Source organism: Tenrec ecaudatus, chromosome 3 (assembly GCF_050624435.1).
Source record: "Tenrec ecaudatus isolate mTenEca1 chromosome 3, mTenEca1.hap1, whole genome shotgun sequence".
In the NCBI taxonomy this organism is placed as follows: domain Eukaryota; kingdom Metazoa; phylum Chordata; class Mammalia; order Afrosoricida; family Tenrecidae; genus Tenrec; species Tenrec ecaudatus.
The window spans coordinates 180586832-180731010 of record NC_134532.1 but is presented as its reverse complement, the minus strand read 5'-3'; positions in this window follow the sequence as shown (position 1 = coordinate 180731010).

Here is a 144179-nt window from a genome sequence, read left to right as displayed (position 1 = left end):
CAATAGACGGTGGGTCAACAAAAGTGATGCATGCATACAGACATGTTATTCAGCTACGGAGAGAAATGAAGTATCGATTCATGCTACCACATCGCCGATCGTTGAAAGCATGATGGTCAATGAAATAAGCCAGATACTTGTTAAAAAAAAAAAAAGAAAGAAGCCAGATACAAGTGAACAAATCTTGTGTTTCTACTTACATGAAATATTTAAAATATCCAAATTGGGAGAGAAAATCGATGAGAGGTTTCCAGGGGCTATAAGGAGGAGAAATGGAGAATTCTCATCTAATAGGGACATACTTTCTGTTTGGGATGATGGAAACTTTTGGAAATAGATAGTGGTGGTGGCACACAGCACTGTGAATATAAGTAATGTCATTGAACTGACATTTGCAAATGGTTAAAATTGTGCTGGGACAAATTTGGTGAAAAATGAGAACACTCACTTGATACTTTTTCTTTTTAGAAGTGGAAAAATGTTTTAAAAATCAAGTTACAATATTGTTGTTAGGTGTGTCCAGCTGTTCCACTTCATAGGGCCCCTTTGCCACTGAAGGAGACCCCGCAGGCGGGCTGCTGCGTGCGTCCCTCACCATGGTTCTCACGGTTAAGTCCATTGTTGCAGCCACTGGGTCCAACCATCTCGTCAAGGACATTCCTCTTTGTTTGTTTTGTTTTTTTTTCTGCCCCTCTGCTTTACCAAGCCTGATGCCCTTCCCCAGGGACTCTCTCTCCTGACAACATGTCCAAAGTACATGAGACAGTCTTGCCAGCCTTGCTTGTAATTCGTATTCTGTCTGCTCTTTTGGTAGTCCACGGGACTTTTAATTTTTGGCTAGGACCCTAAGAAATAAATAAGAAATTAGCAGGTGAATAATAAATTTTGGGTTAAAGCAGTCAAGGTGCAGCAAGATTGGAAATTGCCTGCACGGCTTCAGCAGATACCAGGAGATTTTGAAATGAGTTCCTCTTGCCCTCATGGGCAGTGAGCTACCTCCTAAAGAGGTGACCCAGAAGGCTGCCATTCCTGGGGTGCTTGACAAGCAGCAGCAGAAGCCAGTGTGTGACCTGAAGACACAAGAAGAGTCAGCAAACCTGTGGATTGACTTGAAGTGGTAACTTCTTTCCAAGGGTCATTGCCTGTTGGCTCCAATTACAGAGTCATCAACAAATGGAAACAGTTGAATTTCATGAAGTCTGGGAAGACATCATAAAATGACACGATCATAGGTTGTTTTGGGTGGGCCACTTCCCAGTGTGACCAAGAAAATGAATTTGAATTTGGTCAACTGAATTCTGTGAATGCGTTGCATGAAGCACAAGTACGTTGTGTAGGGGTCAGAAACGAAGCCTGTGGAACTCTGTGGAGAAGACTGTGGTGGTGGCGGCTGGGTCTTGACTCAGAGTGACACTATACAACAGAAGGAGACCCCGCCGGGTCCTGCCCCGTCCTCACCATCTTGGCTATGTGGGAACCCACTGGTGCAGCCAGCTGTGAATCCATCACGTGGAGGGATTCACTCTTTTCACCGATCCTCTATGTGACCAAGTGTGGTAGTTATATAATCTGGTGTCCATTTGAGAGGATTACGAGTGAGGGGGTAGAGTCTGAAGAGGACTTTATAGATTGGTATCAGACAGATGGGCTATTACCGGATTTATGGGCTTGGACTGGACTGGGTTGGGATGCTTTCTTAGCGTACAATTACCCTTTATATAAAACCCTCTCTTATACACATATGAGTTTCTATGTTTTTCCCCCCCTAGTGCACCTGGACTAACACACCAAGTATGATGTCCTTCTCTGGGGACTGGTCCCTTCTGGTCCCGTGCTTAAGACGATGAGACAAAGTCTCCCAGTCTTGCGTCTGAGGAGAGTTCTGAACACAAGCATATCGATTTGAGAGTGGGGTCAAGGTGAGAAGCTATGCTGAGTCATGTTAAGAGAGACAGAGAGGCAGAGGGGTGGATAAACAGGCTCTTCCAGAGACCCTCCTGAGGGCACAGGCCAGGGGAGTTCGTCAGGTTGATGTACAGAGTGCAGAAATGAACTTGAAGTAATTGCCTCGTCAGCCTCAAACACTCCCTGGACACACATGAAGATAGGAGGTATCTGCTTGGTCACGTGCACTGGGAGATCCAGGTCACGTGCTTCCTGCCCTGGGTTTTTACCAGCCACATACAACGGAGAGCTTGTACTGAGCTCCTCTGAGGCGGCGCTCCACTGTGGATGCCCCGAATATCCTGGGATGTGACTCGGCTAGTTCCCCCTCAAGCCTCCGTCAGCCTCGTGAATGGCAGCGCTCTGTCACAGCTGCCTTACTCTGGGACTTCAAGTTGGAGCTGTGAAACTAGCCGTTACCTGTCACAGCAACTCACCTCTCTTCTATGTTAACTTAAATGCAGGCCAGTATCTTTCACAGACATCACATATGTGACTGCATGATTATGTTCACGAAACTCAAGCTCTGGGAGATTATTTGAACTTGGTTGAGAGGAGAATGAGCTGCTGTTGAAAGACTGACATCGTCGTGAAGAGTACAAGCCAGGAAAATGTCACACAAGCATCTAAATGAAAAAGACGCTTCCACATACCTGTTCTACTGAAGGAAGGGAATTCTTACATCCCGGAAAAGAAACAAGGGCGTCGTTGGTTCTCTTGAAGCTGTTGTGCTAGTTGGAAAGGGAAAGGAAAAAAGAGCTACTCAGTGACCTCGAATCAGTTTTTGTTTTCTCTCAACCTCAGTTTCTTCAGTTCTAAAATAAGATTAATAGAAGTATCAATGCCATTGGACTTTTGTGAAGAGTAAATGAAAGGTGGCATTGTGTACAGTAAATGTTAAGGGGAGAAGCGATTTTATTGTGTACCTGATATTTGGGGAGGTGAACCAACCCAACCCGACCAGACTCGACCCAAGCCAATATAAGTCAATCCAAACTCACTGACAATGAGCTGACTCTGACTCATAGCAACCCTATCAGACAGGAAAGAACAGCCCCTGGGGGCTTCTAAGGCTCACTTTCTGGTGGCTTTGAACTGATCACCTTGACCTTAGCAGCCTAAGCCATAACCACTGCCACCAGGGCTCCTCAGGGAGGTGCAGAATCACAGACTGCAAGCCATATCCTTGTAGCTACATACTTATGTCACGGTGACACTAGAATTCCCATGAGGATTCATGGTGGCTCAATGCTGGGTTTGGGGCTCTGCTGCTAACTGGAGGGCTGCCGACTGGAACCTCCCTAGCACCTCACTGGAGAACGACCCGGGATCTGCTCCCATAAAGATGGCTGCCCAGCGACCTATAGGGAGCGGTTCGATGCTGTCAAAATCCACTGGATGACATCTAGCAACACCAGCCACAGACTTCAAACAGAGTTCCTTTGGACTGAAGAGGTTCATCGTCTGCACCGAAATTTCTTTTTCTGATTTTGAACCTGCATGTAACTGAATGTAGCTTAGTCCATGCGCGAACTCCACTCGACGTAGTTAACAGGTCGCTCTGGTTTCGTCTCCACTGGGTCCTAGCAGAGTAGGCTTGAACATGCCATTTCACTTTCAGTGCCTCGGTTTGTCATCTGTGACAGGGGAGTCAGACTGCTGTGGCTGCCTGGTGGAGGGGGGATTTAAGGCCTCCACTTGAGAGATGCTCGCATACAAATACTGAGTCTAACCCTTTCTGACATAACACATTAGAGTGGTGAAGAGCACGTTTAGAAAGAGCAGGCCTGGAGGTTCACTCATCCAATAGAGAGCATATGCATGGCATGCCCTTGTTAAAATCTAGAAAATTCTTAAACAGTAAAAGCATACCTTGTTCCAGCCCCTCAGCCAAGGGTCTGTTGGTGTGGACCTATTAATTAGCCAGTAAGATGCTTTGGTTTTCGTGTTGCTGTTGGGTGCTGTCAAGTCGGTTCCTCTACTCCCAGTGTTTACTCCCTAACTAACCCACAGCAGCCTCAGCCAGGGCTTCTCCACACCCTTTGGGAGTGGGGGTAATCTCTCCTCAGTGGACACCCCCCCCCAACCCAAAGAAGTTTATCCTGTTGCTTTCAGAGGCCAGAGCTGTGACGCACACAGGGAGGCAGGTAGAGAACGCCAGGAGTGCCCATTGCAGGGTTCATCTGCAGTGACTCACAGCAGACGTCCAGGGGACAGTGCCTGGGTACGGGGTACTCCAAGGAGGCCCACCTTGTTTCTATCAGAGCCCTCCCAGGTCTGGGCTGGCAGTGGATGTCGTCCGCTAAGCTGCCTGTGCGTTGTCATTGGCTACCATAGTCAGCAGCTTGCAGCACGAACCAAAAAGGGGATCCCTGAGATATCTGTCCTGTCGTTTTCAAAGGTCTGAGCTAAAACACTTGGGAGATGTTGGCAAAGCATTGCTCCTGAGAAGGAACTGCATTATGTGAGTTTCTGCTCCCCATTCAGAACCAGGCTTGCAGCGGACGGTATTTGGACGAGGCAGGTGCTGGCACCGTCCAAACAGACCCTGAGGATGTCTGCCTTATTGACTTTAGGGCAGACTCCTTGAGTTCCGCATCTTTCTGGGGGCAGAGGCTGTGGTGTACAGGGGAACGGACGGACTCATTTCCTGGGGCTACTCCCCCACGCACAGCCTCTGATTGCCTGTGTGCATGGGCTATGGAATTGTTCCTACGATGTGCCGTTCATTGACTTGATTTTTTCCCATCTGCTTTTCTCCCCTGCTTTCCTCTGCTCCCCAATCCAGAGTTCCTGAAAGCCAAGCATCAGTTATTTTAAAAAATGTCTTCGTCATTGGGATTGAATACATACATCATGTCACTCCATAGTTTAGCCACGTCAAGTAGAATTGTTCAATCGTTACCATAATCCACTTCCAGACATTCTTTTTCTACATTGACTCCTTGATATTGTCTCCCTTTATTCCCCCACCTCCCACCCCACTGTACCCCCTTCTCCCGAAACCCTTACTCTACCTGCTGTCCCTGTAGGCTCATCAGTTCTGGGTTTCATAGATCGAAAAACGGAAAAACCATAACACAGCTTCTAGAGGGTGACCTACAGTGTCATAACACCTCTGAGATACACCCTAATCCGATCAAACAAAAACCAAAGCAAACAATACAAACCCAAAATACAGGAAAACTTTTGGGAGCCAGATCAGGTCCAGCCTGCATCATAGGGAGATCTACTGACAGAGTTTTCACTCTTCAAGTTAGACTCATGCCTTTGATCATCTATACGCCTCTCCTCCAAGGACTGTTTACTGACAGCTTTCCTTCCATCCCTCCATTGTAGAGAGGGGTTCTCTGGAGGCTTATTCCCTACGCAGATCCACTAATGGATCGTGGGCTCCACCGTCATCCATCCCCTTCTGCACACACTCTCACAATGTATGCTCTGATACTAACCCCTCCTTCGACTTTGGGTAGTTATTTGTATTTTTTGATGTATCTATGGGTGAGGGCTAGAATGACGCTTTGTTTGTGTTGTCATTCCCAGAATTCCCTTGATTTGGGGGATGGCTGATGAGAGACTATGGGCCTTAGTGACTTCGCAGCTGCCCCCTCGCTTGTGCTGTGGCCAGCTATTGCCTAGTTTCCTTTCTGAAACGTGGCTTCTTCTGGCTAAGACGGAGTGACTGTCTCTGTCATTTGTCTTCTGCTTCCTGCAGGAAATCTGCACTTTTTTAACCTCTACAGCCAAAGAGAAAGTCCAAAGGAAATTCATCTGCTTTCCTCTGGATGTCTGGGTTAGATCCCGATGAGCTGTCTTGCAGTTACACAAATATTCCTTTGGGCCACCAGCTTTCCATGTCACTGCCTGGCCCTTTCCTCCTTTATCAGTGCTCGAGGAATATGACAATATTCGTTGCTTCTCGCAGCCTATGTTTGGCAAGGTAGAAATAAAATTTTAAATTAAGAAGAGCATATCAGTTGTTCTTTTAAACATATAAAAAGTGTTTGAACAGGTAAGCTTAAAAAACAAAAATAAAAACAGGGCATAGGGGAAAAGCTTCTACATACATACGTCCCTTGGGAGCAACTAGGGCAGGGGCCAAACCCAGTCCAGGAATACATAAGGTAGCCAACTAATTAAGAGGCTGAAAGAAAGGCGGGGGGGGGGGGGGGGGGGGGGAGGAGCCATGGGTAGGGGGAAGCAGGGAACTAACCCACCTAAGGGGGAGGGTATTGTTTATATCTCCACAGGGGGGAGAGAGAGAGAGAGAGAGAGAGAGAGAGAGAGAGAGAGAGAGAGAGAGAGAGAGAGAGAGAGACCAGACTTCAACCCTATGCACCAAGACATAAATACAACATACCGTCACGTACCAGGGAACCAATAGAGGTCTACAGGGCTGGCCCCAATCCCAACTATGTGGACACCCCCTCTCCCCACCTCAGAAGAACCCACTCAGAGGACAGCACTGAGGCTATAGCTTGGAGAGAGGGGCGCGTCAGATTAGAGCACACAGGAGAAATGCAAAGGGATGGAGAGGGAGGAGAAGACATCTTGGACCACCAAGCCCGGAGGACGATGTTCCTGCTCAGAGCAGACAATGCACGGGGAGGACTGTAGGGCCGGCCCCACCATGGGACATAGTGTCCCTCACTGAATCATGATGCTGCAGGGGACAGCACTGCAGACAGTTCGGGAACAGTGCACAGTCTGGCCCCATCACACTGGGGCGAGGCACTGAGGGCATGAAACAGAGCAGCAGGGGGTGCAGAGTGATGAACCCCCTGGGGAATACCAAAATAGACTTGGGAGACAGAGTGTGGCACCCCATCAGACTCGACTGTAAAACACTTTTAAAGGCCAGCAAACAGACCTTCAACTACCATATATACTCGAATATAAGCCTACCTGAATATAAGCCGAGGTACCTAATTATTACCTGGGAAACCAGAAAACTGATTGACCCGAGTATAAGCCTAGGGTGGAAAATGCACAAGCTATTGGTGAGTTTCAATAATCAAAACAAATGAAAATAAAATTACTAAAAATTGAGACATCAGTGGGGTAATGTATTTAAATATTTATTTTAAATAAAAAACATAAATAAAAGTACAAGTCATTTAACATTAGTAAACCAGCATAGTAAGTAGAAAATAGGTTCAACAAAAACAATAAGGTATCAACAATGATACCCTGAGCTCAATTAACAACCAAGCTAAAATCTAAAGAGTTAAAATCCTTCAATACTGGATTCCTCATCATCATCCGTATCCCAATGCAGAGCTTTAGCTGGTGTGAGGTCATCATAGACGCTGTCCTCACTGAGATCGCCGTCATCACCATCACTGCTGTCATTTTCATACAAAGTACAGTCTTCACTGCCATCCATAGCATTACTAATACTACATTTCTGGAAGGCACGCCGCACCATGTCTTTTGGACTGTCTTCCCATGCATCTCGACCCACTTTGCTATTAACTCTATGTCAGGCTTCATGAGATTTCCTCCTTTTGTTAGTCGGGCTTGACCAGATGACATCCATTCATGCCACATCTTTTGCACACGGTCTTTAAAAGGCTTATTCAAAGATACATCCAGAGGCTGCAGTACAGATGTAAGCCCACCTGGAATAATGGCTAAAGTAACTTTATTAGATTTTGCCAAATTTTTTATGTCATCCAACAGGTGGGCTCTGAACATATCCCAAACAAGTAAAGGCTGCTCCTGGTCATCAGTTCCAAATTTCTTCCAGCCATCTTTTTGTTCCATCTTCATCCATCCAGCCTTTAACATGTGTACGCACAGTAATTCTTGGTAGGAAATTGATCTTTTTAGGCAAGGTCTTTTTTTAAAAAACAATGACAGGACGCAGCTTAGTTCCATTAGCCAAATATGATAGAACAACTGTAAAGTGTTTTTTTTTCATTTCCTGTGGTTTTGAGAAAAATGGTTTTTTCTCCTAAACTTGCCACAGTTCTGTTGCTTGGAAGATCAAAAGTCATGGCAGATTCATCCATGTTCCCAATATCTACGAGGTCACAATTATAAATCCTTCTTTGTTTTATAATAAATGACTGGAATGACATAATTTTTTCTTCAAGGTTTTGTGGCAAGTTCTGGGAAATCTTTGTTCTTTGTCTCAAACATACCGGTAGGCCAAACCTATTCATAAAACGAGTACACCATTCTGCTGACGCAGAAACATTTTTCAATGCCTGGTGCTTTATATTTGTCATCCTTAGCCATTTGTGCTGAAAAACTTGGCTTATACACGAGTATGTATGGTATTTATAGGCTTTTCCATTTTTGTTAATGGCTTTCTTTTTGTTGTTTTTGACTTCCTTTGTTGTTTGTTTGGCTTTGCCTGGTTTTTGCGCTTATTCTTGTCTCTGCATGCCTATCTAGATAAGAGAGGTGGGCTAAGCAATTCAGAGACAAAAAGAATGGCACTGATGGCTGGGGTGGGCGGGTGCAGGCATCCAGGAGAAGGACAGGTGGAAGGAAGGGGAGGGGGGACCAAGCCAGGGACAAGGGAACTACAAGTGCAATAAAATCAATGGAGAGAAGGGTGTAGGATGCCTAGTGGAGCTTACTCAAGGGCAATGTAGCAGCAAGGAATTAGTAAACCCCCAAATGAAGTTCGAACATGATGGTAGGACAAGAGGCGAGTAAAAGAAAATAGAAGAAAGAACCAGGAGGCAAAGGATATGTATAGAGGTCTAAATACAGGCATGTACAGATGTAAATATATTTATATATGAGAGGGGAATAGATCTATGTACTTATATCTATATGTTAAGAATTAAGGTTGCAGATGGACATTGGGCCTCGACTCAAGTACTCCTTCTACACAAGAACACTTTGTTCTAATAATCTGGCATTCTGTGATGCACACCTTCCTGACAAAATTGCTGAAGACAAATGGGTGCATAAGAAAATGTGGTGAAGAAAGCCGATGGTGTCCTTCTATCAAAAGATATACTGTCAGGGGTCTTAAAGGCTTGAAGGTAAACAAGCGGCCATCTGGCTCAGAAGCAACAAAGCCCACATGGAAGAAGCACACCAGCCTGTGTGATCATGAGGCGTCGATGGGATCAGTTATCAGGCATCTGAGCACCAGAATATAATCATACCCAAGGTGAATTGGGGGGGCATGGAGTGGAGACCCAGTGCCCATCTGTAGACAATTGGACATCACCTCACAGAGGGGTCACAGGGAAGAGATGAGCCAGTCAGGGTGCGGTATAGCACTGATGAAACACAACTTTTCTCTAGCTCTTTGGTGCTTCCTTCCCCCACTATAATGACCTCAATTCTGCCTTACGAATCAGATTATATCAGAGCATGCACACTGCTACAGATAAGAGCCCGCAACACAGGGAATCCAGGATAGAAGATCCCCCCAGCTTCAACAAAAGCGTAGAGATACCAGGAGGATTAGGGGAGGGTGGAGGGCAGGGAGAAAGGGGGCACCAATCACAAGGATCAATCTAGAACCCTCTCCCAGAGGGATGAATAACGGAAAATTGGGTGAGGGGTAATGAAGGATGATGTAAAATATGGAAAAATAATCTATAACTTATCAAGGGTTCATGATGGAGGGTGGGTTGGGGAGGGAGGGGGAAGAAATGGGGAGCTGATATCAGGGGCTCAAGCGAGAAGAGAATGCTTGGAAAATGATGATGGCGGCATATGTGCAAATGTGCTTGACACACTGGAGGAATGCATGGATTGTGATAAGAGATGTAAGAGCCCCCGATGGAAGTATTTTCTATAGAAAAAAACATACGAAAACCCAAACAAACAAATAAAAATCAACCCAACAACAATAACAAAAGACACCAGAGAAAATCCTCCATCAAAAAGAAAGCACAAAACAATAGCAACTAGAAAAGTTTAAAATGGGTCAAAAAGGAGAACGTGTGATTGGGTGTTACATTTTAACGTCACCCCATCTGCAAGAATCCACTTTTCAATGCGCTCTGACTTACAGGTATGTACTCGCATCCCTGGCCAATGGTCAGCGCGGCTTCTCTGGAGCAGGGGCCTCAAACTTTTTAAACAGGGGCCAGTTCACTGTCCCTCAGACCCGTTGGAGGGCCAGACTATACTTGAAAAAAAACCCAACCAAAACTATGAACAAATTCCTGCACACACTGCACATACCTTATTTTGAAGTAAAAAACCAAAAGGGGGACAAACACCCGGTGGGTCAGATAAATGTCTTCGGTGGACTGCAGGTGAAACCCTGCTATGGGGGCTTAATCCATGTGAAGATCCTGTAAATGGGTTTTGGCCTTTCGCTCTCATTTATAACCTTCTGAAAACTGGTTGCTGAGATTTTAAATGCTAGCATGGTTCCCTCCTATGGTCTTGGATTTTAGTATTTATACTTCTCGGATCACACCGGTTGGTGTACTTCCTCCGGGTGGACTTAGCTGACCCTTCACGTAGACAGCTGCTTGTTTGAAGACAAGGCTTGTAAGACTCCAGGTGCAATTCTTTCTGACAGCTGGCACCACCTGATTTCGCCACCATGCTTTGCTGCAGCTCCGCTGTTTTCAGGGCTCTCTCCATGAGGCACGTGAGATCATAGCTGGTCATCCTTCTGTGTCTGTGAAGGACTGTGCCCATCAACTGTCCATCGACTTCTCCCCTTTGTCCTCCCCCCTCACTTTCAGTGCTCTCGGAGCATCTTTCCCAGCACCTTAGCATTGATTCAAGGAGCCCTGGTGGCACTGTGGGTTAAGCATCGGGCTGCTAACTGCAAGGTCAGCAGTTCAAACCAAGTCGCCACTCCCCAGGGGAAAGTAACAATCTAATGGCTCCGAAATCCTAAGGAGTAGCCCTACTCTGTGGTAGTTAGATACTTGTATGTAGGCCATCTTTCCAAAGAATAGATCCCAATCTCTATCACAAGGAGCCCTGGTGGCTAACTTCAAGGTCAGCAGTTTGAAACCAAGGAAGCGAAATGAGGTTTTCTGCTCCAGTTAAAAGTTGTAGAATTGGAAACCCAGTCCAGCTGGAATGGACCCCCTGGCAGGGAGACAGAGGCACTCAGTTCTCACAGGGACCCTGTGGGGAAGGAGAACTGGACCTGTCAGTTTCCAAGACTGACTTTTTAGGAAGCAGAAATCCGAGGCTCTCTGCTTGAAGAGGCTGGTGGCTTCCAACTGCTGGCCTTGCAGTTGGCAGCCCAGCACATCACCCTGTCCGCCACCAGCGCACCTTTTAAAACGAACTCTATCACACGTGAGGAATAGCCTTCCTTAAATCGACGGTGCGAGACCAAAGGGTTAACTCTACAGACCAGAAGAGGCAGACGGGCGGGGTGGTGAGATGGGCAGAAACAGAACAAACGTGGCGGACGTCGGGAGTGCTGACATATCCGGAGCGTGTGAACCATGTCAGGGAGCACTTTGTAGAGAGTTCAACGGCAAGATCGTGCCCACCTCAAACCCCACAGACACTGAAAAAGAAAACCAAAATCAAGGTGCAGTGGCCTGCAGAGCAGGGGCCGCTCCCTTGGTCTTGGGGTCAAAGAGTCAGCTAGCTGGATGGTGCTCACGTGCCACAGATACGGAAATTCTGGTTTCACGGCTGGGCCCGTTTCGGCGTGCCCGAGAGCTGGTCCTCTAAGGTGCTGTGGGCCTTATGAACGGTGATGCTATGCGGACGGTGTGCGTCTGACACCTAGGCTGCTGTGAAACCCGAGGGACCGAGAGATAAGATTCCAGGTGATTTTTTTTTGCTCGCCCCCCCCCCCCTCCTGCCCCTCCTCAACCCTGGGCCACCCCTGCCCTGGTAGTACAAGAGAAGACTTGTTACATATTCTTTTTTTGTAATAGTGAAAGATTTACCGTGTCTAGATATTTCATAGGAGACTTTAGTTAAATCTATGAACCATAACTGTGTCCTGGCAATTTTACCTTAGAAACGGTTTGTGTTTGGAGGGATGCAGCAGGCCTCTGGTGGCTCTTTGGTCCGGGAGGCTCGGTTCCCAGGTTCGGAGAAGAGCGTTCTCTGGGCGTCCGTCCCTCATTGTTCTCACACAGCGGTGTCATTTCCTATCTGGGACTGTCCCCTGTAGATTCAGGGTTGGCACAGGAACCCGCTGGCTCACCAGAGCCACCCTGTCCCTCAGTGCCGTTTGAGACATCTCCGTCAACAAACCTCTTCAGCTTTTGCTACAGTGCGTGGGAAAATCCAGGACCTCACATTCCTGGTTGACAGCTTTGCGCCATGTTGATGGCTTCCCCCGCTTCTAGAACAACCAGTCCTAAGATAGGAGATGAAGAATACTCTTTCATTTACGCACGTTCAGAACCCAAACCTACTGGTCTCTTTATCCTCGTGCTTACACAGATATGTCTAAATAGAACATAAAGCATGCCATTGCGACTGTTACCGTTTACTGTGGAGTGTTCATAACAGATCATTTTTTGGCGTAGCTGTTTTTAAGTGTGCCACTTAATGGCGTTGATTATCTTCACAGTGTTGCACAACCAACGCTGTTATTTCCTTCTAAAACTGTTAAGTCAGGCCAAACACAAACTCTGTACCCATGAGGCAGGAACACCTCCACTCCTCTCCCCTCAAAACCCTGCTAACTACGCCGCTACTTCCCGTCTCGGCGCATTTGCCTGTTCTAGATGCTTCATTTCAGTGGGTTCATGTATATTTGTCCTTTTGAAGCTGACTTATTTAATACAATGTTTTCAAGGTTCATTCATGTTGTGGCATGTACTAAGGCTTCATTTCTCTTTATGAGTGAATAATATTGACAAACACACACACACACACTATTCTGTTGTTCCATTCATCTGTTGATGGAGTTTTGGGTTATTGTGAATCATTTACATAGTTTTTATAACTACCACATCTGCTTGATAGTTTCAGTCTAACCCCAGCTACCTCATCACTCACTGCTTTGATTTCTCCTCCCCTACTCCCCACTCCCCTGTCTGATGGTCTCTTCCCCCAGCACCTTGCTGAGAAAGAGCTGGGTGGGGTGAATCAATGAGCAATGATCATTCATACCTCTTGATGGAATCTGATGGTTAGAGCAAATGGCCAGATAGAAGTATTTGACACCTTGGCATTTCTTGGAAAGTTTAGTGGTGGAGCGTTTTGAAATTGATGGCTTGAATGATGTGAATTTTCCTGTGAATTCCATTGCTTTTCCTGTCCCTTCTCTGTTTTCTGCCTCTGACTGGGTAGGGCCTGCCTGCAGAAGCTATTGTGTGTTTAAAAATCTCACATAAATTGGTCCTCAAAGTGAAACTTCCTTGGCCAAGCACACAAATGATATATTTTGTTTTGGGTTTTTGTTTCTTCCTCCTGCCAGAGGGTCAAGAGAGTAGGCAGTTTTGTATTCTCCAGTCTAAGGAGTAATTTCCTCCCCCCCTGCCCCCCCACAGTCCTCCCCCCTTGTCTTGTGCAAGAAAACCAGGGGCTGGTACCTTGACCTCCACTAGGTCAGACACAATTCTGGAAGCCTTTGTGTGCTTATTTCCTGAAAGCAGTGGAAGGTAAAATATGTGAAAGGCGGGCAGCTGCTGGCTGTTCCAAACATCAGTGTCAATTGTTTGTTTGTCTGGCTTTTAACAAAGGAGCTCTTGCCAGAAGACCTTTGCACTCCCCACTCCTGCAAGCCCCCCAATTGCAAAAATAATAATAATAAAAAATAAGACAGAAGCCAGACTGAAGGTTATCTTACCAAAACAGGACTCCTTCCTTTTGTGGATTGTGCAAACAAACAAGTTCCCGTTAAGTTTCAATCAATCATTCAGTACAAGGGTTGTTTTATCTTTAAACTCCTACCTCCTGGTCTAGCCTTTAGAGCTATCTGTTTCCTCGCCGTGTTTACCCAGCAAATGGCAAGTCCATTTTGGGGAAAGAAGGCCCCAAAGAATGGATTGCTGGTTTCTTTTCCTCTTCGGGTGTTCAGCCGTTTAAAAGCAGTCATCTTCAAAAGGTGTGCTAAGGAAGAGTAAGCAGTTTTCCTGGAGTGGTTGAACCAGTCCAAAGACCAGATGGCTTTGGATGAAGATCTTCGAAGGCCGCCTCTTGAAAGGGTGGAGTGTGACTCTCTAACCTTGGAGGGAGAAGAGGATTCATCGGTGGAGAGAGGCAGCATAAAGTCCAAGGACTCTGAAGGCAGTTTTCTTGACTTTGAATCCTGGCTCTGTCTCTAACTAGCTGTACCCATGGGCAAGTCACTTTGCTGTGCCTCATCTGTAGAATGGGGACTGTAGTTGTACTGAACCTGTGTTATGTCATTAAATGCATTGCTAGATCAAATATCAATTAGAATAATGCTTGGCACTTGGTCAATCCAGACCAAAACTGTTAGACTCTTCAGGTGGGAAATTCCCCGGTCATTGACTTAGAATAAGAAAGAATTCTGGTTTGTGATCCAAGTGAGTTTTCATAAAGGAAAGAGGAAGTTTCAGGTTCAACATAGGCACCCTTGGGGTGGTGGGTTCCTGATTCTGGCTTTTGAGGGCCCTTCACTGGGAGGCATGATTGATGGTACTGGTTGGCCCTATTGGCAGAATTAAGCCCACGTGGCCTAGATTGGGGCCCACTCAGGTGTACTGGTTTCCTGGCTCAAGGGCCTGGATTAGCACATGCCCTCTAGCCTTTATCTCAGTGTTTCTCAACCTCCCTAATGCTGCGACCCTTTCATACAGTTCCTCATGCTGTGGTGACCCCCCCATCCATAAAATTATTTTTGTTGCAACTTTGTCACTGTAATTTTGCTACTGTGATGAATCGGACGACCCCTGTGAAGGGGTTATTGGACCCCCAAAGGGGTCTTGACCCACGGGTTGAGAACCGCTGCTTTATCGGCTTCCAACTTGTTTCGGGACAACTCCTGGTTTCTGCCTCTAGCTACCTAACAAATCCATTACCAGTGTGTCTATGCTACCTCATACCACCAACAGCAACAGAGTAGAACTCCCCTCTAGACTAAGGATTTCTTAGGCTCTAAATCTTTACGGGAGCAGATAGCCACCTTGTTTCTCCCTTGAAGTCACGGTGGGTCCGGATTGCCTGCCTTTCTGTTAGCTGCTGAGCGCTTCTCCTGGGAGCCAGCAGGGCTCTTGGCACAGAGTACATGCTGTAGAGGGACAAAAAGCCACGGAGCCAAGTGTGACTCATGACAGGTGATCCCATGAGTGACAGAGTACCAGTGTACTCCAAGGGTTTCACTGGCTGATATTTTTGTCTGAAGTAGTTTGCCAGGCTTTCCGAGGCCACCTCTGGGTAGACTTGACTGCCCAATCTTTTAATATTGAACTGTTTGTACTGCTTGGGGACGCCGAAGGAAGATACAACGGTTTGCCAATAAGCCAGACCCACTGCTGTTTCCTTCTGCCATGCGTAGGGTCGCTGTGGGTCGGCACCCACTCGATAACACCTTACGGCAACAACAGCAGCCACTGTCCCTTCAGACTCATGGCCTCCTCCAGGGACAGAGAAGAACTACCCACGATGCACTCTCTACATGTCTCCTCTTTCTCCGGGGTTCGAACTCTCAACTTTTCAGTTAGCACTTGGTTACTCCCTTAACCTTGGCACTACTGGGGCTCTTCTTGTGAAGAAATGAAGACAAAATGGAACTGGGAAAGTGGCCAGAGGGATTCGTTTCAATAGTCCCCAGGCAGGAGATCAAGTTCAAATGGGAGATCATACAAGTGACAGAGCAAACAAATTGATGAAGGCCATGTACATGGTCATTTAGAGATCGGAAGTGGTCTATAACTATTTGGAAGCATGACCTTGACCCGGTCCATTGACTTCCCCATTTGTTGTTGTTTGGTGCCGTGGAGTAAATTTCGACTCACAGTGAATAATGCCAGGGACAGAGAAATGCCCGCGAGAAATGCCCCTGAGGTTTCTCTCGGTGGTGAGCTTTCTGGGAGACTGCCAGCCCTTGCTCCCACGCAGTTGCTGGCAGGGGCTTCAAACCATGGACCCTCACAACTGCCAAACACTGAACCCTGATTCCACCAGACGCCTTTTCCCAGTCATCTGGTGTGATCTCTTTCTAGAGTTGCATGCCAACCCCAGACCCCCCCCTGTCTGACTTCCATTTTTAGTGCAACACACAGCGCAGAAACTGGACAATGGTTGTCGATCGTGTTGAGGAGCTACGACAGGGTCCGTGCATGGTGATTTCCCGAGTGTCCCTGGGAAAGCGGCGCTCACCGAGGGCAAGGCGGAGGCTGGGAGACGTGGCGATGAGTTGTTTCCTGAAGATAGTTTCTCACTGCTTCCTAAAGACTTAAAACATTTTTTTCCTTACTATTCCCTGCATTCTGTCTGTCTTCTCTCAAGTATTTGGTTCTGTACCCTACTTTTTTTTTTGGTCTTGCATTTCCCCTTTCTAAGATGCATGTGAAAGGACCACATTATTTGAACTCTACTGGGGAGCTGTAACTTTAATTTACTTGTGCTTAGCCAATGACTGTAAGGTACTGTGGTAGTTACATAATCTGGTGTCATATTGAGGGTATTAAGTGTGAAGGGGTGGAGTTTAGCTTGTCAATCAGGTATCAGCCTGGTTGGAAGGCAACTGAGATAAATGGCTTTCTGGAGGCTAGCCTCTCCATCTATGTACTTCACCTTCCTGTTGACAAGCCACGTGGTGGAGTCATACTAAGACCTTGGAGAGCTCTGGAGATGCTTCCACTGCCACTGGATCCACAAACCTTTGCACCCACTGGCCTGTGGTCTTCCTGCATTTTGCATCATTGCATGTGCTGCGTGAGTCTGATGAGCAGTACTGGACTAATGGGCTGATATGGGACTTATGGACTTGATCTAGACTGTGCTGGGATGTTTTCTCAATCTACAACTACTCTTTGTCATAAAGCTCTTTCTTCTACGTCTATGAATGTCTCTGGACTTGTCCCCAGTCATCCCGGCCTGACACGGGGACTCTTCCCTGAGGGATGCTCTTGCAAACAGACTGTTCGCTAGTTTGAGGTACGTTTGAAGGTGGTGCTGACAGCAGGGGCACTCAGCAGCAGGATGTTCTACCCAGACAATTCCATTTCCTTATAGTTAAGCTCATTTCAGGCTGTGATAGGCAAACTGTTCTTGAAGCTGGACCTATGAAGACTTATGAAAAAGCACCATGAGTCCAATGGAAAAGGGTCCTTTGACCAAGGTCAGGGTCAGAAGACTATGACCCGTGACCCACACGTAGCTTTTTTCAGTCCTTCTATGCGGCTCTGATGTGAGATTAAAAGGAAAACAAATGGTCAATCTTTCATTTGTAAAATTTCTGAAGGATATTACTCAGATCATGGTGATTCCAGTTGTTTGTACAAATGTAGTCATGGCTCTCGAGTGATTTTAAAATTGTTGTGAGGGACAGGATTGGGTCTTCTGCTTTAAAAGTTTGCTGACCCCTGGCCTAGATGGTTAAGTTTTCATTCAGTAAAGTTTCATTCAGAATTGGTGTCAGATTGTGCTAAGTTTTGCCATAGTAACAAACAACATCCAAACTCAGTTGCTTAAAACAGCAAAATCATGTTTTCCTTCTTTTTAACTTGCTTATCCTACATACAAGAAACCTGGTAATGCAATGGGTTCATTTGAGTTTTTATAGATGTCCAACTTATTGGTGGTGGCAATTACAGTAATCAACTGTGAACCCCTACCCTTAATCGATGCGCTTTTCCTAATACGACTACTCCCCTTTTATCCTCTCCCTTTCCCTGGAAGGGTCCCTGATGGTGTAGTGGGTTAAACATTGGGCTGCTAACCAGAAGGTCAGCAGTTTGAAACCACCAGTCGGTCCTCAGGAGAAAGAAGAGGCTTTCTTCTCCAATAAAGCTTTCCAGTCTTAGAATCCCCAGGGCAGTTCTACTCTGTGTGGAGGGTCACTGTGAGGCAGAATTGACCCCATAGCAGTGAGTTCGGGATTTAGTTTTATGTTGCATACATGATCCATGCCAGAGAAAGATGGGTTGGCAATTCTTTTCTATGTAGATTTCCTCCTTGGATGCAGATGGAAGGAATCTTTCCCATTTGGAATGGTGTCAGTCTCCATGGGGAAATGAAGGGATTCTGGTGAATCATGCATTTTGTCCACTGGGCTTCCACTGCCCGGTTGCAACTTCTGTTCTTTCTCCTGATGTTTCATTGGCCAAGGCAAGTCAGGTGGCCATTTCTAACTTCAGGTGGCCAGGGAACACCATGGTTTCCACTTTCCCATCATGCTGTTGGACAGAAGAAAACGGGACATACTTGGTGAACAATGCTGAACGCCTGCCACCGACTAAACGTCGCAGGAGCCTATCATGGGTGCCAGCAAAACGAGGACCAACAGAGTGCGTCTGAGTCACCGAGAAGTTACATTCTGTGGATATTGTTCTACCTAGACATTCCAAAACATCATAATGATGCTAAGAAGATTTAAAAACCAGCCCTGGTGGTGTAGTGGTTATGCATTGGGCTGCAATCGAAAGGCCAGCAATTCAAATCACCAGCCCACTCCCCAAGAGGACGATGGGGCTTTCTACTCTCATACACCCGTCCAGTCTCAGAAACTCACAGGGGCAGTCCTGCCCCGTGTTATAGGGTGGCTGTGAGTCAGTGTTGACTTGAAGGCAGTGAGTTTGGTTTGTTTTTTGTGTATGTTTGAAAAGGGATTGGGAAAGTCTCCTTTATCATCCTACTTCTCCAGTTTTTCATTCATTCTCCAAAGGTTACAGAGTCACCAAACCCCCTGCTAGTGAGTGGCCGCCTGACTCACAGAGATTCTCTAGCACAGAGCAAAACTGCCCCCTTAGGCTTTCCGGGACTATGGTTCTTGATGAGTGCACACAACCTCATCTTTCTCTCTCAGAACAGGCGATGGGTTCCATAACTCAGTATGCTACCAGGGCCTCCTGAACACTCTAGAACTTAAGTCTGCTTAAGAAAACCTGTCTTAATTTTCTGTTATCTTATGGGTACTCTTTTGAATCTGTGTGCATATGAAACTTACCCCTGTTGTACTCTGGCTATGCCTTAGCAGCCTGAGAATCCAATGCACCCGAAGAGAATAACGAGTGTCTTTATTACAGGCTGGCATCAAACCCAGACAGAATTCCACTAACAGCCAATTGGTTTTCTCTCCCCACCCTCTCTGTGTCCCTCAGTGCCAGAGCTGGACACAACCCAGCATTATGGCTTCGAAACGGAAAGTATAGCAATTCTACACAATGCACAAGCAAGTTTGCCATTTAAAATCTCAGACTCATGTCTGAAGTTGGTGCTGACCTTCCACACTGCCGCTGAATGTTCAGATTGTGCTGTCACCAGGGTCCCTCATCCATTTCCAGTGCTGGGGTCGCAGCCCCTGCTTTTTGTCTGCTTCCTGGTGGGTTGTGGGATGTTTCCTAGAGTCTAGACAGGAGATGAAAAATGATTGTGTAATCCATTTCCCGTTCTCTGCAAAACTCAGAGGAAGGTCTCAATGCTCAGAGACACACTGTCTCCCCGCACTGGAAAGAACAGAGCCCAACATGAGAACTGACTGCCCAGCTGCCATAGGACCGGGGGCAGGCTGCGTAATGTCTTTAAACCTTAGTTTCCTTCTCAGTCAGACAGAGCAATTGTTTCAATGGATTTTAGTGACAGTTGAAGTATATGGCTTATGTAACATGCCAACAACGCCTGACTTGAAAGAAGCACCCAATAAATATTCCCTATTGACACAGTGTTTCCTGGTTTCTATAGGACTTCATTGTATTTTAGCTCAGCGTAAAGCATGAAAGTGATTTATATATATGTATATATATATGATGACTATTTTTGTGTGTATATATATGATGACAATTATTGTGTGTGTATGTATATAAATACTATATACATTTAAAGTCATATCTTGGTATCACTGGATGATTGGTTCTGGGACCATCTCAGATATTGAAATGTGTGCATGGAAACATCTTGCATATAAAATACCTTAATATTTGCATTTAACTTATACCCTTAATATTTGCATCTAACCCACACACATCCTCCTGTCTCCCTTGTGAACAAGGCATGGGGGCCGTCTGACCTCTTTAGGCTGGAAGGGGGAAACTGGTTCTAACCCCACATCTACCCAGTGACCATTTCTATGAATTGGATACCCTCTTCTCTACCCTACTTGGACACCAGCGGTCACTCCCAAGACACGCTGCTTCTTTTCTGGCTTCAGTCATTGGTTGCAATAGGCAAGCAGAACTCAGAGGTGGTTCTCCTGAGTGTGGGAGTTTGTGAGGGAAGCCGGCAGGTTACACAATGATAAGGATACAGTTCTTTTGTCTGCAGGGCGTCTTCTCAGTCATGCCGCCAGACATGCCTCTCAGTATTAGCTCCCTCAGCCACGTGAGGTGCTGACCTCTGCTTCCTGGAGCTAGGAAGCCCACCAGCCATTCTGCCTCCGGTCTCAGCGCTGCTTCCCTGCTCTGTCTCCTGGTCCAGGTGCGTGGGCCTCTGGCGCCTCTGGCGCTTCTACCACTTGAGGCAGGGATGTCGCACATGCTTGGCTGGTGCCTTTTCTTTCTGGATGGTAGTGGGGTTCCTCTCCCTGCTTTGGGGATGGTTCACTCTTAGGATCAGCAGGATGATAAAACTGATCAGCCCTCAAGTTCACAGCCCTCTACAGCTCATCGATATCCGGTCAGGTCAGTAAGTCAATCATTTGGTGGAATTACAAAGACATGGATAGAAGAACTGCAATAAATGATTTCACGTCACTCTTTAACTCATCTGAATAGTTCTTGGGATGCTTAATGCAATGTTGAAGTGCTATCCCACCAGCATTCCACACTCCCTCTCAGCCTGTGAGGGACTGCGTTGACTGCCTACATTGTTTTGTCCCCACCCCCAACCCTGAGTGTTTTTAGTCGATGTGGTTGAATAGAGCCTGTGGACACCAAGGACCGACTTGTTGAGCTGACTTTACATTAACTTGCACACACACACACACACACACACACAATCTTGGTATAGCCATCACAGCTAACTTGACAAAGGTTTTATTGAATCCTGCCATTTGTCTGTTTCCTATTCATGTGACTCATCACTTGTTCTATTCCACAGGGACCATGTCCCATGGTTAGGACTGTGTCAAACCACTTTTCTTAACTTACAAATCCCTCCTTGTGCTCTTATGAATTTGGGGGTGATTGTTTTGGCAAGTGCTGATTAACGGCTGAAGAGAAGAAAACCAAGACTTTAATAATTTCAATAACAATGATCATTATGGCCGTGGACTCAGTTCCCGCGCATGCCAAGCCAACGGACAAAGCCAGGCGCCCCGGCTAGGGGCTGCCCCATAGTCAGGGTCCATGGTCTGCTCGAGTCCACCCTTTTTCATGTTCCACTTATTTATTTATAAGTCATGTTACTGGGGGCTCGTTCAACTCTTATCATAGTCCATCCATCCATCCATCCATTGTGTGAAGCACATTTGTACATATGTTGCCATCATCATTCTCAAAACATTTTCTTTCTACTTGAGTCCTTGGTATCAGCTCCTTTTTATTCCCCCTCCCTTCCTACCCTCCGCCCCTTGTGAACCCTTGATAATTTATAAGTTATTTTTATTTTCATAGTTTACACCATCCGCTGGCTCCCTTCACCCAGGTTTCTATTGTTTGTCACCCTGTGTGTGTGTGTGTGTGTGTTGGGATTATTTGTCGATCATTGTGATTGATTCCCTCTTCCTCCCCCTTCTCCACCTACCTTCCCCCTACCCTCCTGGTATCCCTACTCGTATCATTATTGGTCCTGAGGGGTTTATCTGTCCTGGATTCTGTGTGTTGAGAGCTCTTATGTGTACCAGTGTACATGCATGCTCTGGTTTAGCCAAATTTGTAAGATAGCTCTGGAGTCATGATAGGGGTGGGGGTGGGGAGGAAGAGGAAGCATTAAAGAATTAAAGGAATGTGTGTTTCGTGGGTGCTATACTGTACCCTGGCTGGCTTATTCCTTCCTTGTAACCCATTCTGTGGGGGGATGTCCAATTGTCTACAGATGGGCTTTTGGTCTCCATTCTGACCCCCCCTCATTCGTATCAAAATGTCCAGTCCACTCTTGTGACCAATGTTCAGTTTGTTTGCCTTCCAACCTAGGGGCCTCACCCCTGAGCACTCTCGCAGACTCTTCTGTAGGGTGTTCACTGGCTACTTTCTGAAAGTAGCCCTTCAGCCCTTTCTTCCCAGACTGTCTGCGTCTGGACGCTCTGAGACCTGCCCACCATGGGTAACCGTGCCGGTGTGGGAAGTACTGGTGTTAGCCCCTCCAGCATCAGAACAACACGTAAGCCAGCATAGCTGGACAAACTGACAGGCTGGAGACGGTTAAGTATAATGATTTGTGTCAGACTCTTAAATGGATTTCTCTTTTGTCTCATGAAATCATAGTCTGTCTGTCCTCAACCCTGTAAAGTAGCTCTGATCAGTATTTGCATGTTACAAATGAGGGAATTCAGGCGAAGAAGTTAAATCATCTCCTCGGGGCTACGTACTGAGTAGTTAAGTGATAAACTTGGAAGTTGAATCTAGGACTATTGGATTTCAAAAGAGCTTGCTTCCCCTGGCTGAACTCGATTGCAAAGACAAGGCTGAGTAAGTTTCCTCCAGCTGCCCAGGGGCAAATCCTGTTCTGTACACAATCTTGCAACGTCGGGGCCTTCGAGGAGATGCTTTGGATGGATGTGCAGACTGAAAAGGTGGCAGTGGGAGAGTGGGAGGGTCCTTTGCTGTCTCACTCCCACAGAGCATCTTTGTAGATGTGCCTTTCCTTCTGCTGCAAGTATATCCACCAGTGTGGTGGCGCACACAGGGGACAACGTGATGAAAACTTCTCAGACAGAAGCAAATACTTTGAGGGATTGAGCGGCGGGCTGTGGGGCTGCCCATCTTTTCAGGTGGCATGAAGTCGTGGGCATAATAAAGTCCTCAAGGATGACCAGCAGCCGAGGTTTTGAAAGCTCTTGCGAGGCAATCTACAGTGTAGCGACCAGTCTTCCTCCATCCAGAGGAAAGGAAAGTGATGATGATGGGGAGACACATGGAAACAATTCATCCAAATGGATGAAGGGGTCACACCAACCTCAGTTTCTTTAACCCCGAGGCTGGAAGAACTGCACGGTGCTCGGCTACCACTACCCACTGCTCAGGATCAGGAAGGAGAAACAGGCTTCTAGGTCAGACTGAGATAGGTAGGAACCCCCAACTCTGGACCTTATCTGTCACGTCTGGAACTGAACACATCTCCACATTAGAATGATCAGCCATTTACAGCGGTTCTCAACCTATGGGTTGTGACCGCTTTGGTATTACGAGTGATCCTCTCACAGGGGTCGCCTGATTCATCACAGTAGCAAAATGACAGTGATGAAGTAACAACGGAAATAATGTTATGGTGGGGGGTCACCACCACACGAGGAACTGTATGAAAGGGTCGTGGCATGAGGAAGGTTGAGTACCATTAGCTTTTACCCAAAGACAGAGTTCAGAGGGTATGTGTGGCCAGAGGAGGAGGAAACCTGAAACACAGGAAGGAAGAGGTGGTACATTGAGGGTGTTGCCATGGGTGGGTTGGATCAGGATGTGTATGAATGGTTGAGTGTAAAACTATGATGTACACATCTTGACCTAATGCACAATAAAAAGTTTTATATCTATATCTATCTATGTATCTCTCTATCATGTATGTATGTACGTATGTATCCATCCATCCATCCATCCATCCATCCATCCATCCATCCATCCATCCATCCATCCATCCATCCATATCGTTACTTCTCCAGTTGCCATGGAACCAACTCCAGTGCATGTAAGTCCATCTATGTCAGAGTAGAACAGTGCTCCTTGGGTTTCTAATGGCCGATGTCTCTGAAGCCTTTCCTCTGAGGCCCCGGGGTCAGCGCCACGCAGGGGCTCCTGAACTGGTAACGGGGAGATTATGTTCCTGTCCTGCCTGGCGACTGCTGCCTGAATGCTGTGCCTGTGTGAATTAATCGCAGTAGCTAAAAGTGACCGAGTGTATCGTTGGCTTTTTGCACTGTCTAATCGTGCTCGTCTGGGTGCCTGTAAAATGTAACTGTTGTTGCCCTTGGTTCCTGAAAGGGGTTTTCAGACACAGAGGAGCCTGTCCTTTGTGTAACGTTCCTTGTGTAACTTCAGATCCTGTGTTCCTGTGGCTCCTTGGCTGGGGATGGGAGTGAGGGAGGGTGGGTGGACTGGTGATGGAAAGAGGCAAGGGTAAAGATGGGCGTTAGAAACACAAATAATCCCTCTCTCCCAGTCTGGATGACCCCTGCTCCTGCTCCTTCCTGACAACATTCTAAACGAATTGGCCCAGTAAAGTAATCCAGAGGTCCTCCATCCCTGTCTGCAGGAGCATCATGGGAGCATGGCTTTGTTGTCTCAGTTTCCCACTGGAAAACATTTCCTACGGTCAGCTTTTCTCAAGTCACAGTAAGGCCCAAAGAGCCACACACAAGAGGTTGGAATTTTTACTTTGAATTGTGCATGTGAATTACTTACCTGGACACTCTTCATATATGTAGGCGATCTGTCATGCCTTAAAACTTGCTCACTTAAGTACTGCGTGCTTGGGAGATCTGGAAAGGATCAAGTTCCCACAACAGTGGAGCCTGAGGCATAATGTTCCAATCTAGTTTCATGGTCCTTGTGATCCTCCAGAAATAGAACAGAAGGAGCCAGCATCTCAAAGAGTTAATGCGGTGGAATTTCACACCCAGCCCAGGCATCACTGTCTGTCCTTCACATTCCTCAGGGATTTTCTCACTGATGTCAAAAGACTTTGGTTTGTTACGCAAGACAGTGGCCAGTGACTTTGCATCTCACTTTTCTTAATCCAGTGGGAAACCCCTGCATGCTAATTGGGGAAGAAAACAAAAAGTGGTTCTTTGGCCACAGATGAATTCAAGAGTGAGTGCATTTAGTTTAAAAACAAAACCAAAAAACATCGCCCAGCAAAATACAGTGGGCTATTTCTGTTGAAATAGCTCCTTAGCACACTTTGGCCATTTTGTATTTGCCCAACTATACAGTGTTTCTGTGATGGTGTTTTATTTGGGGAAACAATCTGCACATACAGGTTGTTTGTATAGAATTGTCCCCACTGGCTGCTTGCGATACCTGTTGTTCCGTTGGTCAAGGACAGCCAGGGACCAGGGGGCGCTGTGTGATTCTCTTCTCTAGAAGTCACAGTGGTCATGTGAGCACACTCCATCCATCCATTCACCCCCTTTCAGTGATGAGCCGGAGGAAGACAAGAACGTGGAAGCACCGAACATGCTGTTTGCACGGATTGAACATAAAGGAAAGGCATTTTTAATGTCTTCAATTGGACTACATTTTTCTCCAGATTGGTCTAAAATCAAGTCTCTCCCCTCCTGCCTTACAATCTTTTCTCTCCCACTTCTATACTGTTTCTATTTGATAAGGGCACCAAGAGGCTGTCAGTTAAGTTCAGTAACTTTGTTCTGGTTCAGGATGAAAAATTCACATCTTTCAGTGCCACCAGGAGCAAGATACAGCAGTGTGGCCCGTCACACTGTATCCATCAGAAACTTCTGCACAGAATGCAAGCTTTCAGGACCTAGAAAGTCCTCTCTTCAAAGTGCTACATTGTCCCAACTGACAGAACTTGACACAATTTATCATAAAAATAATGTGAAAACAATGGTCACTAACTGCTTTACTTAATTCACTCATTTTCAATAAATTGAACATATCAAATTTTTCCTTAGGAAGTTAGTCAATTTGATCCTTGTTATTGTTGTTAGGTGCTGTTGAGTTGGTTCCGGCCCATAGTGACCTTATGCATCACAGAACGAAAAAGCACTGTCTTGCGCCATCCTCACACTTGTTCCTGTGCTTGATGCCATTGTTGCAGCCTCTGTGTCGGTCCATCTGGTCCAGGACCTTCCTCTTTTTTGCTGCCCCTCCACTTTCCCAAGCATGCTCTCCTTCTCCAGGGACTGGTCTCCCCTGACAACATGTGCGTGTCACCTTTTGTTTGGCTCTTAATGGCAGAGACAAGTCTTCAATCTGGGCACAGCTTCTCATGGAGCTCCGTTTTAATTTTCCTTGGTGGGAACGTTTAATAGAACCACAGGAAAAGCTCTGTAAATTCTGTTTCTAGGGAGAGGAACACAAGCAAATTTGTTCTGCGTTTGGATGTGTTTTGGGGTACAAAAGAGACCTCGATCTCAAATACAGCATAAGGAGAACGTTTATTAAGTCTCAAATGCGGCAAAGACGAAGGTACACCTTACAGATCAGGGAGACCATCAGCACAAGGCAAAACGGCATCCCAGGGTTTGCCGAGAGATTCTGAGCTTTGAAAAGGACCTGGGAGAGCAAGGGAAATTGTCACAGAAGCACGATTGGTGTCAGACCGAACATCACGGTTACAGGTGGGACTGTGAACCTGGAACCAAACCATGATAGGGACAATACTTTATGTTAGAAGAGCAAGGTTGCAAGTTCAATTCTGAGTCTTCTGACCAAGGCAGTCAGTGAATGAATGGCTGATAGGGCTTGGCTCGACTGTGAGACCCCCAGCACTGTCCCTGGCATGATGATCTCCATGAAGGACACACCCAGGCAAAGCCTGAAGAGAGCCTGCCCCTCCCTGGGCTGGCTGGCAGGGGTGGTGGTAATCCACTTCCTGATGTCCTCTGCCTGAAACCGAGCTGATCTACAGTCTTGGTTGATGATCAGAAGGAAGTCACTGGAAGCTTAATCTGGGTGGGATCCCTGCAAGTGGATTTTGGGTCCGCACCGTCATCCATCGCCTTCTGCAAATGGAGTGCTCAGAATTGAAGCTCTAGTACAGGTGCCAGGAATCCTTCTTCTACTTCTGGAGGGTACCACGTTGCCTGGGGTCTCCTCATTGATGTCAAGGTTCTTGGACATCAGGATTGCCGACTCTTTGCAAGTCTCTCCCTGGAGAGAAAGCACCTCTGACCACCTGCCTTAAAGTGGGCGCACATGGAGTTCGCTTCCCCTTGAGTTTCTGTGACTTGGGAGAGAGAAGCAGTTCCCCCATTAGAGGGTTGGGTCACAGCCTTTACCAGGCTCTTTGGGGAATCTTTTGTCATGGACTTGGCTCCATGACAGGAACGAGGTCCTGTATCATCCTCAGGACTGGACCCCTGTGAGCCATAGGGTTTTCTTTTTTGATTCATTTTATTAGGGGCTCATACATACATCAATTGTGTAAAGCATATTTGTACATTCATTGCCCTCATCATTCTCAAAACCTTTGCTCTCCACCTAAGCCCTGGCATCAGGTCCTCATTTTTTCCCCTCCCTCTCCGCTCCCCACTCCCTCATTGACTCTTGATAATTTATAAATTATTATTTTGTCATATCTTTCCCTGTCCGACGTCTCCCTTCACCTACTTTTCTGTTGTCCATCCCCCAGGGAGGAGGTTATATGTAGATTCTTGTAATCGGTTCCCCCTTTCCAACCCACCCTCCCAGTATTGCCATTCACACCACTGGTCCTGAATGGATCATCCGCCCTGGATTTCCTGTGTTTCTAGTTCCTATCTGTACCAGTGTACATCCTCTGGTCTTGCCATATTTGTAAGGTAGAATTGGGATCATGATAGTTCCGGGGGAGGAAACATTTAGGAACTAGAGGAAAGTTCTATGTTTCATCGTTGCTACATTGCACCCTGACTGGCTCATCTCCTCCATGAAGCCCTTCTGTAAGGGGATGTCCAATAGCCTACAAATGGGCTTTGGTTCTCCACTCCACTCTGCCCTCCTCACGCACAATGATACGATTTTTTGTTCTGATGATGCCTGATACCTGATCCCTTCGCCACCTTGTGATCATGCAGGCTGGTGTGCTTCTTCCATGTGGGCTTTGATGCTTCTCAGCTAGTTTACCTTCAAGCCTTTAAGACCCCAGATGCTATATCTTTTGATAGCCGGGCACCATCTGCTTTCTTCGCCACATTTGCTTATGCACCCATTTGTCTTCAGTGATCATATCAGCGAGGTGAACACACAATGATGTGAGATTTCTTTCTTTGATGCCTGATAACTGGTCCCTTCGGCACCTCGTGATCACGCAGGCTGGTGTGCATCTTCCATGTGGAACTGTAGGGTTTCCATCAACTCATTGTTGGGACACAATTTTCAGACCTTTTTACTTATTTTGTCTTAGGCGCTGTTGAAGCCTATTCAGTCTCAGAAGCTTATAAGCCTCCACATGTGATACTTTTGGGATTTGAACCAGGGTCAGCTGTGTGGAAGGCTACTTTCTCTCACTGCATCACCACCACGCTCTCCTCAGGCATTTGGGTCATTCAGAGATAATGTCCATTTTGTGTTACAAATCTTAGTGAGCCAGTTTATCCCCAGTGAAATATTTCCTGTGTGAGTCTGGGTAGACTAGAGAAACAAATCTAAGGAGACTCATATGTGTATAAGAGATTTATATACAAAAGCAATTGAACGTTGAGAAAACATCCCATCCCAGTCCAGATCAAGACCATAACCCAGATATTAGCTCATATATCCGATACCAATCTATAAAGTGCTCTTCACTCAGGAAACACATGCAATGATGCCAAATGTAGAAGATCACAGGCCAGTGGGTAGGAAGTCTTTGGATCCAGTGTCATTGGAAACATCTCAGCGCTGGCAGGGTTCTCTGCATCAGGGTGGGTCCATGTGTCTTGTCAGCTCCTATGTCTCCCAGGGTGTGAGCAGAGTCTCCCACCTCCAAGGAGGAAATACTGGAAATTCCTAGAATTCTCAGGAGAAGGCCATGCCCACCCAGAAGCCTCATTGGCTATGATCTGATTGACAGACTAGACTCCACCCCTTCACTCATAATCCTCTCAAATTGACAATTATATAACAACCACATTTCCCTTCCACTGTCACTGTGCTATTTGAAGCACCAAGTTCCACCAAGACCTCTTTCCCCTGGTGTCCTCGGGATTGTAGAGGCAGTAAGAAAAGCAATAAGTGCCGACCCCAGGGCGATCTGTTCGAGAGGCTGGTGCGCCTGGAAATGGAAGCCAGAAACTTCTGAATTCCTGCTCATTGGTTGCAGTCACGATGCACAGGTTATTAGCGGCTCCTTCCTCCCAGGAAGGCAGCCCATTCCTTGTTTGTCGCCTGCTCTTCATCTAGGAGCTCCCCTGAAACCTGTTCACTAATGGTGACCCCACGGGCATTTGACATAGCCAGGGACATAGCTGCCAGCCTCACGGCGACCCACAAGCCACCACAGTACGACAGACTGACAGGAAAGTGGTGAAAATACCACCGACCTCCAAAAGGACAAACCAATCTGTCTTGGAAGTACAGCCAGAGTGCTCCTTAGAGGCAAGGACGGCGAGACTTCGTCTTACACGCTTTGGACATGTTGTCGGAAGAGACCAGACCCTGGAGAAGGACATCATGTTTGGTAAAGCAGAGGGCCAGCGAAAGAGAGGCAGGCCTTCATCAACAGCTGGATGGACGTCCTGGCTGCAACAATGGGCTCAGACTAGGAACAGTTGCGAGGCCCGGCGGCGTCTCCCTGTGTGCTCGGAGGGCCTGCAGGCGTTGGAATCCGCAGCAGCAGCAGCAGCAGCAGCAGCAGCAGCAGCAGCAGCAGCAGCAGCAGCAGCAGCAGCGTCTTCTTCATAACCTTGACAGCGTGGGTTCAAACTCCTGGCTTCCTGTTGGCCTTTCCTATACTCTTCTCTGAAAGGGGGATCCTTTCTTCAACTGAGCACAAATGATATCTTGAAGGCTTCTAGGTAATTTGACAAATGCCGCCGTGGCGACCCCCTATCCCCCCCTTTGGTACTCATTTCTTTCTGAATGTAAGCTTGACCCCCAAGCCACTTCTTCCGAAGGATTTCCAGAAGGGTTGATGTAGCCGAGGGCAGGCTGAGAAAGAGATCTCTTCTCCTCCTTTTTAAAGAAAATCCAGTTTGTGCCTGCTAAGACTATATATCAATAAGTACCTTTGCCTGTCTAGACAGGCGTGGTGATCAGTAGCCCTTCTACAGAACAGCTATTATTCGCCACACAAACTTCGTGAGGTCCTGTGTGACCCGAGTGACCCCCCCTTGGCTAGTGTAACAGGAGCCAGGCGCGTGCGAGGAACCGGACCTTGGTGACTGATGCGATAAATCAGTCCTGGCTTGGGGCTTCCTGTGTTTACCCAGCAGCCCCCTGAAGATGGCTGTCTATTGGCTGCAGACTGAGGGGTTAAATAAAAAAGTCCAACTTGGTGTGAGTACTTCCAGGCGTGGGGGGGAGGGGGAAGGAGCAGTGCTGCTTAGGGACCATTGAGATTCTGTGGCTGGTGGCGTCTTTTGGAAGCTGCTGGGCACAGCGCGTGCACAAAGTGAGGAAGGCGGTCAGGGACCCAGGACGCTCGCTCGGTCGTGCGGGTTAGGGAGGCGGGAGCGAAGACGGGTTGGCAGACAAGAAGAGGACAGACAGGAGGAGCCTGAAGCTGCATGTCTGTGGGTGTTGTCACAGCAGTCCGGGATGATCTTGTGTGGAATGTGCGTGACAGCGTCTGGCTATGAAACAAGGAAGCGGCGTGAGGGGTGGTGTTGGCATAGCAGCAGGTGTCCCCTCAGGTGGCATTGTGACAGATTGGAAGCAACCGCCGAGCTGTAACTCAGGCCAATAAAGAGAGGCAGAAAAAGAACAGTTTTCACCGGCAAAGAAATAGCAAAGGAAAGACCCAAAGTGAACGTTTACCGAGTTAAACTCACTGTTTTAGCCAAAGACTGTGTGCGAGGCACCATAGATGGGCCTCATAAAAACATAACTCCACCCTCCCCCCCAAAAAATGATGTCACCCCCCACTCCCATTTGTAGAGTGGCCAACATGGCCCTAGGCATACACTTAGATGTCATCTCTGGGGTTCTGTTTTCACGTACATTTTAAAAAAACCGCGCTTGTTCTGCACATCTCCTGTGTGAGACCATCCGTCAGGAAAGCAACCCCAGAAAGCCGGGTTCAGCCTCCCTTGTTGTGGGATGGAGCTGAGAAAGTGTTCCTTTCACAACACACCATAGCAAATGGTCACAAGAGGTTCCGTTAGGACCCCTGCAGTGACCACGAATCACTATGTGTTGGATTCTTCACCAAGATCGAGTCTAGGGGGTGAGCGTTGAGCGGCTCACCTCAAGTTTGGCAGTTCAAACCCACCAGCTGTCCCTCAGAGGAAAGATGAGGCAGTCTGCTCCCATAAAGATCACCAGCCTCAGAAATCCTCCATAGGATCGCTGTGAGTCAGAGTTGACTTGATGGCAGTGGGTTTGGGTTTTGTATTGTTGGGATGTAAGAAGTGCAGCCTGCTGTTTTATTGCTGGATGCTTCATGGTTCAGATACCCTACCCCCTCGCTCCCCCTCCCCCCGCCAATGACTCAATTCCAGCCACTGTGACTCCATACCAAGATTCTGAGACTGCAGATCTTTACAGGAGAAGAAGACAGCCTAATCTTCCTCCCTCAGAGTGGCTGGTGGGTTTAAACTGCAGAACTTCTGGTTAGCAGCTCATGCACCCAAAAGTACCACCGGGGCTCCTGGGTGGGTGAGATAAGTGTTCCTGCACTCTGTGTTTCATTTCTGTTCTGCAAGGGAGGAAGTAAGTAAGATGATATATATCTTTAAAAATCATTAAATATAAACTTTTACGTTAAATCTGCTACTAATCTGTCTTCTAAAAATAATTTAAGAATTTAAAGACTGTATTGCTGAGTGCTTAGTATATGCTTTCCACAACAATGACAGAAAACTCACTGACCTTGAGTTATTTCTGACTCACACGATCCTTTCGAGTGGCTGGTAGGTTTGAACCTCTCACCTTGCTGGTGGCTACCAGTTCAGTGCATACAGCCAGGGTTCTAGCTATGTGCTTTCTAGGCAATGGAATAGGGAGCTTGTCGTAATTTTATTTTTAAGGCCTTTAATCAGACAACGACTATCTAATTAGATCAACATCTATGGGAAAATTGTCTTCTACTGCAAAATTTTTGATGTTGACATTTCCTCAAGAATAAACCTGTCAGACAGACATGTGAAAAACTGCTGTACTTGTTAGAACAATTTTGCTTTTTTTAAAAATTCAATGATTATCACAGCAGAGTCTTTAAAAAAAACTAAAACAGATCTATTGGCATACAATTCATGTACCATATAATTCAATGAGTTAAAATGTATTAAAAAGAACCATGCGATCACCAACACAATCCATGTGAGAGCCTTTTCTTCATTCTCCATTATGATTAGTTCCTCATCACTCCCCCCACCTCCTCTACGGGACTAGTAATCCAGTTAATGTCTCTATAGAGTGATCTAGCCTGGATTTCATACACAGAAGGCCATACCCCCAAACCAACAGCTATAACAAAATCAAACACAAGGAAACCTCAATTTAAGGACAGCAGAAGACAATAGAAGCTAAAACAGATGAAAAATGGGCCCAAAGGGAAAACAAATGATAATCTGTAACATTGTAACCTTACTCTACCTGCTGTGGGAGAAACAAAAGGCGTCCTACTCTGTAAAGAGTTCCGGTCTCAGAAACTCACAGGGGCGGTTCTTCTCTGTCCGATAGGGGCGCTAGGAGTCAGCATCTACTCCAGTGGTTCTCAACCTTCCTCATGCCGTGACCCTTACATACAGGTACTCATGTAGTGGTGACCCCCAACCATAAAATTATTTTTGTTGCTGCATAACTGTCATTTTGCTATTGTTATGAATCATCATGTAAATATCTGATATGCAAGATATATTTTCATTGTTACAAATCGAGCATAATTAAAGCATAGCGATTCATCACAAAATAATATGTAATTATATATTGTGAAATACTTATTTATAATTACAAGTAAATGAAATTTTGTCTTGAAGCATGGTGTAGCATGGGTAAACAGTCTCTCACGCCGGGTACTCATATGTGGGTGTATCTACATGTGGGCGGACCCACCTGGAGACGGATAGAGGAGCAGTGTCTTGGTTCCTACCTAAGACCATCAGAAATATGTATTTTCCAATGGTCTTAGGCGACCCCTGTGAAACGGTCATTCGAACCTCAAAGGGTTCACTACCCCCGGTTGAGAACTGCTGATCTACTCAATGGCAGTGAGGGTTGTTTCTTTTTTGTTTGATTTTAGTCTGCAGTAATCCACTTTCCAGTGCACTATCTGAGGGCAAGACCATTCACATCCCTGGTCAACGGTCCGAGGGGGTCTGATGGGGGGTCCGTCCATGTGAGGACTGTGAGCTTTCTGTCGGCCCATCTCTTATATAGAAATCAATCTCCAGGAAAAGATATGGAAATGCATCTTGAGATCGTTAGAGAAGCCTATGGAGAATTAAATAAGTTTCTATTTATAAAGTGAACTGCCTTTTCATTAAAAAAAAATCTCCATTTGTAATCTGTAAGATCTTATTCTTCGAGAATGTAAGAGATGTTCGTGTGAGAGAAGGCTGACCTCGGGCCAGCGGTTTGAGCTCAGCAGCTGCTCCATGGGAAAAGGCTCTCCACTCCCGTGGAGACTTGCAATTCTGGAAGCTCACTGAGGCAGATCTACTCCAGTCGATGGTAGTGAGGTTTTTTTGGTTGTTTTTTTTGTGTGGTGAATTTCAGATCTGATTCATGTATTTTAAAGTATTGGTGCTGGTGTAGATTCCTGCAGTCCACTCAGTCAGTGTCTCTGGGTGTACTTTTGACTTTCCTTCAAGAAAGACTTAAAAGCACAAGCATTCTCTTCCTCTTGGCTTCCAGAGTTGCCACCATTCTAATTTTCACTTTGGAAAAGGCCTCCTAATGGCTTGGTTTTAACATAAGGGGAAATGAAGTTGGAGGGTAGACTTGGTATTAAATATTTGGATTTTCTTTCTTCCTCTGCAAACCCAATTTAGAAAGTAGACTTGGGGCTTGGAAACCAAATTAGACATAGTACCTTTCAGAGACCCTATTTTAAGATGGCTTTATAAACGGTAGAGAGCGCTGCTTCCTGACTAGGGTCATTTCATTCAGGAGATTAAGTCCCAAAGCTGTGTTTAGGAATCTCTTCCTGGCACTTCATTTTGACTTCCCAAAGAATGAAAGACCTTTTAAAAAAAACCCATAGAGAAATCCGTCTGAAATGTTTACACGTCCAATATGAACTAGTTTGCTCGTAGACACGAACCATAATATAAATGAATACATTCCTCTTACCGATGAATTTTCTGGATGTGTACACACAGGGACATCTGCTAAGGAAATAGTCATTCGAATAAGGAGCACTTTAATTCTTTTGCCTCTGCCCCTCACCTTTGAACGGAGACAGAGATAGTTGTAACCAAAGGCGAGATATGATTCTTCTCGTGCCCACGAACTTTGAGATGAAGGGGGACACAGGGATGAGAGGGAACCACTATCAATATATTTTGCAAAGGACATGTGTCTGCTCCGAATACATCTGTATTTTGCTCACCATCACATGTACACGCCTGGCTTGCTGCCTGCATATACGTGGCCTGCGTCTGTATTTGTGGGGCGAGTGAGTGAAGAGAGAAATCGGGTATTCGACTGGTTCAGTGAGGGTTAAAAACTCTTAGTTTGGGACAAAGTTGTGGGTTGCAACGGCCTGTATTTTCGCCACACATTGTCCCTGTGCTCATTGTGTGGCTGAGAGAGATAACACTCTCCGTCTGGCCATCCGACTGCAGCTTCGGACACAGGCCCATGGGCTGAGCGGATGTAGCACAGAGATACTAACAGGCCTCATTTGAACTTTCGGATCGGTATGCACACCTTTCCCCGCTCCCTCTCTACTTTATCCTATGCAGTTGCCATGGAATACATGAGTAGGTAAACCCGAGCCCACAATAATGGCTGAGAAATGATGATTGTTCATTTAAAAAAGGAATTGCGAACTGCACAGAAAGGGCCACACAACCTGTGTGCTGGGCTTGGTGATGCTTTATAACGGTTTGGCCATCCAAGAAGGGGCCTAACTTGGACCTGCCAGTGGGTGATGCTAGTTTTTGTTTTTCAAATATCTGAGGAAAGGTCATATCATTTTTCATGTGCATTGAGGGAGAGATGTGTTTCAGAAGAGCAGGCATAAGCTAGGAGATGGTCGTTTCATCTTTGGGGATTGGGTTTCCCACCTCAAAGCTTTGTGTCTCATGCGTCAATGTTACAGAGGAAAGAAAAAGAAATCATATTGGATGTCTTGTGCTTTCTGCTCGGAAGGTCCATCTACCATGGCCAACACGGTGTGCGTGTGTGTATCAGACCACCCGTGAGACTCCAAATTGCACTTCCTGAATCTGTGCTGAATTAAATGACAGCGTTTGATTATAGTCTTTAGAGAAAAATCAAGGAACTTCAGCTGACTCGGTGGGGTAAACACATTTAATAGTAGTATCGCCCTTGCCCGTACGGCAAATGGATTATTACCCCGAGGAAACCATTTCTCTTTCAAGTTGTAAAGCTTTTCCAGATTTCCAGAAGATGGGCTGCTGTGATCCCAAAGCAGGGGAAATGGAAGGCCGGTAGCCTACAGTCCTTCTGAGCGGTGGCTAAGCCGCCCTTCTAGGGCATGAGGAATCCACCTGGAGGAGGAGGCCGGGCCCGCCAGAGATGGAACATTCTCCACCAAACGAGGGAGCAGCCTGGGGGTGACAGGCTCATGGAGCAGGTGCTGCTACAATTCCATATCCGGCATGGGACGGATGTCAGGGAATTTGGTGGCCTCCAGGGTAGAGACCGGTGGATAGAAGCCCCTCAGCAATTTCTCTCTTCCACTCAAGAAAACACAACTTGACGAGACTTAACTGACCCAGGGACGAATTCAAAGCCCTACATCTGCTGGAGAAAGCTCTGGCATCAGAGACCGGAGAAACTTCTATTTGGAGAGCTATTGTCAGCGAGACTGAAGGGAGTTGGCGTGTGTACAGGAGATGGCTCCGGGACTGACAAACTCTTCCACCATGTATGCAGCTGAATGGTTTCCAAACGTTAGACACCCATTTGGTTCGAGTCTGCGTCCTGTCTGATGTTCGTTGTTCCACATTCTAATTTTGATCCTGCCCAGCTGCCATCTGGGGACTTCTCCCAGCCATCTCTATGAGCCATATGGGCTTTGTCGCTCTCTACTATGAAGTCCACACCATTCACTTCTGATTTTAGTTTCCTTGAGACGTAGCGAGCACGTCATGCATTGGTAGGTTTGGGAGGGACAGCAACATCAATACCTAAGCTTGACCTTAAGGGCGAGTCTCACTGGATCTGAAAACATTTGGACACAGCAGGCTAGTTCTCAGCTTGCGCCTATGGTGACTCTTCACTGCCCAATTCAATGGGCCTTTGCTTGGCCCTCTCTACCTCTGACGAATGCCCACGTCCCCAGATAACCCTGGGAACAGAAGAGCCACCAGAATCACAGTCGTTTGCCAACCACAACATGAGATTCCATCAGCCACAGGAGTGGTGTCTCCCGAAACCTCCGCGACCCATCGAGTCAGCCCTCAGAGCAGTGCAATTCCCAGTCTTGCTCAACTTTGAGGATTGGAGTCTCTCTTGGCATCATCTTTTCTTCCTTCCACCCCTGTTAGGGATGGAGTCCTTGTGAAAGAAACCTTCTATGCGCTATATTTTGCCAAAATCTGATCCTCTCCAGTTGCTGTTGCCAGGAGGAGACACCAGATGGAGGTGGAAGAGCCACATCATTGATTTGCCAATGCTTCTAACTTCTTCTGGCTCAGCACCTTGCTCAGTCAGCGGTCCATGCTCTGGATGGCACAGACGGCAAGTTTCTACGGCTGCCAACCCGAAGGTTGGAGGTTCCACTACACCTAGAAGAAAGAGGTGAGGACTTACTTCTGAAAAAAATCAGTCACTGAAAACCCGAAGGGGCACTGTACTGCCATGACACACCTGAGGTTGCCTTGTGTCACCGTTGACTCAACCACAGCTGGTGGTGGTGTGTTCTTTCCAGTGCCGACTAGGAGGAACCCCAGCACACGTCTAGTTCGTATTCACTGGCAGGGAGCCTCTCTGGATCGCAGGTCTGATTGATGATCAATCAATGGTGTTGGGTCAATTGGTGATCGAATGCCTGTGAACGAGGGACGCACTGTCCTCTGTTCCCTGGCCCTAGTGAGGTGGACAGTGCTGCCCATTTTGTGTAATGAAACCCTCTGTACCCAGCGAGCAGGAAGATCGGCACCCCCCGTGGCATCGGGTGCACACATTTTGGGCAGTAGAGGTCGCGTCGGAACCCTCTTTGGATTGTCGAGGAAAATCCCCCGAGTGGATTGTGACCACTGGCTCTCCAATGAAGTTGTCCGGTAGAGGAAGAAAGCCTGGGGTGTGTTTTGTCTCTGTTTGTTCACCGACTAGTATCTTTTCACACTCTCTCCAGTGGAATTGATGGAAATTCATTTTACACCAGTGGCCCGAGCTGAGTGCTCCCGTGTGTTCTGGAGACAGGGGTAGCTGCTGGCCTTAGGATCTGGCTGTATTATCTGCTGGTCTTGGCCGGACCCCTCTCTTCTAGGATGGATTCCCGGAATGGCTTGGTAAAGTAACTGGGCGCCTGGCACTCTGTGGCTGAGATAAGTACACACGTCAGTTTAGAGTTGGTCTTCTTTCCCCTCAATGAGTGACTCCCTGGAGAATTGCCATTATAAAAAGAATTTAAAAGTTAAATGTACGAGAAAGATGTTTTTGTAAAACTTGATGGCCAAGCCTTAGCCTATTGTGTGTTATTTTAGAATAGGTCTGGTCAAAAGCTTTGCGGGTTCCTCCTGTTATGAGGGCCCTGGAGCCGGTCCTGGCTCTTGGTGACCCTGTAGCCAACAGAAGGACACAGCATTGCTCTCATTGTGGCAGCCAGCGTATCAGTCCATCTCATCAAGGGCTTTCTTCGTTTTCCTACCCCTTCACTTGACTAAGCATGGTGTCTGTGTTAGTTCGGGTAGACTAGAGGAGCAGATTCATTGACACTCAAGTGTGCATAAGAAAGAGCTTTCTCTACAAGAGCAATTGGATATTGAGAAAACATCCCAGCCCAGATCAAGTTCCTAAGTCTAACATTAGCCCATATGTCTGTCTGATACCAATCTATAAATTCCTCTTCAGACTCACACAACACATGCAATGACGCTGAATGCAGGAAGATCACGGGCCAGTGGGTGGGAAGTCTTGTGGATCCAGTGGCGTTGTAAGCATCTCAGTGTTGGCAGGGGTCTCCATGGGGCTCCCCTAGGTCAGGGCACTGGCTACATCAGGGTAGCTTCATGTGGCTTCTTGTCAGAAATGTCTCACAGGGAGTCAGCGACGGTCTCACCCCCAGTTAGCTATTTATCTCCTTAGAGTCTCTGAATGAGGTCATTAAGCTGCGACCTGACAACAGATCATGTAACTACTGCCATATCCTTCTCCAGAGACTGGTCTGTACTGATTACATGTCCAAAGCATGTGAGATGAAGTCTAGCCTTTCTTGCCTCTAAGGAACATTCTGGTTGTACTTTTTACCAGGCAGAGCTATTTGTTTTTTTTTGACCATCCATGGTTCTTTCAATATTCCTCACCAACAAACACCACAGTTCAAATACACTGATTTTTCTTCAGTTCTTCTTGTTCATCTGAGGTGATTGAAAATATCATGGCTTGGCACATCTTGCCAGTCTGTTTTAAACACCAAGGGTGAAGGGACCCATTCTAAACTGCAGGTTCTAATACAACTTAAAACATAAAGTGAAAAACTCATCAATCAAAATAACGGTCGCTGCAGCGTTAATGTTGACTCATGGGAACTTCACATTTATTAGAGTAGAACTCTGTGCCATGTGCCTTTCAATGACTGAGTTTTCAGAAGTGGATGTTGTTGTTGTCGTTAGGGGCCATGAGATAGTTTATTGTGCCAGCCTGGCCGATAAACACGAATGGGATTAATTGAAGGGAGGAGATATAAATAGCTGGGTGAGCCTCTCCTTTCTTGTCTCTCGCTCTTTAATCATCGGACCAGTGTGCGGCTGCCTTGCTAGTTCTGGTCCTCAATTTAAAGGGTACACTACCTGTAGGATACCTATGCTGTTGACTGTGTCGCTGTAAGTCGAGGTCCCTTTAAGACCACAGGATTGGAATTTACATCTCTGGACTGGGGACTGACGGTTGGTGACCTGCCTTGCTGTTTGCTGCCTGCGTTGGCATAGCCTAGCTCTCTCTACAGAGGACTACCTGGCAGCTCTCAAGATTTGAAGGGCTGCCAGTGACTCACTACTCTCTCATCGGAGTGAGTTGCACTGAGCCATTTGTACTGCTTTATAATTTAACTGTTCATTTCTTGTATTATATATCTTTCTATCTGTATATAATTTAACAGTTCATTTCTTGTGTTATACATCTATCTTTATATATATGTATATAATTATCAGCAATCTGGCTTTATCTCTCTAGAGAACCCTGTCTAACACAGGCCATCAGTGGGCTCTGACCCATAGCAACCCTATGCACAACAGAACAGAGCACTGCATCCAGAGCCATGGTCCTGTATCATCCTCCCCATTGATGCCTGAACCTATTGATGCGGCCATTGGGTCAAGCCATCTTGTTGAGGGCTTCCTCTTTTTCGCTGCCCTTCCACTTTACCAAACATGAGGCCCTTCTCCAGAGACTGGTCTCTCCTGACAACATGTCCAAAGTATGTAAGATGAACTCTTGCTTCCAAGGAGCACGTTGGCCTTACTTCGTCCAACACAGACCAGTTTGTCCTAAAGTGTAGCAGTCCGTGGTGCTTTCAATCTTCTTTTCCAGCACCACAATTCCCATGCATCGATTCCTTTATGGTCTTCCTGATTCAATATCCAACCTTCACATGCATGTGATGCAGTGGGGAATATCTTGGCTTGGGTCAGGCACATGGGAGTCCTCAAAGTACCATCCTTGTTCTTCAATACTCTGAAGAGGTCTTGGGCAGCAGACGGAAGTAGATAGGCCTTTCTTCGGGAGGGCCTGAACTTCTGATCTTTTGGGGGGCACCCAAGCATGCTAACCTTTTGCATCACCTCAGGACTATGAGAACACACCAGCCCCCAACCTCACTGCGGTGCGGTTGACTCCAGCTCCGTGTTGCCCTAACTAAGGTTTCCAAGGCTGTAAGTTTTTAAAGAAGAAAAGAGCCTCATCTTTCTACCACAGAGTGGCTGGTGGGTTTGAACCCGTAGCAGACCAGCGCTCACCTGACAGGATTCATTCATGAGTGGTTGGAAACGCAGATGCAACCAATGGGATTTGGGTGGCATGTGGAGTGGAGGACAGAAGGGTACAGCTGGCTTAGAATTGCATTCCAATTCCCACTGCACTTCAGAAACCTCTGTATCTATTAGTGCTCCCTAAAAGTCCATCTTAAAAGAGATGAAAGGCTAGATGCCGAAAGGATCATGCCAAGAGAGTCACAGATCTGAGTAATTCCTGGAGCCATCGCGTTTGGAAGTGGCTTTTCAGGGGCAAGCCTGGAAATAGCTGGAATGGAGTGGGAATTCCTGATCCTGATGGTTTTACTTTCATACCAGCTAATGAGTCCGTTCGTCATGGCGAACAAATGTAGCCATGTGCTGAGTAAGGGTCGGAAGACAGCAATACGAGCCCTTAGGCAATCAGCTGGAAGTGCAAGGCTAAAGCCATGTGTTTGTACTTACAGGAGAAAAGGCTCCCATCTAATCCTAATTGGCAACACTTTCCACAGAGAGACGTGAGAAAAATCCCCCCATTTTCTTTCTTGACCCTTTACAGTTTCTTTAACAACGGGAAGTATATTTGTGATAGAGGGAAAGGATGGTTGGCTTGAGGGTGTCCAGGCCTGAATTCTGAGTTAAAGAGTCTGATCTGGACCACTGTCATGGAAACATCCGAGTCCAATTAATTCCTTGACTTGCTAGAGGAGCGAGAGCTGCTAGAACAGGGCTGCAGGGACGGACGTTGGTGCGGTTGGTCTAAACAACAGATTTCTGCCCCTTCCAGGGGGTCACCACCGTCGTCTATATCTGGAAGGAAGTAAGACGATTCTTGGGCAGCAAAATGCTGTTTTTATTATGACCGCAGTGATGTCAATCCAAACTAGATGACTGGGATTCATGGAATCTTCAAGGAGAACCAAATATTCTTTTTTTAATAAAGGAATGGAGTTGGGGATTACACATCTGCTCTTTAAAGTCTCCTTTTTTTCATAACAGGGAACATATGTTAATCGCCATATCTTTTTTTTTTTTTAAAGGAAAATCCTTGTTGAATAGGATGGATTCTAGATCCTGGAAAGGTAGAATGACGGAGAAGAGCGAATTCAGACAGCTGCTGGTTCCCCACCATCTTATCCATCGTTTGGAAAGAGTTACTCTTTTCAAAGTGCTGCTTATAACCCACCCTGGGGAAATGAAGCTGAGGTTGTGACAAGCGCCCGAGGGGGGTGGGAGGGGAGAGAGAATGAAGGAAATGGAATAGAAAATGTCAGCGTATATTGACGATAGTAAACACGAGTACTGCCTTGCGGAGCTTTTTTTGCAGTTCAGTGTTTATGTGTGTGTGCTTGTGTATTTGGCCATGACGGAAAATGTACTTTTTTGTGTGTTTCTTCTAGAGCAGGAGTTGGGAGATATTTGAGATCTCCTGTCCCTCACAATTTTTTTTCAAGAGCCATAAATATTTTTACAAACAAATGAAATCACTGTTATCTGAATGCTACCCTTTAAACCAGGGGTTCTCAACCCTCCTGATGCCACGACCCTTTTATGCAGTTCCTCATGTGGTGGTGACCCCATAACCATAACATTATTTTCGTTGCTATTTCATCACTGTCATTTTGCTACTGGTATGAATCGGGCGACCCCTGTGAAAGGGTCGTTGGACCATCAAAGGGATTGTTGAGACCCACAAGTTGAGAACCGCTGCTTTAAATGATACTATGTTTTCATTTTCAGTTTTACTTCAGGGCCACATGTTCTTACCGAAAGGGTTTGCGAGCCACAGTGTGCCCAGCCCTGTTCTAGAGCACACATTCCCAAACACATTTGACCCACTTCCCCCGTTTTCAGGAAAAAAGAAAAAGTACTCAGCGCTCCCCTGGCAATGGAAAACGTTTATACTATATCCGATAATTCAGGATCGAATATAGGTCCCTGTTTCTGCAGTGCCCCCACCCTCCCTCCCCTGCCCAAGTCCTTCTAGGGCCCTCTACTCTGGTCTGGTGGAACAGCAGGCAACCTTCCTGTCTGCATGGTCTTCTCACCCGCTGTCAAGGTGGTGTTTTGGTTGTTCCCGTGCCTGGAACATTCTTTATCGCTCTCTCTCTCTCCCCTTTTGGGACACTCTGTCTAATTCATAAAGAATATACACAGGTTTGTCACCCCTCATTGGTTTCTTCTCCCCCACCCCCTTACCCCAAATAGCTGTTCCTTTTGCTCCCTCCCCTCTTTACCCCATAATACCTGTACCTGAGAACACGTAGTCAGTGTATTGGGTTCTATCTATCCCATGGGAAATGGCATGGTGGCCATTCCTCCAGCTTCAGTAGGCGCAAGGAGAGCCCAACTCCCCACCAGCCAAAGGCTGACTGCCTCAAGGCTGTGTTCAGATCTGTACGTCTGCTCCATCCTTACCCTCTCCTAGGATACTCTGATTCTCTGCTGGGTTTCATAACTTAATGCAGTGGCCATGCAAAACTCACAGACAATACTCGCAATTATATGGGGTGTCTATTGGGGAGGCTAACTCATCACCAGTATTAAGGATACATATCACTTCTTCGAATCACGCCGGCAGACAACACATCCCCCTGTTGTCCCCTGCCTCACGGTCCTGGGCCTCTGCTCCCTGTCTCAGGGTTTCAGCATGGCTCCTCTGCTCTGTCCCGTGGTCTCCCTGCTGCAGCCTCTGGTGTGTCCGCTGCTTCTGCCACTCCAGCCAGGGATCTTGCATGTGCTCCACTGGTGATGCTTCTCACTCGATGGTCATGGGATGCCTCTTTCTGAGATTCTCACTTTTACACCTAGAGGAACGCCACAACGGCCCATCCCAGAGTTCGAATCGTGTGAACCTTTTATGCATACTTGTACCCAGTTATTTGGTGGGAGTTATCAACACGATGTATGGAGAACCATAGCGGATAATTTCACTTCACCACACCCTTGCTAGAGCAGGTGATTGTGCGTGAGGAGTGCTGAGAACTCCAAGCATGGCATTTTGAAAACAACAGCCGCTCTTTGGGAGTAAAATGAGGCTTCCTACTCCCATGAAGATTCACAGTCTCAGAAACTCACAGAGGCAGACGTGTCCTGTCCTATAGGTCGCTAAGAGTTGGAATCAACCGGATAGCAGGGAGTTTGAGTTTTATTATTATAAGTAATGCGGTGAATAAACTTTTCCTAATACATGAATCTTTGCACGTTTCCACCTGTCTTTTAAGGATAAATTCTTAGAGTGTTGAGGCCAATGTTGTCATAATTTTAAAAATCCAGAAAAGGAGTTTGGGATCAGATTGTAAAGTGGGATGAGTCTTAGTTTGGAGCATTCCCAGCACTGAATCTTGCTTACTGAGGTATTGATTGATAGACAATTGAATTTATATTTCACTCAGGGGAAATTCATACGCTCTTAAGTTAAATCTTGAGATCTATTACTTATCCTAAAGGATGTTGATGGCATGATGGTGGGGCACTTAGCGTCTCACCAGCCGATCCGCGGCTCAAAACCACCAGGAAAGCACTTAGAAACCACCTGCTGCTGCTCGGTGGGAGAGAGAGGAGGCTTTCTGTTCTCGGGAAGAGTTGTTGTGTTATGTGACTCACCAAGAACCAACACACAACCGAAGGAAGTGCTGCCTGGTCCCGCGTCATCCTCACAATTGTTCTTGTGCCACAGCCCATTGATGCAGCCACCGTGTCCGTCCAGCTTGTCTAGGGCCTGCTCTTTTTTGCTGCCCCTCCACTTTTCCAAACACTATGTCCTTCTCCAGGCCCTGCTCTTGCCGGACAGCACGTCCAAAGGACAGATGATAAAGCCTTGCCATCCTTGCCTGTAAGGAACATTGTATGGCTGTACTTCTTCTAAGACAGGTCCTTTGTTCCTTTGGCAATTGATGGTACTTTCAATATTCTTTGCCAGCTTTGTAGTTCAGATCCATCGGTTTTTCTTCAGTTTTCCTTAGTCAAAGTCCAGTTGTTACATGCCTGAGAGAGAATTGAAAATAACTCAGTTGGGGTCAGGTACATCTCAGTGCTCAAAGTAACATCCTTGCTTTCCAACACTTTAAACAGGTCTTCTGCAATGACTTTACCCAGTCCAGCTTGTCTGTCTTTGATCTCTTGACTGCTGCCTTCTGCCAGTTACCGTCTTGGAAACCCACAGGGACAGCTCTGCTCTGTGCTATAGGATCATCGGGAGTTGACATCACCTCACTTGAGTGAGTGAGAGTGAGCGAATAAACAGAAAAACTCAATGAAGCTGCTTAGATTTCACCCCTGCTATTCTGTCCTGCATTGTAACCTAGTTACCCTTTCCTCCAGAGCCCTCTTTCCACACGACCTCCTCAATTGCCTCAGGTTCAGGTGTAGCTGAGGACTGGCTTACGGCTCCCAGTCAGTGTTTCTCATAGATGAAGGCAAAAATCATCTAAGATCTGGAAGCCAGAGGAGACCTGCACTTCACAGACGTGCAGTTCCTGGTTTGAATACCGCCTTGCTGTTGGCTGCTTCATGTCAGTTAAGACGCCCACTCACGGGCTAGTGGTACACCTCGAATCATGACATCGTTTCCTCTCCTTTCTCCTCCGTCCTCTTTTCGTCCGCACAACCATTCATCTGGACCTTGACAACTGTCTGCCCGTCTGCTTGCCTTTCCCCGGACTTCTCCGGGCTCAGAGACCTCTGCCAGCTTCGGGCATAGCTAAATTTCTCAAGGGGGGCTTCAGTTGTGACCTTGCCTCCTAATCAACGCCATGGCAAGGTTTCCGGGTGGGAGGTGGGTCTCTTTCTTCTCTGCCTGGCTCGTCGTCTGGCTCAGCTGCAGTCTGCCGCCTTCCGCTGCAGAGGACTGAAAAGGGCAAAGCCGTGCTTTGGCTGCTCTGGCAACCCTGGCTTGCGCTTCTTAGCCTTCTTTTGAAGCCACTTCCTAGTTGTGAAGGTTGATTTGAATGAAACTGAACAATAAGGAGGTTCAAAGCTTTGAACTGCTCCCAACCCTCATTTGGAGGCTTTTTTTGAATTTCTTCTCACAAGCCCTTATAGGAGCTGTTGGGTTTGTGGATTTTCCCCCAGGACCGGTATTTAGACTGTTTTCCCTGCCCACGGCTTCTAGAGCCTTTCCTTGTCGCTACGTCTACACGGCCCCCTCAGGAAGGTGGTGTAGCTCTTTGTAATGCCCCCTCATCTGAGAATATCTTTTTGGCAGATGGGCGGGGGTGGGAGTGGTGATATAAGCCTAAGAGAGGTGCTTTCATCCGAAGTGCAGACTTGACAACAGGTGACAACGCACACTGGGATGTTGTGAAAGTGCACACGCTCAACCCCCTTTAACAACGGGCGACCTAGGAACAGCTCCGAAAGGCCGCTTTCAGCCCTCCCATGGGGTAGGGATGGAGAGGCCTAGGAGGTTGTGGGAAAACACAGAACTGGGTTTGGGGCCTGCAGGGAGCACTGTGACAGACAACTTGGTGACGTGATGAGGGGATCTGTTATGCGGAGCGCCTAGGCTGCTTCTTTTGGATGGTCCTTCAAAGAAGATGCCTTAGGTCCTTGAGGCCATGTGATGTCAGCCGGGATCCCTTTTATACATTTTCCTACCAAGTTGACTGCTTATCCTGGTTTAAAAGTACTCCCTGGGTGTGGGAAGTCACTTTCAACACAGAGGACCTCAACCCACCTTTGGTAGTTCAGGCGTGGTTCAAATGGCTCCTAATAGAAGCGCTGTTGAACAAATGCTTGCTGATCTACTTTCTGAAAACCAAGCCACTGAAAACCCACAGAGCCCAGGTCCACTGGGACACCCCAGGGGCAACATGGGTTAGAACCGACCTGATAGCAGTTGGTTTGTTCCCATGGTGGTGTCATGTGTCTGAATCGACATGATGGTAAAGGATTCGGGTTTTGTTGGGCCTGGCATCAGACCTGCCAGCCTACCCAGAGAGGACTGATGACTAGAGGCCAGGGCAGTCCCGCGTGGCCCCAGTTGCAGCGGCTCGGTGCATTGCAGTGGAATACATGTGAAGCTCTTTCTATTCTCATTCCCAGTGCCATTCTGCTCTCATTTTCAGAAGCTGCTTCGAGCATGAATTTGGCATGAATCACTCCCATACCTATTTTCTGATAGTTGCACGGTTGATCGCTGCCATTGGGTCAGCTTTGGCTCTTGGTGGCCAGATGAAATGTTGCTTGGTCTTGTACTATCTTCCTGATCATCAATCGGAATGTTCGAATGTGTTGCAGCAGCTGAGTATCTGTCAATCGATCCCCGTTAGAGTGTCCCTCCTTTTCCTTGCCCTCTAGGTTCTCAAACACGATGGCTTTTCCGGTCTGGGAGGAAGCACAGCCGGAATGCTCTGTAGAAGCAAGGGTGACAAAACTTAGCCTCACATACTTTTGGATGCATTGCCAGGAGCCCCGTCTCTGGAAAAAGACACCGTGTTTGGTTGGGTTCTCCAGAGAAGTATGTGTTGTTCATAAAAAAGAGATTCATATCAGGAAACGGCTAACAAAGTTGTAGTCCCTGCCTGTTCAAGTCCGGCTTCTCCTGACGCATAGAAGCTGATGAGCAGGCAGCAGCATGATGAAGCAGAGGCAGCTGGGGGACACAGGCTGTTGGATGCAGAGCCACGGAGTTGGACACATGAATCTCCCCTCGGTTGTCTGGTGATAGATCTGGGGATCAGCAGGTGACACAAATGAAGATCTGGGAACCAGATGCAAATTCCAGCTCTGGCAGAGGGCGAAAGCCAAAGAAGATTTGACTCCGCTTGGTCTCTCGTTCATGTTACAAAAAGGCTCCAGCACCAAGGAAGTGTCAGCAGCGGTGACACAGTTGATAGGTTGGGCTCCGCCCCTGCTCTCAGCCAGAAGGTGAGACTTAATCCCTAGCAATAGCAGTGATGTAGGGAGCTTGCAGAACAGAAGATTGACAAGATGGGGTGACACGGGGGCTTTCTCAGTGGGCTCAAAGATTACCATGGTTGTGGGAGTCGGGCAGGGCGGAGCAGTGTTTCCTTCTGTTGTGCATAGGGCTGCGATGCCTTAGAGTCCGCTGAATGGCATCTAGCACAGCAGCAGCAGCAGTGATGGGGCTCCGGTGATGCAAAGTCTCTCCATGTTTGCTTCTCAGGAGCATTCTGGTGTATTTCTTTGAAGACTTGATTTGTTCCTGCTTCTGGCATTTGACACGATATTCACGATTCTTCACCAATCCCACAGTTCAAATGCATCCCTCTGTCTTCCGGGATGTTCTCCTGCATGTCTGTCTTCATAAACCGTGTCTTTAAGTCGATGTTACACTTTTAAAAACATTTAGAAATGCTAAAACGCTGAGCCTATCATCATGGGACTTACTTCCTTTGCCTTTGAAATGTGTCCTTTCGTTCCAGCTCATCTTTTTTGCAGCTGAATCGCATTGTACAGAAATGCCACGATGTATTTCTGTCAAACAGTAAGAGTGCTTGAATTTTTCTGCTACAATCTGTTGGGACGGAACAACTTTACGGATCTCTCTCTGTGTGTATCAGTTTTTCTAGAGCAGTGGTTCTCCACCTTCCTGGTGCTGTGAACCTTTCACACACGTCCTCATGTGGTGGTGACCCCGCAACCATACAATTATTTTCGTTGCTACTTCATCCGTCATTTTGCTACTGTTATGAATCGGGTGACCAGTGTGAAAGAGTCGTTTGACCCCCAAAGGGGTCATGGCCCACAGGTTGAGAACCGCTGTTCTAGATAGTTGTGTTGGGTAACTGAGTCCTACGGTGTCTGCTCTCATTAGTCTTTCCACAAGCTGACCAGTTGCTTCTGAAAGTGCTTACTCCACTGTGCTCTCCCAAGAGCACTGGATTCGAGGTTTGTCCCCTGCAGTCCCTCTTAAGACCAGGTCTGTCATTTCTCTTGTACTTCCTTTATGAGAGTCTCCTAGCTCGATAAATATTTGCCTTTTGGTCACACATGTTCAATGTCCTCTCTTGTCACACTGCACTTGCTAAGAGGTAGGGCCCCAAATGGAAACTGAACTTAATGCCATCGCATTGCTTATTGCTAACTTATGGCTATCACATTGATTCTGACGCCTATGACCCCATGCGGCACGGCAGAGCTACCCCTGCAGGTCTCCAAGACTGCGACGCTTTCTGGCAGTAGAAGCTTCATCTCTCTACAGATGATTGAACGAGCCTTTTCAGCTAGTAGCCCACGTCCAGCCCCTCCACCAGCAGTGCCTGCTTATTCAACCTTTCTTAGGAACAGCCCAAGCCCAGCCCCTTCATCATTCTGTTGTACTGCAAGGCCGATCTCAGATGTCACCCCTTCCACAAAACCTTCGTGGACCCCTCAACACCAGGGGGCTCCCCTCTCTGAGCACAGCACTTTGTTCCTCGTGCAGGCTTCCTCCCGTAGTCTGCCATGAATCCGTGTCCATGCGCCGCTCCTCCCGCTCCTAGCAGTCTATCTTGTTCTTGAGAACAGAGAGGTTCTCCCCGTCTTTGTAGTACCCGCAGGGCCTGTGCTCTCGGTGCCTGTTACGGCCGGGTGTGTCCTGGGAAATCCTTCACGTGCTTCTTGTTGATGGTGTTCTTTGGAGTTGCCAAAACAGAGAATTGGCGCTTATCAGAGCATGTGGATCTGCTGCCATGTGGTCCTCTAAGAGTGTTCCTGCTTCATTCCTGCCCAGGTGCTGGGTTCTTGGCTCTCCGTGGGAGACACGGAGAGAAGGGCGCCCCTCAGCTTCAACTTATTCCGATTGCTAGTACAGTTGAAAACCTTATGAATGTTAGCCATTTTGTGCCCACGCACCTGTGCACGCTCACGCTCACACGCACACAGACACACACATGAGAGGGCTTCTAAAAGTTTGTGGGAAATGGAATTAAAAGATACAGACACCCCCCTCACACCATTGACTGGGATGTGGGCAGTCTTGCCTTAAGTCAGAGGATATTGGAACAATAGATTTCTGTAGATGTATTTAGGTTAAATTTAATACCTTATCATTTGTCCATACAATTCTTATCACAATCCATACACACATCCATTGTGTCAAGAACATATGTATATTTGTTGCCATCATTTCAAAACATTTGCCTTCTACTTGCGCCCTTAATATCTGCTGCTCATTTTCCCCCTCCCTCCCCACTCCCCGCTACCTCATGAACCCTTCATCATTCATAAATTATTATTATTTTGTTATATGTTACACTGTCCGACGTCTCCCCCTCCTTCTTCTCTGCTGTCCCTCCCCCAGGGAGGAGGGTATACATAGATTCTTGTAATCAGTTCCCCCTTTTCTACTCCACATTCTCTCCACCCTCCAGGCATCGCCACTCTCACCTTTGGTCCTGAAGGAGTCATCTGTCCTGGATTCCCTGTGTTTCCAGTTGCTATCTGTCCCTATGTCCATCCTCTGGTCTAGACAGATTTGTAAGGTAGACTTGGGATCATGATAGTTGTGGGGAGGAAGTATTTAAGAACTAGAGGAAAGTTGTGTGTTTCTTCATTGCTACCCTGCACCCTGACTGGCTCATCTCCTCCCCACAACCCTTCAGTAAGGGGGTGTCCGGTTGGCTACCAATGGGCTTTGAGTCTCCACTCTGCTCTTACCCACATTTACAATGATATGTTTTTTTGTTTTTTGATGCTTGATACCTGATCCCTTCGACAGCTCGTGGTCACACAGGCTGATGTGCTTCTTCCATGTGGGCTTTGATGCTTCTCAGCTAGATGGCTGCTTGTTTATCTTCAAGCCTTTAGGACCCCAGATGCTATATCTTTTGATAGCCGGGCACCGTCAGCTTTCTTCACCACATTTGCTTATGCACACATGTGTCTTCAGCAATCGTGTAGGGAAGGTGTGCATCCTGGAATGCCAATTTAATAGAACCTGTTCTTGCATTGAGTAAGTGCTTGAGTGGAGGTCTTTGGGCCCATTTTTAATGTGTTCTAGTTTCTATTATCTTCTATTTTCCTTTGGATTGAAGTATTTCTGTGTTTATTTTGTTGTCATTATTGGGTTTTTAAAAATATGATTTCTCTATATGAAATTCAGGATGGATAATCCATCGAGATAGTAACTAGATTAATAATGCTTTAGGGATAACTCCCTCCCAGGGGAATGGACAACAGAAAAGTGGGTGATGGAAGATATCAGTCAGTGTAAGACATGGAAACATAATAATAATTTATAAATTATCAAGGGTTCATGAGGGACTGTGAGTGGGGTAGGAAGGGGAAAAATGAGAAGCTGACACCAAGGGCTCAAGTAGAAAACAAATGTTTTGAGAATGATGATGGCAACAAATGTCCAAATGTGCTTGACACAATGGATGAATGGATGGATTGTGATAAGAGTTGTATGAGCCCCTAATAAAATGATTAAAAAAAACCAGTCCTTTAAGGTTATGGCAGGGAGGTGGTGGACAAACGGGGAGTAAGTCGTATTGGGTGCACAGATGAAGAAAATGTCCTCAGACAGATTGTGGTGCTGCTCTTTTAAGTGTATCCAAGCCATTGAATTGTATGGTACGCGATTTATTTTCCAAGAAAACGGCTTAAAAAAAAAGACTGTCATGTCTCTTTTTTCTGTTGGATTTTTAATAGGAAAATAAAAAAAGAACAAGCGATATTTCTTGAAGACAATCTACAGGGACAGGCAGTAGAGTCGTACCTGCCCAGGGCAGGGCGTGGCGGTCAAGGGTTTCACTGGGTGATGCAGAGAGTCCCAAACTAGCTTATGGTAAAGGCGGCACAAGTGGATCGCTTTCTAAGGATCATCTATGTCCATGTGAAACGAATGAATTATATCATATATACACTATGTTTCAATGGAATTGTAAGTAATAAAGCACTATCCCATTAAAAATACTCCATGGGAGAGTTCTACTCTGTCACACGGGGACACGCAGCATCAAAAGGATGCTGCGAGGATGCAACAAGTTCTCCGTCCGTCCATCCCTCTACTCCCCACTGTGCCTTCCCTCTGTCCACATGCTCAGCTGGCCAACTTCTTCTCAACCAGAATATCCAAGTGTGACTGTCACCGCCTTGGAACGGCCGAGCCAATCCTCCCTGCAGGCAAATCAAACACCGTGCAGCTTCCCACCCACTCTGTCAGCCGTCAGCACTTTCCCACTCTCTTCTGGGCCTTCACTGCCACTGCGTTACCGGGTCAACCCCCCAAGGGCAGCGCTGAAATCTGTGTGGGAAATAATGGAATAAAATAAAGTCAAGCGAGACTCTTGGATTGTTGTCTTATTGAATTAAACCTCATCATGACTGTCTTAAACTAAAAGGGAAATTTTATTTCATCAGCTGGTAAAGGAATCTGAAGGCCTCCATTTATGACCTGGTGGGAAAAAATGTGTTTGCTCAATGCGAATTAATAAAAGCAGAGCTTTTTCAAATGGGTGGATGACCAAGAGAGAGAGAATGTGCATCGGGGAGCCAAACAGCTGCATGCTTGGGAGGAGGTGCGGCCAGCTGTTGATTCTGTCCAGGAGGCTGCCGCACCCCTCCGGGTGGCTTCCCCATGAAGACGCTGGGAGAGACCTATGGCATTCAGACAGCCCCCTGACTGCGCGTGTATCACAAGGTAGTGTTTCTGGCGGCAGTGCCCAGCTTTATAGTTATCCATAAAAGATAAGCAGGATGTAAGCTATGCAGGACACGTCCACCTTCCCAGCAAGCTCTGTTCTAGAGGGCACTTGTGCGTCTGATCTGATGATCAGGCTGTTTTCAACACACAGAGGGTGTGTTTTAAGGGCAATCCTGTGCTCAGTGTGAGAAGACGGAGGCTTGAAATTCTGACCTTCTCTGATTTTGCATCGGATGCTCACACAGCATAGAAAATACATACCTGAGGGCTTTTTTTTTTGGCATATTTTAAAAATCATTTTATTAGGGGCTCATACAACTCTTATCACAATCCATACATATACATACATCAATTGTGTAAAGCACATCTGTACATTCATTGCCCATACCTGAGGGTTTTACAGCGTTATGTGCGTGTGTTTGAGTGTGTGAGTGTATCCGTGTGGTCAAATGCCCATGGACTCATGCTTCGGCGGTCCGTTGGGTTTATTGACATGAGCACCAGCGCTACAGTCATAAAATGCACTGTATTTCCTTGTGGCTTTGACTGCTATGAATATTTATGTATAGTTTATCCTCTGGCATGCAGTTTTCCCAGATCAGAAGAACAATAGCTGGCTCTCCCGAAGGCTGGAAAGGGAGGCTGCTATCAATTATAGGCTTTTAAAACATGGCTTTAGATAAAAGGATGATGGTTACTTAACGTAGCAAACAATATTGTGAGCAAGTTCTAGCTGGCCACATGTGGGTGTGTTCTCCTTGACCCTAAATGAGCAGGGTGATCCAGAAGTGATGAGCTTGGAACCAAGTTGGAACTCGCAGAGCGGGTGGGACTGGACTCGTATGGCGTGGAGCCACTGTGTGTGTTGCTCCCTACAACTGAAAGCGGGTGTCTGGGGACGGCAGCGCTGCAGCCCTGCTGTGCGCAGGACCGGCTGCACTTGGTCTTGGACTGCTTCTTGTTGAGGAAGGTGGAGTAAGTTCTCAGTTCTCTTGAGGTGGTTGCCTTACTGTTTAGTTGTCCTTTAGACTAATGTTATGTTCACTGCCATCGAGTTGATGCCGACTCGTCATGACCCTGTAGGACAGAGTGGAACTGTCCTGTATAAATTTGTTTGCGTCTTCCAGACTAGAACTGTTTACAGGAGTTCACATCAGGGCAGCAGGCTCAAAGGGGAAGTAGCACTGGGCACTGGGCATTTCAAACCTAACAGTCTCCACGTTGGTGGTGGTTGTTGGTAGGTACCATGGACTGTGTTCCAACTCATAGCCACCCATGGACGGCACAGCCAGACCCTGCCCAGCCCCGCGCCATCCTCCCAATTGTTCCCATACCGACTCCGTGGCTGCAGCCACTGTGTCAGTGCATTCCCCTGAAGGCCTTCCCCTTTGTCCTTGTCCTTGCACTTTTCCGAACATCATGTCCTCCAGGGTCTGGTTTCTCCTGACAACACACACAAAGTACGTGAGACGTCTCAGCATCGTTAGTTCGTTCTGGGGAGCATTCTGGCCTCCTTCTTCCGAAACAGATTGGTTTGTTCTATTGGCCGTCCGTGGTGCCCCGTCATATTCTTCGCCAGCCCCGCAATATAACTGCCTCGGCTCTTTTTGCTCTTCCTTATTCAGTGTCCAACCCGTAGGGGAGATATGGCAAACCCATTTGTGTGTGCTTTAAGAGAGGGATGGCGGCACACAGCTACTGAGCAATTGCACACACCTCGCAATTTTCTGAACTTTCCAGAGCTTGATTCACTGTATATGCCCTTATATTGATGCGAATCTGCTCACAGTAAATTTGCATATCTTGCGTTGTAGGGATAGACTATTTGTTTCTCAGAGGACAGAAAGAGACAGGGAGGGCTTGGATCTAAGATTTTGAACTCCATGACGTGGTGAAATGATAAGGCTTTTAAGCAGTACTACGATATCGCTAAGGAGCTCTGGTGACACAGTGGGCTGTGTGTTGGGCAGCTAGCCACAAGGCTAACAGTTCAAACCCACCAGCTGCTCTGCAGGGTAAGATGAGGCTGTCTGCTTCCGTAAAGAGTGACAGTTTCAGGAATCTGAAGGAGCAGCTCTATTCTATCCGACAGGGTCACCATGAGACAGAATTGACTTTCAGGCAGCGGGTTTGATTCATTGAATTTTAATTTTTTATCACACCATTGGTTTGAGTAAGTGATATCATATTAGCAAGAGCAAATAATTAGCATGTTCTTGGCATTGTTTTAAGTACTTTACATAAATAACTCATTTAATCCTTACAGTAGAACTATAAGGCAGGTAATTTATGATTGTGATTTTACAGATGAGGTAACTGTAGACTAGGAGACATTGTTGTTGTTGTGTGTCTCTGAGTGAGTTCACACTCTGATGGTCCTACACCATCCTCACACTTGTTCTGTTTGAGCCATTGTTGCAGCCACTGTGTCAGTCCATCTTGTCAAAGGGCCTTCCTTTTTATCGCTGCCCGTCCCCTTTACCAAGCAGGATGTCCTTCTCCGGGGACTGGTCTCTCCTGACAACATGTCTAAAGTCCTACCAGCCTTCCCTCTAAGGAGCACTCTGGCCATACTTCTTCTTCGAAGACACATCTGTTTGTTCTTTAGGCAGCCCACGGGTACTTTCAATATCCTTTCTCAACAGCATAATTCAAACGTATTGATTTATCTTGGCTATTATGTTACTTGTCTCAAATCATAAAGTTACCACGTACTGGAGCTGAGTTAAAACCTAGGCATTTTAGTTTTCAAATCCATGCCCATACTGTGATGAGAATTCTCTGGCTGGAAATGATTTGCATATTCTATAGCTAACGGAAAGGTGAATGTTCAAGTCCACTCAGAGATGCCCTGGGAGAAAACTCTGGCGAGTCACTTCTGAAAAGCAAAGCATGGTTCTACTGGGGGTGTCATGAGTCATGCCATTAATTCAATGGCAACTGCCCTTTAAAACCCCAGTGAAAATAGTCCCTGGATGATTTAAATGGTTACATGCTCAACTACTGGAGGAAAGGTGGGCAGTTGGAAGTCACCCAGATGCATCTCATAAGGCAGACCTGGTGATCTGCTTTTGAAAGGTCACAGCTATAAAAACCCCATGGAGCAATTCTGTTCTGCACACACGGGCCCACTGTCCAGTCGAAAAAGACTGGACAGTGATTAATAACAAGAAGATTGAGAATCTGATCTCCATTGAATCCACAAAGCCACCATGATGCTGTATCAATAATGACTTACGTCAATAAATTCAAGAATATTTGCATATCATTTTAGGGTGAAACTCACTTTTAGATGCTGCTGAGAGATTATATATATATATATATATTTAAAACAGACGATGTATCATATCAAGACCTTCACAGCTTAGCTAAGATAGTAAAATCAGATAATAATTTGAATATAAGACAAACAATGGCCAAATGGGTCAGGAAACATGCAATGGTGCACTCAGAAAAAAGGTGAGGGGACCGTTAGGAAATCTAAGAAGTTAGTAAATATTTATTGTGTTGGAAATAAATGGAATTTTCAGCAATTCCTGGGAGACACTTGCGTGATATACTAAAGAAAGAAAACAAAAATAGGAAATCAGCTGTTGACTCCAACACTTGATCATGTTTATGTCAGAATAAAGCTTTGTACCATAGAGCTTATTGTTTTAAATTAATACATCGTTTTATTGGGAGCTCTTGCCTATAATAGTCTATACTTCCATTATATTAAGTGGCTATGTACAGATATTGCCATCAACAATTTCAAAACATTATCCTTCTTCTTGGGGTCCTTGATAATCAGTTCCTCTGTTTCCTTCCCTCCCCAGCCCTGCCACCCTCTAGAACCCTTAATATATTATGTCTTGTTATTTATACATATCTTACACTGTTTCCCTTCTATCCCATGACCTACAATCCTGGCATTCATCCCCCTCAAGGGGGATTGTTTCTCCGTCATTGCTATCAGTTCCCCCTGCCCCTACCCTTCGGGAAATCGTTACTCCCATTACTGTTTATACTGGACTAGCTGGATTTTCGAGGTAGGACTGAGATCACAATAGTGGGGGGAGGAAGAATTAAGGGTGGAGAGGTGTTGTGTGTTTCATCGGTGCCATACTGCCCCCTGGATGCATCTTCTCTTCTGTGTGGCCCCTCTCTGTTGGAATGTCCAATTATCCCCAGATGGGCTCTGGTTCTCTACCTCCACCCTCTCCTTCACCTCGATGAAGTTGTTTATTTTTGAACTTCTGATGCCTGTTCCCATTGACACCTCATGATCACACAGGCTGGTGTACTTCTTCCATGTGGACTTTGTTGATTTCCTGCTAGATGGCCACTTGTTTGGTTTCCAGCTTTTAAGACCCAGGATACTATGCCTTTGAATGGCCGGGCACCATATGCTTTCTTCACTACATTTGCTTATGCACCCAATTTGTCTTCAGCTATCATGTCAGGAAGGTGGGCAACGCTACTTCTTTTGAATTGGACCACAGGCCTTTCTTTTGAGACACCTCCAGGTAGACTCACACCCAGTGTTTTGCTTAGGCCTGAGAAAATGGCATGGGGTCACATCTAACCTTTTCAGGTCTCAGTAGCAGGAAGGAAAATCCAGTTCTATACCAGCCGAAGGCCTATTGCCACGAGACAGAGGTCATGCATACTTTAACCCACCGTCTTTCTTTAATCTGTCCCAACACTAACCACCCCTCCCATGGTATCCTACTTGTCTTCTGGGTTAGAGAATGCATTGCATTGCCACAAGCAGTGGGTCACAAGCCATCCTCACAATTACGAGGCTTCTTAGGGAGGCGAGCAGGTCACAGGATGTTAATGATTCTGTTCTTCAGTTCTTTTACCTGCAATAGTTCTCAGTCATGCCAGCAGGCCTGACTCTCTGGTATTCAGCCGCTCAGCCACATCCTCCTGAGGCCTCTGCCTTGTGCAGTGGGCCAGGACGCCTGCCTCTGTGCCTCATGGGCTCTGCGTGACTCCTCTGCTGTGTCTCATGATCTCCAGGCTGCCGCCGTCACTGATCCGTCTTCTGCCTCACCGCTTCAGACGGTGATGTGCTGGTGGCTCTTGTTTGATGGCGGTCTGGGTGTTCTCTCTGCCTGCTTCTGCCATGGCTCACCCATACGCCCAGGGGAGTGGCAAAACGGACCAATCTCCTCTGTCAATGTGTCAAGCAGCCTCTTTGCACGGTCCCTTCCAAGACATGAATAGAAGAACTCCAGTCAGGGGTTTCACCTGACCATAGCAGCCAAACCTGACCATAGCAGCCAAACCTGACCATAGCAGCCAAACCTGACCATAGCAGCCAAACCTGACCATAGCAGCCAAACAGGTTAACCAGCTGTGCCAGCCAGGGATTGGTTTGGGAGTCCTCAGTGTTTGGTGAGGATCATAAAAAGCAATGGCCCGGCATTTCAATGGAGAGCCTTCTTTGGGGGGATGTTTCGCATGCAGGTGTAAGAAGTCCTTGGGGGATGGAGAGGCAAGGCAGAGGTCAGCGGTAGCAGGAAGCCATGGCTACTCAGCAGGCTAGGGGAACCCGGGGAGAGGAGTTTCACCTGATTCACAGGTGGGGGCTGAGCAGGGGAAGCAGTAAGGGGGAGCTGGCTGGTGGGGACAGGAAGCCACCCTTGGAGGTGCCACTCAAGGCAAAGCCGTGAGAAGCTCTTTGGCTTTTTCACTCTCCCTGTACCTGAGCCTCTCACTGCCTGACCTTCATGAGAGTCTGGAACCGTCCAAGCTCCCTGGATATAAAGCCGATTGGAGCCAGGGCGGTGGTGAATGGAATGGATCTGAGAGCAAACAGACGCACAGCTGCCCCACAGCATGTGGTAGTCCTTCATTCCGCCCGGTCCCCAGTGGCTCCGCCAGCCACGCATGTCTGTTTAGCTTCTCGACAGATGAAATGAAGAGGTCTGCGTCCCAGCGGCGCTCACTAGCAGCATTTCAAATAGAACAGGATGGTGCGTGGATGTGCTGGCGGGAGAGAAAGGCAGACCCAGGAGGTGTGAGGTACCGCGGGGGATAGAGGCGGATGCTACAGTCTAAAGAACCACACTTACTGCCTTCCAGTTGATGTTGACTCACAGTGTCCCGACAGGACAGGATAGAACTGCCACTGTGGGGTTCCGAGACTAACCCTTTATGGGAGTAGAAAGCCCTGCCTGTCTCCTGAGGAGGGGCTGGTGGTTTTGAACCACTTCTCTTGAAGTTAGCAGCCCAGTGCGTAATCATTATGCTACCAGGCCTCCTCCGCTACCATTTGATACCTGCATTCAAGGTATTTCAGGAGATGCTGTGATGCGCTCTGTGGGGTCAGGTGAACTGGTTCTTGGGGAACATAGGCAAAGGGGTGGGGCGTAGGAAAAGGGGATGAAAACAGTAGAATCAAGAGAGGCGAGAGGATTCTGGTCCATTCTGGTCATGAGGGGAGGATGGCTGCAGACCTGTGCTTAGGCTGTAAAGACGTTTAGGAAGGAGATAGCGAAGACGGGGGGGGGGGGGGGTTCCCGAGGGTTATGAAAACACAGAGAATGCCAAGGAGGCACGGCCTTTGATTCTGCAGTATTTTATATCACTAACTGGCCCTAAAGTCACCCAAACCAAACTCATTGCCATCAAGTGAGACCAGGGTGGAACTGCCCCTGGGGTTGCCAAGACAACAACTATCGTTCTCCCACTGCCAATAGAGTTAGGTGAAAACTTAACGGCTGATGGTTTTGAACTGCTGACCTTGCAGTTAGCAACCCAATATATAACCACTATGTCACCAGGGCTCAGGGTTGGCTTAAAAGTCCCTTTTGATCGTGACGTTTAAAAACGAGGAAGTTATCGTGTCTTATGTACAGAGAATCTCTCAGGTTTCCTGGAATGCCCTGGTGCCCCTCAGGTAGTGCAATTTTGGAGAAAGGTTGAGCCCCAGTTTCGGTCGGAATGGCCTCCACCAGCCCAGCCTCACGTCAGGCTCCTCTGCTGCCGAGCAGCTCTGTCTTTTGTAGGCAGGGAGCGAGGTCGAGCAGGTGTCTTCCTGGCTGGTCTGCCTGATAGGCCCTTTATTTTCTGTGGGTGCGCATAGCTGACTGGTGTTCAGAGCCAACGTGAAAAGCTATGGTAGGGAGAAGATGCCATCTGAGATAACTTTCTGCCTGGCCATTTGGAATGTGTCACCGTTTACTTATTTATTTTAAAAGTTGGGGTGTTATTGAGTATTTTTCTTATAGCTTATTGCTCTCCATTTGTTGAAGCTGTAGGAATCTGGATTGGCTCTAGTTTCACGGACATTGTAAGACCAAACCAGACCAAACCCATTGCTGGTGTCTCAAATCCAACTCAACAGCGAGCCTGGTGGACAGAGTAGAACTGCTTCTTCACTTTTCTGAGGCTGGGAATCCTTACGGATGCACTGTGCCTCATCTTTCCTCTGCGGAACAGCAAGTAGATTCAAACTGCTGGTCTTTTGGTTAGCAACCCAACACTTAACCCACAGTGCCAGCAGGGTCCTTTGAAATTGTATAGTGAGCATGTATCTAGTGGTTACTATGTGACAGACTCATTTCTACTGACACGCTGCAAAGGTTAAAGCCGCAAAGACTTTGTCTTGCTTGGATCCGTCATCAGCGTTCATGGAAGATCTGATGGCACTTTCCATTGAGTAAATCTGCTGCACATGATCTCTTTAAAGGGTAGAAGGGCCATGATGTCATTTTGAGGACTAAGGTGCTTCTGACTCAACCCATGGTATTTTCAATGTCTTCATGGGAAGAGACTGTGGACGTTGGACACTGACTAAAGATACCGAAGAAGAATCGCTACATTTGATGTTCTGGTGAAGAATAAAGGAAGCACCACGGGCTGCCAAAAGAACACACAGGTCTGTCTTGGAGGAGGCACAGCCAGACTGCATCTTAGAAGAGAGGACGAGAGCCTTCATCTCATGCGCTTTGGACCTGTGAGAGGGAGAGGCCAGTCTCTGGAAAGGACATCACTCTTATCAAGTACGGTGGCAGAGAGAAAGAGGAGGAGCCTCACGGAGATGGACTGACATCGTGACTGCAACAGTCTTGGGCTCAAACATAACAATTGTGAGGATGGCCGGGACTGGGGGTCTTTTGTTCTGTTGTCGTTTCTATGAGTGGGAGCTGACTTGACGGGCCCATGTCCAAGTTTCCCCCCCAGCAGCACTTTCCAAGGGTCTGTTAATCCAAGTACTCATCACAAAGCCATTATGCGTAAGCACTGTGCGTATTCCTAACTCACAGCGAGGGAATGCTAAGTAACAACCTGCGTTGCACGATAGGAAGTGATGGATAGGGTTTCAAGGCCGGGCAGCCTGGCTCCACAGTCACAGCTCTAGGCCTTTCCTTTGCTCTCCCACTCTTGAGGCCCAGCAGTGCTGGATGCCTTGGGGTTGACCACGGAAAAAGGCCAACGCGATGGTGCCTGATTGGATGTAGAGTTCTGTTATGAGTTGCACGATTTTCATGATGTCTTTAACTTAAAGAAATGTTTTAAAGAGAGATAAAAATCTTAAGAGAAAATGAAAGATGGATTTAGAGGCACTGAGGGCTTGTTGGTTCCAGCTGGATGTATTTCGGCCTGAAATAACAAGAGCGTGGGAGTCCAGTCCCTCGTTGTTGGTTGTTGTTGAGTTGGCTCTGACTCATAACCAACCGAATGTCTAACACAGCCAAACCTTGTCTGGCCTGGCACTGCCTCTGGGATCGGCGGTTTTGTCCTTAAGGCCGTTGGGTCAGCCCGAGTGTCTCCTGGAGAGATTCCCCATATTTTTGTTGGCTTTTCCAGCCGGGCTGTCCTTTCCCTGGTGCGGTGTCTACAGTGAGTGAACCACAGGCTCACCATCTTCCCTGCTAAGGAGCCTTCTGGTTCTATTTCTTCTCAGAGGGATTTGTTTCTTGCTTACTGATATTCCTTATAGCCCGTGTGTGTTCCAAGTGGTTCCTACCAAAGGTTAGAGGTTGGAGTTCACCCAGAGGAACCTTGGAAGCAAACCTTGATGACCAACTCCCCAAAACAAAATCACACATCGAAAACCCCAAGGACGCACAGTTCTAGGCTGACATATCTGTGACCACGTGGAGTTGGATTCTGTTCCGTGGCACCTGGTCATTCCCTTCAAATGTATTCACAGATTCACCACAAGAATAGTAGGAAGGAGAGGTAGGGCTTCCTGCGGTTGTGTTTGGAGCTGGCGTCTGATACCTGTTAGGTTCGGAACGCTTGGCAACTTCTTCAAGAGTGGGAGGCCCTTACCATCATCTGGCTTATTTTTTTTTGAAAGCCATCAGCAAAACATTAGCCCAGGCTGCATTTCCCTTTCACATGTTGCTCCTTTGTTTTGTATGGAAATGATTACCTTTGTTTGAAAACATAAAGAAGAACTGTTTTCAGACCTAAGTAAGGTCCTAATGAAATAAACATGTGCAGCCCAGAGCCCTTCATCAGGGCTCAGGCCGGGACGGTTGGGTCTGCACGACTGTCTAAATCAGTAGCATGTTTCTGGACAGCCTGCAGATCGGCCAGCATTGCCAGGGGGGATGCTGCTTCAGGTTAGCATGATCGGCCAGCATTGCCAGGGGGGGATGCTGCTTCAGGTCTGCAGAGTTCCCTTGTAGGACAGAGCGTTATAGCGGGACCTGTCGGGGTGAGCATGTGGCTGATGGAAAGATTGACTTGAAAGCCTGGTGAACTTAGTGTGTGCAATTCCAGCATCTGGTGTGGGGCCTTGATGCAGGGGGTGGGGTGGGCGGTATGCTTGGCATCTGTGCATTAGGTCCTAGAATGTTCTTTTCAAGTGGTTTATACTGGTCCCAGTTGACTTGTATCCTTCAGGAAATAAAAAAAAAGCAACTGCAGAATGGATTAATTGGATTCCATCTCTCTGGAGGAGGTGGCGGGGGCAGTTTATTGGTAGCTTCTATTTTGAGATGAGAGTTTTCCTTGGTGATGTAACTCCTCATAGAGTTGACATCTTCCCTGAGTGGCCTGAGTGGATTTGACTTCAGGAAATGACTGAAAAATTTTAAGTTCAAACATCATGAAGGTCAAAAGATAGAAGAGGAGGAAGAGAGAGAAAGACTCATCCAGGAATCAGGAGAGCATTTGGCACAGAGAAGGAGAAGTCATTCAAACATTAACTGAAAAATGCTTTGAATCACATGGGCAAGCATACGTAAGCCATCAAGTGGTGTTGGCTGCATCTCGAAATTTTGCACTTTTGTACACGGCATAACTTAAAAGAGCCCAGGATTCACAGCGATGACCTTAAACCGCAAAGTAACGTACTTTTATGAACACTGGAGTAAGTGCCGGTGTTTGCTGGCTTGCGCTTGGACATGAAACTTCAATGAGGAAATATCTCTTGGCTCCCCTCACCCACAACAAACAAACAAGTAGAAAACGAAGACAGCTGGCAGAAGGCAGTGTGTTGCCTTACTTTTAATTGCCCAGAAATTTTCAAACAGACCTTATATTTTTCAGACTTGATATTGAAATTCCATCTTTACCTGAAGTGAGCGAACACAGGTTTAAGAGCACATATTGGTCTCTCATGTGCAGTTTACATTATGTGGCGGGAGGGGCTTCCTTGGGTTGGAACAGACTGGAGAGAAACTAACCACTGCAGTAACAAACATGCTTCCTGATTTGGGGACGGAGGTACTTGGATAACTATGATCCTGGACCAATTGTCTTCCATACTTCTGTTCCCATGTACTCCCTGAAAAGTCTCAAATATACTTGTACATAGAAAATGATTTGAGGTTTATATAGCCATCCCTCTGTATAACTACCTAAATAGCTATATCCATATGTACAACAACATACATAACAATACCTTATAAACGCAAGTATAAACTGACCCGAATATCAGCTGAGACACCTAATTTTACCACAGAAACTGCATTAAGAATGTGCTGAAAAACTCATCTTATACACGAGTATATGCAGTATATATGCATATATACATAGCAATGTATACATATACGGTACTGCTGGGTAAGTGTTGGACCGCCAGGTCAGTGGTTCAAACCCACCAGCTACTCTATAGGTGGAAGATGAGGCTATTTGCCTCCATGTAGATTTATAGCCTTGGGTACTTTATACAGGGTGATGGTAAGGAGTTTGGTTTGGGGTTTTGAGATAGATACATTACAATAAAGTTCTTTTTCTAAAGTTTGAAGTCTCACTGGGGAGCTTGGGCTGAGTCACCCAGGTATCAGCCACTGTTTAAGATCTAGACCTTATCAGCTGCCTAGCACTCACTGGCAATTCTTTCGTTGGCAAACTGCAAGTCGTGTTATCACATAGCCTTTGGCAGTTAAACTGGTAGAAATGCACCACTGTTGGCTAATTGTGATGCTATTTCCAGTTAGTGGTCCCCCACGGCAGTGCCCAGGTGCTTTATCTGCATCTGCTCTGTCCACACATCTCTCCCCAGTGAGATCTTGAAGTACACATCCAATCCCGTCCATCCCCTCTGCCACTCTATTTAAAATGCAATGTGTGTGTCTTTCCATTAGTCTTTGTGGTGTTAATTTCTTGGGGCTGCTGCAATGTCTAATGTACCACCTGCTGAACGTCTTTTACAAATCAGATAGCGCGTCTCGCAGTTCTTGAGGGTGCTGGCACGGCTGAGTGTTTGCCAAAGGCTCCAGAGTAAGATCCTTGTTCATCTCGCCTCATGTTTTGGTAAACCCAGACATTCCTTGGCTTGCAGCTGCAGCATAACTCCCTTTGTGCCCGTTTCTCCACATGGCCATTTTCCCTGGGCATCTGTTCTCCTACTCAACAAGGACCTCATGCATGATAGGAGCAGTACCCACTCTATTCTTGTATGACCTAAAATTAACTGATAGCATCTTTCAAGACACTATTTCCAAACAAAGTCATCCATATTCACAGGTTGTATGGATGAAGATTTGAGCATCTCTTTTTTGGTGTGTGTGTGTGTGTGTGTGTGTGTGTGTAGGGGTACACAATAACACTTGGAGTCAGTTGGCTGTTTTCAAGTTCCCTCAAGACTCTGCACTGCTCCTGGTCCCACCTGCACCTCTAGCTTTGTATTACACTCTGGTCACCATTGGGCTCTGTGTGTCTGCTACTGTCCCCTCTTCCCATGCCTGCACTTGTCATTGTACCTTCCCTCCACTGGGCTTTACACACTGCTTCCTCTTCCTGGAAGGCTCTTGCCTCTCTATTGATTTCCTAAACTCATAGTCAAGACCCAGGTGTCGTTTTCTTGAGTAAATCACCTTCCTCACTCTAAGGTCTTCTACCACTGTGGACGGCTTTACACTCTGACACTCATCACGGTCGAAGGTTAACACGGTATGTATGTATTTGGTGAGCATCATCCCTATTCTACATGCCTCGCCATCTTATAGCTTGACTCAAACACAGCGTCTTTCTCATAGTAGGTTCTGAAAGCATGTGTAGAATTAGTGAATGTTCGGGAAAAATCGACGTCCTGCTTCAGAGTGGAGGCACAATGACCTAACCGTGTATTTGCAGACTTTAGACCTTTGCAGTGGCGATGCCTCTGGTTTAGCCATCTGCCTTTTAAAAAATAATTTATTGGGACTTATACAATTATTATCACAATTCATACATACATCAATTGTGTAAGGCACAGTTATACATTCATTGCCCTCATCATTCTCAAAATTCGCTTTCCTCTTGGGTTCCTGGAATCAGCTCCTCATTGTTCTTTTCTCCCTCCCCCACCTCCCCGCTCCTTCCTCCCTCATGAACCCTTAATAATTTATGAATTATTATTTTATCTTATCTTACACTGCCCAGCATCTAGCCTCCACCCACTTTTCTGTTGCCCATTCCCCAGGCAGGAGGTTATATGTAGATCTTTGTGATCAGTTCCCCCTTTCTACCTCCCCTTCCCTCCCGGTATTGCTACTCTCACTGCTGGTCCTGAGGGGTTCATGTGTCCTGGATTCCCTGTGTTTCCAGTTCCCATCTGTACCGCTGTGCATCCTCTGGTCTAACCAGGTTTGCAAGGTAGAATTGGGATTATGATAGTTGGGAGGAGGAAGCATTTAAGAACTAGAGGAAGGTTGTGAGTTTCATTGTTGCTACACTGAACCCTGATTGACTCATCTCCTCCCCACTACCCCTCTGCAAGGGATGTCCAGTTGTCTACAGATGGGCATTGGGTCCCCATCATGCACTCCCCTCATTCACGATATGATTTCCCCCCCCCCCCCCCCCCCCGCCTTTGGTGCTTGAAACTGGGTCCCCTTGGCCCTTCATGATCACACATGTTGGTGTGCTGTTTCCATGTAGGCTTTGTTGTTTCTGGGCTAGATGACCGCTTGTTTACTTTCAAGCCTTTCAGTCCCCAGATGCTAAATCTCTCAATAGTCAGGCACCATCAGCCTTCTTCGTCACACTTACTTATGCACACATTCATCTTCAGAGTTTATGTGGGGAAGGTGATGACACATGATGGTTTTTGTTCTTTGGTGTCCGATCCCTTCAACACCTCGTGTTCACACAGGCTTGTGTGCTTCTTCTCCGTGTAGCCATCTGCCTTTTGATGCACAGTTTGCATATTCAAAATCTATAACTTCTGAAATTTTCTTTCAAACCACTACATTCTTGGAAGTCCAGAAGTAGATTAAGCAAGTTACTCCAAGTAACACCACAAAACATGCCCAGTGCCACTGAGTGGCCTGGGACACATAGCAACTCAAGAGGACATAGTAGCCCTGCTCCGGGGGTTCTAAGGCTATACAGCTACATAAACAGACACCTCACCCCTCCTTCACAGAGCAGGGCTATTGGATCTGAACCACTGACCCAGTTAACGACAGCTCAATGCTTAGCTCACTGCCAGGAAACGTTGCTGTTGTTCTTTGTCATTGGGTGCCATCGAGTTGGTTCTGACCCACAGCGACCTTATGCACAACAGAAGGAAACACTACCTGGTCCGGCACCATCCTCACAATTGTTCCTGTGCTTGAGCCCATTGCTGCAGTCACTGTGTCCGTCCATATTCTCGAGGGTCTGCCTCCTTTTTGCTGGCCCTCCGCTTTATCGAATATGATGTCCTTCTTAGAGGTGAGAATTCTCCAAGTTGCACTTCTCACAGGGCATATGGGGTAATATTGGACTATGGAGTTGATCTGGGCTGGGCTGGGATGTTCTCTCAATATTCAGTTGCTCTTGTATATAAAGCTCTTTCTTATACACACGAGTCTCCCTGGATTTGTTTCTTTAGTCTATCCAAACTCACACAGTGGCCCTTCTGGTATTTTAAATATCAGTGGCCTGGTTACTAGCACCACAGGAACTGCAAGCCACCCCACTGCAGCAAACTGACAGGCGGGTGGCAGAAATTCCTCCTATGCCAGTCTATTGTCTGTCTCCCCTTTAAGTCAGTAATATGTCTGCTAAGTCTTTGATGTATCGCTTCCCTGGAATGTTCCACTCATCCGCGACTCCCAGGTACTTGTCGAAGTAAAGATGGAGTCGACGCTGCACATGGGCTGTCTGACATACTTGCGGCCATCGGCGTTTTTCAAAGTGTGCATCACCTGAGCAGTGACGCACATTGCAGAAAAGCCTTCATTTCAGTGTGAACCTAATGTGCAGGATAATATCCTTGTGGGTTTTGGTAAGGTCAATGCTATTGTTCTGAGAGTGAGAAAGAACTACAGATCAGATATATTTGCTAAAACCACATAGCTAGTTAGTGGCAGAGATTGAATTTTTTAAAATGTGTGAAAATAGATCCAAGAGATCACACACTCATTCAACATTTCTGTAGGTTCACTTGAATGATACCGGCTGTTCATGTTGTAGCTGCATTCTGGCTTCTCCCCTCATCTTTCCTTTGTCATTGATTTAGACTCACTGCCCGCCCCCAATTACCCAATAGTGCTTTACTAGGGAGCCCTGGTGGTGCAATGGTTATGTGTTGGGCAGTTAACCTCAAAGTCAGCAGTTCGAATCCACCAGTAGCTTCATCAGAGAAACATGTTACAGACTCAGAAACCCACAGGGGGACATTCTACCTTGTCCTATAGAGTCACTATGAATCAGAATGTACTTGATGATATTAGATTTGTTGTGTTGTTGTTGTTGTTGTTCAGGGGTGGGGTAGGGGGAACTTATCTCCCCTTTGGTTAACATTTTCCTTTCTACCTCCAAAGAAGAACTCTCTTTCTTCCCCTGCAAGTCCCTCCAACCAAGGCCCGTATGTGTCCTCTCCTTTCTGTCTTACTTGAAATTCTAACCAAACCCCAGGTGCTCAGGTGGTGTCATGGGTTACATACCTCGCTTTGAGTCAGCAGTTCGAATCCACTAGCCGTCTCTTCCCATAAAGCTTTAAATCCCAAAGGAGCAGACACAACCTCCACTCTCCTTAAACTGCACATCAAGGAAGCTACGCTACCAGGGGGCTTCAAAATGTTCCTGGGAAAATGGAATTTAAACATCATGGAATTTCCCCCATGAATTTTTTGAAGCCTCCTTGTACAAACAAATCTAGCCCCTGTATGAGCTCATCACACTCACTCGGGTCCTGTCACCTCTGCTTATGCCATGTATTATGTCTGTGATACCTGTGCTCATTTTATTTACCTTCAACCTCATGTTCAGATTTCCCTGAAGTGCCCAGTAACTCCTATACACCTAAACCCAGATTCTCCTTGGTCTGCCAAAGGACATTGTTCTTGAAATAAGACAGGTCTTAGGATCAGGACCTGGGTTTAAATCCTACCTCTATGCCGCAGAGGAAGTAGGAATTGGAGAAGAAAGTAGACGCAGATCTAGTTCCATCCATGAACTACTGTCTCCTTTGCCACGAGACGAGAAGAATTGGATGGTGCCCAGCTACTAGAATCAAATGTAGGACTTAATAGATGAATCCTGATCAAAAATGGGAGGAAATATGGAACAGAATTCAAAATTTTTTAGAACACAGATTTACTGAACCCGTAGAAGCCAAATCCCTGAGAAAATATCCAAAACTTGAACTGAAACGATTGATTCCTTGAAGTCAGCTTCAAGATAAAGAGCAGTCTACCATATATACTTGAGTGTAAGCCAAGTTTACAGCACATTTTTAATGCGGTTTTTGTGGTAAATTAGTTGCCTTGGCTGATATTCGGGTTGGCTTATACTCGAGTATGTACAGTAGTTAAATTATCAGAGAACATCTGCCTTGACCATTGTGCCCTTTCATGTAATTATGTATGTGAGGGCATCCAGACAACTGGAACACTAATAAGACACCCTCCAACTCTCTGCCACTGAGTTGATGCCAATCACAGAGACCCTATGGCCCAAACAACACTGCCCTGTGAGTCTGTGAGTCTGTAACTGTAGTTCTTGCTGGTGTCTTTCCCCCAGGTACTGATAGGCCCCAGCCTTTTATAGAATCATTTTGTTTGTGTCTGAGGATGCCACTCTTGTTTTATTTTATTTATTATTAAAAAAATCATTTTAGGGCTTGTACAACTCATCACAATCCATCCGTCCGTCCGTCCATCCATCCGTCCGTCCGTCCGTCCGTCCATCCGTCTGTCCGTCCATCCATCCATCGTGTCAAGCACATTTGTGCAATTGTTACCATCATCATTCTCAAAACATTTTCTTTCTATTTGAGCCCTTGGGATCAGCTCCTCATTTTTCCCCTCCCTCCCCCACCCTCCCTCTCTCACGAACCCTGGATAATATATAAATTATTATGATGTTTTCATGACTTATACTGACCCATGTCTCCCATCACCTACTTTCCTGTCATCCGTGCCCCTGAGAGGGGGTTGTATGTAGATTTTAAAAGGCATTGCGTTGTTAGTAAAGTGGTAGAGAATAAAACCCACACTCTGTCATCGAGACGGTTCCAGCTCTTAGCAACCCTGTCTATTTCTAGGGCTTCCAAGGCTGTAAAGCTCCATGGAATCTGATAGCCTCATCTTTTCCCCTTGGAGCAGCTGCTGGGCTTGAACTGCTGACCTTACAATTAGCAGCCCAACAACAGAAATCAAAGATTGAAAGAAAGAAAGTCTTGAATAGCAACAATTAGGTCTTAACTCAGATGAGCAAACACATTTTTGAACTTTTATCTAGCTCTCACATCTTGATGAAAAAGTATTTTTGGATCCTTTAAAAATTATGCTAATCTCATTGTGGCGGAGCTAAACTTCTCTTATGACTTCAAGGTGAAGTTTTTGTTTCAGAAACTGACTCACTTTGAACTAGTGTTTAGTAAATGTGCTAGAATGGTAGAATGCCCTGGGCGGAACAATGCTGACGATTTCTCAGTGAGCGTTGGCAAATCTATTTCAGCTTCTTAGTAAGAGGATCTGCAAGATTCCAGAATTATTTTTCAAACTGGTTCCCTGACTCTGGGAGGCTGTGCTACCCCAGGTCTGTGGGACTGGCCATCGATGTTTGCTGTAATTGATTCTGCATCTGGCCTTTGTGGAAATGGCTCTGGGAATGCCTTAGTCATCCATCTGGGAAATAGCTAGTGTTTATCCTCCTCGAGATGGGATTTAATGGCCAGATGACTTGATTTGACCCTCTCCGTGCCCCAGACCTACTTATTTGTTCAGAATTCCTCACTGCTATGCTCCCCAATTAACATTTCAAATTAAAACGCCGGGCATGTGTGCTTGAATCTATATCTGGAAGCGGCCTGTGATCTATTTTTGTGCTTATTGATTCCAGCTATGTGCTTTTGTTCTTGAAGCTTCCTGGAGCTCCTGGCACATTCTTCCCTGCGCCCCACCAATCTGAGCCCAGCACCACTTCTCAGAAAACTAGCCGCTTTACTCCCCAAGCTCTGACTGCCCAAAGAGCCCTGGGGAGGCAGTTGGACTTCAACCTTGGCCTGCTAACAGAAAGGTCGACTTTCTAACCCATAGCGCCCAGTTGTCTGAGGGAGAAAGGTGAAGCCACCTGCCTCCTCAGATGCTTTCCGCCTGGCACACCCTCTCTCTGCCTGTCGGGTGACTCAGAAATGGGGTCATCGGAGGATTCCTCACTTGACTTGTTTCATTCCTCTGAACGCCTGTACCAGAGCACGCTCCACTGTCTCCAACGCCATTGGAAACACAGTGTCTTACATCAAGCCTCTACTGCTTCAGGCTTTCAAACATTCGGTGTGCAAGAGGGGCATGGTTTGGTATTGGTTCACCTCTTTGTCAAGAGAAGCAAATCAAAGGAGTCATCAAATTAAAAAACCTCAAACTTTGTTCTTATTCTTAAAAATATATATTATTAAATACTTTTAGTGGGAGCTCTTATAGCTCTTATCACAATCTATACATGCATCCATTGTATCAAGCACAGTTGCGCATTTGTAGCCCTCATCATTTTCAAAGCATTTTCTTTCTACTTGAGCCCTTAATACCAGCTCCTCATTTCCTCCTCCCTTCCCCACACTCCCTTCCTCATGAATCCTTGATGATTTATAAATTATTATTTTCATATCTTACATTATCCGCTGTCTCCATTCAACCATTTTTCTGTTTTTTGTCCCCCTGCGAGGGGGTTATATGTTGATCTTTATGATCAATTCCCCCTCTTGCCCCCCATATTCCCCTTACCCTCCTGGTATCTCTATTCTCATTATTGATCCTGAGCGCTTTATCTGTCCTGTTTTCCCTATGTTTCAGGCTCTTTTCTGTAGCAGTGTACATATTCTGGTCTAGTCAGATTTATAAGGCAGAATTGAGGACATGATAGTGGAGGGAGGGAGCATTAAAGAACTAGAGGAAAGTTGTATGTTTCATTGGTGCTGTAGTGTGCCCTGACTGGCTTATTTCTTCCTTGTGACCCTTCTATAAGTGGATGTCCAACTGTCTACAGATTAGCTTTGGGTTTCCACTCTATGCTCCCTCCCTTCACATTAGTATTTTTGTTCTTGTTCTTTGATGCCTGATACCCGATCCCATAGGCACCTCGTGATCACACAGGCTGGTGTGCTTCTTCCACATGGACTTTAATGCTTCTTAGCTAGATGGTGGCTTGTTTATCTTCAAGCCGTTAAGACCCCTGATGCTATATCTTTTGATAGCCAGGCAACATCAGCTTTCTTCACCACATTTGCTTATGCACCCATTTTGTCTTCAGCAATCATGTCAGGAAGGTGAGCATCATGGAATGCCAGATTCTTAGAACAAAGTATTCTTGCATTGAGAGAGTACTTGAGTCGAGGCCCAATGTCCATCTGTTACTTAATACTTAAAATATAAATATAAGCACATAGACCTATTTCCCTATTGTTATATATAAATATATTTACATATGTACATGCCTGTATTTAGACCTCTACAAGTGTCATTTACCTCCTAGTTCTTTCCTCTATTTCCTTTTACTTGTCCCACTATCATGTTCAGCCTTCATTTGGGGTTACATTGCACTTGCTTAAGACCTACTAGGCATTCTACACACTTCTCTCCATCTATTTTTAGATCACTTGTTCCCTTGTCCCTGGGTTGGTTTTCCCCACTTCCTTTCTCCCACCGCCCCCCTTCTCCCTTGTTCCCCCAGAACCATTGGTCCCGTTGTTTTCTTCTCAGAATTTTTTATCCCTTCTATCTTATCTAGAGAGACATGCAGAAACACTTATAAGCTCCCAAACAAGGAAAAGCCAAACAAAACAACAAAGAAGACAAAACCACCATCACCACCACCAACACCAACAATAAAATAACAACAACAAAAAGAGAGCCAATGGCAAAAAAGGAGACCTTTATAAATAGTCTCAAATCCATTTGTTGACCTTTAGGAGTCTTTTCCAGTCGAGTCTGATGGGGTGGCACACTCTGTTCCCCAAGTCTGATTTTGGTATTCCCCAGTGACTTGTTTTTCTCCCCTTACTGCTCTGTTGCATGCCTCTTAGTGTTTTGCTCCAGTGTGATGGGGTCAGATTGGGCACAATTCCTGCACTGTGTCTCCAGTGTTGTCCCCTGGAACACTATGGTTCAGTGAGGGATGTTGTGTCTTTTGGTGGGGCTGGCCCTATGGTTGTTCTTATTCTTTAAATGTTGATTTTACAAGACCTTTTGAACTTTTGGTGACTTAGTCAAATGTCTTATAGCATCACAAGGGCTAATACAATAAAGGCCAGGCAATATGTATGATGGGCTTGTTTGGCTCCCTTAGCCCACCCCCCACCCTCTCCCAACCATCCCCCTTGAGTTAGTATCTGATATTGTGGAAAGCCAGCATTTTCTCCTCGAAGTTCTACAGAACCCTGGTCCCACCCACTCTTTCTCATAAAGGAGTCTTGTTTAAGTTGCGTAGGAAACAGTCTGCTCCTTCACTGGAGGAACTCAAAAGAGTCCTAGTGGTGCAGTGGTTAAGCACTTGGCTGTGAACTCGACGGCTGGTGATTCAGTCCACCACCCACCAGCTTCTGCTCAGGAGAAAGATGTGGTAGGGTCTGCCCACCTACCCATTTACCACCTTGGAAAGCCCAAGGGGCAGCTATACTAAAGGATCCTTATGAGTTGGGATTAACTGAATAGCAATGAGTTTGGGAGTGTGTTAGGCAAGGTTCTCTAAGAAACAAAACCAGGACACTTATGATTATATACATATAAGAGGACAGGTTTATACAGCGAGGAGGAATATAACAGCTATGGTAGTTGCATAATCTGTTGTCAATTTGAGTAGTAAGAGTGAAGGGGTAGAGTTTAGCCTGTCAATCATGTCCCAGATTGATGACCTCATTTGGAGATGCTAAGGAGATATATTCCTCCTTGGAGGCAGGAGACACTCTCTCTGCTCACTCCCTGTGAGACATCCCTGAGGAGAAGCCACATGGACCTACCCTGATGCAGCCAGAGCCCTGGACCTTGAGATGCTTACAACGCCACTGGGTCCACAAGACTTTCCACCTACTGACCTGTGATCATCTTGCATTTGGTGTCATTGTATGTGCTTCATGAGTCTGAAGAGGACTTTATAGATCAGTATCAGACATATGGACTAATATTGGACTTATGGACTTGATCTGGACTGGGCTGGGATGTTTTCTCCATATTCAATTGCTCTTGTATCTGAAGCTCTTTCCTATACACATATCAGTGTCTCTATGAATTTGTTTCTCTAGTTCGCCTCGACTAAGACAACAGCTAATTAGTCTACACAACAGTGCAGAGGGCTCAGTTCAACTCACCTTTGTGGAACAGTTAATATACTGGAAGTCCCTGAGCTCACCTGGGTCCAAGGTGGATTTCAGGCTTTCAGACAGCTGGAGGTTTCCCTCAGGCAAGGCATCAGAGACTGCCCACAGGCAGCAGACAGCAGGGTGGGTCAGCAACAGTCAGTAGCTGGGGAGCTTATCGAGGCAGGCCTTGATGGCATCTGGAACTCAAGCATGGGGAGAGGATCCACCAGCCTCCAGCTTAAGTCACGTATACACCAGCAGCATGGAGCCTCAAGCTCTAGTGACACAATCCATGGGTTGGCTTGGCCCACAGGTAGTGTAGCACACAGGTTGAGGCAGAGAACTAACTCAAGCAGCAGCACATTGTTCTAATCACTAGGGAGCAAGAGGGAGATGGAATGCCGGCTATCTTTATTTATTTCGGTCGCCCTCCAATCAAGCTGTGATCTGATTTAACTGTGCCCACGTGTTCCTATTGGCCTAGTTGGCACAGTAAAGCTATCACAGGGAGGATATCCATATCATTAAATTCTACCAACTCTGAGAAAGGGAGTCCTGGTGTTGTAGTGAGTTATCAGTTGGATTGCTAACCCTTGCAAGGTCAGCAGTTTGAAACCACCAGCCATTCTGAGGAAGATAGATGAGGCTTTCTACTCCGGTAAATAGTTAGAGTCCCAGAAACACACCCACAGGGGCAAATCTACCCTGTCCTATAGGGTCATTATTGGAGCTCTGAGAAGACTCAAGATTATATAGCTATAGATATAGCGACCCCAAACTTAACTATGTAATCTATTCTGCTTCAAATCTCTTAAGGTACTGTGGAGATTGGATTCTGTAGAGCACTCTTTGGGATAGGTTGATGTAAACATTTCCTCTCCTGGACAGACCAGAGAGTAAGTGTGAAAGCCAATCCCTATCAAATAAGAACTGAATGCCCCTAAATATATCGGGTGACAGACAAGTATTTCTTTGCCTTTTAACTCCTCCCAGTGCCATAGCTGGACGACGCAATACCATTTTCTACTAGCCGTGTGTCTTTTGGAGTCCCGCATGCTGCAAATGGTTAGCGAGTTCACTTCTATGGAGGCGATGCCAAATCATAGTGATCCTATAGGATCAGCCGGTGGTTTTGAACTACAAGGTCACCGCTAACCAGAGGGTTAGTAATTTGAGTCCACTGGGAGCCTAGGTGGTGTAGTGGTTACGCATTACATTGGTCTACTAACTGCAAGATCAGCAGTTTGAAACCACCAGCTGCTCCAAGGAAGAAAGAGGAGGCTTTCTACTCCTGTAAAGAGTTACAGTCTAGGAAACTCACAGAGATGTTCTATCCTGCCCTTTAGGGATATTATGAGTCAGAATCAACTTGATGGGAGTGAGTGAGCGAGTGGGTGGGTGGGTGAGTGGGTGGGTGAGTGAGTAAGTGGCACCTTGGAAGAAAAACCTGATCATCTCCTTCTGAAAAAAACGGTTCTGCCCTGCCCCACCCGGAGCAGCATGAGTCAGCATCAACTCCCCCGCAGCTGGTCTGGTTTTATGTCTCCCTCCGTTAAGGACCTGCCAATACCCAGAGGAGACAGGAGGAGACGTGAGCACTGTTGGCCGTGTGCACTTTGAGATGTTGGGGCGGCCTCGCTGGCTTCCCCGAGGTTTGCCTTTGTGTTCCGTTGCATCTCCCAGTCCCATCGCCGCCAACGTGTTACATAATGGATGAGGCTGAAGAGACCCAGGCAGCAGGTGCTCCAGCAACTTAACAAAAAATAAAGAACAGAGCTGTTGATTGTTTCCAGCAGCGTCCAGCCTCCTCCTCTTCCCTTCTCACACAACAGCCCCTGTGTGTCGGTCAGCCCTAAAAGGGCAGCGGGTCGGCGTGCCTGGTTCTGCTTCTTAGCTCCTGGCAGGGCCGTGAAGGGTCTCCTCTGGATCATATGGACCATGAGGTTGGAAGGAGGGTACGCTTTCTCCTTCTCTCGAAGTTCATGCCAGTCAGGTTAGCCGCTTGTGGATTTCTTTAATATAAAGCACATTGCTTGTGTATGAGAATGGACGGAGGACCCTTCTTCGCTTGGCTATCTGGTTTTTGGCTCTCCTGGATGGAGAGGAGGAAGAAAGCCATGTGTGCTTTCTAACAAATGTAGGACTGGAGAATGCGGAAACTTCCGAGAATTGGAGCATGCTTCATGTGTAGGAAACAGTTAATTTAGGAGGACAAAAGGGAGTCTGTCCCCGTCTTGATGATTTTAAATACTTGGAAAAGATGTTTCTTCTTTTCTCTCTTTTTAAAAAATGTTTGTTATTCATCCAGTTTGGGGGTATTTAGTGGAGGTCTTTTATATTTGCTTTTTATATCCTATGTATTCGGAGAGCCAGGAAACAGGAAGCCTTGCAGGGAGAGAGTGCCAAGAAGACAGGGTGACACCCTGGCTGCACCAATGGGCTCATTGTGAGAATGGCGCAGAACCAGGCAGTATTGTGCACGAGGCCGCTATGGGTCAGAACCAGCTCAAGGGCCCCAACACCACAACAGACACTTGGCTTCCAAGCATTATTTGACAAAACTTACTAATGTCATGGGTGTTTAGGGATTATAATACGGTCGGAACACTGTATTCAAATGAACTGTGAGCCTCATAATCCCCTCCTTGAGACCAAACCCACTATCATTGAGTCCATTCTAACTCATAGTAACCCAATTTAATATAGAGTTTCTGTAACTGTGCAGGGGCTGGTGAGTTTGAACCACCAACCTTATGGTTAGCAGCCCAACCCTTATCCCACAGTGCTACTAGGACTTTGACCACCATACTATTTGTAAGGAGTACGGACGGAGCTTCACAGTGCTATACTGGGGCTGGCTCATATCGTTGGTGAGCATCTCTTCTCTCCTCTGCATTCGCTGGCATGGGGGCAGTAGCTTCAAGTTTGCCAGCGTGGAAGTATTTACACCATAGGCATCTGCAAATGCTACAGATCATCTCTTCCCCCAACCTTCCTATAAGAGCCTGTAGGTTGCAAAGCATTTACCAGAACACGGCTGCTTCTAAACTCTTAGAATTATTTGGTTCTTGGGATTATCTAAAACATAGCTCTTGGAACATAGGAAGGGAGAGAACAATAGCAGTTACCTTTAAAATACTTAATTCCTCTCCCCAGTCCTTCGGTTCATGCCCTTTAAGATGGCATGTGGGCAGAGGGACCCATTTCATCGGGGCAGTCCAGATATTCCACCGTGGTGTTATTATTATTTTTAGTCACTTTATTGGAGGATTGTACATCTTTTATCACAATCCATACATACATTATCTGTGTCACGCGCATTTTTACATTTGTTGCCATCATCATTCTCAAAACATTTGCTTTCTACTTGAGCCCTTGGATCGGCTCCTCATTTTTTTCCTTCCCTTCCCTGCTCAACGCCCCCTCCCATGAACTCTTGATGATTTACAAATTATTGTTATTTTTTCATGTCTTACACTGACCTATGTCTCCCTTCACCCACTTTTCTGTTGTCTGTCCCCCTGCGAGGGGGTTATAATGTGAATCATTGTGATCAGTTCCCCTCTCTTCTCCCACCTTCCCTTTCCCCTCCTGGTATTGCTATTCTCATTATTGGTCCTGAGGGGTTTATCTGTCCTGGATTCCCTGTGTTTCCAGCTCTTATCTGTACCTATGTACATGCTCTGGTCTAGCCGGATTTGTAAGGTAGAATTGGGGTCATGCTGGTAAGCTGAGCATCACTGAATGCCAAGTTATTAAAACAAAGTATTCTTGCATTGAGGGAGTACTTGAGTGGAGGCCCAATGTCCGTCTGCTACCTTAATACTTAACATTTATATATGTACATATAAAAATATTTGATATTTATACATGTACATATAAACACACAATATTTATATGTATACATATAAATACATGTACTTAATATTTATAAATACTTAATATTTATATATGTACATATATAAATATATGAATACAGGTCTATTTCTCTATCGTTATATATAAATATATTTACATATGTACATGCCTGTATATAGACCTCTATAAATGCCCATTTGCTTCCTAGTGCTTTCCTCTATTTCCTTTTACTTTCCTCTTGTCCCACTATCATGTTCGGCCTTCATTCGGGTTTCAGTAATTCCTCTCAGTTACATTTCCCTTGATAAAGCCCTACCAGTCCTCCTATACCCTCCTCACCATCAATTTTAGATCATTGTTCCCTTGTCCCTGGGTTTGTTAACAAATACTTGCTTTCCCCTGCTTCCCCTTCTCCTGTGTCCTCCTCCGGATTGTTTATCCCACCTATGTTATCTAGATAGACATGCAGAGACAATAATAAGCACAAAAACATGACAGGGCAAAACGAAACAACAACTAAACCAACGACCAAAAAAGAAAAGGCTATAAATAGTTCTAGATCTGTTTGCTGACCTTTAGGAGTGTTGTCCAGTCCAGTCTGATGGTAAGCCACACCCTGGCCCCAAAATCTATTTTTGGTATTCCCCAGGGACTTCATTGCTCTGCTCCCCTTGCTCCTCTGTTGCAGGCCCTTAGAATTTCATTCCATCCACCACGTTCTTATGTTTCTCTATAATACCCCAGAGACAGGCCTGCTTTCTGTTGTGTGCTCTTTTGAGTGATAAGAAGAACCAAGCACAGCCTGAGCATTGTCCTCTCTGGTCCATGCCGAGGCGGAAGCTGCTTTGTCTCTCCGCTGGGCTTACCACCTGCCGCCCACCTCACAGCAGCCAGAACAGCCTTCCTGGCAGAATTCATTAGTTGTACGTGTTAAGCACCAGAAGCTAAGTAAGGACATATTTTGTTGTCAAAATGCCTCGTGGTCTGAAAGGAGGCATCTCGTCTTCCTTCTTTCCACCCCCGTGAACGACCATTTAGTTTTGTTTCCGTAGGGGATCGAGTCAGAGGTGACGATATTTTGAAGAGAGAGAGTGGCACAGGTCCTGTGAAAACATCAAGATGGTCATTAGTTCAGCCCGTGCTGTTGAGTGAACTGATTAATGAACAGGTACATTGACGTGTCTCAGGATTGCGGGGAGGGGGCTCTCATTCCACGTCTGGAAGAAAAGGCATGTTCAACGGAGAAGAAGGTGCTGGAGGCAGTGGAAAGTCAGGACTTAAACAAACAAGCAAACAACCCAACTCAACTGATACTAGGGGGAAATCACCAGGCTCACAAACCTGTAAGTAGTAGGATGGTCAGCAGCCAAACTGCCCCCGTTAGGCCCCTGCCTCCGCCATCTGCAAAGCTAGGAGAAATGCGGCCAATTCCTCAGTAGCTTCTACTTCCGTTTCCTCCTTTCTAAACCAGCAGTAATAACAGTCCTTACATGCGATCCCCCTGGTAGCCAAGAGAACAGCGCTGTGTACATTGGAGAAAGGTGTCCCCTCAGCATGGTCTCTGTGGGTTTAGGTGCAGACAGTGGCTTTGTGAGAATTAGGAAAATGAGACCCTCAGGTCAACAAGCCCCTTCCAGAGGAAGGGCTCGGGGGTGTAGGCTTGGTTTTTCTTCCTAGCTTGTCTCCTAGAGGAGCCCCGGTGGCCTGCTGAGTTATACTTGGGCTGCAAACCACAAGGTCAGAAGTTCAAACCACCAGCCATTCCGTGGAAGAAAGCCAAGGCTTTTTACTTCCATAAATAGAGTCTTGGGAACCCACAGAGGGAGTTCTACTCTGTCTTACAGGGTCTCTCGGAGTCGGAATCCACTCGATGGCAGGGAGTTTGTTTGTTATTGCCTTAGCTGAGCAGCCTTGTCTGGGGCACAGTCTAGAAAATGAAATAGGGTAATTCTGACCTCAAAGGGGATTAAATAAGTCAATTAATGTAATAATTTCAAGGTGAGAGTTCAGTAGGGCATATAGGTTAATGTCAAGTAATATTAGACTTCAAGAAGTAGAGGCGGTTGCCAGGAGCCTGTCACTAACCCTGCCTGGGTGCCATTAGCCCATTGTGTGATTCAAACAAAGAGACCATTGGTAAAATATGGGGTTGGGACACCATGGTTATTGTCTTTTAAAATCATTTTACTGGGGCTCACACAGCTCTTATCACAATCCATACATACATCCTTGTGTCAAGCACGTTTGTATATATGTTGCTATCATCATTTTTCAAAACATTTTCTTTCTACTTGAGCCCTTGGTATCAGCTCTTCATTTCCCCCTTCCTCACCCTCCCTCCCTCATGAACCCTTGATACTTTATAAAAATGTTTGTTTCCCCATGTCTTACACTGATCGCTGTCTCCCTTCACCCACCTTTCTGTTGCCCATTCCCCTAGGAAGGGGTTATATGTAGATCATTGTGATTGATGCCCTCTTTCTCCCCCCACCTTCTCCTTACCCTCCTGGTATCTCTATTCTCTGTCCTGAATTCCCTGTATTGCAAGCTCTTATCTGTAGCAGTGTACATGTTCTGGTCCAGCCGGGCTAGTAAGGTAGAATTGAGGTCATGATAGTGGGGGGAGGAAGCATTAAAGAATGAGAGGAAAGGTGTATGTTTCATCTCTTCCTTGTAGCCCTTCTGACAAATGATGTCCAGTTGTCTACAGATGGGCTTTGGGTCTCGACTCTGGGCTTCCCCTCATTCACATGGATGGGATTTGTTGTTCGGGGTCTTTGATGACCAGGGTTATTTTCAACCCAACTGGTCACCTGTTGCTGTTGTTAGGTGCCATCAAGTCAGCTCCAACCCATAGGAACCCTCTGCAGGGCAGAGAAAAACACTGCCAGGTCCTGCGCCATCCTCACAATTGTTCCTGTGCCCGAGCCCGCTGATACAAGCATGGTGTCCACCCATGTCCTTGAAAGCCTCCCTCTTGTTTGCTGCCCCTCCATGTTACCACACATCATGTCCTTCTCCAGGGACTGGTGTCTCCTGACAATGTGTCCAAAATATATAAGACAAAGTCTTGCCATCTGTGCCCGGAAAGAGCACTCTGGCTTTGCTTCTTTAGTACAGATCGGTTTGTCCTTTTCATGTCCATGGTGCTTTCAGCATTCTTCTCCAGTGCCACGATTCCAATGCCTCGGCTATGGCGTGACAGTGGATATTGAAAGTATTGCGGACTACCGAAATAATGAACAAATTTGTCTTGGTAAAAAACATGGCCAGAATGCTCCTTAAAAGGGAGACTGGCAAGACTGCATCTCAGATACTGTGGGCATCCTATCAGGAGACACCGGTAATTCGTAGAAAAGGACATCATGCTCGGTAAAGCAGAGGGTCAGAAGAAACTCGAAGACCCTCAGGTAGACAGACTGACACAGTGGCCACAACAGTGGACTGAGCCTAAGGACAAGTCTGCGGATGGCACGAGACCAGGTGATATTTCATTCATTCTGCGGCACGTGGGCTTTCTATGGGCCGACACAGGCTCGGCAGTACCCTACGACAGCAACAGTAGTAGATAGAGATGCATTTCTGTTAGTGCCACACTACAGATTAAGCAATATTTACACATGGCATTTTCTAAGTATAAAGTCTCTTTCTTAGTATTACTAAGTGCAAAATTTCTTTAGTTGAGAGAGAGACGGGGGGGGGGGGGAAAGAGGGAGAGAGAGAGAGAGAGGATAAAGGTTAGTCTACATATCCCCAGCTATCCTTGCAGACTTTTCGTTTATAAAATGTCACACGATGGAGAAACCCATGTAGAACGAGCACACACTCTGGTCCTCACTGCTGATCGGGGGACCCTCCCAATGTGTGCAAAGTAGACCCATATCACCTTGATTTTCTTTGCAAGGGAATATTTACTTAATTTTTAAAAGGTCGTTTTATCGGCATTGACTTCACATGGCGCACAATGTAGTCATTCAGTCATATCGAGAAGATTTGTGCCGTCACCACCATGGTCAACTTTAGAATATTTTCTTCTCCTCCTCATGGTTGATAACTTTGCATCCTGCCACCTCCTCTTCTCATACCCCCCCCCCACCTCCTTGGCTCCCATGGCCCCTATGCACTTATCCGTCCAGTTTCTGGTTCTATAGATGGCGAATTGGGAGATTTATAGAGCAGGTCAGTTTTCCATTCAGCAATTCATATGCATCTTTCGCATGGTCCTTGATTTCAGTCACCACAGGCAACACCAGCTCATGCCATTTCTTCCCTCTTTCTCCCATATCCATTTCTTCTTTTTTACCCTACCCTCTCTTGCCTATTGAGCTTTGTCCTTGGGTAAATGCCACCCTTTTGCTTAAGGACAGTTAGTGCCTCTCAAGAGTGCTGTCCCCTTGAAGTCCTGTTCACCTTGTGGACCTCCCTCCCTATTGTTTAGCTGGAACCTGAGCCCAAGGAGTGAGGTTCTACAGTGTTATCAGAAGCAGAGCTCAGGCTTGTCTTCTGAGGTGCCCCTGGGAGGAACTGAACTGCCAACTTTTCTGCTAAGAGTCAAACACTTCACCTTTTGGGCCCTCTCAGTGAGTCGACGCTGAACCTACAGGACAGGGAAGAACTGCCCCCGTGGGTTTCTGAAACTGACTTTTCAGGGGAGGAGGACACATCCTCTTCCTCCCCATGGAGCAGCGGGAGGTCTTGAACTACTGATCTTGTGGTTAGCAGCCGAATACGTAACTATGGTACCAACCAGGTTATCTTAAACACACACTTGGCAACTAGTTAAGTCCAAGGGTTTTGTAACCGTTGCTCATGTCAGGAGGTAGGAGCCCTTCTTGGATGCTTTCCTTATTAAAATGCTTTTCTTTCTTCCTGTAACTCACCCTCCCTGTTTTGAAGCTCACCCGTCTTTGCTTTTCTGTAGAGGTCTGTTATCCAAGTCCTTGAAGGATAAACCAAACTAACTCCGCTGCCATCAGCCACCCTTTTGTAGGGTTTGCGATGGTCAATGTCAAAGACAGGCGCAGGCAGTCTCATCTTTCTCCCCACAGTGACCCGACAGACTTGAACCGCAGCCTTGCAGTTAGCTGCCTAACGTCTATCCCGCAGTGCCCCCGGCGAGAGGGGTGTTCGCATAGGCTTGCCCCATCTCTGGTTCTAAATGAGCACTTCGCCACATTTTATTTTCCAGGGAAATCTAATATCTTGTTTGGGTGAAGTCTGGCGGTTTCCTGATGTGAGTTTGGTGCCTTTTAAAATGCCAAGCTCTCAAATTCTGGAGAAGCACAACAGTTTTGTGGTTAGTTTGGATGCTTAGGGGGAAACTCTGTGTTTATTAGAATATCAAGTAGTGAAATCAATCACTTTTTCAGAGCGATCTACAGGACTCTGTGTACTTGGCTGGATAAACCCCTGGGTCTGGTTCTTCGTCTCAAACCAGGAAACCTGGGATCTGATCCTCTTTCCATCCCACTCCTTGTGCTGAGTCACTTTGACTTGATGCCTGGCAAGTGTCCTGAGGGTGACAGGAGCAGGTGAGGGTGTGAGCTGAGTATCAGTGAAAGGGTCACTTGTCGGCTGGTAATGATGGTCACCAGGGGAAACAGAGATGAAAACGTCCTTCTTTGGAGTTAAGAGGATATGGACTCAGCCCTTTCCCCAGGCTACTGACCAGCTCCCAGCCCTAGTCCCCAAACAACATCTTATTATGAATATTTCAAACAGTAACAAAGAGAAAGGGAAATTTGATTCAAAGAAGCCCACATACCTACTACCCAATTGCAGCAATTCTTGTTAACATTCTCTAGTTTACGTAATCCATACACACACACACACACACACACACATGCATACAAAGCATACCATTTTTTCAGACCCACTTCCCCTCTCAATACTCTAACATGCATCTCCCCCCAAAAGTAAGACAGAGACGAACACTGTCATACGTGACTGCAGCTTGGATTAAAGGTTGTCAGGTTGACTCTGACTCATGGTCACCTACGTGGTGTAGAACTGCGCTCCACAGGGTTTCTGTGGCCCTGTGGGGAGGGAGTGGTCAGGCCTTCCTTCCCAGGTGCTCTGGTTTACTCTCACTGGTCCTTGTGCGAGCTGCCTACTAGCAGTCAACCTCACTGGTCAATCATGTTAGCTGTGTACCATGCAGGTGTTCCGACACCACTATCACTTTGAGCTATACAAACTAGCTTATATTTAGATATATAAAGTAATCAGGGTATGTTCAAATCCCTACTTGCGGCTCCCTGAGGAGGAAAGAGCTGGCAACCTGCCCATGAAAAGACTGTTGTTGGTGCTTGCTGCCATCGGTCGAGTCAGTTCCCACCCAGAGTGACCTTATCACAACAGAACGACAAGGCGCCTTCGAGTCCGTGATGCTCACCTTGTGATGCTCACCTTCCGACACTATCACTGAAGACAAATGGGTGCATAAGCAAATATGGTGAAGGAAGCTGATGGTGCCTGGCTATCAAAAGATATAGCGTCTGGGGTCTTAAAGGCTTGAAGATAAACAAGCAGCCATCTAGCTCAGAAGCAACAATGCCCACATGGAAGAAGCACACCAGCCTGTGTGATCACGATGTGTCGATGGGCATCAAAGACCCAGAACAAAAAATAATATCATTGTGAATGAGGGGGAATGTGTGCAGAGTGGAGACCAAAGCCCATCTGTAGGGAATTGGACACCCCCTTACAGAAAGGTCATGGGGAGGAGATGAGCCAGTCAGGGTGCAATATAATACTGATGAAACATACAACTTTCTTCTAGTTTTTAAATGCTTCTCCCCCTCCCCACTATCATGACCAAATTCTACCTTACAAATCTGCCTAGACCAGACCATATAAAAGGTACAGATAAGAACTGGAAACACAAGGAATCCAGGAATCCATGACCAATATTGAGAGTAGCCATACCAGAAGGAGAAGGGAATGTGTGTGTGGGGTGGGGTGGGGTGGGGTGGAAATAGGGGGAACCGATCATAATATCTATCTATGTATAACCCCTTATCAGGAGGATGGACAACGGAAAAGTTAGTGAAGGGAGACATCGGTCAGTGCAAGACATGAAAAAGTAATAATAATTTATAAATTATCAAGGGTTCATAAGGGAGGGAGGGGGAAAATAAGAAACATACCAATGTTTCAAGTAGAAAGCAAATGTTTTGAGAATGATGAGGGCAACAAATGTACAAACGTGCTTGACACCATGGATGGATGGATGGATGGATGGATGGATGGATGGATGGATGGATGGATGGATGGATGAATTGTGAGAAGAGATGTATGAGCCCCAATACAATGATTACCAAAAAAATCAAACAAACAAGATCACCACCTTGGAAACCCAATGGGTAGTTTTGCTCTGGCATGAGTCAGTCAGCACCGACTGACCAGCACACCAGAATAACAACATTCCAGTTTCCCCCCAAATGCCACCGAGGATGTTTCTAATGATTTTAAGTAGGATCTAACTAAGGAGCATTGGCTACTTGTTACGTCTCACGGGTCTCTTATTCTAGTTAATCAATCCTCCCTACCCACCCCATTTGCCTTTTGATGACCAATTTTCTTTTTTTTAATTTTAATAAATCATTTTATTGGAGGCTCTTACAGCTCATATAACAATCCATACATCAATTATATCAAGCGCATTTGTACTTAGGCAACATCATTATCTCCAAAACATTTTCTTTTGACCAAGTTTCTTTTAGTGGTGCAGTCTGGATTGGCACAGCTGCCTCCTGATGGTCTCCGGTAACCCACGTACTGAGCTTCACCAAACCCAACCCAACCCAACCGAGCCTGGTGCCACGGGGCTAATGCCAGCTAAGGGTGACCGTCTAGGACAGAGCAGACCAGCCCCGGAGGTTTCCAGTCTGTCCATTATTTGTGGAAGCCGACCGCCACATCGTTCCCTCCCAAAGAGCACTTCGTGGGTTTCAACTGCTGGACTAAGTGGTCTATTTGCATTTTGGCATGAAAATAAAAGAGTCACCACCTGATTTAGACAGTCCAATTATGGGTTTTTTTGGGTTTTTCCCCCCAAGATTAGTTCCTTATATGTTAGCCCTGGGGCAGGGGTGAGGTGGGTATGCTGGTCACAGAATTGCCCTTTTTCTATACTCGGTAAGTCAGGAACTCTCACCCATGAGGCCCAGCCTCTTAGCAACCTTGTGAATGACGGCTTCCGCTGCTACAATGAGGAAGCAGGCTCAGAGCACTTAAGCCATTTTCCCAGTGTCACACAGCGAACGAAGTTCCAGGCCTGGTTTGCACCCAGATCTGCCTAATCCAATGGGGTTCAATTCCGCTGTGCAGAGGACTCGGGGACAGGCACAGAGCTTGATTTGCCAGAATCCTGCTGGCCCTCAGAATTTAACGAGCAACTTGAGACCCAGGATAACATAGCGCGGTGGCTGGGGGTGTCCATGCTTCTTGAGATGCAGGCAGACAGCCCGCTCAGCCCGACAGCCCGCCACTAGCCCATTTTCCTTCTGGAGTTTTCTTCCCCTTTGTTCTCAAAGGCATCGCTCCAGCTTTGTGTCACATGGAGGCCCATCTTGGGTGCTGCCGGTCTGTCTGTCTTTTGCACCTTCTGTGCTGCCTGTCAGGCAAGGACAGCTTGCAGACATGCAAACACAGTTGCTGCTAAACTCACTCATGTGTCCCGGCCCTGACCCATTTTCTGCATCTCGATCCTACTGTGGCTAGAGCAGGGGATTTCGTATTCCCAGGGTGCTTTTGAGCACTGGCTGCACTCGTAATTCGAAATTGTTTTAAAGCGGGGGCTGGGGGAGGGGGGGGGTTGGTTGGAGTGGAGTAGAGTCTGTCAATCTGTGGCTATAAACATCGCTTTCTGGCTTTCTGATGACACGATGAAAATATAAATGGATTCTGCAGATTGCGTTTTTATTATCCTCACCATTAAGCACTCGGAGCTCGTATTGGACCGGATCATGGTCTGATGATGTTGATTAAATAACCCCAGGCCTGGGCTCCTGTGCTGTTTCTGTGGCAGCCCGGGCTGCGTAGATGTAGGGCGCTGTGGTTATTAAACAAAGGGCAGGGAAGTAGTGTCGCAAGAAGCAGAGCCCAGCTTGAGAACGCACGGGGGAAAGAAGACGTGATTTTTGCCTCATCCTTCCTGCTAAGTAGCTACATGACCGTGGCCAAGTCACCCGAGACATCGATTCTTAGTCCTCAAAGTGATACCCTTGCTTTTCAATACTGGAAAGAGTTTGGAGGCAGGCCATTCACTCAAAGATTGGCATCATGGCACTGGATCAGTCTGCTGCACAGGGTCCCCTTGGTGGTGTTGTCAGGTGCCAGCCAGTCAGTCTGCTTCATAGTGACCTAATGTACAACAGAATGAAACTGCCTGCTCCTGCCCATCCTCCCCATTGTTCCTATTCTGGAGCCCATTGTGGTGGCCACTGTGCCAATCCGTCTTGTTGAGGGCCTGCCTCTTCTTTGCTGCCCCTCTACTTTACCAAGCATGATGTCCTTCTCCAGGGACTGGTTGCTCCTGATAACACGTCCAAAGTATGTGAGATGAAGTCTCCCCATCCTTGCTTCTAGGGAGTGTTCTGGCTGCTGGAGAAGCTTCAACAGGCCCGGGGCCAAGTTCATGAACTTGTCTAATATGATCTAGTGTCTGTGTGGTGGCATTGGACTCAAAAAGTTTCAACTCTGGAGTGTTTCTCAGTGACTTAACCTAGGGTACCTTGCAGATGGTTGGACTCTGATGCCAGGGTAATGGCTAGAGGATCCTCGTGCAGGGAGTTTGGGATATGAAAGGAAGGAGACACCCAGGATGGGCTGGATGGAGTTGGGATTTTTAGAGGAAGAGGAAACTCATTATTCCCAGCAGGAAGGCAGGCAGAGGAAGCATTGGGCAGGCTGAGATAAAAGGTATTACCGAGAGGTGGCAACAACTCTATCTACCTGATAGAGCAAGCCAGTTTAGGAAAGAGGAAGAATGATATTCCCGCGGAGCTGCAAGGAAAAGGTAAGACAGATGGGGGTGCTGGGAATGGGTGTGGTGTGAGGGTGGTCTTCCGAAAGCAGTGATTCTCAACCTGTGGGTGTCAAATGTCCCTCTTATAGGGGTTGCCCAATTCATAACAGTAGCAAAGTGACAGTGATGAAGTAGCAATGTAAATAATTTTATGGTTGCGGGGGGGGGGTCACTATAGCACGAGGAACTGTATTAAAGGGTCATGGCAGTAGAAAGGTTGAGCATCATAGTACTAAAGGCAAGCCTGGCCAGATGTTCAGATGGCTGTAAATGGGGAGAGTTCACAAGGAAATCATTGGGAGTGACAAATTCCATCTAATTCTGGAACAATCTCTTCAGAAGTGGAGAATTCATGGGAAAAATGGGGAAGGGTTGCCAGCAATCTCCCACCCTTTGTCCCCACCTTCTGAAGGGTCTCTTGTTCCAGGAGCGAGTGTAACCCACGGGCTTGGCACACAAAGTCCTTCACCATCTGGGCCCTGCTACGCTGGCACCATCTGCCCGGCCCTCTATGCTCCATCCCTCATCTCGGCTCAAAAAAGCCCTTGTCAACACTTTTAGATCCTTGTGTCTGCCGGGCATGCCTGGCTTCCTTTATTTTCTTCCTGCAGGGAATCCCTTCTCATCTCAGAACCAACTCAAAGTTCAGCCTCTCAAAGGAACCTTCCCTGGCTCCCGGAGGCAGTGGCGGTCACTCCTCCGACTGCCCATGGCATCTTGCTGAGGCCACACGGCAGTGCGCTTAAGAGCATGGACAGAACACATGTTGCTAGGCCGTGCGCCACCTTCATGATCACTGGTGTGACCGAATCCCCTTGAGTGGCGATCCTGGTTTTCATGGACCACCCTTTTCGAATGCTGGGTCTTCCCCAATGCTGGGTTCCACACGAACAAGTTGCCATCCGGTAGGGAGTTTGGTGCTGCTAACTGTAAGGCCGGCTATTCAAAACCACCCGCTGCTCCTCCAGAGAAAGACAGGCTTTCTCCTCCTGTAAAGAGTCAGTCTCGGAAACGCACTCTGATTCAGCATCAATTCGGTGGCAGTGAGTTCAGTTGGGCTGGCTTACAATGCTGGGAGCTGTGCCAGTGGTACTTAACATAGCAGCAGGGTCACACGGAGGAAGCACACCAGCCTGTGTGATCATGAGGTGTCGATGGGATCAGCTATCAGGCAGCAAAGACCCAGAGCAAAAAACCGTATCATTGTGAATGAGGGGGAGTGTGGAGTGGGGTCCCAAAGGCCATCTGTAGACAACTGGACATCCCCTTACAGAAGGGTCTCAGGGAGGAGACGAGCCAGTCAGGGTGCAGTATAGCACTGATGAAACATACAACTTTCCTCTAGTTCTTTAATGCTCTCCCCTCCCCCACTATCATGATCCCAATTCTACCTTACAAATCCGGCTAGACCAGAGGATGCACACGGGTACAGATAGGAACTGGAAACACAGGGAATCCAGGACAGACAAACCCCTCAGGACCAATAATGAGAGTAGTGATACCAGAAGGGGAAGGGGAAGGAGAGGGGAGGTGGGGAGAAAGGGGGAACCGATCACTATGATCTACCTATAACCCCCTCCCAGGAGGATGGACAATGGAAAAGTGGGTGAAGGGAGTCATTGGTCAGTGTAAGACATGAAAAACAAATTATAATCTATAAATTATCAAGGGTTCATGAGGGAGGGAGGGGGGAAATGAGGAGCTGATACCAAGGGCTCAAGTAGAAAGCAAATGTTTTGAGAAAGATGATGGCAACAAATGAACAAATGTGCTTGACACAATGTATGTATGTATGGATTGTGATAAGAGCTGTATGAGCCACCAATAAAATGATTTATTTAAAAATGGAAAAAATAAACCAGCAGGGCTCTCCATGGTGGACAGATTTCAGCAGAGCTTCCAGGCTAAGAGTAGCCAGAGAGGACTGGTGTACTACTCCTGAAAATTAGCCAGTGAAACCCGGATGGCAGTCACACCACCTGGGATTAATTAATGCCAGGCTCCGCTGCCTACTCTTTTTGTGCCCTCAAGCCAGTTATGAGAACTTAACCTTTCTATGCCTAAGTTTCTTCCTCTTTAGAGTGGGAATAACAATCAGACTCACTGCAGCGAGCACACAGGTGGATTCAATACATTCATACACTCAGCCATCCAGTCAATGCTGACTTACAACACCCCCACCCCACCCCAGTAGATTTCTGAAACTAAATGCTTATGGGAGTAGAAAGCCAACTCTTTCTCCTGCAAAAAAAAGTGAGATAAAATAATATAATACAAGTCAGCTCCAAAGAGTGGGAACACTGAATGAGAAGATACTTCATTTTCCCACCAACTTTTTGAATGTGGACAGTATGTGTCTTTGTCATGTGGCCAGTAAGTCAGAGCATGTGGCTTGTATGTGGCCAGTAAGTCAGAGCATGTGGCTTGTAGGTGGCCAGTAAGTCAGAGCATGTGGCTTGTATGTGGCCAGTAAGTCAGAGCGGACCCAGGGTATGTGGGAGATGAATAGGAGCTATTATAGTCTTATTATCTGGGATTTCTTTTGAGCTATTATACTGTTATCACCCAGGAATTTCTTTCGCCATATCATCTGTGTTTCTATTTGGACACTCACTATATTGTAACGCTTCATCTTTTTCTTTGGATTGTGGTTTACTGTTGGCAGGGCCCACGTGTGATTTTGCCTGTTTGTATCACTGTACCTGACAGCCTGGTGTGTAGCAGAGAGTTCATAAATGCCTGATTGTCTGATGAGCAATTCTGACTTAGACAAGTCTGATGGAGCATCCTTTACAAAGAGTTTCTATAGCATTCTGATTTGTGTTTTCTGACAACCGTCAGAGGAGAGAGAGGCCGCAGCAGGTTTCTTTCTAAGAGAATTTGAAAAGAGCGACTTTGCTCTGCTCTGCTTTCACAGTTTTGGTGTAAAATCTGCAGAAATGTTCCTGCTAAATAAGTCAAGTCTGATCAGGAGAGAAGAGCACATAATGAGCTGAACTAATCGTCGGCGAATCGGGAGGTGTCATTTTCATGGGCAGTTTCTCAGGGGACATCGCACTCTTCTGAAGGCTGTACCTGTTTTCAGGGAATGATTTGGAGAAAACAGCTATCCTGACTTTCAAACGTGAAGTCAAAATCTATTTTAAAATGGTTTTAATTGCCTGAGACCAGGGACCATTATTTTGCCAACCTACTGAGGAAGAAGGTGTGTCTGACCCAAGCCATGGTGGCTTCTGTGGCCGTAAGAGAGACTGAAAAAGAATTGATGGATTTGAATTGTTGTGCTGGAGAAGAGTATTGAAAAAAAGTCCACTGGGCTGCTGAAACCGCCCGTCCTCTGTAAGACCAGAGGGCTCCGGAGAGTCCAGGATAACAGGACTTTGTCTTATGCACTTTGGATACGTTGTCAGGAGAGACCAGTCCCTGGTGGCGGGCCAGGGAAAAGAGAAAGGCCCTCAAGGAGATGGATGGACATTGGGGCTACAGGAATGGGCGCAGGCAGAGGAATAATTGTGAGGAGGGGGCAGGACCGGGCGGTGTTTTGTTCTGTTGTGCGCAGGGTTGCTATGTGTCGGAACTGACGGGAGGGCACCTAACAGCAGCCATCACAACAGCAACATGGAATCTCAGGAGTTCGAACCCATCAGCTACTCCGTGGAGGAAAGATGAGACGTGCTGCACCTGTTAAGACGTGCAGCCTGGGAAACCCGCAGGGAGAGTTCTCCTCTGTGCTTTAGGGCGCTGTGAGTTAGAATGGACTCGATGGCCGCGAGCTAGGTCGATTTAAACTCGTGGCGGCCCCGTGTGTTACAAGAACTGCTCCATAGGGGTTTCTTGTCTGTAATCACGATGGAAGCAGGTTGCCAGGCCTGTCTTTGTACCACCACTCGGGACGGGGGGTTGGGAGGTTCAATCCACCATCCCTGGGCGTAGTAACCAAGCACCGACGGCACATATGCCAGCGTTCTATAATTTGTCTAACACGTTGCATTTTGACGACAACTGAAGATAAAAAAAAATCTGGAATTCAATTTCCATCGTTGGTGATGAGCAGGCTGGGAGAATGATTCTTGGCAGCCTCTTAACTGCTCATGATAATTACTAATAATGATGGTAACAAAGTAATTAGCAGTGTGTCATGTTGTGATATACAATGTGTTACATTATAAACACATTGTAACATGTTACCATGCAGTTGTGTGGTTTTGTTTAGCAGGCTGATTAGTTGAAGACCTCCTACCCCGTGACTTGAATGGCTTAGCTTAGAGCGGTGCCATCAGCATGGATGCACCCCGAGAAAGAACTACCTTGTAGGTCCCTGGGAAGGAAATTGGATACAGGTGAGCGCCCGCAATAATGACTCGCAGAGGGCTGATGACTCACTGTGGTGGCCTCTGGCCTTTACATTCAGCTTCATCACTAAGGCAGACGAGAGCTTCTCTTTCCTTCAAAACCACCATGGTTTGGGCACGTTCTAGCCACAGAGCATTTTAATCTGAAACTTGAAACACGACCTTCCCAGCCCTTCCTGCCACACAGATCTGCGTCGACAATGGAAGTGAAGTAATAGGAAGTTACTTGGGGGTGGCTGTTGGTTGCCATCCTGCTGATTCCATTGGGCGGGGTGGGGGGGTGCGGTCCTGGTGTAAGTGGTAACAGCAGGAAGGATCTGACCATAGGCCTTTCAGAAAGTCATGCAGTAGGTCTAGTGCAGTGGTTCTCAACCTTCCTAAGGACATGACCCTTTAATACAGTTCCTCATGTTGTGGTGACCCCCAACCATAACATTATCTTAGTTGCTACTTCATCACTGTCATTTTGCTACTGTTAGAATCATAATGTAAACATCTGAGATTTATACAGTAGCTCCTATCTACATAGTCGCTGCTCTCTACACATGTGTGACTGGTTCCCATAAGTACATTATGGTGCCAACCCTGTCACATACGTCTGTATTTGTACGGATGTATGTGACGGGGTTGACACAATGATATCGTCATGCCAGGTCCTTGTATGTGGGCGTATCTGCATGTGAGTGGACCCGCCTGGAGATGGTGGGTTGTCTTGGTTCCTAAGGCCATAAGAAATATTGTTAGTTTATAAATTAAATTAATTTGATTGTTATAAAGTAACTATATTTAAAAAATATAGTTAAAATTATTTTAATTTTAATCCTATATTTGTTTCTAAATAATAACAATACTAAATTGTATTATTTTTCTGTGAATTTGCCATAACATAAGTTGTGTCACTTTCAAGGCTGGCATTAGACTTTTTGTCGCCACTATAAAATATAAATAATGTGAGTACCATCTGCTAAATTCAAGAAAATGTATGTATTTATGAAATAAATATATAAATTACTGACCTAAATTATCTAACTGATTTGTTGACATCACTTGTTTAACTAGCACTAGCACGCAGTAAGATGTCTATCGTCTGAGAGACAGTTACAAAATGTTTTCGTCGTTGCCAATGCCAAAAAAAATGCCATTGTTCATTAAGTCCAAACAATGGTGGTCGAATTTTAACAACTGATCAACAATGCGAACTCTGATAAGCAGTTCTGGATGATCGGTTCTCAACAATTATTTGGTATTATTAATGTTTAACATTGTAAAATTAAAAATCATATAAAACTCATATCCTGGCGAAATAGCCACATGGCAGTCGAAAACCGTATATTCCCTTCTCGTTCTCCCGCCGTTCCCTAGCTTGTCGTGCATTCTTTCCCAAAATTGGGACTTTTCTCAAACGCCGCGGGACACATTGTTGGGAAGCTGGACGGGTGGTCACCCCTGGAACAAAGCTGGGAGGGTCAGAAAGGAGGAGTGGAGACAGCAAGGGGGTTGGGGGCGTAGGAGGGGCCACAGAAAGCTGGGACATGACCAGTTACTGACTCTGAGCTCACATCTGCTCTGGAAATCTTACCCAGGTCATCGTAAAAGGTCAACAGCAACAACACCATGGCGGCCTCTGATGATCTGAGTCAAAGGCGGGGATGGATTTTATTCAACGGGAAGACTGGGGTCAAGGGAGTGGGGTATTTAAGGGAGGATGAAGTCTTCCTTTTTTTGGCACTACAAAGAGTTTTTATTTCTAATTGATTACCATTACGTTCATAACAAGTAACAGGTCTTACACGCTCATGTCTGTTCATCTCTCTAGAGGAGTGCAGGTATTCCTGGCTTTTCCAAAGTCCGAGTTCTGCCGCTTAGCGTTTCTGAAAGGCCTCCATCGGTGTCTGCTTTCGCTCACCGGAAGAAACCACCAGGATCTTGACCCTGATGGAAAGACGCGAAGAGTAAAACTAGCTTTCGGCGTTTCACAGTGTGCACCCCAAACAGCACAGTGGCCGCACTGAGTTCCTTGCCTGGGGGACCCTCCCTCAGTATCAGCTCGGCTTCAGGCTGGCAGTTTGGAACCATGTCTGTGGACACCGGTTCTCAGTGCTGTGTTTTGTTTTGTGTGTTATTTGGTATGACTTGATGGGCTTCTTTTCTGGAAAGCTCAAGAACATTTCCCATTTAAATTAATGCCAAATTCTCCTTTTACAAAAACTTTCACGGCCAAGCTCTACTTTCTTTAAGATAGCAGGGCACACCGGTGTCCCGTTGTTCTAACCCTTAAACACAAAGGATTGTTTCAAGGCTGCCTGCTGGCTCTACAGGTCAAAAAATAGCGAGTCACTCTGCCTTTTTCATCGATAAAGCCCCTGACCTTCAAAGACAGTGTTAGGGAAACATTTAACCCATTTCTTTCTGCTGATTCAGCTAACGAGCATAGGAAAGCCTTGTATCCCATAAAATTCTTAAGAAACACGAGGTAAAAAGATGAGCTCTTTGGATACACTCAAAGTCCACACAAAGAACTTGGCTGGCTACTCTGCAAAGAGAGAAGGCAGCTACTCTGTAATCTACAGAAATCATTCAAAGCCTCTTTGCCAGAATAAGACTCTTAACGCTATTGAAGCTTCTTGATCCATGTGAGGCAACTAAGGCCCACAGCCCGGAACATGAAAAGTCCGTCCTCCCTGTCTGCCAGTGCAGACTTCTGGGCAGATGGAGCTCAGGAGGGTGTCCTGGTGTCAGCACCTCATAAAAGTGTTGCTGGAAGGGATTGCTGAGAAGGGGTCACCCCCGGTTCTGATTCTAAGGGAGGCTCTTCCTTTATGACTCTGGACTCCTGGCTTTGTGTGGTATTCAAGGTAAAATTCAAGAACTTTAAAATGAAAAATTCTGTAGTATTTGTAAAATTTACCGCACTCATGAAACACATAGGGAGGGGTCTTTAGTAAATCCCAGTTCTCCTTTAGGAGGTCTGGCGGGTAGAGAGGATGGAGAGTTCATCTTTTTAACATTAATTTTAGGGGAAGATACAATTGACCAGAAAGACCAGCCACTGGTGTGGCAAAGCCCCTGGTGAGTTTCTGGAATCTTTTCATCTGGTTATCATCTTAACATCGTTCTCCCCGAATCAGGTGGCCTTTAAAGAACGGGTGCTATTTGAATCATTGTTGAGTAATGAGAGGGCATGCGGAGATCTCAGGGGCGCAGGGAAGGGAGACGGTAGGCAGAGGGAGGAGAAGAACAGTGGTGTTCAGCATGTGCCTCCAAACGCGTGCTTTCTACTCCCGTCAGCTGGGGCTGGTGGCTCAGCGGCAGGAGGCTCCTTTCCAAGCACAGCCACCCCCCATCTGTCAGGGGAGGCTTGGGCGTTGCTTGAATGGGTCTCAGGGGCGTTTACAGCTAGGGAGAAAGAGCTGACAATCATTTCCTGAAAATCAGCCAATGCACACTCTATGACTTTCAGCGATCTGATCCCCAACCAATCATGGGCAGGGTGCCCCATGACATTTTACAAAGTGTGAATGGCCTGCATCCTGTGCCTTCTAGATGAATGAGCTAACAAGACTGCCATGTAACCAGCCCCCATAGTAATAAAGCCTTATCAGGACGAACAGATGTTTTTACAGGCAGAAGGTGTGTGTGGGGAGAGGGAGGGGCATAGCATCAAAGGAATTGTCTAAATTTAATTTTAGCTGACCTAGTCAAGGCTACGTGATGGAAAGGAAATGTCATCTCCCAGAATTTTCCTGTCCTTGGAATCTCACCGTCATCCCAAGAGCCTTGAATGTAAAAATACAACAAAAAAAAAAAACAAAACCAATGGGCCTTTTGATTCAAGAAACATATTTACGTTTGTCATTTCTTTCTCTTTTCCAGCAAGCAACTGGCCGAAGTTTTGGTGACAAGGATTTTCGGACAGGGCTTGAGAATGGAATCCTTCTGTGCGAGTAAGTAGAGCCTGCGCTCAATTGTTCTTACACACACACACACACACACACACACACACACACACACACACACACACACACCCTTTGTGGATGTATCTACAGTTTGAATTTGGAACTGGGCTGGCAATGCAGGTAGGAGAGGGCATCCTGGCAGAAGGGGATGGTGAAGACAGTGGCAGCTTCCAAATCGACACAGAAGATTCAGACATTGACCTAGGCCACTTCTGCTGTCGAGAAGCGTGGGTCCAGGAATTTGCAACGACATGGACTGGATCTTATCGAAAATCGCTTCTTCATCTCACAGACCCAAAGCTGCGTGTGGCACCTGAGAGCAGTGTTCGAGTTTACCTGCACATCTTACAGGCTTCCCATCAGGCAACTTCACGCATGTCGTGTGAATCTGTTTTGACCTACGCTGTTGGCAAAATTCACGCTGGGACCGCAACTCCAGTGCTGACATGTTCTTGTCTTGATGCCGGGTTTGTCGCACAGCATTCTGTTGTGACAGCAAGTCCCAGGGTTTCCGGTGATGTGGCCCCAATTACAAAATAAGTTGTGGGCAGCTTTAATACTTGGAGAGGGTGGGCATCATCTTCACCCCAGGGTTTCAACGTTCAGATTTATGTAAAAGGTTCTGTAGTTTGGGTCAGAAACATACCTACCTTGAATTCCTACACATTAAATCTAGTGGATTTTGGCCCATTGTGTTCACACGCATAACTTGCATCCTGATCAGGCACAACAATAAAGGGTCAGCAGTTCAAACCTACCAGCAGTTCCTCAGAAGACAGACGAGGCTTTCAGTTCATGTAAAGAATTATAGAATTCCACAGGGGCAGTTCTACCCGGTGCTATGCGGTCACGGTGAGTTGGCTTGACCCTGTGCAGTGGTTTGGGTTGAGTTTGGTACAGTCAATTACTCTTCTCTCTATTGCCATGGATTTTAGTTCAGTTTAGTTTTCCTTCTTGTTCTTGGACTTTCTCGCTGCCATTGACTTGATTCCGACTCACAGTGGCCTTACAGGCCAGGGGAAATAGGGTTTCTGGGACTGTATCTCTTTCTCCCATGGACCGACAGATGGTTTTGAACTGTGGATCCTGCCGTCAGCTTCCCAGCGACTAGCCACTGCATTACCAGGGTCTCCTTGCCTTATGCAATGGAATTGCACAGAAGGGACTCTTGTGTCTGACATCTTTCTCTCGTTTGGGGCCCACTTGGGGCATCTTTTTCTCTTTGGGGACTACTGATAGAGCATGGGTTTGGGAGACTGGGTGCTGACCACGTAAGCTCTGGCCTCACCTGTACGAGTGCTCCGCCATTAAAGAAGTCATTTGACCTCCTTGAGTCCGGTCCTGTTCCCCCCCCCCCCGCCCCCGCTCTAAAATGATAGCCTAAAAATGTACAGCTCTACCCATTTCATAGGCTTTTCAGGAATTTCAGCAGGACCAAGTGGATCAGGTGTTTAAGAGCTATGCACACAGTGCTGCCCATGCCGGATGGCACAGGGTCGGGCAGCACTTCATCCTGTTATACAGTCAGAACTGGCGGCACGACACCTAACAACAGCGGCAGTCTACAAACACTGGCTATTTTGCAGGACTTCTCAACAGAGTCCATGTCAGCATCATTTTCTTCTCTCCCCCCAACGCCCCCCCCCCCAACCCGGCAGCTTTCCTTTTCTTTGGAGGAACATCTGCATCCACTGGATGTCCTTTGCAGACTCCTTCCTTAGCGGTCTCCCCCTGTACTCGTTCATTTCTTCTTTCACCTCCTCTTCTCCCTTTGTTAAATCCATCTCTTCGATGAACTGCATATTAATTGAGCACCTCCGCAGAGATAAGCCTAGAAAGACTCCAAGCCCTTCTCTGTTCTAATGGTGACTAGTTGCTGCCCCTTCAATTCCAGCTCCTGGTGACCCCATGGGTCAGAGCAGAAACCCAAGAGTCTTCAATGGTCAACATTCCAGAAGTGGATTCTCAGGCCTTTCTTCTGAGGCCCCTCTAGGTGAATTCAAACCTTCTGTTAGCATCTGAACATGCTAATTGCTAGTACCACACCGGGACACCATCCCTTCTGTTGTTTTCATTGTTGGCGTGCCTACAAATCAGTTCTGACTCACAGAGAGCCAGTGCATAATAGAACAAAGCACTCTGGGTCCCACACCCGCCTCACAATCATTGCAAAACTTGAGCCCATTGGTGCAGACTCCATGTCAGGCCATCTCCTTGAGGGTGTCCCTCTTTTTGGCTGACCCACTACTTTACCAACCAAGACGTCCTTCACCAGGGACAGGTCTTTCCTGATAACATGCTCAAAGCATATACAGTATGCCTTGCTATCTCATTTCTAAGGAGCATTCTGGATGTTTTTCTTCCAACACCTATTTGTTTGTTGTGTGGCACTTTCAATATTCTTCACTAACATCATAATTCAAATGTATGTTGTTTGCTTTCTTGACTGCTGCTTCCATGATGTTGATTAAGGATCCAAGTAGAGAGAAAGCCTTGACCACTTCAACCTGGTCATGATGTTTTCTGTGGTCCAGTTGCAAGGATTTTTGTTTTCTCCTGCAGTGTTTGCTTTCCCGGTGATGAGCCCTCTCTGACAGACAGAGGAGCTCTGGCTCTCTTAGCAGACTAGCCAGAAGCTGCTCTAATGGATGAGTCTTTCATATTCATTATTCTTCACCTCAGGAGTCCTGGTGGCCCTGTGGTTTGGGCAGTGGGCCGCTGTGTAAGAGGCTGCCAATTCAGACCTAACAGCTTCTCCAGGCAGATGAGGCGGTCGGCCACTGTAAAGACGTACAGCCTTGGGAACCCTTTGGAGGCTTGCTAAGAGTTGGAATTGACTCGATGGCAGGGATTTTCATTTCCTATTGGATTCCTGAGATTCTTATAGGCATCCATCTCTCCATTCCATTTCTGTAAATCAATCTGTCTGGAGTAATAACACCTACATGACTTTCATTAGGCTCATCTGTAGCCAAGACTTGGAACCTAGAGGCAGTGACACACATATAGCGTGTTGCTGACCATGTTGAGTTGAAGTATGGTGACTCCCTGTGTGTGCAGAGTGGAGGGGTGGCGCACACACAGGTCTTGCCCAGCCATATTCAAGGTCAGGGCTGCCCAGTGGTACAGAGGTGGGTCTGAGCTACCAGCCAGGAAATGATGGAATGAGATGGAGGCAGAGATCATAGGGAAGGGCAGCCTCATATACATACGTCACGGGCCCTGCTGAGTTTGGAAGCAGGTCACCACAGAAGACACAGTCAGCTATCGCTGTGTGGGTAGATAGGACACAACCCTACACAAATATTAGAAGTGTATGGTTGGAAGTAATAGAGATGTACATTCTCATAGTTCAGGAGGCTAGAGTTTGGAATTCAGGGCAGGGGTTGGGGGTGGGCTGGGAGGTCCCAGTTCAGCTTCTTGTGGCCCCAGCCATCCTTGGCATTCCTAGACTTTTAGTTGTAGCGGTTAATTGTGTCCATCTTCATGTGGCATCTTCCTCCTCTAAGGCCGTGTCTACTCCGATCTTCTTATGACTCAGAAGTGATGACTTTGAGGATCTACCATCCACTGAAAGTGACATAGGAACACTAGCACTCCCTATCCCAACAGGCCCACATCCACAGGCGCACGAGCAGGGTTTTGCTAGCTATTTGGGGGGAGGGATTAGATGTAGTTCAATGGGGATGTGGACTGATGGCAGGGTCCCCAAGGCAGAGCACTCAGTAGAGCCTCAGCCCTGGAACTAGAAAAGTGACCTGACCCCGACATTGAACCTCACAGATTTTAGCTCCCCGGCTCAGGTGAGCAATGGCTGAATGTCTAAGGCCATGCTGCTCTCTCGACACAGAGGTCGTTGTGAAGGTTCTGGTAACTCAGGAGGTTTTTTTCTCTCATAGCCACCACTTCTGTAACCACCTGTAGATAACCCCTCTCCATTTTCAGAATTGGAAAATGAGTCAGTTTTATATGACATGTTAATGTTGTATACAGCCCTCTTTTTAAAAAAGCATGTGGAACTTTCCATCTTGGTCATGTTCAAAGTGGAAGTCTGGCCCTTGTCTTGGAAGCGTATCAGGACCCCAGGAGACAGATACAAAGCTGTCACTGGTGCATTTGTTCCTTTGTTCAACCCAGTTCATATGTTTTTGTCTGAGTCAGATCAGTCTTAAATGTTAGTTGCAGCTGTGCAGAGACACCACGCTCTTTGTTCGTGAGCTATGACTGCGTTCTGTAAGTGCCTCTGTGGGCAGGGATGGGGAGAGCAGGGGCGGAATCGCATCATCCTCGTGAAACAGCAGGACGCCTTCTGGCTGGGCATGGAGACTGGCTTTCTTCTTCCCACCCTGGTTCCAAACGTATCTTTGGTCTCTAAAGTGCAATGCCTATGTCACATCGGACAGAGGGAGAAACAGGAAGGTTATTAGCTTGGCTAGGGTCCTACCCGGTGGGGCTTTCAGGTCAGCATTAGCCTGCTAACCACCAGGTCAGCGGTTGAAACCCACCAGCACCCCTGAGGGAGAAAGATGAGACTGTCTGCTCCCATAATAATAGGCAGCCTCAGAAACCCAGGCTGTGCATAGGAAGTGAGTTGACACCAGTGGGGAGGGCCAGAGAGCTCAACGGAGTGACATCAAAGCAGCCTGTTTCCTTAGCTATTGCTCTTTACCACAGAACCGTGTGTGGAATTGGGGTTTTGCTAGGCTGGGTGATGCCTGGTGGTGTAGTGGCTACACATTGGGCTGTGATCCTCATGGCTGGCAGTTCAAAACCACCAGCAACTCCACAAGAGAAAGACTGGGTTTTCTATTCCGTAAACAGTTACCATCTCAGAAACCCACCGGGGTCTCTGTGAGTCTGCCCTGAGCTTGGTTTGGGTTTGAAGTCATGCTTGGAAATCTGGGACAGCAGGAGAAAGGCGAGGCGAAGGCTGCACCTTGGCATGAGGCGGGGTCTCAGGGGCCAGAGGAGGGCCTGTCTGGGACTCATGGGTCTGAGGACATGCGAGCATCCAGGGACCTGAAGTCAAAAGCAGGAGAGCAAGGGAGTTGTGAGTGTGGGAGGCTGGGGGGACCTAGGAGTCTACCCTTGGTCCTAGGGCCATTCAAACTCGATGGAACCCAAGAAGCAAGGGCACCTGGACAAAAGGCTACAGAGATGGGCCAGAGAGACTTGATACCGCTAACTTTCCTTTAAGACAGGAATTGAGTAGCATCAGTCACCCTGGGAGATCACATTGTTCACGTGGGATGTACACGACCCATGGCTCTGTGTGTCCAACTGCGCACGGTTAAACACATGCCTGCATCCCTCACAGTCACACTGTCCTTGTGGCTGTGGTGCTGGCAGGTCTCTTTGGGACCCACAGCAGCCGTGGGGGAGAGAACAACAGGCCCACGGCGGGGTTCCAGCCTGCAGCCTCTACAGGAGCACGTCACCAGGCCTTCTGTGTTGCTGCTTGTGGGGAGGGGATTCAGACCCCCCTCCGTTAACTGCTGGATCACCAGGGCACTTCACTCACAGTGGGAGCAAGTTTAGAGTGCACGTGCCGAAGAGAAGGATGCTGCATGTGCGCTTGCTGTCGTCGTAGTCCTCATCCTCATCCTCATCTCTATGGCTTTGTTAACGTTTTAGAGATTAACTGTTCAACTGGTGTGGGCCTTCTGCTAAGCTGAGAAGCAAAGGAAAGACAATTTTAAAAACATGCCTGTTGACCTGACCACAAGTGAAGCATGGTGGTACAGTTTTAAAACACTGCTGCACACACACACACATACACACACATATACACACACACACATACACACTCACATACACACACATACACATACATACACGCACATGCACATACACACACACATACACTAACATGCAACAACAAAAGAATCCGTGTTGGCCTCCAACCTCAAAGGAATCCCTGTTGGCCTCCAACCAAGCTGATTCCAACTCGGGGCGAGGAGCCTGTAGGCCAGGGAACTGCCCAGAGGGCTTCTGAGACTGTAGATCTTTGTGGGGGTAGAAAGTTTCGTCTTTCTCCTGCAGAGCTGGCTGGTAACTTCAAACTGCTGACCTTGTACTTAGCAGCCCTGCCACCAGGGCTCCTTCTGTGGGGTCTCCAAAGCCTACAATGTCCACTACTTGGCTCTTTCCTGAAGACATTGGCCAACCCTTGTGAGGTAGTTAGTTTATTGTGCCAACCTGGCCGATAAACACATGTGGGGTTAATTGAAGGGTGGAGGGATAAATGGCTCAGTGAGTCTCGCCTTTCTAGTTCTCAGGTCTCTTGCTTTCTGATGGGTGGACCAGGGTGCAGCTGCCTTAGCCTGTTCCCTGCTTTAGCTGGCAATGATCACCTCCTGCAAGACATCCCCAAGGAGAAGCCACATGGACCTACCTCAATGCAGCCCTGGGTGCTGGAGAAACCGTGTGGAGACCCCTGCCAGCACTGAGATGCTTACACATTCACTGACTTGGCTTTCTTCCTGTAGTCGGCATCATTGCGTCTGTTTTGTGAGATGGAGGAGGACTTTGTGGATTGGTGTTGAACATATGGGTTAATGTTGGACTTGTGGGCTTGGGCAGCACTGGGTTGGGATGTTTTCTTGATGCACACTTAACCTTTATCTAAAATTCTCTGTTATACATGCGTTTCTGTGGGTTTGTGTCTCTAAAGTACCCAGGCTAACACACCCTGGTTGGTCGCTATGACTATGACTCTTTATTTTTCCTGAACCAACTTAAAATACAATGCAGATATCCTGGCACTCAGCTTCTAAATGCGTCCACAGGTCTCTAAGAACAGAGATGGTCTTCTACATTACCCCAAAGACATAGCGTGTGGTAAGGCTTAATGTACAAGCATCACGTGGTGTTTTGAGCCTCAGTCTCCTCAAACCTGAAACTTTTCATCCAGCCTGTTGGGTTTTTTATGACACAAACCTGTTTGCAAAGCCCAGGACTGTTACTCTGTGGGATAGTCTCTGTTTTAGATTTCTCTCATTGTTTCTTCATGCTTCGCTCTGGGTAGGCAGTTTGGGTTACTGTACTACAGAGTGGGAGCTGTGACTTCCTTGTTGTGTTTCCTAATGTCACTGGCCCCATTGTTGGCCATAAGAATGCTGATCCCTTGGGGAGGTCGTGTCCTAAGATCTATGCATACGTTAATGTTACTCATATCGCTAGGAGGTACTCAGTGACTGGGGATTGCTTTATACCCCAACAGCTTTCCCTTTGCGGGTTTAGGACCCATTGCTGGTACTTTCTGAATCAGTCATTGCATTGGTGATTGGAACAGGGTTGGGGATGATCCGAATCTATTCTGTTCTCTCACTTCTATTTCTTTCCCCCCCGTGAACCGGTAGAGCGGTGTGAATGAGCAAGAGCACGCTCCTGGCTTGCCTACCTGACCATCGACGGTGAGAACATCAAGAAGTCTTCAGTAGTTCCAACCTTAGTCTTTTCACCAGAGCTATGGAAAGCTGTATTTCTATTCATGAACTTAAGCTGGCCTCTGTTGGCATGGTAGTTCCTCCCTTATGCGCATTTCTTGACATGTAAAAGCAAGAAAGGACAAGTGTTCCAGGGAGATGTCTTTGATCGCCTGGAGCTCCTTCTGGAAGATGAGTGGACCCAATGACCTTGTCCTCTCTTCTCCTTGCCTCCTGCCTCCTGGGGTCATTCTTGAGCAGGAAAGGGGCTTCTTTGCATTTTCCTTTCTAAGAGCCAAAGGAAATTAATTGAGAAAAAAAAGTCAACTTTTCCCCACAGAGAAGGCATACTGACTAATTTATAGAAAACAAATTAGTTCCACTGTGCTGATCTTGTTTTAGATCCAGAGTGAAGTTGACATCTGCTACCTTTCTTTACCTTTTCAAAGTCCTCCTTTTTTACTGAGATGCAGAGATAAGGGAAGGAATGTTAAGTCCTCTGTCTTTAAAGACTGTTTTCTTTCTTTGTTTGGTTTTTGCTTTGGGGGTGGGGCCGTGAGAGCTTGTGTAGTTGCCAGTGATGTAAATGCTATCATCTGAGTGAAGGGAGAGCTGCCTGATTAATGTCACTGAGAAGCACAGGGGTGAATCACATCACGCACACCCGTCAATCAGCACACCTGTACCCTCGTGCTGGAACTGGCTCCCTCTCTCTTTCTTGCACCCTGGTGGTGCAATGGTTAAGCACTTGAGGGCTAAGTGCCAGGTGGGCAGTTTGAAGCTACCAGTTTGAAGCTGAAGGAGAAAGACCACACTGTTGTAAAAATCTGTTGTGTGTTATTGTTAGGTGCCATAGCACTGACTCTGATGCATAGCAACCGGTGTACTGCAGAATGAAACACTGCCTGGTCCCAAGGCATCCTTACGGTCGTTCTGTTTGAGGCCATCCCTGCAGCCACTGGGTCAATCTCCTTTGTCGCTGTCCTCCTCTTTTTCTGCGGATCTTCTACTTTATCAGGCATAACGTCCTTTTCCAGGGACTGGTCTCTTCTGATACCACAGCTGAAGTATGTGAGACAGTCTCACCTCCCGGCTTCTAAAGCCTTATGGGGGTTGCTCCATCACACGAGGTCACTACATGTCAAAACCCAACTCACTGGCACCTAACCCAAACAACATCTATCTCTTGGCTCTTTTTCTCTCTTGACTTTGTCCTTGGGTAAATTCGTCCTAAGTGGCCATTAGCTTCCAGATGACATGCCAGTTTTTGCAATCCCAATGGGGAAAAGCGATATTCTTTCAAGTAATTCCAGCAAAAGTCCTGGGGCCTGCTCATCAATGACCTCAACTCGGTCTGTGCCCTTCTTGGCACTACCCTGATTTGGCCGAGTCTGGGTTTGTGCTTGCTCAGAGCCAGGAAGTAGAGTCAGCACTCTCCCCACTGCCCAACCCACATACTGCTCCACTAGCTTGGACAGGAGGGAGGAAAGCTCCTCAGAGAGCCGAGCAGGACGGAGAGGGAAAGGCTACAAGGGCTCAGGGGTCCCACAGATGCCTCAGGAACTCCTGTATCCCATCAGAACACTGGCTCTCTAGAGGCTCTGGCAAAGAAAGGGGACACTGAAGACTAGACTGCAGGTTATGTTAGGCTCCCTTGTGACCTGGGGTAGACTTCCGGAGGGAAAACCCAAGCGAGAGGCTGGAGAGGACCAATGCTTCCAGACCCTCCCTGCCAAGAGTCCATGCCATTGACACTCTCCTCGTTAAATCTCTGAGCGAATCACCCTGATTCGATGGAATCCCTCAATAACCCATTCCTTGGGATCGCCAGAGCAAACTCTCTCAGAGTTCCTGGTACCAAGCACTCGGGCCGAGGCTGCCAGGGGACGCAGTGTCCACACCCCTCTGCTGTTGGCGCTCCTCTAGTCTTGCTTTTTTGTGACCCTGGGAGCTGACTGCTGCTGACAGCTCTTCCGCTGAACCCTAGATGGGCACTTCTGTGTGCGTTCTGCCCACTTGCTTTAAAAAAAAAAATACAAACTCACTGTCATCGAGTCCATTCCAACTCACAGTGACTCTATAGAGCCTGGTCGATGACCCAAGGGTTTCTGAGGCTGCAAATCTTGGCAGGAGCAAAAAATCTCATCTTTCCCCCTATTGAATGGCGTGCGTGGTGCTTTATGCCCTGGCGGTGGGACGGAGGCCTCGGAGTTGATCTCAGTAGGTTTCTCCAGCTGACCGTCTGCCGCCACCCAGACTGGACCTTTCCAGCTCTATCTCTGCCCACCGTTTTCTTCCAGGGGTTGGGGGTCAATATTTCTTTCCTTGGTATCAATCTTGGCAGCTCTTTTACCTGAGTTTCCTAAAATTCCTTCACCTTCTTGGTCCAGGAGGTCTAGTGGGTCCTCAGCTGATGAGACCCTCGGGATACTCCGCCCACCTCCTGGAGCCCCCTCAGAGAGTGTACAATATGAAGGACCCCCGTGTCTCTTCCAGGGTACGACTGGCTTTGTACGAACCATTTCTCACTGCTTCTCAACAGTGCTGCTCTTTGCAGGACGTTATCCCTCCTTGGCCTCTGTTTACCACAAGCGACACTGTCTCCCCGGCTTGGGAACAGCCCCAAGCTCGCCTTTACACTTTCAAATGTTCTCGCAAAGCTTGTACACAGATCCCCCCCACCCCCACCCAGGCCTTTCTATCACCACCCTGGGGATGAACTTGCCCAAGGACGGGGATAGGAAGACGTCAGCGTATGATTTCATTGACTGCCGCGCTCCCCTTTGGGCAGGCATGCTCTTCTTGCTTCTGTGTGGTTTGATTTCTCCTCTTCCCCCCATCCTTCTCTCCCTTTCACTCCCCAGAGACACATATTTAATAAAAGCCACGTCAAATCATCTTAGGAAGGGGGAGAGAGGAGCCTTTGTTTGACTCTTATGAAAATGTGGTGTGAGTTGACCAACTACAGCCACATCACGCCACCCCGGGCAGTCCAGTCAAGGAGATGGACCAGATCCTTGATTTGCATCCTGGGTGCCCTTAGGAAAGTGACCTCATCTGTCTGTGGCCCAGGTTACGGATCTATATGGATTAGGACAATAGTGCCTAATCCATAAGTTTCTACGAGGACACAATGAATGAATCTGACATATAAAAAATGTTGTTTTCCGGTGTTTGGAGTATAGCAGGCCCTGGAACGTGAATGCCCCTGCCCCCATCTCTGAAATAGAGGAACCTCCTTGGTGATGTCTCCCAGGCGGGAGACCCGGGTTCGAATCCCAGCCAGTGGACCTCACGTGCACCTACCACTTGCCTACCAGTGGAGGCTGTGCACTGCTCTGACGTCACACAGATCTCACTGGCCCTTCCCGACTAACACAGACCGAGAAGAAAGGCCCAAGGAGCCACTTCCAACATCCAGCCAGCCGATCACCGTGGTCCTGTCAGCCACCAGTCATGGGAATGGTGCTGGTCCCGGAGGGCTTCGGGCTGTCGGGGATAGAGCTGCATGAGCCGGAGCCAACGCGTTGGCAGCGAGCAGCAGTGACCTCATAAGGGCGCTGGGAGGACTCCCATGAGCACGTACAGGAAAGCGTCCAGCAATGTCTGGCCCGCCTGGCCCTCTGTGCCACTAGCTGTTCTCATTATTGTGCTTGGGACGGGACCAGCAGTGAGTGAAGGCTATGGCAAGGTCCCGTCAATGTGTCCCTGTGTGCCCCTCCGCTCTCTCCCCGGGCCTGCCAACGAGCCACAGGGCGAGCGAACCTGGGTTTTCCTTCCCAGCTTCTCTTGGGGAGCTGCTGGTCCAGCACTGGGCCGGGCAGCTTGGGTGCTTCACAAGCCCCATTGTCTGAGAAGTACAGAGTTGACTGACAGGGCTTGAGGTCAACCGTGATGGTTTTGAAAACCCAAACCTTGCCCTCTGTGGTGATGTCATTTCCTCTTGCTCCCCCCACAACATGCGTCAAGCCGGTGGTGGTTTTGCCCAATCCCCCACCCCCCATGAAGCTGTTTGGAACTTCTCCAGACAGGGTTAGCAGGTTCCCCTTCAGTGCCTGGACCCCCTCTGCTCCAGCACTTGCCCCTTGCTCTATCTCTGCCCCATGCTTGCTCCCTGACTAAGAGCAAACACTCCTGGAAGAGGCTTTGTCCATATCTCTGTATTGTCTGCGCTGCATCCTGGCCTGGCACATAGACCCAAAACACCAGCCCGGCGGCACCATCTCGGTGATTCCAGGTAATGTAATGACACCATATGCCACCCTGCTGGGTGGCTTCAAACTGCTCACCTTTAGCTTAGCAACTCAGCACACCCTTTGTGCCACTCAGCGACTTGGCACATGATGATAGGCCTGGTATAAATGCATGTTGAATAAATTGAGACCCAGCAATAAGATTCCAGTGGAGTCTTAGTGGTTAAAATGGTTTAACCTGTGAACCACAAGGCCAGCTGTTCAAATCCCCCAGCTGCTCAGTGAGAAGCATGAGGCTGACCGCTGCAGTAAAGATTTACAGGCTCAGGTTATATAATGTCCTGTAGGGTTGCTATGAATCAGACCTAGATGATTTCTATCTAGATTGCCTGGTCATCCAGGACTCCTTTTAATTTCCTTCCCAATTTTAGCTGGCATAGTCAATGTGATTCCCACTGTACCCAACCTCCCTCCACCCACCCACCCCAACACGATTGTATATGAAGAGCAGATTCATCCCTGAAGACAGAGAACCTAACGGTATCAGCGGATACCGGCAGGTGCTTTCTGGAAGTGTAAGACTCTCCATGGCAGCTTCTTGCTTCCTGGGAGCCGTGGCAGGTTTGGGTTTGGAGACGCATTCTCATGGAGTACAAAGTCTGAGTGGGTTAGTCTGCAAATAAGTGACCAATAAAGAATGTCTTAGTGGATTTTTGTCTCAGTTCTTATGTGGCTGGAATAATTCGCTGAAGATAAGAAATCTGTTGGCAAACCCTTGTTTACATCACTGCTGATGAATGAGCTGCTTGTTCTGAGAAGGAGGGCTTGTCTTGGATTCTTGTCGTGGCTGCAGCGTGAGATGCAGTGTGCCCCAGACACGGCCTACTCTTCCTGGATGGGTTGGGAATTGATGGGGCAGCTGGTCACATGGCAGACTGGCTGGTATTGACGGTGCACAGCACAGCACCAGATTGAGCTCTAGGGGACATCAAGAAGAAATGTAAAGCATGGCCCCTGATTCAGAAGAGCTGTATAATATGGATGGGGATTGAACACACACACACACACACACACACACACACACACACACACAGCAGTTCAGTTACAGTGTAAAACAGTGGCGAGTCAATGCACACATGACTAAGACTTGATCCCCAGAGAGGCTAAACCAGGGGAGATTTCTGTGGATTGGGAAGCAAATTATCGGGGAGTTGTTACACCAACTGAAATTTACTAAAGAGGTGAATGTTGCTGCTTGGTGCCATCAAGTTGGCTCCAACTCACAGCGACCCGATGCATCACAGAACGACACACCGCCCGAACCTGTGCCATCCTCAGAGTGGGGGCCATGTTGCAGCCACTGAGTCAGTCCGTCTCCTTGAGGACCTTCATCTTTTTTGCTGCCCAAGAATGATGTTCTTTTCCCGAGTCTGGTTTCTCTTGACAACATCCAAAGCACCGAGACACAGTCTCACTATCGTCACGTCGAAGGAGCATCTGGTTGTCCTTCTTCCAAGGCACATTTGTTTGTTCAAAGGGCAGTCCATGCTACTTTCAATAGTCTTTGCCAACACTGGACTTCACATGTGGGAAAGAACGGGGCACATTGTTGTTGTTGTTGTTTTCAGGCACCATTGACAACTCAATGCATTTGAGATGAGATGATGTGGTTCTGACTCAGTGACCCGATGCCCAACAGACTGAAACACTGTGCCATCCTCACAGTGGTGCTTATGTTTGAGCCCATCATTGGAGCCACTGTGCCAATCCATCTTGTCGGAGGCCTTCCTTTTTCCACTGCCCCTCCACTCTACCAGCATGCTGTCCTTCTCCAGGGACTGGCTTCTCTTGACAACCTTCCCAAGTACACGAGACAAAGTCTCACCATCCTTGCCTCTAAGGAACACACCCACTTGTTTGTCCTTTGCGTACTTTCAATGTTCTTTGCCAGCGCCATAATCCAAACACGTGGATTCTTCTTCGTCTTATTCAGTGTCTGACTTCCACATGTATATGAGGCGATTGAAAATACCGTGGCTTGGGTCAGGAAGGCTTCCAACTTACATCGAGCACCCCACCATTCTTCCTGTCATCTATGGTTACAATCTTGAAGTTGTTTCGTGCCTTTTAGACATCTCTCTGCCCTGCCAGATCCTGTTGATTTCATCAAAATTCTACTTTGATGCAAAGTGGAAACCGTTGCTCCCTCCCAGGACATCTTACACAGGGGCCCCAGGGGGGAGGAGAGGTTCATAGTCAGGAATGAGGATTCTGTTTGACAGACATAGAGAAGATATACTTTTTACAATGAACTTTTTACCGAACTCACTTATTATTGTGATCATGTCCTCTAGTAGCTTGTTCACGATGCAATCCAATGATTAATAGTGAGACCCTGATCAGATCTGAAATCAAATTATGACTCCAAGTTTCCTTGCGGAGATATCTGTTAGAGGCCTTACTGAGGAGGAGATGCTAGCCAGGAAGAAGGGAGAGGAGGTAGAAGTCAGAAGCTCACTTGTTCTAGGCTGAAAGAATAACATTTGAAAGCTCCTCGGGCAGGAAGAAGCTTTGTACATTGGAGGATTCGGAGAAATATTTATATGGCCAACAGTGACAAAAATCCAAACAGACAAAGGGAGTTTGAGAGAGAGATAGAAAGGCTAGAGAGAGCAAGTAGGCAAGGACTGGATCCTGCAAGGCCCCATAAGGATTTTAAAGTTCGATCCTCAGAGAAATGACAGGGTAGAGTGATGAATAGAAGGCCAGAGACAGCTTCAAGACTGCAGTCGCGAAGGACAAGAGGAGGGGTGTCGGGGTGCTTGATGTAAGCTGGAAAAGGTTCTCTCAGCATTTGAGATGATGTGTGATTTGAGTGCCGGCAGGATGAGACTGGCATTCAGACAGCTCACCCACAGAGTTGGTAAGCGTCTGTAGACTGCTGGAGAAAAAGGGCCCGGGTCTTAGGAGTGAGGTGGAAGGTGAAACTGAATTGACTTGGACTGGAGAGCCTTTGCTGGCTCTCAGAATTCAAGCTTGTGGCTTGTCAATCTTTCAGAGGGGAAGCACCTCACAAAAGCGCCGCAGAAGAAGCTGGCCATTTGAAAAGGGCTCCACCATGGCCAGGGTGGGAGAAAGACAAGGTCACAAAATAGCCATGCAGGAGACAGGAGGAAACCCATCAATGTGCTGTGCTGCGCAAGAGCAAGACCTCAAGACAGACTCACCTTACTGGTGCAGGGAGGCACTGGAGACCTCGGTCTGTTACTAGCCATCTCTTGGAACTGCCAGTCCAGTGATCAGAATCCCACATGGTTGTAGGTCTGGCTCACATCATCGCAACAGGCTCCTGCTAGAGACCTCATCTACAATAAGCTATGCTCCTACAATGGTCCCAAACTGCTACAAAAGAAATCGATGAGTCTGAACCAGCAGCTTGTTTGCAGAGTGACCATATGGTTTGTCATTCAAATGGGGAAGCCTGAGAGTGAAAGTGGGACACGGAGCTGATAGGACGTTGGAGTAAGAGGTGAGATCTGGGAAATGGATGAACACTCCAGTCGGTGGCTCCGTATGCAAATCTCTGGGCACCGGTGCTTTTCGGTAGTCACAAACCCACCCCTGTTGGTCCCCACAGCCTACATTGCCCAATTCCCCTTCTGCCAATAGATAAGTAACTTGAAGTGCAAGAATCCATTCTCTCCAACCCTCTAAATCAGTGCTTCTCCACCTTCCTCATGCCGCGACCCTTTCACAGAGTTCCTTATGTTGTGGTGACCCCCAAACCATAAAACTATTTTCTTTGCTACTTCATCACTGTCATTTTGCTGCTGTTAGGAATCAGGCGACCCCTGGGAAAGGGTGATTCAACCCCCCCCCACAAAGGATTGCGACCCACAGGTTGAGAACCCCTGCTCTAAATCCTTACCTAGAGCCCATTTGCTAACTCAGTTGCTTACTCAACTCGAAACAAATCTGGTTCCTTCTGCTGCTGGTCATTTTGGCCTTGATGGGCTGTTAAGAATGTGATCGGCCTTCTGTGTAGGGTTCTCCCTTGTCTCCAGGCCAAATCACAACTGGCCTCACTGACTTGGCCTGTTTCCAGCCTTCTGGCACCAAGACCATTAAGCCGTTAGGTTCAAGTGAGGACATTGTGACCGTCAGTGGAAAGCTGCTTTTTCTTTGAGGCTTGGCCTGGCTTAGGTGGGGACTTGGTCAAGGACCCAGTATCCCCAACAGCCCTCTGTTAGGAACGATGGAAACACATGGAGAGCATGCAAGGCGAATTTGCAGAATTCATGATGAGCTGAATAGACCCCCAGTGTTGTTGCCCTTTAAAAAAAAAAAAAGCCAAACTAAATAAACAGCGCTTGGTTCTTGCTCTAAAGAGGAACTCTCAGCACAGTGAAGGACAGTGTTCCCATTCAAAACGGAACTTCGGCATCAATCCCTGGAGTTCGCTGGGCTGGTGGTGACTCTGGCATAGACTTGTTAATTAGCATGGAAAATCTGCAGACTCATCCATCTTGGTGCATAGTTTGTCCCTTGAACATGATATAACCTGTGTCATGATTCCTTTACTCTTGCCACATAGTGACCTCACTGAGCAATTAAAACATTTGTTTTGGGTGCTTTTAAAAAAAAGTATGAAAATTATTTTCGTTCAGGTTAATTGTGTTTCTCTACTGACATTATTTTAGCCTAATTATCATGCAGAAAGCACTCTCCTCAAAACGTGATGATTTCCTTCACCGTACCAAGCGGTACCCAAGTAAACACCGAACGCTTGTTCCCATAACATCACATGTTTAAGTTGGACACACATATTGCATGTCCATGTGTGCCATCAGAACGGCCAATTGACTTAGATCCAAAACCAAGCTATGAGACATCAGACTGAAATGTTGACTGCTCGTGTGGAAGATGTGAAACTAGCCAGCCTCTTTATTTATCTACTCCCACATGCCAGTAGGGTGGCAGGTGGGATGAGACTCTGTGTAGATTTGGAAGGATTGAGTAGTTCTCCAATGGTGATTCCTTAATAATCCATTTAAAAAAAAACTGTGTATGATGGCCTGTCCGGCTGTGTGGGCTAGCTTCCCACAATGAAGTGTGAAAATGTCCTGCCTGAAGGATGTTGTTTTCCATGTTGCCTTTGGTTCTTCACGGGGGGAGATCTTTTCTCAAATAGCCCACCAAGGCTCTAGTTTCTAAATGATTTCCTTTTAATGCTGCAGAGAAATCGACTTGCCTCTCCAGGTTAAGGGGAAAAGAAAGGCGGATGATAAGAAACTAAAGGTTAAGACTGCCTGGCTGAGGGATGCTCTCTAGGTCTGCCTTCCCTTGAGGCACCATGGACTCTGCTGTTAGATTAACATCCCCCAATCTCTTCCTCGTGCCCAGTGTCCCTGTTCACAAGATGGACACAATTCAAATGCTGGTCATTGGAATGCGACGGCCCTCGTGTGTGAGCAGTTTTTCTGCCTGGCTTGCTTTCACCACCTCCCCCGCATGACCCCGCAGGGTGACCTGCTGTTCTGCGATGCCCTTTGTGCTTTGGCCACCTCTCCGTCTTACTGCATTTGGAGTCCTTGCAGTACATCCGTGGACTCAGTTGTCAAGAAATTAAATGGTGTATTGGGACAATCTACTGGAACATGGTAAAAAGCAAGGTGTCACTTTGAGGACGAATGTGTGCCTGACATCGGAAAGCTGGACAATGTCAACGAAAGACCGAGAAGAATCGATGCATTTGAGGAACACCCAATCCACCGTGGACTGCCATAAGGTCGCACAGATCTGTTAGGAGTAAGGCCAGTTGTGCCTGAGAGGCAAGGGTGATGAGGTTCGTCTGACATACTTTGGACATGTTGCAGGGGTGACCGTCCCTGGAGAGGGGCATATGCTTGGTAAAGTAGAAGGACAGGGGAAAAGAGGAAGGTCCTCAAGGACATGGACTGACACAGCGGCTGCAACAATGCACTCAAACACAGGATGGACAGGTTGTGAGGATGGGGCCGGCGGGCAGCATTTTGCTCTGCGGTACGTAGGGTCAACCTATGAGTTGGAACTGATTGGCCGCCACCTCATAATGACAACTCCAAGCATAGCCTTCATTGGCCACCTCTGGGTCTTCACTTCACTCGGTGGTCCTTCCCTGTCTGTGTCCATCTCTCTAAATCCTCACTCTACACATTGGGCCCCTTTACCTCCATGAAGGTGTGTCCCTCGGGGCTGTTTCACTGGTTCTCTCAGCTCCGTGACTGTCACTACTATGCGTCCTGGGATAGAGATGAGCGTGGAGATTTCAACTAACCTCTCTCTCTCGTTTCTGGTTTGAAAAATATTCTGACTGTGCCCAGAGCAAGTAATGTGTCGCCTGTGTGACACTACCTAGGAGAGGTTTGTGTACACGTCCTGTTAGATTACAAATTCGTTGAAATAGGACCCTGCCTTTGTGGATCTAATCATGTGTGCACATTAGGCCAGGCACAGGGTACATTTTTGGATGGTGCATGGGAAGAAGGAAAATGTTTCCAAAGAACACTTAGGAAATCATTAACTATTTATAACGGATGGATGCCTTGGTATTAAAACCACACTCTGATAGCACAGAGGAGCGGCTGGTAGTTTCAAAGTGATGACCTTGAGGTTGGCAGCCCAATGAGTAACCCACTACGCCACCGTTAGGGCTCCTTAGGGAGAAGGTTCAAAACCCCCAAACCTCAAACTCACTGCCTTGAGTCCATTCTCACAGATGGTGACCTGGTAGGAAAGGGTGGCACTTCCCCGGTGGCTTTGCGGGGTTCTAACTCTTTATGAGCGGAAAAGACCTTACGTTTCCCCAGTGACGGGCTGGTGGCTTCAAACTTCAGCCCAAAGCTTAACCCATGACGCCACCAGGGCTCCTAAGAGAAACCGGTAGTGGCAGTGAAAGGGTTGCGATGTCGTTTCGGTAAACATGAAATGTTTTAAAATTAGAGATGGCAGTGACAGGTGCATGTACTAAAGCATAACGCGTTCTACAGTTCAGGTGGGTGAAGTTACGCGTGAAACTGTAACGCTGTTAAGAAAGCACGATCTAGAATTTTAAAGGTCGACTTCAAAAGGGTTAAAATGCCCTCGGAGGAGGAGGCTCATTTCAAGTGGCATCTAGTGCATTTCCAGAGATGTGTGTAGCATATTGACGAGAAGCGGCTGCGTGTGCGTCGCGAGCCACCTTGGAGCGGACCTCAACTCGCAGCGGTCCCCGACGAGAGAACGAAACGCCTCCCTGTCCGTGCCATCCCCGGATCCGCGGCAGACCTGAGTGCTGTGATCGGAAGGCTTTTCATGTCATTGGCTGACTTTTTCAAGTTGATCACCGGGCTTTTCTTCCTGGTTCATCTTAGTCTGGAAGCACCACTGAAACCTGGACAGCATCCGAGCAAAACAGAAACCTTCGCTGCCAGACAGGCAGTGGCTTCACATGAAATGTGTTTGGCCAGGGATCAAACCAGGGTCTCTTGTGTGGAAGGACAGACAGAATTCTACCTCTGTTTGTATTGGTTGCATTTTCCAACCTTGATGGTTTTTACATCTATCTACTGGTCGCATTTACAAATATTGGTGGTTTTGCCATCGATTTTAAATATATATATAAATGACAGAATTTTTTCAAAGAGCAAAACCAATAACATAAAACAAAGAAAGACTCACAGAGTGAGGGAAAGAGGAGACTGTATTGTGTCACTCTTTTACGGCTGTTTGGTCACTTAGACTGTAGATGTCAAGCTTTGTGTGTCGTCCCATGCTCTCCAGCCTCTGTGGGAGGATGGGCTGCCTGGCTCTCTGCCCCACACCCCATGGAGCCCAGTGGTGTGCCTTGGGAGGTGTGCTCACCGTGTTTCTGCTGCACACCTCCCGCTTGTGTGCCCATCACCAAAGAAGAAAGACCTAGAATCTTGGCTGCCTTCTTTCAGGCCAACAAGTTCCTCATTCTCCTGTAGGGAGAAGCGGGGTGACTCCACTAAGCCCTCAGACCCACCAGTATCCTTCAGCCTTGTGGCATCAAGTCAGCGAGAACGCAAGGGCCGGTAACTGCAGGAATGAATTAGCAACCCGTCAGATGTCTGTGTTGTACGGTGTGGTTGCTTGAACCTAACTTAGTCTTCTTGTCAAGAAAATGATTCATAGGTGATTAATTCACAACACCAACAACATGGTGAATGGAATGAAACTCCGTTGACATTTCCAAATGGATTCTTTTGGGCTTTCCTAATACATTGTTATTATTATCTCACCTCGTCATAAAATCCTTAAGCAACAAAAGTGGGGGCCTGATTAAGAGTTCATACCTACATTAGAGATGGAGTTACAGAGAAGACTAACCCCTTCTCTCGTGATGTATGATGGCGACTAGGGAAGCCAAGCAGTGTGGAGCCCCATACGTGGAAGTTTCCATCTCTGCCTAGGAAATAATTCAGAGGAATTAAGACTTAAGGAGATTGAAAGGTGAATAGGTGTTCGCTGGTCAGACAAGAGCAGCTGGGCCAGCTGAGGAAGAGTGTAGCATCAGCATCAGTATTGGGGGCAGCCTCATCAACAGCTTTCAACATATAAATGCTACCGCCGGGCTTGCTGAAAGAAAGCAAGGGGAACGTGAAGATGGAAGACTCCAGTCTTCGGTAGGATCAGAACTCCGTGTACAGAAAGCAAAAATCCTCACAACTCCACCAATAAATGGGGAAAGGATGGAAGTGTCAAAGGTTTCATTTGACTCGGATTCACAATCATCAATCACTCTTGGAAACCTCAGTCAAGAAATCCAAGATAGATAAACCCTTCAGAAATAGTCATGGGAGTAATGATTCCCTCAGGGTGGGGGAAGGGGGTACTGGTAGCAGCGATGACTGTATAAGCCCACTCGAGGGGAATGGATAGCAGAATGGTAGGTGAGTGGACACATTGGGTGGGTGGTGCAAGACAGAGTGAAAAAGAAGAGAAGGAATAACAATAATAATATTGATATTTAATATAGGTAATAACAAGGGTTTGGGGGGCAGGGTAGAAGAAGGTGGGGATCAAGGGAGCTGACATCAAAGAGTGCAATGAAAGAGAAAATGTTTTGAAGATACGGTGGCATCAATTGTACAATCATGCTTGATCTCATTGAGCCTTGGATTGTTATATCTGTAAGAGCTCCAAATAAGTGGGGAGGGGGAGGGAATCAAAGGATGTATTATATTGGGCAAATCTATTTCACAAGAACTCTTTAAAGAGTTCAAGGATGTCACTTTGAGGCCTAAGGTGTACCTGACCGAGGCCACCGTATTTTCCATCACCTAATATGCGTGTCGGGAGCCCTGGGGCACTGTCAGTAAGAGTTGGACTGAAGTCAACAGCCACTCTGCGGGAGCAAGGGGAGGCTGTCTGGCCTCAGAGACAGAAATCAGACAGACATAGGGCCAGTCTGAGTCGCAATTGACTTGGTGTGTTGGTTCTGGGACAGCCAAGGTGGTTCCTAGTTCTTGGCTTACCTTATCATCCTCAGACGGAGGAGGAGACAGGACCCTTGGCCAGAGTTAAAGGGCAGCTAGGCTGTGGAGGAAAGTGGGGTGAGAGCCAGCATGGGCACTGTTTCAGTGTCGTGGAATTTGTCCTTGGCGCGCGCCTTCCCTTTGCCTGTATCCTCCCTTCCTTCCCCCCATCTGCACTGTTCTTGTGCCTTCCTGCTGCACAGAGACCACACCCAGAGAGGCCCGCCCTCCACAAGGACTCATATGATCTCCCTGCTGCCCTGCTGTATGCTCTTCTCCCTCCACTCCCAGCCTAACTGTAAACCCAGGCAGGATCCTGGGGAGAGATGGGCCGCTAGTTGACACATCAGACTTCCTCCTATGGGCAGGGCCGGGGTGCCGTCTGCACGGGGCAGGAAGGGATGAGGATAACAACTGTCACTGATGCGCATAGGATGCACGAGGCCCCGCGCCAAGTGCACGGAGGCATCATTTTACTTACGTAACACAATGATCCTGTGCCAACAAGCTCCAGTTGCTGTTGTTTTTGCCTCATGGCTACCCCAAGTGTGCCAGAGTAAAGATGTGGTGCATAGGATTTTCAGAGGCTGAGTTTTTAAATTTCCAGCGTTTTTGACACGTGATTCAGTGGCTTAAACACACATAAAAAGTTACGCAGTCGTCACCACCCTCAATGTTTGAACCTTTTCTTCATTCTTGTGCTCATTATAATGAGCTTCCCATTTACCCCCAACCTCCCCTGTCATAACCCTAAGAAACTATGAGTGCTATCTTTATAGATTACCTATTCTGGGCTTCATAGTAAAAAAAATACCAAAACACCCCAAAGAAAAAACAAATCCAACAATAATAAACAATAAAGCAGAAACATCTCAATCCAAAAGAAGCATAAAATAATAAAAATTAGCACACATTTAAGATGGATCAAAAGATGGAACAAATGATAAGGTATTAAATTATTACCTAGCTGCATCGGCCCTGGTGGTATAGCGGTTATGTGTTGGGCTACAATCTGCAAGGTCTGTGCTTTGAAACTACCAGGGAGAAAGAGGACTTTCTACTCCCTTAAGCAGCCCCAGAAACTCACTGGGGCACTTCTACCCTGTCCTATAAACTTGCTCTGAGTCACCCTTGCTTCAATGGCAGTGAGTGAGACATAGGCATTAATCCACTTTCCAATGGCCTTGATAGATAGCAAGGCTACGTACATCCCTAGTCAGTGGTCAGAGGAGGTTCTCAGAGGCGTGATCCACATGAGAACACTGCAAATGTATCTGGGGCTTTCACTGTCATCATCGTCTTCTGCAAATTGGATGCTCAGATGTTAAGCTTGAGTCCCCTCCTGTCTTGGGTCTCATGCACAATCCTTGAATCATACAGGCTGCTGTGCTTCTTCCATGTGGACTCAGCTGACACCTAATTTAGATGGCTTCTTGTTTTAAAAGAAGTCTTTAAGATTGTAGACTCTATTCTTTTCGATAGCCATCTGCTTTCTTCACCACCCTTTGCTATAGCTCCCACATCTTCAGTGATCTCTTCATGAGGGCAACTACTGAGTAGAGCCATGTCGCAAGAACTACTGTAATTGCTCTTAGTTTAGGGTTTATGATTAAGTGTAAGCTCAAAGTCTATTTATATCGGTGGTTTATATATGTCCCCAGTCCACTTGCCAGGCCTTCTCCTCAAGGCTCTTTGGGTAGACTTGGCCTTCCAACATTTATTTCAGTTACCAGTTAGACACATTAATCATTCGCATCACCCAGGGTCTCCTTCTCACTGATTGAAACACAAAACCCACTACGTTTGAGTTGATTCTGACTCATAGAGACCCTAGTTCATTGAGACCCCAATTAGTCGCTTCCCAAGACTAATTTAGCTTACTATTCTCTTTTCAAGAAGAAGAAGAAAAAATACCTGGTGTCCCCACTGGCAGTTAAAAACTTTTGTATTAAAGTCATGATCCAGAATAAAGTACAGGTATCTGCTTTTGTGACGTTTCCTGGATCAGTCCAGGGGCCCCCAGGGAGTGGTATTGCCTACTTGGAAAACATTGCCAGGTAGGGTTTTGGAGGCTGTAAATCTTCACAGGAGCAGATAGCCTCACCTTTATCCCACCAAGCAACTGGTGGCTTTGAACTACCGATCTTGTGGTTATCAGTCACCGGGTATCATTTTTATCATTTTACAGAAGAGGAAACTGAGACTCACTGATACTGAGTACACAAATAACTCTCCTGGACTCAGCTCCCTGGCTGCAGGGTTGGAGGCACCTCTGACTGCTGGAACTTTATGGATCCCAAACTTCATGGTTCTTGGAGCCACGTGTAGCTAGAGAAATGCCGAGAGGACCTAACTGGCTGCTGATCCACCCAGGTCCCGAAACCGATACCCTCAGAGCTGTTTCACAGCATTTGCCACCCAAGTTCTCTCTTTCCACCCTCCTGACAGCAAAACCAGCAATACTGGGCTGTAACTACATAAAAGAAATGCTAATTACAATCATTTGTACATAATTAGGACATAGCACCATGATGATTACATAGACCCTCACTTGTGTCAGGATAACTGTATTCTCCACTTTATCCAGTTACATTAAATTTTGTTCATGTGCTGTCAGCTGTCACAGTTCAATGATCCCAAGTGTCATCTTAAACGTGCAGCCTATGACAGCAGGGAACAGCTTGAGTGGCAAGGACGAAGTTTGGCTTGATGGCCAGTGAAGGCATTTGGAAATTACTGGAAGAAGGAAGCAGCATAAGCAAAACCAGGTACTAGAAGGGCTTGGCTGTGTGCAGTGAATGGACTGAGGTAAGACGGTGGGCACTGCTGACTGGAACTCATTTCTAGAAGACCCAATCAATGGTTTCATGAAAGCACTCTGCTCGGATTCAGAGATGAGTCGTAAATTCAACTCTGTCGCTTTGGATCCCTGCCCCTGAGCATGCCCCTTATCTTTCCTTGGTGATAACTTCCTGATATAAATTATTTTATTTGGTCCCCAGGCTTTGATGCTAACCCAACAGTTGGTGGTTTGAACCCAGCAGAAAGTTCACCGGAGAAAAGCCTTGCTTTCATCAAGGCTGCATCCTAGGTAGCCCTATGGGGTAGGAAGCCCTATGGGGTGGTATAGGAAACCCTTTCCTATAGGGTCACCCTGACTGTGAATTGACTCAATAGCATGCAACAACAGCAGTAGACCTCCACTTGTGCCCAAATTCCACAATTCCAGACAGCTGGAATGGTTGACCAGGAGACAACCACTGAAAATGAATCAAAAGAACCCTTAAGATTTAGTATAGATTCCTATCATTACTATGGATTCCTTTCCATATTTGTATTCATGGGAGTTTCTAACTCCGAGTGACCCCCATGGACAACACACGGAAACACAGCCTTTTCCTGCAGCATCTTCACAATCATTCCTATATGAGCCCATTGCTGCAGCCACCGTGTCTCTCTCCTGGATAATATTCCTCTTTTGTTGACCCTCCAGTTTACCAAGCATGATGTCCATCTCCAGAGATTGGTCCCTCTGGATAACACGTCTTAAGTAGGAGAGACCAAGTCTCACTGTCCTTGCTTCTGAGGGACATTCTGACAATACTTCTTCCCACACAGATCTGTTCATTCCTTGGTCAGTCTGTGGCTCTTTCCATCTTCTTTGCCAACACCATAGTTTAAATGGGGCCTTTTTTCTTCTGTCTTCTTTCTTCAATGGACACCTTTCACGTGCAAAATACCAAGGCTAGATCAGGCGCACCGTAATCCTCAAAGAATCATCTTTTCTTTTCATCACTTTAAAAATACCTTGTGCAAGGAGTTTACTCAATGCAGAGTGTCATTTGATCTCTTGACTGCTGCTTCCATGAGCAGTGATTGTGGATTTAAGCAAGATGAAATCCTTGACAGCTTATATATTTCCTCTGTTTACGATTATCCCTATTGCTGCAGTTGTGAGGATTTCCTTTAGATTGAGTTGTATTCCAGACTGAAGGCTACGGCCCTTGATCTTCATCAGCAAGGGGTTCAAGTCCTTCTCTGTTGTGCTGTCAGCATATCCCACGTCGGTAATGAAACTTCTTCCAATCCTCTTGCCACATTCTTCTTCATATACTCCAGATTCTCTAATGATTTGCTCCGTATACAGATTGAAAAAGTATGGTGAGAGGCTACACCGCAAACATATACGTTTCCTGATTTTAAAACGTGCAGTATGATTCTGTTAGCATAACTGCCTCTTGATTCATATGAGAACAATGACATGGTCTAGAATTCCCATTCGTCTTAAGGCTATCCATAGTTTGTTTTGATCCACAAAGTCAATTGCCTTTGAACGGTCAATGAAACACAAGTCAACGTTTTTCTGGTATTCGCTCCTTTCAGCCAAGACCTGCCAGAGTGGGATCCCCAGTAATTATATGTCTTGTTTTACATCCTCTTCGGAATCCAGCTCGAACCTCTGGTAGTTCTCTGTCACTGTACTGCCGCCCCCACTGTTGAATGATCTTCAGCAAAGTTTTACTTGCATGTGATATCAGTGATATTGTTCTATAATTTGAACATTCTTTTTGAGTAAACCATCTTTGGGATGGGTACAGATTTGGACTCCTACCCGTCAGTCAGCTAAGGAGCTGTCTTCTAAATTTCCTGGCATAGACAAGTAAGTGCTTCCAATATTTTATCAGCTTACTGCAACACTTCACTGGGTAGTCCATCAATTCCTGGAGCCTTGATTTTGGCCAATGCTTTCAGTACAGCTTGCACTTTCTTCAGTAAAACTAGTTCTTGCTCATATGGTGCTTCTTGAAATGGTTGAATGACTACTGGTTCTTTTTGGTGACTATATTCTTTCCGTCTTCTTCTGATACATCATTTGATATTTTGCCCATACAATCTTTCGATATTGTAATATGAGGCTTGATTTTTTTCTTGAAGTTTAAGAAATGCTGAGCATATCCTTCCCTTTTGGTCTTTGTGTATCTCATTATAATATTTTTAATTTGTCTCTGGAGCTGCCCTTTGAAATGTTCTATTCCGCCCTTTGACTTCATTATTTGTTCCTTCCATTTTCCTAGCAACTCGATCATTAAGAGCAGTGCAGAGTGTCTTCTGACACCCACGCTCATCTTTTCTTGTCTTTCTAACGACCTTTCGCTTTCTTCATGAAGGATGTTGTTGGTGACATCCTGCAGCTCATCAGGTCTTGCCATTAGTGTTTAATGCATCAAATCTGTTCTTGAGATGTACTTGAAATGCAGGTGGTTTAGCAACAAGGTTATATTTTGGCTCTTGTGGATTTGTTTTCATTTTGTTCAACTTTAATCTGAACTTACATGTGAACAGTTGGTCTGTTCAGGCCCCTGGCCTTGTATCTGCTGATATTGAGCTTCTCTATAATCTCTTCCCAAGATGTAGTCAAATGATTTCTGTGTATATGGAGAGCTCCATGTGTATGGTCATCCTTTGTGTTGTTGGGGGGAAAAGCAATAACAATGAAGAAGTTAATGGTTATGGCAGTTACATAATCTGGTGTCAGCTTATGAAGGGGTGAAGTCTAACCAGTCAATCAGGTTGTAGTTTGATAACCTCATTTGGAGGCATCATGAAGATAAATAGCTGACTAGAGGCCAAAATACACAAAAACTCAGCTTCATTTTCCTGCTGACAAGACACATGGAGCTACCCTAGAGCCCTGGAGTTGGAGGAGTCATGTGGAGACCCCTGCCAATGCTGAGATGCTTCCACTGCCACTGGATCCACAAGACTTTCCACCCACTGGCCTGTGATCTTCCTGCATTTGACATCATTGCATGTTTTGCGTGAGTCTGAAGAGGAATTTATAGATTGAGATCAGTCATATGGGCTAATATTGGTCTTGGGGGCTTGATCTTGACTGGGATGTTTCTTAATATACAAGTACTGTTTATGTAAAGCTCTTTCTTATACACATTAGTATCTATGGATTTGTTTCTCTGGTCTACCCAGACTAACACAGTGGTCTTGCAAAATTCCGACATGTGATCCCCAGCTTCATTTCTATCACCAAGACCATATTCTCTATCGTTCCTTCCTTTGTTACCAAAATGTACATTCTAATCAATAGTAATTATCAATACATATCGATTGTATGTTTGATCAATTTCAGACTGAAGACTATAGACTTCTTCAATTTCTGCATCACTAGCTTTTGTGGTGCGTGCATAAACGTGAATAATACTTGTATTGACTGGATTTTCATTTATGGAGATAGACATTATCCTACTACAGGTGGATAATGTGCTTCAAAATGGATTTTGAAATGTCCTTTATACTAAGCCATAGGATTTTCTGATTCAAAATGGCCAACACCCATCCATTTCAGCTCACTAACACCTAGGACATCCATCTTTGTATGTTCATTGAATTTTTGATGACTTAGAATTCGTCTAGATTCATCCTTTATGTATTCGTTTCCAAGTAGTCATTAGTGTTTGCAGCGATTTCTTTTCATTTTGAGTCATGCTCCATCAGCAAATGAATGTCCCAAAGTCTTTTCTTCATGTGTGTAGTGTGGAAGACTCTGCTTTGAGAAGGCAGCTCCTGCTGGTCAGCTTTTGACTGTCTTCTGGTCGGAGGGGCTCATCTTCTGGCGCTCTCTCTGACAATGTTCTGCTTCTTCTCATTCGGTTTTCAGTAACTGACAGTGTTTGAATGGTGTCCATAGGATTTTTCAGTGACCAATTCATCAGAAGCGGCTAGCCTATTTCTTCTTCCTTGTCCGGTCTTAGTCTGGAAGCTCTGCCCAACTGTGTTCACTTTCGGTGAGAGCTCAGGTATTTGAAATACCGGCGACATAGTTTCCAGCATCACAACAACACACAAGCCACCCCAGGACGACAAACTACAGACAAGCAGTAGCCACCACTCATCGTACAAAACTCCTCTGTGGTTCAATTTTCACTTTTCCTGCATCTTAGTCAATTTTTCTTGACCTCTGAAGGTATGTTAATTTTCTTGGTTTTTCCAAAGCAACTCAAAGGGGGCACACGGAGAAACTTTTAAAACGACATCTGTAACAGGTTTATGGTCAGGATCAAATTGATCTAAATTGATCTCATGCTTAGGTTCAAAAACTGTTGCCATGTTGAATTATACGAAAGTGCATGCACTCTTGTCCAGGGGACACGGTCAGAGCCAGAACATGATCAAGAAACCACATAGAAAAACACGATTGAGCCAAATTAAAAGGGACACAGAGTAGATGATTTTGTGATCACAGTGCCCAGTGCAGCTGTGCAAACCCAGCTAATGAGATGATGATGTAATCTCTTGTTGCGAAGAATAAAGTGATTTCCCCTGAGATTAAGGGTAACCTGCCCAACCGTGTGTTCAAGTCTAGATAGCCCCCCTGGCTTCCCTCAAACTCTAAAATAAACAGCGAGAGTGAACTGCTGAGCCGAATGACTTAGACAGTAAGGGAAATTTCCCAATTCTTAAAAATGTTTACCTTTACTGTTTGGATTACAGGCCAGTGACAGATATATCACTCTTTGGATGGTCCAGCAATAATAATAATAAATAATAATACCATCATGATAATGTCTAGGTGGTCTATTCATGTGTCCTTCATAGCAGTATTCTTGGTGTCATGCTCAGAGCAACATGGGATGGGACCTCTGCCTTCTTGGTAGGGAGTTCAGGTATATGTCATTGCAAACAGACGACTGTAAATTTTATCACCATTAAAAACAGTGAGCGGGAGCTCATTGGCATGGTGGTTACATGTTGGGCTGTTCATGTCAAGGCCAACAGTTTGAAACCACCAGCTGTTCCATGGGGGAAAGTGAGGCTCTCAACTCCTGTCAGAGTTGCAGTCTTGGAAGCCCAAGCGGGTCTCCCAGGGCACGTGGAGGTATAAACTGGACCCTGTGGTTGAGTCATTGCATTGGAGATATTCCTCATCACCTCACCAATTGAACCTTTCAGGAATCGAATTTTCTAAAGAACCGTTTCCCCGGAACATGTACCAGATGTGTCGTTAATTCACGTTAAAAAATCCCAGGTGGCCATGCCTGCAGTGGTATGACAACAAGCTGCAGATGTACACAGTTCTTTTGGTCTGCCTGTGGGTTTTGAATTTACCTGGTGTCACTGCCAGTAAGCATTGAACTAGCTACAAGGTCAACAACCACGTCTTGGGAGATAGGTCGGGCTGTCTACGCCCATAAAGATTTACAGCCTCAGAAACCAGGTATGAGGTCACTGTGAACTGACTTGATGGCAGTGGGCCTTAGACTGAGTGTACTAAATGCACTAAATGTCTATCATGTGGGAGAAACCTTGGGTCTGCCTTGCCTTTCTTTATGACCCTACCAATGAGATTTGGCCCAGAGCATCATATGTGCTTGATAAATATTTGTTGGAAGGAACATATGGAATAGCCTATTTGAATAAGTCACGGTGTGTTTTTGGTTTAGATTTCAAGGGGTTAGTAGACACTATTTCATTTGTCTCCTATGAGAACCATGCATTTTTGCTTACCTTCAATGTTGTCAACTGTTTCCATAATTAAGGATTAGGCAGGATTGGAACTTTTCCTCCTGCTCCCAGTTGTTTCTCATCAGACGTCAATTAGGCAAGCTATACACATTTGCCGGCTTGATTCATTAATAGGAGATTTTTCTCCAAAGGTGGCCAGAGAAAGAACAATCAGTCACACTTGTTTTGGTCTTTGGCAACTGGCTAATGGAAAAGTTGAAACTGAAATAGCTCGCATTACCTAGCCAAAGGGGACCGTGACATGCTCGGTGTCCTCACATGCATGTGAACCAGAATACCCGGTGGCCCATTGAAGTCTCACTGCAATCCCGGGTGGATGATGGGCCTTTTGAAATCCACGCTTTATTGAGGTGAAAGCTGAAACTCTGCCCCAGTGACTTCCCCAGGGGTTCACAGTGAATGTCTTGGAATCGACTATGAAAACCAATGCTTCTGACTCCACTTCACGGCTCCTTCCATTTCCTCATGGATTTCAGGGTGGCTCCAGTGGGTAAATCCCTGGATACTAACCAAATCTACCCAAAGGCTCTGGACAGTCGCAGCCATTGGCAGCCTGTGGAGTACAGTTCTGCTTGGAAACCCAGAGGGTGGCCATGAGTTAGAATGAGCTAGGTTGTGTTTGTGTGTGTGTGGCGGGGGTGGGAGGGTGTCCTTTTACTTTTCCAAGCTTGATGCCTTTTCCAGGGACGGGCCTCTCCTGATAACATGTCCAAAGTACATGAGACCAAGACTCACCATGCTTGAATCTAAGGCGCGCTCTCACTGTCCTCTTCCAAGCCAGATGGGTTTGTTCTGTAGGCAGTCCGTGGCACTTTCAGCAGTCTTCATCAGCAACATCATTCAAAGGCCTCGATTCCTCTTCGGTCTTCCTTCCTCACTGCCCAACTCTCACGTGCATATGAGGTCGTGGACAATGCCATGGCTTGCGTCAGGTGCACCTTAGTTCTCAAAGTAACCCCCTTGCTTTTCAAATCTTTAAAGAGGTCTCGTGCGGCAGATTTTCAGAAAACAATGTGTCATTGGATATAGAAGTAAATTAAAAACAAAAAGCAAACTTACTGCCGTCGAGTCGATGCTGACTTATAGCAACGTTCCAGGAGAGGGTAGAATTACCCCTGTGAGTTTCCAAGATTGCAGCGAGTGGCTGGTGGTTCTGAACTGCTGATCACGCAGATCGCAGCTCAGTGTGTGCCACAACACCGCCAAGACTTTTTATCTGTAAATGGAGCATCCTACTTAGCTCCTACATATTTGGGGTTTTTAATTATTTTTTTTTATTTTTGCTTGTAGCTGTGATAAATTAAGGACTCCTAGTGGTGTCGTGGTTGTGAGTTGGGCTGTGGTCCTGGCTGGCAGTTCGAAACCACCAGCGGTTCCCCAGGAGACAGACTGGACTTTCTACTCCTGCCGATCGGTACAGAAGGTCCTTATGAGTCAGCAGTGATTTCATGGCAGGGAAGGGAGTAATACATTCAGGACAAAAGATGGGAGGTGGTACAAATGGACAATTTCTGTGTTGTGTGAAATTATGCCACACACCATCTACTCTGCCAGGCTGAGAGGACACCCTGACCATCCAGACTGTACAGCTTTAGGCTTTGCCTTAGAGTCCTGCCCATAAGTAGGGAATTGGCATCAGGGTCTGCTGAGTTGGAAGTGGCTGGCCAGTGACTTTGTTCTGTAATTGCAGCTGATGTTGTTTATCCTCTGCAGACCAAACTCGGAACGCTTAGGCCATATACTAACTATTCTTCTTTCTCTCTCGGTGTTGAGAGTTTTCCATTATGTTTAGGTAGGGTTTGGTTGGGCTTTTGCTCTTTGTTTATTTTTCATCTGTTTGAGGGTGGCTTGTTGACACCTACTGAAGCTCAACTTTCTAGAGTAACCAAGTCACAGAATAGAGTGACTCGCATCAGTTGCAGAAGACTGTCGTGGCCCGGCTGCAGGCCAGGTGTGTTTCTCTCTGGGCAAGTCTTTCCATTGGTCTTTCTTGGGTAAAAATTATGGAACAAATTCATGACCTGTCTCTGTAGGACAAGGGTTTTAGAAGATGATGTATCTCAGAAGGTATATAAATATATGGTATCATCTACCACCACTGCTACACCTACCAACACCTCCACCACCACCACCACCACCACCATCACCACCACCACCACCATCACCACCACCATCACCACCTCCACCACCACCATCACCACCTCCACCTCCACCACCACCACCACCTCCACCACCACCACCACGACCATCACCACCACGACCACCACCTCCACCATCACTACTACCACCACCACCACCACCACCATCACCACCACCATCACCACCATCACCACCACCACTACTACCACCATCACTGCTACACCACCAATTAAAAGTATGCCCTCAATATTTATTGAAAGCATTTGGATTTTAATTTCCATAGATGAGCAGTAGTAGTCTTAAATAAAATCTCAATTGAACCTTCTTTTAATCTTCTTAATTATCTGCTGTTTTGATCATCTCTGGTTCCTAATACATGTACAAAGTGTTCTCAGTTTAATACAGACTACAAAATAAGCAGGTGTTGAGCATTTCTACAATGTGAATTCCATGTTTTCTGGTATCATTGTGTACTGTAAACTATACTCAGGATTGGGGCAATGTTTACATGAAAAAAAATACAATACCTCAATCTTGCTAAGACTTTCAATATCTAAGAGCTCTTTTACTTTTAACATGTTAAGGTGAAGCAAATCAGATTAGTGATTTTGTCATCTAGCTAAGGTCTAATATTATGGTTTCTTTTTTTTTTAACCCTTCTTATGTCAGGGAAGATTTCTACCCTTTATCTATAAGTCTACAAATGAAGAATACAGTGAAGGGCTTAAGACTGTTTTAGAAGATGATCCAAGTCTGTGTAAAATTAGACGTTGTTGGTCCCAGAATCACTAAGGATATTAATGGTGTTCTTCAATGATACATTTTTGAAACAGTTTTTTAAAATCTTTAAAATGTTTTAATCCTATAATGCATTAAAGCTAACTCTGGCCAATTAACAAGAAGGCTTAGGATCTGGTAGCAATTTTATTTAATTAAAAGAATATAAGCATTTTAGATGAAGTAGTTGATCTATTATGCTATAATTTAAACAATTGGCACAAAAATATAGAGAAGCATTAATAGTGAATGGCTTATGCGCCAGATTCTGTTCTGGCTTCGTACTCACTTTCTCTCACGTGTGCCTCCTCGACATCTTTGCAAGTGATACTACTGTATTTAGAGCTAGTTGGCAGTAGAGTCACGAAGCTTGGTGGACTTGCCCAAGATTGCATTCGTAGTAGATGGCAGATCTGGGTTTTAATTCAGTCGGCTGACCTCCAGAGCCCCCTTTCACCCACCCTGCCAACTCCTATCAGTTGGCAGTAGTCCACAGCTATCGAAAAGGACAGGTTGTTAGGTGCCATTGAACAGATTTGTGATCCATAGCGACCCAACATGACAGCAGAGAGCTTGTCCCCAGAGGGCTTTCAATCTATAGCCTTGAAAGGGGTACTTTGCCAGGTTGTTCTTGCTACGGAGCACTGATGGGTTTGAACTTCTGATATTCTGGATAGCAGCCAAGTGTATAACCATTCTATTACCAGGACTCCTTACAAAGGACATAGTTTTATAGGCTGATAAGGTTTCAGTCATCAAAGTAAGTAATGCTACTTTCAGGGTATAACAGAGGTCTTCCAAAAGTTCATGGAAAATTGAACTAAAAGATAACGAATTCTTCCATGAATGACTCAAAACCCTTCACTTATTGGTAAGAGAAAAACAAATTGTTCAGATGGACAGTGTATATAACCACTATGTCTTTCTTGATATAGTCAATGATCTTCCAGCTCCAAAGTTCACAGGGGCACTGGTGATGTAATGCGTTACCTGCTGGACTGTTCATGGCAAGATCAGCAGTTTGAAACCGCCAGCCACTGCGCAGGCAGTGATAAAGAGGAAGACTCTCACCAAGGTGGACTGGCACAGTAGCTGCAACAATGGGCTCAGGCAGAGGAACAATTGTGAGGATGGCATAGGACCATGCAGTGTTTCGCTCTGTTGTGCATAGGGTGGCTATGGGTCAGAGCTGCCTTGAGGAGAATTGTAGGACCGGGCGGTGTTTGGTACTATTGTACAGAGGGTCACTGTGTGTTGGAACCGACTCAATGGCACCTAACCATCACAACCACAAGGGCTTCGGAAACGCACAGGGGCAGATTTACTCTGTCCTAGAGGGCTGCTATGAGTCAGGATCGACTCAATGGCAGTGAGTCTGGTTTTTATTGGGTTGAAGACTTTAAGGAGAAGTTCCACGACCTTTTCATTCTATTTTTCCATCGTAAACTTTCCGACACCCCCTTGTATGTATCGGGATGCACTGCTACCGTCTGATGGACAGCACCGGCTGCATATACTTCTGTGGTTTCATGAGGTGTGTATCTGTTTGTTTTTTTGTTTGTGTTGTTGCTGTTAGGTGCCATCGAGTCGAATCCAGCGCATCGTGGCCCCTACATCCAATAGAACCAAACACCGCCCTCGTTTTCATGTTTGAATCCACTATTGCATTTTGTTGAGGGCCTTCCTCGTTTTCGCTGCCCCTCTACTTTACCAAACATAACGTGCTTCTCCCGGGACTGGCCCCCTGACAACAGGTCCAAAGAATGACAGACCATGTATCACCATCTTTGCTTCCATGGAACATTCTGGCTGTGCTTCTTCCAAAACAGTTTCGTTTGTTCCCTTGGTGGTCCATGGTATCGCCAAAATTCTTTGCGGGCACCGTAATTCAAGTCTATTCTGTCTTCCTTATTCAATGTTCAACTTTCACATCTGGATGGGGCGATTGAGAGAGAATACCAGGGCTTGGGTCAGGAACACTTAAATCCTCAAAGTCACTCCTTGCTTTCCAACACGTTCAAGAGGTCTTGTGCAGCAGGTTTACTTAATGCAATGCGTCTTTTGATCTCTTGACTGCTGCTTCCATGAGCAGTGATTGTGGATCCAAGTGAAACAAAATTCTTGGCAACTTCCATCTTTTCTGTGCTCATCATAATGTAACCTATTGGCCTGGCTGTGAGGATTTGGGGTTTCTCCACATTGAGTTGTAACCCGTATTGAAGGCTGCGATGCTTGGTCTTCATCAGCAAGTCCTTTAAGTCCTCCTCACTTTCAACAGATCAGGTGTGCCATCTGCAGACCACAAGTTGTTAACCAGCCTTCCTCCCATCTTGATGCTACCTTCTTCTTCATAGAAGCCAGCTTCTCTGATGCTTTGCTCACTAGACAACAAATTGAATAAGTATGGTGAAAGGATACAATCCTGATGCACACCTTCCCCAATTCCTGTTTACATAACCGCCTCTTGAACCATGTAGAGGTTCTACATGACCACAATGAAGTGTTCCGGAATTCCCATTGTTCTTAAAGTGATCCCTAGTTTGTTGTGATTCACACAGTCAAATGCCTTTGCATAATCAACAAAACAGAAGTAAACATCTTTCTGTTCTTCTCTGCTTTCAGCCAAGATCCATTTGATATCAGTAATAATATTCCTTGTTTCAAGTCCTCTTGTGAATCTGGTCTGAATCTCTGGCAGCTCCCTGTGAGTGTGCTGCTATAACAACAGTTGTTGGATGATCTTCAGCAAAACTTTACTTGCATGTGATATCAATGATATTATTCTTTAAGCCTTCTATTGGGCCAACGGTCTTTGAAATGGGTACAAATATGGGTCTCTTCTAGTCAGTTGACCAAGTAGCTGTCTTTCAAATGTTCTGCCATAGACAAGTAAGTCTTTCCAGGGCTTTCATCAGCTTGCTGAAATGTTTCAACTGATATTTCATCAATTCCTGGAGCCTTGGGTTTGGCAAATGCTCACAGTGCAGCTTGAACTCTTTCCTTCAGCACATTGGTTCTTGCTCATATGCGACCTGAGATGGCAGAATTCCGGCTAGTTCTTTTTGGTCCAATGACTGTATTGTTTCCATCTTCTTTTGCTGCATCCTGCATGATTCATTATTTTGCCAATAGAATCTTTCGATATTGAAACTTGAGACTTGAATTTTTTTCTTGTGTTCTTGATATTTAAGAAATGCTGAACGTGTCTTTCCTTTTTGGTAGGTCTTTGTGTATTCCATTGTGTTTATTATTTTTGTTTATTATTTCCCACAATGGTTTTTAAAGACTCCCAACCTCCCAGAGTGAAGAAGCAGCCAGACTCAGGGCTTCCCCAATGTCTACAGTCCTCTCTTCCCCCTTCCTTCCCTCCTCCTGGCTGCATTCACCCGCAGCAGCCATTCAGCCATCCACTTCTGGAGCAGTGCTCCGCCACTCTGCTACAGACACTGCCATTGCTGGCCAGACCATTGTGGCAGTGGCCGAATATGATCATGAAGCAGCCAAAGCATTAGTGTGGTGCAAGCCAGGGCCACCAAGGTCACCAGTGATCCCTGGACCCACATACCTATTCCCTGTGGCCACCTCTCCATCCTCACCTCCCCCCTCTCCCTCCACCGAATGGCACCGCCATGAAGTATATTTCTATTCCTAGTCATCCTGGACAGGATTTCCAGAGCTGGAGATCTTTACTGGAATAGACCAACTCTGTCTCCTACAGAGTGGTTGCTGGGTTCGAACCTCTAACCAGTGCTTAGCAGCCCAAGGCTTGCCCTGTGGCACTGCCAGAGCCCCTTCGAGCACAGCCTTGATGGGCTGCCCTGACAGGCCCTACAGGGCCCAGCTGGTTGATACAGCTTTCAGGCTTGGTCCAGCCAACCCTCCTAGGGTTTTTTTTTTCCCTAATGGGCTTGATATGAACTTAACTACAGATCACACTGGGACTGCCTGTGTATAAATAACACAGTGCTCCCATGGTGTCTGAGTCACTGAGCGGCCTGCTTCCTAGAACATAGGGTGGCTGTCATCAATGCATACCTTCGATTAAAGATGCCTGAGGGTGTAACGGTTAAGGAACTGGCTGCTAACCAGAAGGTCCATGGTGTGATCCATCTCTGTTGGAGAGATGACTTGGCCATCTCTTCCTAGTAAAAAAAAAAAACCACAGTCGAGGAAAGACTATGGCGGCAGTTCTCCTCGGTCCCACAGGGCTGCTCTCAGCAGGGATTTGCCGGATGACGTAGAACCAGAGTGTCAACATAGGTATATTAATGAACTATCTTGGAAAACTCTAAAAAGTTTCTGTCAGGAGGGAGGAGGCTTCGTTAGAACCTGAAGTTCACTGGTGCTACTGCCACGAGAGCTACCTTAAGTAGGTGGCTTTAAAGGACAGAAGTCTGTTTTAGGCCAGCTCAAAATCCAGATGGAAGAACCCACGGAGTGCTCCAGGGGGAGGCGCTTCCTTGTCTATTTCCATTGGTAGCAGCTGCCTGCAAAACACAGTGCTTCTGTCTCTGTCACCTGTCCTCCCCCGCGCCCCCCCCCCCCCCATGTGTGTCTCTGTGCCTATTCTGGTCTTTTGGTTTGGTTTTCAATAAGGAGACAGTAAAACTTGTTATTTGTTTATGTAAGTGTCTGGTTGTGAATTGATCTTTTCTGATAACTCACAAATGATTAGATTTAGGATTCTTCCTACTCAGAAGAGTCTTGATTACACATTGGGCCTACAAGGTCATCAATCCCAAACCACCCTCTGCTCCTTGGTAGAACGGTGGGGCTTTCTGCTCCTGTGAGGATGACCGTCTTGGAAACCCACAGGGCTGGTTCCACTGCAGCCTCTGTGGGTCGGTGTTGATTCAATGGCAGTGAGTTTGTTTTTTGTTGTTGGTGGTGGGGGTGGGTGGGTGGTTATTCAGGTATAGCCTCTTTAACATAATAAAAGAAAGCAAACAAAACTCACTGCTGGCAAATTGATCCAGACTCCTAGTGACCTTAATAGAGCTTCGAAGACTATCAAACTTTATGGGAACAGATATCCTCATTTTTCTTCTGAGGGGTGGCTGATGGGTTTGAACTGCTGACCTTGTGGTTATCGGCCCAATGTCTAACTCATGACGCCATCAGGGCTCCTTAACATAACAAAATAAAATCCTCATTTCCAAACAGTGGCATATATACTGACTGCCATTGAGTAGATTCCAACTCACAGTGATCCTATAGGACAGTTGTTCTCCACCTTCCTAATGCCATGACCCTTTCATACAGTTCCTCATGTTGTAGTGACCTCTAATCATAAAATTATTTTCATTGGTACTTCATCACTGTAATTTTCCTACTGTTATGATCATTATGCAAATATCTGATATGCATAGATTACATCTGATATGTAGGATGCATTTTGTTGTTACAAATTCAACATAATTAAAGCATAATGATTAATCACAAAATGATATGTAATTAAATATTGTGAAATATTTATTTCTAATGACAAAAAATGAAATTTTGTCTGGAAGCATGATGTAGCATGGGTAATAGTCTTCACACCGGTACTTGTATGTGGGCGGTCCGCCTGGACACGGATAGAGGAGCCCTGTCTCAATTCCTAAGGCCTTTGGAAATATATGTTTTCTGATGGTCTTAGGTGACCCCTGTGAAAGAATCATTGGACCCCCAAAGGGGTCATGACCCACAGGTTGAGAACCACTGCTATAGGATAAAGCAGACTTATACCCTGGGGAGTCTGGGACTATAAATGATTATGGGCTTAGACAGTCTCATATTTCTCCTTGGGAGTGATGGATAGGTTTGAACTGCTGACCTTGTTGTCAGCAACCACCCTACCATAAGGGCTCGTTGGTTATATTTACAGGCACCACCAAAATCAATCTAGGGCAGTTAATTCCACGTTCTAGTGATCTGGTTCCATGTGTATCAAACTAGAACTGTGCTCCACTGGAATTCCAGTGTCTGATTTTGGGGAAGAAGGTCACAGATTTTTCTTCTAATGCAGCTCTGAGTGGTATCAAACCTTCAACCTTTTGGTTATCAGCCACGCACATGACCATTTTTACCCAAGGATCCCATTTATGGGCATTGGTTTGTTGCCACTGAATTGGTTTCGATTCATAGGGAGCCTATATGCAATAGAACAAAACATTGCCTGGTCCTGCACCATCCTCACAATCGTGCCTACTTTTGAGCCCATTGTTGCAGCCACTGTGTCCGTCCATCTTGTCAGGGGCCTTCCTTGTTGTTGCTGCTGTACCGAGAATGATGTCCATCTCCAGGGACTGCCCTTTTCTGACAACATGTTCAAAGCACACGAGACCAAGTTTCACCATTCTTGCCTCTAAAGAGCATTCTGACTATACTGAGATAGATTTGTTTGTTCTTTTGGCAGTCCATGGGACATTCAGTATTCTTCACCAGCCCCATAAGTCAAATGCATCCATTTATGGGCATATTGTTATTATTGTTAGGAGGCAGAAAGTAGGTTCCAACCCATAGAGACCCTACGCACAACAGATCCCAAAAAAGACGCACTGTCCTGTGCCATCCTCACAATTGTTCCTACTTTTGAGCCCATTAATGCAGCCACTGTGTCAGTCCATCTCCTCGAGGGTCTTCCTTTTGTTTTTTGCTGCCCCTCCACTTTACCAAGTATGATGTCCTTCTCCAGGGACTGGTCTCTCCTGATAACATGTCCAAAGTACGTGAGACAAAAATCTTGCCATCCTTGCTTCTAAGGAGAATTCTGGCTGTACTTTTTCCAAGACAGGTTTGTTTGTCCTTTCAGCAATCCATGGTACTTTCAATATTCTTTGCCAGAAGAATACATCAACTCAAACACAACAATTCTTCTTGGGTCTTCCTTATTCAATGTTCAACTTTCACATACATACGATGCAATGGAGAATACCATGACTTCGGTCAGGTGCACCTTAGTCCTCAAAGCAACATCCTTGCTCCATCGATACTCTAAAGAGGTCTTGGGCAGCAGATTTATTTAATACAATATGTCTTTTGATCTCTTTCCCCCGCCCCTGGTATTTATTTATTTATTTTTAAATCATTTTGCGGGGGGGGGTGCTTATACAACTCTTACCACAATCCATGCATCAGTCGAATCGGGCATGTCTGTACATATGCTGCCCTCATTCTCTTCTAGACATTTACTTCCTATTGAGCCCTCGGTACCAGCTCTTTTTGTTCCCTTGCCGCACCCACATAACCCCCTGATAGAGTGAACATTGCTATTATTTTCATCTCTTATACCAAGTGCTGTCTCCCTTCCCCTATGTTTTCTGTTGTTCTTCCCCCTGTAGAGGGGTATATGGTTATGTGTCAATTATTGCAATTGGTTCCCCCTTTCTCCCTTCCTCTCCCCACTTCCCCCTACCCTTCCGGCATCACCATTCCCACTTGTGGATTCTGTGTGTCATGAGCTCCCTTCCCTTTCTATACCTGTGTACATGTTTCAGTCTAGTCTGAACTGGGAAGCAGCACTGGGATCATGATAGTGGTGGGTAAGGAAGCCTCAAGGAACCAGAGGAATATAGTGTGTTTCATCGGTTTTACTGCACCCTGGTTGACTCATGCCCTCCCTGTGGACCCTCTGTGGAGGGATTGTTCCACTATCTTCAGATGGGATTTTGATCTCTGCTCCAGCACCCCTCATTCTCAACAATATGTTTTGTTTGTTATGTTTTGTTTGTAAGAGGTGCCTGCTGATGCCTATTACCCGGTCCCTATGACTCCTCATGATCGCACTGGTGGTGTTCTTCCTTCATGTGGACGTGTTACTTCACTGTTGAATGGTGGCTTGTGTAACTTCAAGCCTTTAAGACCCCAGACACTATATCTTTTAATAGCCAGGCACCATCCACCCTCTTCACCACATTTGCTTATGCACCTGTTTTATCTTCAGTGATCGTGTCAGGAGGGTGAACATCTCAGACAGCTGATTGGTTAGAACAAAGTGTTCTTGTATTGAGGGAGGGTATGAGCAGAGGCCCAAATTCCATCCCCTACCTCAGTGTATTGCCATATAAATATATGTACATGGGCCAATACCTTTATTTTTGTGGATTAATGTATTTACATATGTATACCGCTATGTTTATACCTCTATCCATTGCTTTGCTTCCTTGGTCCTTCCTCTGTTTCCTTTTACCTACCTCCTGTCCCACTGTCACTTTCCCCTTATTTCCGCCTCTTGGTACCTCCTCTTAGCTAGTTTGCTGTTGCTCCCACACCCACCCCCCTGCACCCCCTCAGATCCCTATCTCCTCCTTGTTATTGACTCCAACCCCCCAGTTCCCCTGTCATGTATTTTGATCTCTTGACTGCTGCTTCCATGAGCATTGATTGTGGACCCAAGTAAAACAGAATCCTTGACAACTTCAGCCTTTTCTCCATGTACCTTGATGTTACCTATTGGTCCAGTAGTGAAGATTTTAGTCTTCCTTAGATAGAGTTGTAATCCATATTGAGAGCTACAATCATTGACCTTCATCAGCAAGTGCTTTAAGTCCTCCTCACTTTTAGCAAGCAAGGTTGTGCCATGTGCATATGGCAAGCTGTTAATAAGCCTTCCTCCAATCCTGATGCTGCGCTCTTCTTCACATACGCCTGCTTCTCTGACGCTTTGCTCAGCAGACAGATGGAACAAGTATGGTGAGAGGATACAAGTATGGAGAGAGGATACAACCCTGACACACACTGATTTTATTTATTTATTTATTTATTTATTTATTTATTTATTTATTTATTTATTTATTTTAATTAGGGGCTCATACAACTCTTATCACAATCCATTGTGTAAAGCACATTTGTACATTCATTGTGTAAAGCATCCATTGTACATTCATTGCCCTCATCATTCTCAAAACATTTGCTTTCCACTTAAGCCCCTAGCATCAGGTCCTCATTTTCCCCCTCCCTCCCCGCTCCCCCCTCCCTCAGAAACCCTTGATAATTTATAACTTATTATTTTGTCATATCTTGCCCTGTCCGACGTCTCCCTTCACCCACTTTTCTGTTGTCCGTCCCCCAGGGAGGAGGTCACAGGTAGATCCTTGTAATCAGTTCCCCCTTTCCAACCCTTCCTCCCTCTACGCTCCCAGTATCGCCACACATACCACTGGTCTTGAAGGGATCATCCGCCCTGGATTCCTTGTGTTTCCAGTTCCTATCTGTACCAGTGTACATCTTCTGGTCTAGCCAGACTTGCAAGGAAGAATTGGGATCGTGATAGTGGGGGGGTGGGGGGGTGGGGGGGGCGAGGAAGCATTTAGGAATTAGAGGAAAGTTGTATTTTTCATTGTTGCTATATCTCACCCTGACTGGATCATCTCCTCCCTGAGGCCCAGCTCTGCAAGGAGGTCTCCAGTGGCCTACAAATGGACTTTGAGTCTCCACTCCGCACTCCCCCCCTCATTCAGTAGGGTAAAATTTTTTGTTCTGATGATACCTGATCCCTTTGACACCTCGTGATCGCACAGGCTGGTGTGCTTCTTCCAAGTGGGCTTTGTTGCTTCCGAGCTAGATGGCCGCTTGTTTACCTTCAAGCCTTTAAGACTGTAGATTCTACACCTTTTGATAGCCGGGCACCATCCTCTTTCTTTGCCATGTTTGCCTATGCACCCATTTGTCTTCAGCAATCATATCATGGAGGTGAGCACACAATGATATGATTTTTCTTTCTTTGATGCCTGATAACTGATCCCTTCGGCACCTCATGATCACACAGGCTGGTGTGCTTCTTCCATGTGGGCTTTGTTGCTTCTGAGCTAGATGGCCACTTGTTTACCTTCAAACTTTTAAGACCCCAGATGCTATATCTTTTGATAGCCAGGCACCATCAGCTTTCTTCATCACATTTGCTTATTCACCCGCTTTGTCTTCAGCAGTTGTGTCAGGAAAGTGAGCATCATAGAATGCCAATTTAATAGAAGAAAGTATTCTTGCATTGAGGGAGTATTTGAGTGGAGGCCCAATGTCCTTCTGCTACCTTAATACTAGACCTATAAATATATTCACATAGATCTATTTCCTCATCCTCATATATAAATATATTTGCATATATACATGTATTTATCTAGACCTCTTTAAATGCCCTTTGCCTCCCAGCTCTTTCCTCTATTTCCCTTGACCTTCTTCCTGTTCCACTATCATGCTCAGTCCCCACCAGGGTTTCAGGATTCCTCTTGGTTACATTACCCTTGATCAGGCCCTACCAGGCCTCCCACACCCTCCTCACCAACAATTTAGATCACTTGTTCCTTTTTCCCTGGGTTTGCTAACATCACTTCCCTTCCCCTCCTCCCCCTCTCCCATGTCCCCCCGGAACTGTTGGTTCCGTTGTTTTCTCCTCCAGATTGTTCATCCAGCCTGTCTTATTTAGACAGACCTGCGGAGATATTAACATGCACAAAAACAAGACAGAGCAAAACCAAGCAACAATATACAACATAACAACAACAAACCAATGGCAATGAAACAAAACAAAACACAATAAGAAAAGACTGTAGTTAGTTCAGGGATCATTTGTTGGCCTTTAGGAATGTTTTTCAGTCCATTCTGTTGGGGCACCAAGCCCTGGCCCCAAAGTCCACCTTCAGCATTCCCTGGGGACCTCACCGCTCCATTCCCATGCTGTTCTGTTGCACCCCCTTAGTGTTTTTCCTCGGTGTGGCGGGATCAGATCAGGTGCAATTCCCACACTGTGTCTCTGGTGTTGTCCCATTTGGGCTATGGGTCAGTGAGGGCCGTCATGTCTCATAGTGGGGCTGGCCATGTGGTTCTCTCTGTGGACTGGCTGCCCTAACTGGAATCATCGTCCTCAAGGCCTGGTGGGTCAGGATGTGCTCCACTCTTTCCTCCTCCCCTTTCATCTGCTCCCATGTGCTCCGATCAGATAAGTCATTTTCCTGGAGCTGCAGATTCAATGCCGTCTTTTGAAATAAATTCTTCTGCGGGGAGGGGCAGGTGTCCACTTAGTAGTTGAGATTGGGACTGGCCACCCAGACATCTCCACTGGTTCCCCATACACTGATTTTAAACCCTGCAGTATACCCTTGTCCTGTTTGCACAACTGCCTCTTGGTCTGTGTACAAGTCCTGAGTAAGCATAATTAAGTGTTCTGGAATGCCCATTCTTCTCAATGTTATTCACAGTTTATTATGGTCCACACAGTCAAATGGTTTGTAGAGTCAATGAAACACAAGTAAACATCTTTCTGGCAATCACTGCTTTGAGCCAACATCCATCTCTCATCAGCAGTGATAGTTCCTGTTCCACGTCCTCTTCTGAATCTAACCTGAACTTCTGGTAGTTCCTTGTCCAAGCACTGCTGAAACTGTTGTTGGATGATCTTCAGCAAAATTTTGCTGGTGTGTGAGATCAACGATATCATAGTATAGTGTGAGCATTCTGTTGGGTCACCTTTCTTGGGATTGGACACAAATCTGGATCTCTTCCATTCATTTGGCCAAGTACCTTTCTTCCAAATTTCCTAGCATAGACCAGTGAGTGCTTCCCGTGCTGCATCACCTTTCTGAAACATTTCAGCAGGTCTCTGTCAGTTCCTGGAGCCTTGTTTTTCTCTAATGCATTCAACGTAGTTTGAACTGCTTCCTTCAGCACCATTGGTCTTGCTCATATGATACCTCCTTAAATGGTAGATTGCCAACTAGTTCAGGCATAGAGATTAGGATTTCAACACATTTGGGTCAGGGAAGGATGTGTGTACACTATTTAATCCATTATAGGTCTCTGTGGGACAGCCTTAACAAATAGACATTCTTCTCTGTCATCTTTTGGTTCCTTTTAAATTTTCAACCTTATACATGAATACCATTAAAGACAAAACTCATTATAATGTGACTCAAACTAGAATGAACGGAAGAAGCCCGGCGTGTAAAATGGGTTATTAACCACATTGGGCTGCTAACCGCAAGGTTAGCGGTTCAACCTCACCCGTCAACTGCACAGGAGAAAGATGAGACCGCCTGCTCCCTTAAAAGACGTGCAGTCTTGGAAACCCAGAGACAGTTCGACTCTGTTCCACAGGGTTGTGTCAAAATCAGCTCATTGGCATTGGGTTTCCGGATGAATGAAATGTAATGTCTAAAGAGTTTTTCACACTGAAAACTTTGCTCGCAGGCATTCTATCTTTGTAGGCATCAGATCTCTTTGTTTTAAACCACAAGGTCTGGGACAGTAGCCCCACCTGAAAAAGAACACTGATACAGGAAGTCTGAGTTCTAGGCCTGCCCACCCCACTCAGGCTTTGATTTCTCAGCTTCAAAATGAACCCACGTTCATTTTGGGAACCCATGTTGCCTTCCAATTATTGAAAAATCAATCATTCCAAAATACTTATAGAGATACACTTAAAATTTTAAACAATTTATAGCTAAAGTTACATGGCTTCATTAAAAAATGGTCATCTTGAATTTTAGTGGGCAAAAGGACAAAAGGATGCATGTCCATCTGAACATGTCCATGCGGCCATTACTTTGAAAGCTACTGAGATCAGACAATTAAGTCTTGGTGCAAAAACAGAATCTCTCCAGTGATCACTGTGAGCACCGTAGAGATATTTCCCAATACATTGATGGAGCTGTCAGAGCCAAATACAGGGTAAATTCAAGGCCGATTCTTGAACTACTTCAAAGAATCTTTTGCTCCTGATCATTAAAAGTCTAGCAAGCACAAGTTCTTCAGAGTTTACTAGATTCTTTGATTGTATGAATTATAATAGAGTTGGCAAACATATGTTATATGAACAAAATTTCTTTGTAAAATCTTTCTACATGGAACTATGACACTATTCGTTATTACCATTATTAGTAACTGAGAATGTTACTTGGGAAAGTTATTATTATAGGTTCGCAAATTCAAATGACCACAGCACTGTCACTAACATGCCCAAAAAATCGGACAAAGTCATTGGCAGAAAAGAGAACACGGAATTGAAGAGTGCGCAGACAGAGCCATGTAACTTGGAGCATCGCTGTCATTGGGTCATATGATAGCTCTGACTGGAGTGCGTCCCAGACCCCCACCATCAAGTCCATTCTGGCTCTCAGTGGTCCTATAGGACTGATAGGACTGCCCCTGTGGGTTTCCAAGATGTGGATCTTATGGAGGCAGAGAGCCGCCTCTTCCAGGCATGTCAATCCATGTAAACTGGGCTGATGGAGAATTGTTTTTGTTGTTAAAACTAGAGGAATAATTTTACTACAAAACATTTTTTTTCTGCTGAAACACTGCCCCCAAAATTTGTAGATAATTGTGTTGGCAATTTCCTCTAGTGAATTTTATAGATAATTGGTATAGATATAGAATTTCATAGATCATTGTGTTTGATAGAAATCTTTTAGATAATTGTTTTGGCAGTATCACCCAGTTGCCTCCTCAGTCCCCCTCCCACTCCCTCCTTACCGGCACTACTGCCCTGAGGCTCACCATATGTTAGTTTTCTAAGGTGTAGCTCCATTGCTGGAAGGCATCCACTTTTAGATAGTTGTTTCTTCTGCATTCCTATGCTTATGTGACTATGTTCACATGGGTCATATTTCCACATGAAACAATTTTTTTTACAAGATTTCAATGAAAAATTCTTCGCTTAAATATCTTTTGTACCATGGGGATTGCGGTCTTTCTTCTTTCAAATCTTTAGGACGTGAGTGGTTAACCTCTTACCAAACATACTCTTCGCCTTCTGAAGTGAAGCCCAACCACATTTAGGAAGCCAGTTTCCTTCAGGAGCAGCCCAAGGTCAGGAAGTAGAATTAGTCTTGGCAAATGACTTGGAAAGATAGATGTTGGTCTCTGGACTTAAGAGAATGCCTGGAGAGACCCTTGACTTAGCCCGGAGAATTGAAAGCAGGCCTTACTTTCAGTCAGACCTGGCTCCAAGTCTAGATAATTCCCTACCATCCACCAGGCAATTCCCAACCTTGCCCTTTCTTTTAAAGTATCTGCCAGTCTCCTCTTCCTTCCAGGTTCTGAAACTTCACCTGCCATGGTAAACCAGATGCTGTCCAGGTGCTTCACTTTTATGTTTGAAGGCTCATAGATTATTGAGATTTACTGGATGCTTTAAATTCACGGCTTTTCCCATTCAGCAGTTTAACTGTAGCCCAGAATGAAGGTGATTTGCGCGATCCATCTTGCTTTGTGTCTTACTTGACATTCTGCCTTTTCCCTGACAGGTTGCTGAATGCTATAAAGCCAGGACTTGTTAAAAAGATCAATAGATTGCCTACCCCCATTGCAGGATTGGTGAGTATCCTGAATTGAGATTTATTTTCCAATATCCCTCTGCTCTTGACCTACGGGTCGTGATGGTGCCATTTGTTATGTTTTCTCCTGCAATATATATTTCACTTGAGCGAGAATGCATTGAATCCATCACACTAAAGGATCTCTTAGAAATGAAAGATTGCGGAGATGCCTAAGTGGCAGCTTAATCTTTGTTTGCATTTTTTCCCATGGGTGATAGGAGCCTTCCTTCTAAAGAGGTAAATTTGTTTTAGGGGGAGAGGCTGATAATTAGGTTGTCTCCTGGGGAGGAGTGTGATTGTAATTACCGTTTTCTTATTTCAGATCTCTCTGCCTTCCCCTAGAAGGGAGGGGAGGTGGACGAATTTCTTGATTAACGAGCATATTGCTTGTTAGCATATAAATTTTTGTTTTCAATCCTAACAATCTACTTTGTGTTTAATTACCCCTACTGTAGAGCCACAACTCCAAGTACATATAGGGTACAAAGATGATCTGTGTGTGTGTGCGTGTGTGCGCGTGTGTGCGCGCGTGTGTGATAATAGTCACAACAAAACACACCTGTTCAACTGTCTTTATATGTGCCTTTCAATAACAAGTCAAAAGTGATTTTAAAGTGTCCCGGAGAACTTCCTTAAAAACAATTTTAAAAAAATTTTAAAGAGTTTTTTGACATATTATTCACATAATATACAATTCAATGGCTTAACCATATTATAAAGAGTTTCACAGTCATCACCATGATTAATCTTAGATCATTTTCTTAATTCTTGTATTCATTATTATTAGCTCCCCATTTTCCTACAGCCTCTTCTTTTACCACAGTCCTAAGTAACCATGAATCCAGTTACTGCCTCTTTAGATTTGCTTATCCTGGATTTTCCTATAAAGAAAAGTGTACATACTCCCCTTGTCCCAAGTACACACACAGCAAAGTGAAGCACAGGTACACCTCGATCCAAAATCAGCGTAATAGAAACTACAACCACTAAATGATGCAGCAAAAGGGGAACAAGAGATAAAGTGCTCAATTTTAACTGAACGACGCCTGCAGGGATCCTTTGTCAGAGGCCAAGGTTATTCACCTCTGAGAGCATTCACTGGAGGCTTCATCTGTTTGGGCATGCTGCCTCTAAATTTTGTACTTCCACGCCATCCATAGCTTTTTGCAAACTGGGCGCTCAGAATTTAACCTCTAATACAGTTCCCTTCTCTGATCTTGGATTTTATTTTTACAATCTGTGGATCACACAAGCTGCTGTGCTTCTTATGTATGGATTTAGCTGACAGTTCACTTAGATGACTGCTTGTTTTAAGATCCCAGATGCTGTTCTTTTTGCTAGCTGGGCACCCTCTGATTTGGAGAATTTTTTTGGGGGGGGGAGGGGAAGCTATTGCTCCCTGAGACAATGAGGGCTTTGAACCAGTTTGAACTGTTTTAGTCATAGCTGATGAGCAAAGCAGGAAAAGACCCTCATTTTAAAAGTTGGGGTGATCTGAAATGCGCACCAGAAAGGGAAAGAGAACAGGTCAAACCTCTGGGATGGGAGCCTTAGAAGAAGTGTATCAAGCTCTTTCGGGAGCCTATTAACGACCTTGGTTATTTTTGCCAAGAATGTGGAGAGAAACATACTTTGAAAGTGGTGCAGTGGGCTGCCATCTTTTAGCTGGGCACTGTTGTTTTTGACTCAGCCAACCAATCAAGAGATTTGCTTGCTAAGCCAGGCACATGCTGCCCTTGTTTTCTAAGAGGGAGATTAAGTTTCCAGCAGATTATTTTTTCCCATGCTCATTAGCATTCCAGTTTGCTCACATTTTCAAAACTTGGTCTATCCCAGCGTTGCTTTCTCAGCCATGACTGAACTGGGCTAAACTGGTTAGAAGTCCTGCAACCTACTCATCTAAAACCGATCATCTTATGTGGTCAGAAACAGGATATTTTCCCTCCAACATTAATGTATTTCATGACTCTTAGCAATTAATTTCAGTTGCTTTACTTGGTGCTGCGTTGTGTGTAAAGGAAGGAAAAAGATCGTCAATCGGGAAGGCAATCAGTGCTTCGTTCCAGAAGGAACGGGACGCAGACAAGCACCTGCGTGTGGCTGCACACGCACAGCTGAGGATGTTGACCTGGTAGTGCTGGGCCTG